Source organism: Phodopus roborovskii, unplaced genomic scaffold, assembly GCF_943737965.1.
Source record: "Phodopus roborovskii unplaced genomic scaffold, PHOROB, whole genome shotgun sequence".
Classification (NCBI taxonomy): domain Eukaryota; kingdom Metazoa; phylum Chordata; class Mammalia; order Rodentia; family Cricetidae; genus Phodopus; species Phodopus roborovskii.
This window is the reverse complement of record NW_026125052.1, coordinates 17,201,064-17,314,430: the sequence shown is the minus strand read 5'-3', so window position 1 is coordinate 17,314,430 and position 113,367 is coordinate 17,201,064. Positions and strand designations below refer to the sequence as shown.

Below are 113,367 nucleotides of genomic sequence, written 5' to 3'. Positions count from 1 at the left end.
ACTCCTTTCACTATTACTCTGAGTAAAAGTGCTTGCCACCAAACCTGCCAGAGTTTGATCCCCATGTAAAAGTTGGAAGGCATCAACTCTCTGACCATCACATATGTGCCATGGCATGTACATGCTCCACACATGCATCACATATTCATTCACATAATAGTAACAACTTTTAAGGTTTCAGTAGAGTGTGGTGGTACATGCCTTTAATACCAGCTCTTTAATTTACCAGAAGCAGTTGGAGCTCTCTGAGTTCAAGGCCAGCCTGGTCTACACAGCAAATTCCAGACCAGCCAGGGTGCCATAGTGAGACTGTCTCAAAACAATTTTTTAGTTGTGTGTGTGTATGTGCGCTCACACACGTATATGAATGGCCATGTGCCAGGGCATTGGATCTCCGAAGCTGGGGGTTTCAGGCAATCTTCAGCTATCAGACATGTTTGCTGGGACCCAAACTCAAAATCGTGACCATTCTCCAGCCCAGTAATAATTGATTTTTAGGTATATGTGTACGCTACATGTATGTCTGTGCACATTAACGCCTTGTATCTGCTGAGGCCAGAAGGCACATGGGCCCCTGAAGCTGGACTATAGGGAGTTGTGAGCCACCATATGGGTTTTCTGCAAGAGCAAGTTCTCTTAACCATTTAGCCATGTCTCTAGCCCTATGTCCCTGTTTTTAAAAAGATTTGAATTTGATTATGATCCCTGTCTTGTCTCACCTGCCATTTCCAGGCACTTCTATGCACCTTCTAGTACCCTACATGAGGGGAGCGTATGTCAAGCATCTCTTGTGAACTTGGGCCAGTGTGGGGACATGGAAAGGCAGCACAGGAGTGTGTGTGAATGACCGAGAGGAGAGTTCTCATGGACACTGGGGATATGCCGAGGCCCTGGGGATTTGCTGTGACCTTGAGCAGTGAGTGAGTCTTAGGGAGAGAAATGAGAGACATCAGCTGCTGGACACATTTGCAGTACCAAAAAGGCTCCTCTGGGGAACACTGGCAAGCATGCACGCACAGAGAGCCTAAGTGAGGGGACAAAGGCCTGGAAAGGAGGGGGACCTTCCACAGTGCATCCTGACCTGTTCCCATTGGCTTAGCAACAGTTACTTCTTAGTCAGGGATGCCAGGATGGTCCAGTGAGAACGGGTTTCAGATTAGCCAGCACCCCTGGAGACGTGACAGGTGAAGACACCATTATTGAGTAGCTGTGTAACTTTGGACACGTAATTTGGTGTCTTAGAAGCTCAGTTCTTTCCTCTGACAGGTCTAAAAGAGAAATTTCTGGTATAGACAGAGTCACATTTATGTCATCAGGTGACAGTCATGAGACAGGAGTGAGCATCATTCCAGCTGTCCACACTCCTGAGAAAAGTCCTTGATTCTGCTGGATGTGGTGGCATGTTTCTCTGATCCCAGCATTTGGGAGGCAGAGGCAGGTGAATCTCTGTGAATTGGAGGCCAGCCTCACCTACATTGAGTCCCAAGCCAGCCAAAATATATACTGAGACCCTATCTCGGACAACAAAGACTCCCTGAACCCCAGCTCCTCACAACTGGAGTTGAACCTAGAACTTCCCACTTGCTAAAAAAGTGTGTTGACTCCTGGGCTGTACTCTGTCCTCAACTCTCTTTTTTATATTTATTTATTTATTGGTTTTTCAAGACAGGGTTTCTCCATGAGCCCTGGCTGTTCTGGAACTCCCTCTGTAGACCAGGCTGGCCTTGAACTCGAGAGATTTGCCTGCCTCTGCCTCCCAAGTGCTGGGATTAAAAGCATGTGACACCATTGCCACGATGTCTTACTTTTTTGAGACAGGGTCTGTCCCCCTGGCTGGCATGGAACTCACAGCAGTTCACCTGCTTCTGCCTCCTGAGAGCTGGTATTAAGATGTGCTCCGACACACCTATTTCTTTTCTAGAGACAGGGTCTCACTAAGTTGTCCAGTGAACTCACTCTGGCCCAGGCAATCCTCTTCTCTTAGTCTCCTAACTAGCTGGGGTTACAGGTTTGGTTCAAAAACAGACCAAGGCTAAGGCCAGAAATCCCCCCCCCCCAACTTTAGTATTTCCCTTATTTCACATTGCTCATGAGTGTGTGTGAAACAGTTCCCCCTGGAGCAGGACGATCGTTGCTTTCCTAGTTCCCCACAGCAGTCATTCATTCACACGTATACACAAACATCAGCTAAGGCCTCTTCCTTCAGGTCTAACCTCACTTTGCTGTGTCTGGAGCTCAACAGATGGGGCGGGGGAATAAGATTGATGCCCTGCCCTCTCCTCTCCACTTTCCTGACTTCAAAGACACTGCTTCCCTGACCCCATAGTGACAACTCTGGCATCAGCTTCTGGCTGCTGCAAAGCAGCAGATACTGAGCGCTCGCTCGTCTGGCTGTTCATGCTCCACTTTGTAGCCATCTATCTTAGGTAAGCATGGGAATGCTGGAGGCTTGGAGGCTACCAGGAAGAGCTGGCTCGGACAGAGTTTGTCTTGTGGTCGGACTCGGGGCTGAACCCCTCCTCAGAGGACTGACTTTAGCTATAATCAGAGTAGACATTTTTAGGGGTTCACAAGGAGCTCAGGATGGAGGTAGTAGGCTGGTGAGCAGCTTGAGGACCAGAATTTGTTCCTTCAGTCTTGAGGTGCAAAATATACCAATGTCTCATTGACATCTGCTCCAGTGGTTTTGTTAACCATTGTTGCATCTGCCTGGGACAGTTTTGGCTCCCTAGAGCCAGACCTTCCTCTGTAGTTCCCTTAGGAGCAACTGTCAACAGATCCAAGACCAAAGGGGCCCCAAGACTCAGACTGTTCCAGTCTACTCTGGGTTGTTCCGGCTGTTTTTCTTGGCCAGAGGATCACACCCATAGCAATGCAGATACGGAGCAGGAAGGAAGAGATCAGGAAAAGTCAGATGAACTAGAGAGGAGGCAGATGTTAGGGACATGAAGAAAGTAGCTACCAGTGGCCAAACACCGGAGAACAGGGTATCTCTTCAAGTGCAGGCTGTGCTGGGCATGGTAAGGTCTTAGCAGGTAATCTCTCTCTTCCCCCTGAAGACTAAGAATCAGAGTCACTGCAGACTACCTCCTTCTAGGGCTAGGCTGAAGCCTAGGCACACAGCTGCTAACATCTGGAGCGGGAATCATGTCTGCTAACAAGGGCTGGTGGGTGCCACCTGAGGGTGAGGACAACCTGACTGAGAAGTTCCTAAGGAAGACCAGGGAGTCTCCACTGGTGCCTATAGGTGAGTGGGGGAAGAACAGGGTTGGGATGGATGCCTCCTCTCTGGGACTTCATGACTTAGTCCTTTCAAAGAATGAGAAGGTAAGAGAACTCAAGTGGTCCACCCACTGCACAAGGAACAGACTTACAATACAGCGAGTCTGCATGGCTGGAGGTGGCAGCTGACTGAAGGCAAAGTGCACTGGGACACAGGGTACTAACAGAAGCCTCAGGATAGGGGTCTTTATTGCAACTGGGTATTGTCCCAAGGTTTCTCTTCCAGGCTCCAGACTATGTACAGAGGTGGGAGCCAGGAGTGGGGTTATGTATCATCATGACAATGAACTTCCTGAACATGGGGAAGGGGCATCATAAAGGCCACAGGCACTTAAACAGTGCCATTGAGAGAAAACGTAATATTCCAAACTTAGATGCATGAAATAATCCGCTTAGTGCACAGTGCCCAACCTGCAAGGGCAGAGGGGAGTTAAGGGACCCTGGACCTGGACACAGGCCTAGTGACTGCGTTCTCTGCCTCCAGGTGTCGGAGGCTGCCTGGTGGTAGCCGCGTACAGGATTTACCGGCTGAAAGCTCGCGGTTCTACCAAGTTGTCCATACATCTGATTCACACCCGAGTGGCAGCACAAGCATGTGCTGTGGGTGCAATCATGCTCGGTAAGCAGTGTGGTGGGGATCAGGGGAAGAAGAGGGACAAAGCAGCGTGTCAGTAGTTAACTGGTCCAAAGTTCAAGTCCCCGCTGCCCACACTGGAATCCACATGAATTCCTTAATGAATCCCTGCGCTGAGGCCTTTCCAGGGCTCCCCATTGGTCACTGTTGCCGGGCAATAGGACATTATGAAGACAGCCTGCTTCATGAATTTCCTCCAGATGTGAGAGCTAGGAAGGAACAGCTACTTGTGAGCTGTGACTGTGGGCTATAGTCCCTTTCACTGGGCCTCAGTTTCCCCATGCATAAGAACCACCTCTGGCTAGCCCAATCAGCACATCAAAGTGTATGAACTGTTGTGAGGTGTTGCTCCCTGAGTATGGATGTCTGGGGCAGCTGTTGGGGCCTGGGGCAGAAGGATGAGGAAAGCTGGGTGGGTCTCCAGGAAAAGCTAGAATAGAGCCGTCGGGATGGGGAAAAGGATCCAGGGCTCAGACACCAGCGGGCACTTCCCTTCCTTCTTTGAGCAGGAGCCATGTATACAATGTACAGAGATTACATCAAGAGGGTGTCAGAGGACCCTGAAAAGTCGGACTCCTGAGGCGGCAGGATGGCCCAATTCCCCAGTGTCTCTTTAAGAAACTAATAAAACGATGTTGAAGAAAGTTAAGTGTCTTACTCATGAGTAGAGCAGAGCAAAGGAACTGTGGTAATGGAGGGTGGGCCCCGTACAATGGGTGGGAACCAAAGGGCTCTGGCCTCAACTCAAGGGAGAGAGACTTAAGGTGCAGCAGTCTCCTAGGACGCCACCACAGTTCCCAGGGTCCCAGCGACTCTTGTACCATGTCATGTCCAGCCAGAAGCAGCCTGGAATGGGAATGGGAATGGGAAAGTGGGGGCTGGGGAGGGGCCTTGGGCTCTTGGGAACACTGAATCAGACACAGGCATTCCTTCCACCATGGGCTGCCCCCTAGGGACCCTGTCAGGAAGGCAGCTGCAGCTGGGAGCAGAGGCAGTAATGCCTCATGGGAAATCACATACCCAGAATGTAAGTGCTCAGATTAGACAGGCAGAGGGCGGGGTGAGGGGGACGAAAGCAGCAACCAAGGCAAAGGGCAGAATGTTCTGTTCATTTACAAACCATGGCTAGGGTTGAACTTGTAAGAAACAAAATTCCATGTAAATCCTGAAGACAGGCCCCTTGGGGTTAACCGCTTTTATCCTGTTCTTGTTCGTTCTTCTTTCCCGGGCCCAAGCTCCTCTCTGTTCCTTGGGAATGGAGCCAGGCAGAGGCTACAGAAGGATCCGGGAGGCCAGATGTCCCTTCCTCCCTGGGACACTGGCATGGAGGTTTCTGGGTTGCTCAGAAGGGGCCATAGCAGTTCCCGCTCAGAGCACGAAGGCCCAGCTCCGCAGGTCTCAGCTTGAGTCCAGGGCTACGGGTACCGCAGGGAGGAGCGGGAGCTGCCGGCCACGGCTCTCACATGGGATAATTGAGCACAACGTCCTGTTTGGCAAGTTCCAGCAGCATAGGATCATCGAAGAACTTGCTGATGCTCACATCTTCACTCAGGCCCTGTAGAGAATGAAGTCAGACGCTAGGGTGAGCTCCACAGGAAAGGTAACTGAACACAGGGGCATCGGTCCCTGTGCTGGAGTGGGAAGGCTGGTCTAGACTGTCTGAGGACTTGCCTTTAAGGTACAGTTAAAGCTCCTCTGTTCCCTTTGGGCCCTATGTCTGCTTAGCTGAGCAATAAAGGGACTGATCTTTCCAAACAGCAGTACACTACCCTCCAAGGGAAAGAAAAAGCACGCACAACTCCCATGGAGACCCTGGGGACGGAGGGGTGGGAATGGTTTGAAGAACTACCTTCCTACGACGGGTTTTGATCATGAACTCCCGGGCCAGGTGAGGGGCTGGCTGTGGCTCCAACGGGCGGATGACAATGCTCTTGTCCAGAGGATCACCAGGCACGATCTGGAACACAGAGATTTCAGTTAGCCAAGGCAGCTTCCCAGAGGATTCAGGCCCTGAAGGAGAAGCCTTCTCCAGGGCTGTGGAAGAAGATCCTGGACAGAAGAGGAAATGGCCAGGAGGGCAGGGTGCTGAACTGAGAGGCCAAGGTGGCCAGGTCTCCTCACCTGCCAGTGGTGGAAGACGGACAGGGAAAAGGCCTGCCCCTGGGTGTGCGTGCGCAGATCAGTCTCAAAGCCGAAAGAGTCAATGGCTGGGATGAAAGCTTTGATAGTGTAGAGAGGGGAGCCTGGTATGGGTGCATCCTGAGTCACATGTCCCCTGAGAGAGAAAGACAAAGGCCAAGGCCTGGGCTGTACACAGGCCCCAAGACAAGGGCAATGCATATCCTAGGCCAGCACCACCCAATAAAGGCCTAATGGAACACGCTCTGCAGAGGGATGGGCTTGGGGTTCTTTTTGGGTTTTGTTGTTGTTGTTTTGTTTTTGAGACAGCGTTTCTCTGTATAGTTTTGGAGTCTATCCTGGAATCAGGCCTGATAGACCAGGTTGGCCTCTTGCATCTGCCTCCCGAGTGCTGAGACTAAAGGTGTGCACCTGGCGGGCTCTTAGCGAAGCAACTACCTCTGGGGAGGGGGCACGAGCAGGGACAACCCTATCACTGCTTCACTTTGCAATTCTCCCAGGAGCTCAGGAGGGAGGGGCCCCAGAAGAAACCCCAGCCATTGCCTATGGTAAAGCCGGGGGCCACCTCAGTTCAGAAGAAACCCCAGCCATTGCCTATGGTAAAGCCGGGGGCCGCCTCAGTTCTCTTCTACTTGCTTGTGAGCTTCTGGAGTGGAAAGGTGGAGAGGGCAACAGCTGGGGCCATCTCCTCCTCCCCCTCCCTCAGCAGCCAAGGGCTTCTTGCTGTCAAGTACCCACCCTACCAACAAGCGCCTCACCTGCGCCTGGCCAGGACTGTGTAAACAGCAGACACACAGTCTGCAGGGGCCTGAACCTCTACAAAGTAGTAAGGCTCCATCAGACGAGGAGTGGCCTGCAACAGAGCAAGACAGGGCTCAGCCTGGTCCTCCACTTAATTCTCGGTCCAGGGAAGTCAACTGTTCCCTGTAGTCCCACTTACCATGAGAAAGGCAGAGTAGACCACCCTTCTGGCTGTGGGGATGATCTGGCCTCCACCCCGATGAAGGGGTTCCTGGGCAACCACAGCATCTAGGATCTTAAACTTGACATTCCGGATCACTGAAAAGGATACGGGAGAGGTGGGGCTAGTCACAGGGGGATGGCAAAATTGGAGGGTAACTTGCTACACTGAGACCATAGTGCAGCCAGCCAAAGAGACACAAATACCCATCAGATCAGCAAGGCCAGTAGCAAACAGGTCAGCAGCTGAACATGGACTTAGAGTCTGATTCAGGCCATGCTATGACAATGAACCATTTTTTACAAGTCTATCTTGATGGTTCTGAACAGTTGTCTAAACTATGTTCTAGAAATTGCATTTGTTCCTACGTAGCCTAATCTGTATCAATAAACCACTCCAACCTGATTACCCTCACGTATCTCTCTTCAGCACACCAAAGACAGGTTCTACTCAGGAGTTAAGAACAAACGTAGGGTTGTAGCAAGTGATGGCACTGAGATAGGAAGGGAGCAGGGAGGAGGCTAACCCAAGACTTGGGATAGCCCAGTGTACCCCAAGTTGCTTTTCCTGTTGAGTCCCAAAGACAGGAAACCCATCTCTATGTCGTCACCTCATGCAGCTAGGTGCAAGTGTCCTGGGGACTGAGATCAGGAAGTTGATGGTGAACTTACATTCATCGCAGAGAGGTCCCTCACGGGTTCCCCACTGGAAACCTTGAACAATGCTGTCCTTCACTGAGCCAAGAAGTGCCTTGTCCACCTACAGAGAAACATTAGGGTTCCTTAGCAGTCCACTGACAACAGCCACTGAGTTAGAAGGAGGAAAGTACGGCTGTGTGAGCCACTCTTTCAACAGGGAAGAGGACACTGCAGTTTCCTCACTCAAGGGCATATGCTTTGCCACAGGCCTCCCAGCCTCCCATCAGTGTACCCTACCTCTGAGGGCAATGTGTCGTCCACTAGGATGTTTGGTCCTGTAGCATCAGGACCGAAGGCCCAGATGGAACGGGCAGCCAGCAGATCCCAGTCATACTTTGTTTGGAAAAACTCTCCCAGCTTCTTCCTGGAAAAAAGAGAAAGTGGCTCCTGGGGCCACAGATCCTTCCTTTCTGGAAGACAGTAACCCAGTCTGCTCAAATCATCCAGGACAACAAAGGAAGGGTGGCTGGCATCACAGGAACGGGCAAAGGAGCTGCAGTGTGAGGCCTGAAGCAGAGCCCTCTAACCTGTTCCAGGTGATCTGGACCACTTCGTTCTCAATGTCCTCAGCCAGGCCCTTCTCAAGAGGCTCGGCGATCATGGTGATCTTGTTCCTGATCAGAAAGGACAGGAGCAGTGAGACTCGGTCACCACGAGCAGGGGCAATAACACAGACCTCTGAGACAGTAACAGAAATGGAAAACAGAGGCATAGCGCAGCAGCGGGCATCCTGTCTTCCTTCATTTGTTCTTTTTAAACGTGTATGAGTTATTTTGCTTGCATTTATGCACATGTACCACATGTGTACAGTGTTCAAAGAAGCCAGACCAGACAAGGTTATTAGAGATCCTGGACTAGGACTGTGAGCCACCACGTATGTGCTGGAAATAAAATTTTGGTCCCTCTGCATGAGCAGCAAGTACTCTTAACCATTCAGCTATGTCTCTAGCCCCTCTGTCTGCTCTTTTTGAAAAGTAAGGCTGAAGCTGGAAAGTGTAAAACTTGGCAATACAGCATGTGCTTAATATGTATGAGGAGCTGGTTCCACTTCTAGCACCCATTAAAAAACAAAAAGCATCCGGGTGGTGGGGGTGGTTCACACTTTTAATCCTAGCACTTGGGAGGCAGAGACAGAGATCTCTGTGAGTTCAAGTGCAGCCTGGTCTACAGAGCAAGTTCCCCCCAAAAAACAAACAAACAAAAAAACCCAACAACAAATAAACAAAAAAACCAAACACTTCCCAAAATACAAACAAAAACTAGTTAACACATAGGGCAAATTTAACAAAGCTGAGCGGCAGCTGGGAAATTCTCAGGAGGGAATGCCAGAGCAGAAAAGGGCTGTGGTGTGAAGCAAACTCAAGGACCTAAGCAGCCCCCACTGTCTCAGGAAGTGTTACTGCTACAAAGCTGTGGTTGGGCAGGGCTGCAGGGAGTGTGGGAGAGCATGAGATTTCAGTTCCCGGTACTAGGTTCAGCATTCCTTTCTTCCTTCTTTCCCTAAGACAAAGTCATATGTGCAGCCCCAGATGGCTTCTAACTTGCTATATAGATGGAGCTGGCCTGGCCTTGAACTTGCAGCAATCTTCCTGTCTTTGTCTTCCAAGTGCTAGGATTACAGATTTATACCACCATGCCTGTTTTGTTGTTGTTGTTTTGAGACAGGAGCTCACTATGTAGAGATCTACCCACATCTGTTTCCCAAGTGATGAGATTAAAGATGTTTATGCCACCATGCCTTCCTTTTTTTTTTTTTTTTAATAAAAATAAAGAATCTCACATGACCTAGGCTACCCTAAAATTTATTATATGGTTGAGGCTGGCCTAGAACTCCCGATCCTCCTACCTCTCCTACATGATGGGATTTCAGGCACTTACCACCACCACACCTAGATTCTTCCTTTGAGTATTTGCGTATATGTATTTACAAGTACATGTGTGTGCAGGCTGATGTTGGTTGTCTTCCTTTCCATACATACCACTCCCCCCTACTTTTACTTTTTTTCTGAGAAACCAGGCCAGCCTGAGCTGCAGTGTGAGACTCCTTTTCAAACAAAAACACCATACCAAGCAATGGGTTTCCCGGCGGCACTTCCCATCCACACGTCATTCCAACTGCTCACATCTGTTCCCGCTTGCTCTCACTTGCCCCCACCTCTTTCTTCTTCTTCTTCTTCTTTTTTTTTTTTTGTTGTTGTTTTTTGAGACAGGGTTTCTCTGTGTAGCTTTGGAGCCTGTCCTGGAACTAGCTCTGAAGACTGGCCTCCAACTCACAGAGATCTACCTGTCTCTGCCTCTCAAGTGCTGGGACTAAAGGCGTGCACCATCAATGCCTGGCTGTTCCTCTTACTTACTTCTTATTGGGTGTTTCAGCAAAGCATTTGAGGGAGGATGTTTCTACCACTGTCTCACAGAATGTCACAACTGGGTCAGCCACCTAGGTAATGAGAAGAAATTGAGGTAAAATTGAGTTTTGTTGGAAGGACAAGGAATTCGGAAGTATGTTTCTTCTCCCTCTCTATTAGCTCCCTAAGTGGCTCTGCAACAGTAGGCTAAACTGTCCACACTACACCAAAGAGCCTGGGACTAGAGAAATTACAATTCGGAGTCAGGAATAAATGGGGGATCAAACGAGGCTCTAAAACTTGGGCTTTAATTATGGTCCAAGAAAGCTTCCATCACCTACCATCCACTGAATGGAGAGACCCTGGAGAGAGTATGTCTTGATTGGGAGATAGTGTCATCCATGTGTGGTGACAAACCCAGAGAGTTAGCTCCCACTCTCCATGACAACGCCCACTCTGAGCCAATCACCAGAGACTGGGTAGTTCTTTTTTAATGAAGGGACAAGAACAACTCTGGCTTGGGAGCCTTGACTTTAAATGTATGACACTGAAAATGACTGGGTGAACAGGGTAAACCCATTCTCTAGAATCTTCTCTGGCAAAGAGCAGCAGGAAGTGCTCTCTATAAAAGGGGCATCCAGGGGAGCTGAGGGTCTGGTTACTGAGGACGTCCCTCTGAAACCGGAAGCCAGGCTGAGGGAGGGGCACCTTGATGTCGATCTCTGAGTACATCTTCCGCAGATCATGCATCACGCAGTCCAGGTAGAGCTCCCCGGTGCCCAGGATCACATGCTCGCCAGACTCTTCTACCTGAAACACAATAGCCTCAGCAGCCAGGGCTGGGACTCTCTTGTCTTGGTCACAACAGACGTAGACAAATTTGATGCACCGGAGATGAAGGTACCACAACCCATCATCAGAAGAAGCAACTGTTTCAGCTTCTTTTCAAGATAGGGCTTCTCTGTGTAGACCATGTTGTCCTGGGATTCACAGAGATCTGTCTTGGTCTTCAGAGTACATGAAATAAAGGCATACACTACCACCCACCCTGTTTCAGCCTCTCAAGAAGTTCAGTGGAGAGCCAGGACTAGTTCAGTGGTCAAGCATTTTTTCCTGCATGACTGAGACCTTGAGTTCAATCTTTAGCACCCTCTACATCTCACCCCACATTCCCCCCAAAAAAGGAAAGAAAAAAAGCTGGGTGTGGTGGTATACTTGTAACCCCAGCATTCAGGTGGCAGAGGCAGAAGATTCACCCTGATCTTGAGGTCAATTTAATTTGTATAGCTAGTTCTAGGTCAACCAATATTGCACAGTAAGAGTGTGTCCCCAAAATAAGAATTCAGAGGACAATACTGCCCTAAGGAGGTGGTCCCTAAGACACCAGGACCATTAAGCACAGTGCTGCTGAGTATGACTTCACTGACATGATTCCTCCCTTGGCCATCCAGGTTAAAGCCCATCCTTATACCCACCAATGTAAGTTAGCCTTGTAACCCACCCTCCCCGCCTCTCAGAAATAGTTTGGTGGCAGGCTCAAGAGTATACTTTTGATTGTTTTAATTTTCTGTGATGCCTGGCACCTGTGAGACCAGAAAAGAGTTTCCGATCCTTCTGGAGTTACAGATGGTGATGAGCAGCCACCTGGGTGCTGGGAATTGAACCTGGGTCTTCTGGAAGAGCAGCCAATGCTCTCAACTGCTCCAGCCCTTTTTGTAGCCCACAGTGGCCTCTTTCTGCATCTTCCTGATGCCACCTTGAAGAGACTGGGATTAATGGTGTCCAGCACTGCACCTAGTTAAATTCAAACTGTGTGTCTCTTAAGGAATAAGTCTATCTAAAGTCATCTGAGGAAACACGCATAGTCCAGTTTTGTCTAGCCATAAGATGATAACAAGCGGGCTTGTCCATGAACCAGGCTGTGGGAAACAACAGATCAGGAACACCTGCTGAATGTCAGGCAATGACAGCACAGAGCAGTTAGCTGGGGGGAGGATATGGCTTGGCAGCTACTGCTGGCCTTAAACATACCTTGGTGGTAAGAGATGGATAGCTCTTATTGACCTTGCGGAGGCCGTCAAGCATTTTGGGCAGCTCGGAGGGGTTGACTGGCTCCACAGCAATTTTGATAACAGATGTGGTATTGAATTTCAAAGGCCGGAAAATCTGAGCCTGAGATCCAAAATACAACGGAGTGAGGGCCTCAGGGGTAAGCAAGAAGGCACAGGCCTAAGGGAAAAGCTGAAGTCTTGATTCCCCAACTGTGAACCATGGTACACCTGGGGCCCAATTTAAAGGATGGTTTGCTCTAGGAATTTGGCAAAGCGCTGGGACGAACAAGAAGCATGCTAGTCCTAATTCCTTGAATGTGACAGGGCGAAGGCACACACTAGAGCTGAGCCAAGAAGTAGTAGCGACTCTGGATTAGGACCTTCTGAGTTCCAAAGTTTGTCTGCTCACATGACCATGGTTCCTGTACCCTTCTAGCTCAGTGTGCTCCAGCCCCCCCCCAAACACTACCTCTTCATTGCCTCGGGGTTCAGTTATGGTTGCTGTCTTCACAATCGGCTGATCAACGCCTTCAATCAGAACCCAGTTTCCAGCAGGAACACGATTCACTTCAATGTGGTACCTGAAGTAACAGCCAATAAACAAGCATAGGACTTAGTCAGAGCATTCACTCCACAAAAATGTACCAAGCATCTGCTACAGGCGAGGCACAGAGCCAGGAGCAGAGGTGAGTAACACAGACCCACTGTAGCGGGGAGAGATGTGATGAACGATCATATAAGCACACAGGACAAGTGCTATGAAAGCATGGAGTGTATGAGGATGTAATGGGAAAGTTTAATTCCAAATGGAGACGCCTGGTGAAAAGCCACTGCCTGGTGGACATCTGTGCATTAGAGGCTAGCCTGGTCTAAACAGTGAGTTCCAGGACAGCCAGCTACACAGTGAGACCCTGTATCACAAAACAAAAAATAAAATTAGCTACTGCCTAAGATTTATCTATTGTAAGGGGACACGGACGGACACACACACACACACGGACACACACACACACACACACACACACACACACACACACACACACACACACACCTGAGCTCTTCAATATTTTTTAGCCTTCTAGAGACAGGGTGGATTTGGAGGAGGGGAAGGAGCCATCGTGGAGGCACAAAGGCCGTATTATCAACAGGATTGCTGTGTTCTGCTTGTCACCTGATGACAAATAGCCCGGAGGCCCAAGCTAAGTGTGATCCAGCAGGCTGGGAGGTTCCAGAGACTCAGCCAATGAGCAGACATGGATGTTTGGGGAAAACTGCTTTTGGGAAGAAACCAGAAGCAGTAAGCTAAGGGATACAGAAGAGATGGAAAGTGGGTAAGAGGAGAGATGACCCAGCAGTCGAGAGAGACACTGCCGCTCTTCCAGGGGACCTCAGTTTGATTCTCAGCATGCACATGGAGGTTAACACTGTCTACGACATCCATTTAGGGGATCCAAAGTGCTCTTATGGCCTGCTGGGCACCAACCTTGCACATGGTGCACACACATACATGCAGGCAAAGCACTCATACATATTAAAAGGGGGGGGGAGGGAAAATAAAAAGAGAAATTCTATTTAAAAACTTCACTCCAAAACTCAAAGGGGAAGCTTCTAACATTCCAACAGGAGTTGCCCTTCAGCTCTGGCAACCTTAACAACTAGATGTCAACAGATCTGCCAGGAGTGGGGGTCACCTCATTCTACACTGTACCAACCAGGTAGCTGTGTTTCCTAGGGCGCCACTCCCAGGATAGAAGCTCAATATGTCCTTGTAGACTCTGGTCAGGGGTACTGTACCTGGCGACGGAGATCCAAAGGCGGCCCACGGTACATATCTGGGAATCTTCCTCATCTTCCAGAGTGTAGTTCTCCCCCAGCACCTTCACAGGCTGCCCAGCGTGGATGGTGCCACTCAGTACCCGGCCAAAGGCATGAAACTGAACTCCGTCATCTGTGCTATACATCTTAGTAGTGTGACACATCAGGGGACCCTGGCAGAGGGGACAGAGGACAGCTTTAACCACACACAGCCTGAAGGTAACACCACATCCTGACAATGACAGAAGCTGTGAGGACAAAGGCCAGACTAAGGAAGATGCGGGCCCCTGGAAAGACTCCAAACCGCGCGTTACCCCTCCCTCTATGATGGGCCACCAGGAGATTGAGACACAACAAAAATACAAATGAGAAAGCCAAGCCAGGCAGGAGGTACAGGCTGGCAATCCCAGCATAAGGGAGGCTGGGGCAGGAGGACTCCTGAGTGCAATGCCAGCCTGCAGTAGAGTGAAAACCTATGTCAGGTAACACATTCCCTTACATCTGGGTCACAGTCACTCATGGCCTCGCCAAGGTCTGAGTCCACGCCGCCAGTGTAGGTGTGCTCAATCTTGGGTTTGGCGCCCACCTTTGGAGATGGAATGTGCTGCACACACATGTCCACAAAGCCTGTGGAGGGAGAAGAGGCCACCATCAATGCATTTCAACTACACTGCTGCTACACATTCTTACAGAGGAAGTGGAGGGCAAGCATGGACTCAACCAGGAGCTAACACTTGCAGGGAAGTCAATTTCCTATACGGAGAAAGCACATTTTTGGAGTCATCGTGTCAGAGAAATTTAAGAGGTTTCAATGGGACCTAATTCTTAAAATCCAGCTGACAAAAAAGCTTAAGAACAACCCATGGCCACAGACATCCATGCTTTTACTGACCCCAAGTATTTACTGAGTACTGACATTGAGCCAGATACATGTCCCTTATTCCTTTCTATTTACTTAGGACAGACCTCAGTTGACTAGCCTGTCCTTTGAGAAACACTGCACATTCCTATTCAGTAAGTTACTGTTAACCTAACAGGTTAATAAACCATGAGAAAGACTGCTCATTAGGACAGTGGGATGACTAAAATCTTTTTTTCTTCTTTAGTCTGAAGATCAAACCCAGAGGCCTACAAATGAACCACAGTCCCAGGTTCAAGTGTATCTGCTTGATAAGTGTCCAGTATCTTCGGACTGATGGCCAGTCCAGAGCTAGTATGATCTTTCAAGGTCCAGACACCTAATTGCCATCAGACATAGAAAAATGGTTGCTAAGGACCCTCCCCTTGTCCCTCTACTACACACACTTTCTGAGATAGGGTCTCACTAAACAACCCAGGCTGCACTGGAATTCCCTATGTGGACTTGATGGACCTTAAGTTCACAAGATCTGCCTGCTCTGCCTCCTGAGTACTGGGCTTAGACATACACCATCATGCCCTGTTTTGTAGCTATGTTTAAGACCCTTGCCCTGTAAGTCAGGCTGCCTGGACAGTGCTATGTAACACATGCCAGTTTCAAACTCATGACAATCTTGCATCAATCTGCCAGGTGCTGAGATTATGGGCATGAGCTGCCATTTCTGGGCACTTGTTCTCATTTATAGACAAAAACCAGTCACAGAAGAAATTAGTCTGGCCTGGTTCCCCCTGAAAGCTGCAGGCTTTCACAACTCAGGTCTTGTCAGATGTGGTGGTGTATGTCTTTAATCCTAGTATTTGGGAGGCAGAGGCAGGAGGATCTATGAGTTCAAGGCCAGCCTGGTTTATAGACTGAGTTCCAGGACTGACAGGCCTTGATAGCAAGACCCCATCTTCAAATAAACAAGGATTAGCCCAGTCTTTCCTGAGCTAGCTCAGCACTTTTTCTACTCTAGCATCAGCTTCCAGAGAACACTATGAAATGTCCCCCATGGGCTCCCAGTTGAACTCTTGGTCTCCAGGTAGGGGTACTGTCTGGGGAGGCTGCAGAACCTTGAGGAGGTGGGCCTAGCTGAAGGAAGTAGGTGACCGGGAAGCAGGCTTTGAGTTACAGCTGGCTCTGCCCCAACCCCAGGCTGTTTCCTGGTTTGTGAAGCTGTAAGGAGGCCTGGCTGCCCATTCTCATCATGAGCTCCACCATGCCTTCCCCTCCACAATGCTGCACCCTCTTAAAGCACAAGCTGCAATCAGCTGTTTCTGTCAGGTGTTCTCACAGTGATGACAAAACCCAAACATCTCCTGAGTCCTCCTCACCTGTGCCTTCCCTGCCACTCCACACTCCTGGCCATCCACCTTCCAGCCCGACCCCAGCAAACACACCAGAGCCCAGTCTGCCACCCATCTCCTTCACCCGCAGGACCCCTCTTGACGAGGAAAACTTAATTCCTTTTCCTAACATAAGAAACACCTAAGAAAACAGTTGGGAAAGCCCTGTAGTTGGCTCAGAGACCCTCACAACCCCGTGCCCCACAGAGAAGGGAGCTTCCACGGTAAGTGTGGGAGGACACCCGAGGCTGCCACTGTTGTTTTCTCAGGCATCACGTGGTTCAGTGTGTCCTGTGAACTCCTGATCTAACCGCCCAGTTATAGGACCGAGTGCAGGCGTGAACCACGATGCCCGATGAGGAGTAATGTCCAGGGCCTTGAGCTATTTATTACCTGTGAACTCGCCAAAGAACTTTTTGCAGACCAGCCTGAGCAGGGGGCGGATGTTCAGCTTTAGCTCCTCCTTGGTCAGGTGGATGCCAAGCTCGTCCAGGGTCCTTGGCAGGCTGGTATCCACATCACCCACCACCTGTGAGAGAAGGTACTGGATCAGCTCTGTAGTGACAGCCCTAGTGAGGCATTACACACGGAGAGAGGGGAGGCCAAAGAGAAATCTTACAAGCAGTCTTCTACAGGGAGGGCTCTTGGCACCAACAGTGTGTTTGGAGGAGTGAGTCTACGCTACCTAGTTTTCAGGAGTGAAGCTGACCTGGTTCAGTCTCCACATCCCCCACAAAGTAAGCATTCAGTTTGATTACTGTCAGTGCTGCCCCCTGGTGTCTGACAAGCAGCATCGAGCCCACTCAAGAAATCTCCCTAACTCCTCCTACTTAAATAGACTGCCCAGATTTAGAGGCCCACACTGGAAGGAACCAAAAAAGGCCACCTGTCAGGACAGGGCCAAACTAAATCATCCTCTGCAGACTCAAGGTCTCTCTACAGAGGCAGATTCTGTAAATTTCTTTTATTAATCTATTCCAGCCTGACAAGAGATACTAAGTGTTTTTTTTTTTTTTTTTAAGCACTGATAAAATTTAGTCACTGTTTTCTTCTATTGCTGTGTTTTCCTCTTGTGGGTTGGAATGGCCACACACAGTGTGCATGGGATCATGAGCATGGGATTGTATGTGTATATATATATATATATATATATATATGTGTGTGTGTATGTGTGTGTTCAGTGGACCCCTCTCTAATTAAACTCCTGCATATCTTATTATTGTCTTGGAAGAAAAGTTTACATGAAAATTCCTACATAAAGTACCTCTGTACTTTAGCACAAACTCATAAATATGTTTCATTCTACCTAAAGTCTCACTGACCCTCCCCCTTCTTCCTTCCTTGTGTGGTACTGAGGATGGATCACACATGTATGGCAAACGCTTCAGAGTTACACCATGATTCACTTAAGCAAGTTTCCAATGACACAAACACTTATTTCCAAGCCCTGCTCTTGTTCTGAGGCAGAGTTAGACAACCAAGTAGTCAAGGCTGGCCTCTACCTCACTACGTAGTTAATTAAGATAACCACGGACATCCAACCCTCGTGTCTCCACTTCCCAAGTGCTGGGACTGTAGGATTTTCCACCATACCTAGTTTTCTGCAGTGCTAAGAAATGAACCCTGGGCTTTGTGCATGACAGGCAAGCACTTTATTGCACTGAGCTAAACTCCAAGACTCCAAAATCATTTTAAAATTTTATTTAATTTTGCATGTATGTACAAATGCATCAAGTGTTATGTATGTGTATCATATGCATGCGGATGCCCATGGAGGCTGGAAGAAAGCACTGGAACTGGATTACAGCTGTTTGTGAGCTGCCCAACATGGTGCTGGGAAGTGAACTAAGGTTCTCTACAAGGTCAACAAGTACACTTAACCACTAAGTCATTTTTCCCGCTCTCCAAGGTTTTTGAAGTTTTTTGAGACTGGTTCTCTGTGTAGCCCTGGCTGCCCTGAAACTCCCTAGTAGACCAGGCTGGCCTTGAACTCAGGAGATCCGTCTGCCTTTGCTTCCCAGGTGCTGGGATTAAAGGTTTGTGTGATGCTGCTCAAAAGGTTTTTTGTTTTTGGATTTTTCGAGTCAGGTTTTCTCTGTGTAGCTTTGTAGTCCAGGCTGGCCTGGAACTCACAGAGATCCTCCTGCCTCTGTCTCCCGAGTGCTGGGATTACAGGTGTGCACCACCACTGCACATTGCCCGGCTTGGAGGTTTTTAATAAACAGTTGATGGCGGGGCTGGGAGATGGGTAAAGTACATGCTGTGAGGCACGAGGACCTGAGCTAGAGAATCCAATCCCACATAAAGAGCTGGGCATGCCTGCATACATGTCTAATCCCAGCACTGGAAAGTGGACTATAGAGGCCCACTGGCCAAGCAGTTAGTCAACGGAGGAGCTCCAGATTTAGTGAATGACCCTCTCAAAAAAGAAAGGAAAAGAAAAAACTAGGTTGGGTGCTAAACAGGACTTCTGGCACCAACCTCTGGCTTACACACTTGCATGCAAAGCATGTGCAGTCGCACATGAACACACACCCTATGCAGCAAAGACTCCCAAGGCCCCTCTAATGCACAACTAAACAAACAAGTGATGACCCGGCAGATTTAAAGCAGGCCCGAAGCAGGTGGCCCACCACTCACCTGAGCAAGGATCTTATAAAGGGGCTCCAAGATAAACTCCACAAAGCTCCTCTGGGAGCTGCTTGTTGGAGCCTTTTTTGTGAACTTTCTCCTAAAAAGAGAAAGAAGTGTTGTAAGTGACCAATGAGGGAGAATGTGACTTGACCCAGGACTACTTTGCCTAAATTCTGAATGTGAGTATAAGCCAAGCAGAGGGAAGATTCATGGCTATGCCTGTCTTGCATGTCTGACCTGGCCTGGAAGACCTGGGGGTATGGGTGGGGCTCTGTCTCCACTAAGCTCACAATGCAGAGAGATGGTGACTTCATGCATAAGATAAAAGTTGTTTTAGCCTGGGAACCCATGTGCTGTTACCAGGGAAACACATCAGCAGCAGTCCAAGAGTGATGCCCCACACGATACTTACGTCTTAGGATTGAAGTAGATGTCACCCCAGAGTCTTTTAGCAAACTCCTGGTAATTAATGTCACCTAGAGAAGAAGCCACACAATTACAATTTTCCTGGGACAGAATAGTTCAAATTCTGTTTTAGGTGCTCCAAGTTGTTAAACACCTTCTTCCGACACTGAGGCGCACAGGAGGGCATAGCAGAGGCAAAAGGAGAACCCAGGCATCTCCCCACGTGCAAGGGTCCGGGGCCGAGGGCCACACTATGAACAGGAACACGACCTGTGTGCTCTTGCAGACATCCCATCTGCAGCGACACCCACCTTTCTGCAACCCATGTGGGCCATCTTCTAGCTGCAGAGTGGAGCCCGAATCCCCACCAGCCACCCAGCCTGCAGGGTAAGCACTGAAGCCATCCCTTAATTTTTTTTAAAAAGAAGAGTCTCACTATGTAGTCTGTCCCGGAATTCACATGCAGACTGTCCCCAAACTCAAGAGATCTGCCTCCCTCACCTCTTCAGCATTCCCTACTGGCATGCGACACAACTACCTGTCTCATCCTTTACTAATTAGTATTTTCAGTTTAACTTCAATGTGAAATTTGATTAGATTGAACCAAGCAGCGTGGCTTTTAAAATGCATGCTCTAGTCTGGGTGGGGTGGGGAATATAACATAGTGCTTGCCTAGCATGTATAAGCCCCTAATCAGGGTTCAATCCCCAGTTTACAAAACAACACAATCCTTCTCTGAGCACAGAGCTCCTGAAGTATTCAGTTAGAGAACTGAGTATGCTAACTAACTCCCGCTGGTTCTATCCTGATAGCAGGCTGCTCCTCTTACCTCAGCCTGCAAAGGAAGCACACCCTCCTTTCCCAAAGGCCATACTCCCTTTCTAGACTTTTCTTTCTGATTGCAGCTATTGCTGCATTTCATACAAGGGCCAAACCCATTTCTCCTTTTGTCAATTAGGAAGTTCTCTTTCTGAGGGAAGGAAAACTGTGGATGGTATGTAAAATAAATTTTTAAAAAAATGATAAAAGTTTTCCTTCCTACACTTCACACACTACATTTTTCATTTTAACTTTTTTTTTTTTTTTTTTTCCTCATGTAGGGCTGGAGAGATGGTGCTGCTTGCTCTTCCAGAGGTCCTGCGTTCAATTCCCAGCAACCACGTGGTGGCTCACAATCATCTATAATGAGATCAGGTGCCCTCTTCTGGTGTGCAGGCATACATGCAGGCAGAACACTGTGTTACATAATAACTAAATAAATCTTTAAAAAAAAAAAAAAAGTCTCATGTAGCCCAGGTGGGTTTGAACTCACTATGTAGCCAAGGATGCAAGGATGACCCTAAACTTTGACTCCTCCTGCCTCTACATCCCAAGTGTGGAGATTATATAAGTATACCACCATGCCTGTTTTACTGAGGAGCCAGGCCTCCTGCCTCCTGCATGCTATATATTCTGCCAACTGAGTCCCATCCCTGACCTTTCCTACTTTACCAATTATCAAACGTCCCTTTCCCTGTGAATTGTTCCCCTGGTCATGTCCTTTACAACTGCCCCTACAGTTTTGTATAATCACCACTGGACTGAACTTGGAGTGCAGGAGACTAAACCAGGCCCTCATGCTTGCTAGGCATGTGGTATACCATTAAACTATAGTGAGATAGTCACTTTATCTGTGGCACTGACCACGCCCATTGGGGTGGAGACAGGGGCGGAAGTTTCCTGAGGGAACTAGGTCTGAGGAGGAGCCTGGGAGCACTCTCTTGCTTGCAGCACTGGGACAGAAGAGCATCCAGAGGCATCCTTGGGAGCAGGAACCTGCTGGTGTTCATCTGTCTATGTTGTAAGGTATTTCTCCCTGAATAAATATCTATTCGGCCTATTTGTTTCTCCTGATCCTTATTAAACCATGATACAAAACTACCCTCTGAGCTTCAACAGCTTCTTAAATTAGTTGCAAGAAGACTATACACTGTGATACAGGTTTGTAATCTTTTTCAAGAGACTGAGGCAGGAGAACTTCAAGTTCAGGGTCAGCCTAGGAAACCTACTAAAACCCAGTCTCCCAAACAGATAAAACCCCTCAACACCTGCTAGCTCCTCCAAAGACTGACCAAACAATGAGTAACCATGTCTCTCAAGGATCAGGGCCTTCTGTAAGTAAGAAATTATACCATCTCCACCAGCTATGGTGAGGTAGAAGTCAGGCCAGCCTAGGAAACATGCTGAGTTCCAGGTAAACTTGGGATACACAGTGAAAAGCTAAAAACCAAGCATGTAAAGAAACAGAAGCATGTCTACCTTATGACCCTGGAAACCTCTGACTCTGCCTTTCATGCTGATACAAAGGACACTGAAACACACAGATTTCTCTTGGAATTCTGCTCATTTCAGTTTTACTCACTGCCCCTCTACCAATTCAGCCATCCACCCATTTGTTTATTTAGGTGCTAAGGATAAAGCCCAGGGCCTCCAGCGTGCTTAGCATGCTGCCTCAGGCTCCACTCTCAAACCCACTAACCCACAGTTTATAACTGCAAAACAACAAAGACCAGTGTCCCATGGCTGGGTGTAGTATCTTTTTAAAAACAGACTCATTTTTATTTTATGTGTAGGAGTGTTTGTCTGCAAATATGTATGTGTATGTGCCCTGTGTATGCAGTGGCCATGGAAGCTAGAAGAGAACATCATATACCCTGTAACTAGAATTATAGACAGTTGTCAAGTGGGTGCTATGAATTGGACCCAGGTCCAGGCCAGTGTTCTTAACTATGTCACAGCTTAACCCAGGTCCCAACAGTGTTCTTAAGTGCCCAGCCCTATATACAAAATATCTAATTCATGCACAATATAAGTAGCTAAGCAGGGACCATAATAAAATTTTAACAATGGTTATGGCAAAAAAAAAAAAAAGTAGCATGAATAATATAAACCCAGAGACATATATCGGGGTTCAAGTTGAAGACCAGAGAAGCAAAGCAGCCAACCACTTGAGTTCTTACCTCAACCAAGGCTCAGACCAAAAGGGGCGATCCTGTCCTCAGCGGACTGCAGGCGGAATACACTGCACTCCTGTCTCCACCCGCCTTATATTCCTCTCTAGTGCTGGGATTAAAGGCCTGCACCACCACCACCAAGTCTCTATAGCTAACTAGTGCGGCTGCTGGGATTAAAGATGAGTGCCACCACTGCCTGGCCTATATGGCTAACTAGTGTGACTAGCTTTGCACTATAATCTTCGGTCAACCTTTATTTGTTACATCATAAACAAATTATCACCACACAACAATATCTGGCTATTGAATCAATCAATCTAACCAATCTAATCTATCTTCAGGGTATTCAATTCTAAGCACTGCAAAAAAACAAAACACAAACAAGCAAGGAAACAAACCCAAACAGTGCAAGATAAAAAAACAAAAACAAAAAAAACCAAGAGCAAAAGCAGCCCCCCCATAACAGGCAGGGGAGAAGAGCTGTGGTGGTATACAACTGTCTATCAGTTCGTTTTTTTTTTTTTTTTTAATCTAGTTTTTGAATTTTTTTTCAAGATTTATTTACTTTAAGTATGCGTGTTTTAGCTGCATGTACACCTTTATGCCAGAAGAGGACATCAGACTCACCATAGATGCTTGTGAGCCACCGTGTGGTTGCTGGGAATTGAACTAAGGACCTAACTGCTAAGCCAACTCTCCAGCCCTGTTGATCAGTTTTGAAACCTTTCACATTGCCCATCTCCTCAGCTCTAAAAAAATCAGGCTAACAATAACCCTCTATAGAAATCTCACACTGACACATGGGAGCCTCACTGCAAGATCTTTTGGGAATGACAGTTAATCAGCAAGGCAGAATTGGAAGCCAGAGCCCAATAGGTAGGGAAAATGGTCCTGGGGGTATGGTATCGAGGCACTAGAAATCCATAAACTCATTTACCCATGCCTGCCAGGGTGGCTTGTAAAGACTAATTGCAAACCCAATGAATTCTCAAAGAGAATTATCTGCCTAGAGATGGTTGGAAAGACAGCTAGAAGCACAGACAGTGCAAGTCTGTCCACCCTGGAAAAGGACTGAAAGCGCTTTGTGGGCACAGGTAACTCCTCCTCTACAAATCTCTAGGAGGTCTCACTCTATAAGGGATGTTTATTTTTAAAAGAGCTCTTAAGACAGGTTATCCCATGTAGCCCTGGCTGGCCTCAAACTCAGAGATCTGCCTGCTTCTCCTGAGTGCTGAGATTAAAGGCAGGCACCATCACATCTGGCTTCTAATTACTCAAAAATTGTTGTTATTTAGAGCGGGCAGAAAGATGGTTCAGTTGCACAGAGATCTTTGGTCTTACAAAGGGCCTGGGTTGAGTTACCGCCACCTGTATTTCAGTTCCAAGGGATCCTAAGTCCTGTTCTAGCCTCTAACACATATACACGCATGCACACACGCACATGTGCACACATGGACACACATACAACTTAATAACAAGCGATGAAGTATCCCCCACTCCCCAGAACAGAGCTATGAAAGCCAATTCCTGAGCCACTCTGCAAGACAGCGGGCACGTGACTGGAAAAGTAGCGAGATGGCAGCAGGCAGAGCTTACCAAAGGTGTCAGCGTAGATCTTGGCAAAGGAGCCCAGCGTGAAGCAGATGCTGTACTGGGAGCTAGAGAAGCACACGTTGCCCAGGAGCGGCGAAAGGATCAGGTTCTCATCGGTGGAGTACATGCTGAAACAGAGAGGGTGTGAGCCAGGCCAGGGTGTGTGTGAGGTAGCCCCGCTGCCGGCTCTGCCGCATCATTAACACGTTGCCAAGAGGATGGGCAGCAACTCCCTATCTGTCTTCATTCTCCAGCCTTAGGAGGTGTTGGTTTAAGATTCTTCAATTTGCCAAAAGCCTGGTCCCTTTATGTTCCTCAGGCTAACCTAGAACTTGCTGTGTACTACAAGTTAGCTTCAAACTCCTAATCCTCCTGCCTTGGCCTCCTAAGTGCTGGAATCATCGGCATATGCCACCACACTGCATCTGTTTTTTTGTTTTTGTTTTTTAATAGAAGCAAAAAATGAGCTTTGGGGGCTGGAGAGATGGCTCAGCAGGTGGTACAGAACATTGCTCTTGCACAGGTCGTGGGTTCAGGTCCCAGTACTGACATGGAGACAGACTCACAACTCTCCATAAAACTCTAGCTTTAAGGAATCTAACGCTTTCTTCTGACCCATGAAGGCATCAGACATGTACACAGTCCACAAACATAGGGGCAGCTAAACATCCAGATACCCAAATAAACAGATAAATAATGAACTTTAATAACTGCTCAGCTTCACATGGTTGGCATATGGTAAAGGTGAGACTGCTTTAGAGTCTACAAAACCAGACATGTATTAAACTGCGTGGCTGGTTCAGACACTGAGCTGCTGAGAAGGCGAGGCTTGGAGGCAGTTCTAAAGCCTGACAGGTGTAGGAAGATAGTTCTGTGGCACTGACCACGCCCATTGGGGGTGGAGCCATGGGCGGAAGGGACCTATGGAAGGAGGTCGGAGGGGGCCAGGGAAGGCGCTCTCTTAATGGCGTGACTTGGACAGGAGAGGATCGGGTTGAATTTCCTGGTGTTCATCTGTCTAGGTTGTAAGTTATTTCTCCCTGAATAAACATCTATTCGGCCTATTTGTTTATCCTGATCCTTATTTACCGCGATAGACAGGCTTACCAGCACATGCCCAAAAGTAAGCGACTCCCAGAAGTCTTCAAGGGTAAAATTAAGATTTATAAAAGCCAGACTCCCCTAAGAACAGAAGTCCACTCCCAGGGGTCTTATACCTTATTAATCCATTGACCTCATCCACAATGTGTCGAAGTTTGTAATAAGCATCTGTTGGAGGCAGCTTTAGCTCCAAGATCAGCCGGTCAATTTTGTTGATGCATACGGTGACTGCTAACCGTTCCTGCACTGCGTGCTTGATCAGCCGCTCAGTGTTCAGCATCACCTGCGAAATACAGGGTTCTGAAGCCGGTACTAAGAACAGAGAGCACATCTGCAGCAGGGCTAAAGGGGACACTCCCAACTCATTCAGTACAAGGGGGAAATGGCCTGGGCATGAAGTATCAGCTGGAAGCATCGTCCCCAAGGCAGATGTGGGACTGTTAAGGGGGTATCTCCCCAGCACGACTACAAAGCAAATAAACACAGCAACCACGATGGGACCAATGCTTCCCAGCACTGAGGATGTTATGAAGAACTCACTGGATTCGAAAGTATTAAAATGAATGATATGCCCGTTTCAGTGATCCTAAGGAATAAACCCAGAGCCTTGTACGTTTGAGGAATGCTGTCTCTGAGCTACCCTCCCTGTTTTAGTCTGTTCTGAGACAGGGTGTCACCACATTGCTCAAACTAGTCTCAAATGTGGTATTTTCCTGCCTTGGCCTCCAGAGTAGCTAGGATGACAGGGCACATGATCACCCTGGCTAATCAAGCCATTTTCTTGTTGGGTTTTAGGGTTTTTTTTTTGGGGGGGGGTAAGATCTTGCTTTGTAGCCCTAGCCTGCCTCAAACTTGTAGCAATCCCCTAACTTCCCATGTGCTGTGATTATAGATAGACAAAGCTACACTCAATTCGAACACATGACATTTTCAACACCTACGTGCAGAAGAGGGACAAATGACTGGGTGGGTATTACCTAGCTGTGCTCAGTGAACGGGCCTGAAGCTGAAGCGTCACAGCAGCAATGAACACCCCCAGTTCTTTGCTTCCATATAGTGATCTGCACTACATAGGAAGCCAGAGCTTGTTAAAGAAATGGCTGCTTGGCTGCTTTTACGGCTAGGGCAAGGAAGTGTGTAAGAAAATAAGCAAGTACTCAAAACATGATGAGGTAAGTCAAAAGGATGAAAGAGCCAGTTACAAGGAACTCTTGATAGCCAAAGATGAGCCAACTAGTCCACCAAGATACATGAGGGTACGCTGTGTGTGCTGGCTCACACTTTTAATCCCAGCATTTGGGAGGCAGAAGCAGGCAGACCTCGATGAGTTCCAGGCTAACCTGGGCTATGTGGAGAGATTTCTTATTCTTTTTTTTCCCCATTTCTCTGTGTAGTTCCTGCTGTCCTGGAACTCGTTCTGTAGACCAGGCTAGCCTGGAACTCAAAGATCTGCCTGCCTCTGCCTCCTGAGTGCTGGGATTAAAGGCATGTGCCACCCCTGCTGGCTTTTTTTAACTTTAAAAATTACATTTACTTATTTATTTGTCCGTGTGGGTTCAAGACTAACCTCATGTAACCAGGCTTGGCATCAAGTGCCTTAACAAACGGAGCCAGTCCTAGTAAGATCTCATCTCATTACAAAACAAAACAGAAAGAAAGGATTTGTGAACACTTTAACACAACTCATGGGAGAAGACACATGGGAGAGCATGTCTCTGGGTACATGAACAAGTTCCTTGTTCCGAGTTTGACTGAGCTCAAACTTTTTAATAAGGTGCCTCCAGCTCCCTCTGCTGGTGACACACTAGTGACCATATAAAGTTAGTGGCATTACCCTATTTTTCAGTTTAGAAATATAAAAGAATTTCAACTCCAATCTCTAATTTTGAACATCATTTGCTTCCCTAAATTTAGAGCAACCCTGGGATTTATCACAGGACTTTCATGTTCCCTGGCTCTCAGCTCACACAGTACTCCGAGTAACGTGTAATTGCACACTAATAGATGGGAACTAACTTCTAAGAGTCCAGACTAACTTACCCCCTCAGCAGCATCAATGAAAAGGACCACCCCATCTGAGATTCGCAAGCCAGCGGTGACCTCATCAGAAAAATTCACATGTCCTGAAAAGCAAATATCCAGTCATCACTTGGGGGCATGAGGCAATTAATTTGTAAAATGACCTGAGGAGCACTGCAAAGTCTGAGAATATTCCTCCTCCTGCCCACAGCACCTTGCAGTGTATGTCTCCCATTCGAGTCTCAGCCTGGGGTTAGGGTTTCACAGAGGTCTCTGCATAGAGAAGGTAAAGCAGCTACCACACAAGCTTAGTTTGATCAGCAATCAACAGAGTTCTGCAAGAGCCATGGCTACCTGGAGGCAGGGGAAGGCCCAGAGCATGGTGGGCTGCCCTAAGAAAACAAGTCACGGGCAAGGTGCGACTGGGGGACGGGGTGGGCAGGGGCATGAGTATCAAGCCCTGGGCACAAGATGAAGCCCCGAAGGCAAATCTGCTAAACCCCAAATTGCCCAGATGTTAAATAAAACAATTTTGGGTTTAAGTCAGCCCTTTTCACAGAAGTCAAGCCAGCAGCAAGGGTCACTGTACCCTGGTACTCACTGACCACTTCTCTAGAAGACTGAGCACGTTGAAGGCCTGGGATCAGGTTGAAATTCATTTCATCAGTGACTACACATGGGGCCTGACATAAACTAAAATCAATAAACATATAGGATCTCTAAAATTTAAAATTCGTAAGAAAGTAAAAACGGACGTGAAATCAAAGGCTAGGGGACCGTGCTTGATAGTTTGTCAAACAGGGAATCCTTGAAAAAGAAAACTTAAGGAAGGTGAAGAAGGCACAGACTCTAAGATAAACTACTCTGTGCTGCTCTGGGAAAAGGAACACACAGGACCTGGGGCAAGGGCCTGATAGCACAGGGTCAGGGCTGTCCCACCTGGTGTGTCCATGATGTTGAAGAGGTAAGACTTCCCTTTGGTATCCGGCAGTACCACCGTCACAGGAGTGCTCTTGATGCCAACACCTCTCTGAAATTCAGACACTGGTCAACACTTCCTCCCGTACAAAGGAACTCACCCAGCCCTTGGGGTTTATCAATTGCTGGCTAATTACACTGATGTCTCCCCTTGCAACAAGTGCAATTCCTTTTTTTTTTTTTTTGAGGGAAGGTGGTTGTCTGGGCAGGGTTCCTCTGCGTAGCCCTGGCTGTCCTGAAACTTACTCTGAAGAACAGGCTGGCCTCAAACTGTCTCTGCCTCCCAAGTGCTGGGATTAAAGGCCACTACACTCAACTGGCTTTGAACTTCTAATGGGCATGCCTCAGCCCAGGAACAATGTCGTTATGATAGTTTATCCTATGGAAGACCGCCCTGAATTCCTTTAGCTGCCCTTGTGTATGTAGGTGAGGGGAAAGGGGGATACATAATAAAGGAGGGGGAAGGGAAGATCCAGAAGGAAAGATGAAAGAACCACAATGCTCCCACAAGCTGTCCACAGAGAGCCCTCCAGGAAGGAGATGCACACAGTAGGCATCTTAGGGATTATCAGGATATTGTAAAGATCACTGTAGTTTCACAAACTTGAACATCATCTCTCAGTATATCTTATTAGGCAAAATGAAATCTACTCAAGGACTGGAAGGCTCCCCAGCTGTGCTCCAGCTTGCCTTCCCAGTTCTCATTATGGGATGATTGAAAGCTGCAGACAAGGCTAAATGGGAGTGCTATGGCAAAGTCCTCCCACACATTCTCTACAAAACTATGGTGGCGTGTAAGGTGTGAGCAAAATCTAATTTCCCAAGGCACACTTACCTCTTGCTCTGTGAAGAGGATGTCAGTATAGCATAGCTGGAAAAAATTCAGTGATGTTACAACCCGAATTCAGACTTCCATCAATCACCTTCCTCACCTCCTCCCAACTCCAGGGGCTTCCCCCAGGAGGGAACAACATTGAAGATAGCAGGCGTTTCCTACAGCAATTTCTGACAGTGAGACCAGAGGCCCCCCAAGATGGAAAATGTTCCTGTGTGTGTGGAAAAGATTGAATGTGCAGGGGTAGGGGTAGGGTGAGCAGTCACTAAAGACCACGCATGGCTGAAGACATAAGCTATATATATAGCACTGGATCTTAAAGAATGGAAAAGAGACTTGTTCCAACCTTCAAGTCTCACATGTCACAACTGTCAATCTGACAGAGTCTGAACATTTATTGCATTGAGACTAGCTGCAACTGTTGGCCTTGTTCACAGGCATTTAAATTTACCATGAAAACAACAAGGTCCAATTGTAAGATATTTATAGAACAGGCTATTAATAAAACAACAGGAAAGAGGGGACTATAAAAGTCAGGATACATCACTGAGGAGGGATCCCAAATGCAGAACAGTTCATCTAAAATTACTGCAAGTTAATATTCTCCAGGCTCCTGAGAAAGCCAAAATGATGTGTTTACACCTATTAATAAAGTACAACCACACACCAGCAGTCTGGAGACACCACTGATTATGACTGCAAGGTGAAGGAAGGGAAGGAGCAAGGCACATCCCCCTTTATTCCAAACAGCTCGGCCCAAGTTCTACTCACATCTTGGTCATAGCGCTTTCTGATTTCCGGATGAGTCTGCTCTATTAAGCAATCTACAAAACACGTCTGAAAGAGAAGAGATGGGTAAGACCTGCCAATTACAGAGGAAAATCTGTGCCCTTTTCCCCAAACCCCGAATACACCATATAATTCAGGCATGAAGGGAGGAAGAGGAAAACAAAGAGGATTATGGGACAGCAAAGGATTAACACAGAAGCCACAAGATTATTTTTCAATGAAAGATGAAACCTTTCTTAGGAAGACCTCCCTCAGGAAACAAAAGGTTATAAAAATCAGAGTAAGGCTCAATTTCCCTTTCTCTGTCCAGATGTAAGAATACTGCTCAGACATGTAAGTGGCTTAGGAACAGGCGCAGAAACACTGGAATTTCACAACAGTTCCATAAGAGCATGAAGGGAGTGTTATTGTCCCCTCCCAATCACCCAGCTAGCCTTAGGACCTCAAGCTTCCATCTCAGTGACTCTAAGGGCTCAGAAGATGAGCAGGTACAAAGAAAAATCCTGTTCCAAGAAGCAGAACAGTTTCTCACCTTGCCATGGTGGAGATGACCACAGAGGGTCACGTTTCGGATGAGCTCAGAGTTGTCCATCAGATCAGCTAAGAAACTGCATGAAGAAAGGCAGAGGAAAGGGATTATGACAGCAGCTCCCCTAACAGGGAGGTGCAAAGGTGTCTCAGCTATTCTCAGCCAGGAAGAACTTTCAGTCCAACCGCAGAATACCCAGAGGCAAAATAACTGCATCTTTACAGCCCTGGCTAGGGGTGCCCATGAGGCGACACAACCCAGAAGCAGACCAGTGCCCTCAAGGTGAAAGGGCACATGAGTGTGTCACAGTGTGTGCGGAGGTTGGAGGACACGTTTGGGACCTGGTTCTTTCCTGCCATGTGGTCTCAGGAATAAACTTATGATGTAAGACCCGTCTCTTCCACTGGACCATAACACTCACCCTTACAGGGATTTCTACAGTAAAATGATTGAAAAACAAAAGTTGAATTAAGAAGAGGCAAGCATGGTGCATCACATCTGTAGTGTCAGTGCTTAGCTGATAGAGACAGCAGAATAAAGACCAGCCTGGGATGCATGAGACCGGAGGTGGGGGAGGGACGAGAAGGATGCAAACAACAGCTGGGCATGGTGGTAGATGTTTATAATCTCAACACCTAGAAGGTGGAGGCAGGGGGTCAGAAATTTAATGTTATCCTTGCCTATCTAGTGAATTTTTGTCTTAAAATACAAACAAAATGTAGGCTGGGTAGTGGTGGCACACACGTTTAATCCCAGCACTCAGGAGGCACAGGCAGGTGGGTCTGAGTCTGAGGCCATCCGAGTCTACGGAGTGAGTTCTAAGACAGCCAAGGCTACTCAGAGAATCCCTATCTCAAAATACCAAAAAATAAACGGAAAAACAAAACAAAACAAAACAAAAAAAACCTATCACCATCAAAATACACAGAGAGAAAGGCAGTCAGACAGTCTACAACAAAAGGTTGTCAGCAGGAGCTTCCTGGAGCCATTTTTCAGCTGCTGATCACAGCCCTGGTGATCTAAACACTGACAATTCTAATACCCCATCTGTCTCAGAGGCTGGCTCCCAGGACTACCCTGGGTTGGAGATACTGCTGAGACAGAGGAAGAAGAAACAGCTGACATGGGTGAGAGCTGCTAGAGAAGACTGAACTTAAACATCCCCGCAGCCACAGTTCTGGCAGATCATTAAAAAACAACAACAACAACAAAAAAAAAAACCCTGCTATCATAATTCTCTGGCTCCTTCAATCATAAACCACCTTTTCCTGTCCTAAGAAAAGACGGCTGTACTTTTTCTTCAGAGAACTGAGAGGCCTTATAACTTACTCCATCTCATACACCGTGACAGGTAATGTCTGCTCCATCAGAGTGAATTTCTTGGTTTTCACTGGCTTTATAATAGGCTCTAGGAGGAAAAAAGAAAAGTAGTGACATGTAGTTAGGTATAACCAAAAATACAGAGCTCAATTCCGCTGGACTGGGCCTTAGAGCTCATGATATATAACATCGATTTGTTTTATTCTCACGGATCTGTCACTCATGTTGACAGTTGGGGAACGCTATTTCATCCTTGAATTGCTCACTGAAGAGCATGAAGATTATCTAGTGTGTTACAGTGAAACAATGGACACAAAAACTCCAAGGCTCTTTACATTTTAAAATGAAATCCATTTCCAGACCCTCTACTGAGAGCTGGACAATAAGAACTTGAGGACTGCAGAGAAGGGCTAGAATGTGCATGGGAAAACATCAGACCAAAGAGAGACCCATTTTTAAGCACCCAGAAGTAGATAAAGCACTAACCCTGTATGTATGTATAAAATTTTATTTCATGTGTCTGGGTGTTTTGTCTGTGTGTATGTTTGTACACCATGTGTATGATGCCTGGGGCCCTCAGAAGTCAGAAGAGGACACTGGATCGTCTTCTGTGACAGACAACTGTGAGCTGTCATGTGGGTGCGTAGAATTGGTGTCCTCTGCAAGCAGTGCTCTTAACTGACCTGAGCCACAGGTCAAAGTACTAACACTTTTGCTTTTGTCAGGTGGTGGTGGAGCATGTCTTTTATCCCAGCACTCGGGAGGCAGAGGCAAGTGGATCTCTGAGTTCAAGGTCAGCCTGGTCTACAAAGTGAGTTCCAGGACAGCTATTACACAGAGAAACCCTGTCTCAAAAAAGCAAAACGAAACCCCCCCCCCAAAAAAAGGTTTTGCTGAATATTAAAACAAAGATATTTGAATCTGAATCCATAAACACTAGAAACGAAAGAAAAAATTCACCCGTTCATTCGTTGAACTTTGAAGATTTGCTGACAGTTAGGCAAGGTTTCCTCCAGCCGTACCTGTGAGAGGCTGTGTGTCTTCCTCCTGAACTATGGTCTCCACCTCAGGGCCGTACACCTCCTCGGCTGTGGGGTAATACTTCTTGTCCTCATGCAGCACCACCTCCATCCCAGGGTGGTCGTCGTCATGCTCCCCCACGTCATCCTCGTCCTCATCATCATCCATCTAAGGCAACAGAGAGGGAGGACAGAAGGGGACCTTTCCCCGCTTGACATCTAACTGCCACCTTCTGTGGAAGAGAAGGGCTGCCTTTCTGCATCTTCCTTTAAGCTCTGTGCTGGTGAGGAGGATCCCCACCCCTTGGAAGACCCTCCACTCAAGGGACACTGGGGAGCCTTGGTTATGGCAGATCTGCTGCACCAAACTTGTCCCTCTCTCAATGGGATCATAGGATCACTGACCACAGTGGACTGAGGCTGAAGAAAACCAACAGCTCATTACAACACAGCAATTAAGAAAAATCAAACAAAAAACCCCACTTTCTCCAAGGGCAAAAATCAAGAGCCAGAGTTAGAAATTAGAAACAAACCCATATCTTTAAATGATTCACTGAGATTGACGAAACTGGTTTTGGAAAATTAACTTGGTTACTGACAGTAACAGAAGCCGTTGAGAACGTGAAACACTGTGGTCCTCACTGCTGTGAGTGGGGAAAGTTGGTGCTGCTTTGGAAAGCTCTTCAAACCATTCAACATAATATGACATACAACCAAGCAACTCTAGTCTTATACAGTGTAGGGTTTCTATTCTATTTGTCTGTTTTGTTTTTCAAGTAAGGGTTTCTCTGTGTAGTCCTGGCTGGCCTTGAACTCACAGAAATCCACCTGCCTCTGCCTCCCAAGTCTTGGATTAAATGTGTTCATAAACACCACCTGTAGGGTTCCTATTGCTGTGATGAACACCATGACAATCTTGGGCAGGAAAGGGTTTATTTCTGCTTACACTTTCCCATCACAGTCCATTACTGAGGGAAGTCAGGGCAGGAACCTGGACACAGGAGCTAAAAAGAACCCACGGATGGAGGAACAGAATGCGGTTTATTGGCTTACTTAGCCTGCTTTCTTATAGCACCTAGGACCACCAGCCCAGGGGTAGCATTGCCCACAGTGAGCTGGGCCCTCCCTCATCAATCAAGAAATGTACCACAGGTTTACCCATAGGCCAGTGTGGTGGGGGCATTTTCTCAATCAAGGGTTCCTCTTTTAAGAGGACTCCAGCTCCTGTCAAGTTGTCATAAAACTAGCTGGTACAAGTATAAATCTCAAACACATAAAATCACAGATGCACAAAGACTTCTAAATAATTAATTATTTTTGGTAGTACTATTCATAATAGCAAAAAAAAAAAAAAAAAAAAAAAAACCAAAGCTAGAAACCCAAAAGTAGATCAATGTATGACTGGGTAGTAAAACTATACTGCTTTTATACAAAACAATATTTGGCAATAAAAATGAAATGCATGCATCACCTGTGTGTATAATGCTACAACATAGGTGATAAACTCTAAAACATGATACAAAGTAAAGGCAAGAAGGCATAAAAGGCTTCATGGTGTACCATCTCATTTACATGTAAATACAAAGAAAATAGGGCTAAGGGAAGGCAAAGGTTAGCAGGTGTAGCTTTCCTTCCTGGGATGCTGAAAATGTTCTAGAGTTGACAGTGATGATAGCTGTTATGACTTTGTAAATATCCCAAAAAACAAACAATGAAATTAAGTGATTAACAATTAATTGGCCCCAAATTAAGTCTTTACGTATCAACTCCTGGTTATGAGCAACACTGAGCAATTTTCTTCATCAAATAAAAGTGTCTTGGGATGTGGGTGAGGAGAACATTCCATTTAGTTGCATTGGCATATGAAGAGGCTTGAGTCAAGCACTGTGGAGTGCTGGAGGGTTTAGCCAGGAAGCAACATGTTTAGGAGTAGAGAGAAGAATGGAAGGCTTAACTGAAGTCAAGGGAGGGACCAGAGGACCTCCCTGACTATTTAAATAATCTGACCCAAACCCTCTTGGGGGTGGGGGTGGGTGTGTGTGTGGTGTGTGTGGTGTGTGTGGTGTGTGTGTGTGTGTGTAATAGTATTTCACTGTGACCTCGGGCTTGTAGATTAGTTGAAACTGGCTAGCCACCCAGCCCCAGGGACCCACCTGTGTCTGCCTCCCCAGCAGTGGGTCTACAAGAGTACATTCCCACACCTGGAATTTTTATGGGTTCTAGGAACTGAATTTATGCCCTTATGCTTGTACAGCAACGGAGCCATTGTCCTCGGTCCTAACTTCACTTTTTTCTAGTATAATGGTTTCAACTAGGGTAATCTGCAGCAGCAGGCTTAGCTCAGTGCCTTGGGTTCAAACCTCAGCACTGTGTGTTGGAGGAGGACAGGGATGACCCAGTCTGTTTCCCACCCTGAGAACACCCTAAAAGGAAGTTTAGTTAGGAGCCTACTGCAGGAATTCGGTAGAGACAGTGACTTGCACAGTGACAGCTGTGAAGGTGATGAGAAGAGGCTCCATCCTAGGAATATTGTGCAGAATCAAGTGCTATATAATAAATGTAGCATGCTTACGGAGAGGGATGGGGCGCAGACATGAGCTCCTGGAGCATGGCACTGGTTGTTTTCTTTTTAAAGGGATGAGGAAGAATTTAAGAGCAATACGAGGAGCAGACGTTTGAGACCCTCCATCAGGCATCAAGGAGAGAAGTCGGTCAGATGCAGGACACATAAAGCTGAGGTACCGGGGAGGCAGAGGCAAGCTGATCTCTGAGAGTTCAAGACCAGCAAGTTCCAAAACAACCAGGGCTACACAGGGAAACCATGTTTCAAAAAAACCAACAAACAAATATGGAACTCTCAGCATGCTGGCATCTGGAGGCCTGGGAGATGAGAAGCTAGCAGTAAGGACTAAGAGAGAACGGGGCTTCTCTGGAAAACAAGGGAAGAGAACACGTGAGGGAATGATCAGCTCGTCGATGCTGCAGTCACCGGTGACTGACAAAGGCGGTGTCCAGGGAACAGGATAGGGGAGTGTGTCTGAGAGCAAACGGGAGATTTGCAAGCATGCACTTAGGGAAGCAAGGAAACAGAGGGTACCTGAAAAGTGATGGTGCAGGGCAGGGAGGAGAGAAGTGCTGGTGAAGGTCTTGAGTGGTGAGGAGGGATGGGGGATGGGGTTTAGTCGACTGAAAACAATTCACCCACAGGGCAGAGCGGAAAGCATCCTGTGTGTGAGGTGGGTAGTCAGTGGTGGGCGTTTGTTTTCCTTCACAGAAATTCTAAAATGTCAACCAGTTTTTAAAAAAGCATGCAAGTACCTCCAGTGGTGGGCTGCCTGGCTACCTCCTGCCATCTGTATGTTCTACTTCTACTAAAGCAGCCTGAGATTACATCAGCTCTTTCAGCAGCCAAACATATTCTACCAGTGATGGCTCCAAAATAGCTACCAAGCCAGTCTTCTGCCCCGTACACCTGAATGCATTAGGGATGTGACTGTGGGCTTTTCTGTAATAACTTGAACTCTCCAGGAGCTCAAACAAGCCTAAACGAAAGCTAAGGAGACCCTTTCAGCATCCCTTCTGTCTGTTAACAAGCAGTACTCCTCTAGGTACTGCAGCTTCCCTCACACTCAAGCAGTGGCCCAACCCCACACCTTGGCATGCATGCTGGCAGCTCTCTCTGTGATGAACTGCTGGCTGGGTTCAGGCCTCCAACCTTCCTCTCACTGAAGGAAGAACGCCAGCAGCCAGCATTTTGCTTCAGCCATGTCATCCCTTGCTCTTAGTTTTTTCTTTTGAGACAGGGTCTCACTGTGTAGACCTGGCTGTCTTGGAACTCACTATATGAACCAAGCTGGCCTTGAACTCACAGATATCTGACAGCCTCAGCCTCAGCCTCTGCTGGAATTAAAGACGTGTGCCACTTCATCTGGCTCTTTTTCCTACTTTTCTATGCAAGGCCTTCAACTTTCTGACCACCTCCTGTGCTTCACACCCACAGTGGTCCTCTAAGGTCTAGACTGGTGAATTGTAGGATGGTTTACTGGTTACTGGCTACCTGCTGCAGACCGTTCTTACAAACTCTTATGCATTAGAATTCCAAACAGCTTGTTTTGTTTGGGTTTTTTAGACAGGGTTTCTCTGTGTATGCTCTGGCTGTCCTGGAACTTGCTCTGTGGAACAAGCTGTTCTTGAACTCACAGAGACCCGTCTGTCTCTGCCTCCAAGTGCTGGGATTAAAGACAGAGTTTCAAGGCTGGAGATATGGCTCAGAGGTTAAGAGCACTGGCTGATCTTCCAAAGGACCTGAGCTTAATTCCCAGCTTAATTACACGGTGGCTCACAACCATCTATGAGATCTAGTGCTCCCTTCTGGCATGCAGGTTTACATGCAAGCAGAATACTGTCTATATAATAAATAAACCTAAAAAAAAAAAAAAATGGTTTCACTCTGTAGTTCAAGCTGGCCTTGAACTTGTGATCTTCCTGCTTCTATTTTTCAACTGCTGGGATTACAGGCATGTGCTACCATTGCCAACAAGCTCCAAAATCCTATGTACATCTCCATTAGTAAAATCACATGCTTCCCCTTACTGCTACATACTTCAACACAGAACTTAAGAATCAAACCTACAAACTTAGAACTTGGGAGCCAAGAGACAAGAATTATGAGTCTGGGCTTCTTAATGACTTCTAAACTAGCTTGGACTGCAGTGTGAGACCCCATCTCTAACGAAAAATAAATAAATAAAGCACAAAAACCTTGTTGTCTGGGAACGGTAATATACTCCTATAATCTCAGCACCTGGGAGAGTGAGGTGGAGGAATCATTAGTTCAAGGCCAGCTTGGCTGCTTGGCTGCATACTGAATTCCAAGGTACTCTTGCCCATATAGCTAGTCCCTGCTCTCCCACCTTTAAAAGACAATACTTAAAAATAGCTGGTGTAAACTTCAGTAGAAGAGCACTGGCATGCCAAGTGCAAGGCCTTGGGTTGAAAAACTGGTGCACGTACACACGTGTACACACACACACACACACACACACAGTGCTGCACACTAGACAGAAGTGAGCAGCAGTCATCAGAAGCTAATCAACGAGGGATGAATCCCACCTGCTCCACTCATCACACGGCAGAGGAGACAGCATGAAGATGGCTTGATAACACAACACCATGTACTTATGTTTAAAATTTATGCACAAAGTATAGACACTACAGATTTTGCAATTCACACCAACAAAACATATCATTAGAATGACTACTATGGTGGCAGTATAGGAATAAGACTAATTAATAAATTAAACAAGAGCAGAGACTTATACAGCAAAGACACTGAGATGCTCAGGTAAAAGCACTCACACGCCTCCTTCACCATTCAGTTGTCTCTTGTTAGCAGTTATTGTACTTGTTAGCAGTTATTGAGCTGTAACTCACCATCTTAAACGCACAGTTCAGTGGTTTTCACCACCGCAACCAATTTAGAGATTGTACTGTCCTCCTGAGTTCTCCCCTTCCAACCTGGACTCCCACCACTCACCACTTTGTCTCTACAGCTGCCCCCCATTCTGAGTTCACATCAAAGGCTGCTTTCTTACGTGTGTGTCTTGGTCACCAAGGTCAGGAATGCCTCCCCAGACTCTGACACTGAATCTGTATCACCTAACTGGCACTTGTCTCCTCCTATCTCCCATTTATATATTTTTGTACTTCATCTCCTCCAGGAAGCAGTAAGTTTCCAGAAGGCAAAGTTGTCCCCTGCTCTCTCTGCATCCTGAATCTGCAGAGTAAAGAGCTCTACAAACACTGACTCCAGATCTGCTGGGATCATCTGGAATTCTGATTCTGATACCTAATGTGTTAGCTTTGAGGTGCTGTGCAACTTTAACAGCTCCAATCTTCACCTACATGCAAATTATTGACAGAAAGGTTGGACAGGATAGAACAAAGCACAGATGTCTTTGTGTGGCAAGGCAGGAGGATCTCCGGGGTTAACTGGCCAGCCAGTCTAAACTAATCGATGAGGCCCCAATGAAGAGCTTTGTCTCAAAGGAAGTGGACAACATTCCTGAAACGGACAGCAGAAGTTGTTGACAAGCCTCCACACAAGCGCCCAGGTGCACCTGTACACACCTGAACACACTACACATGCATATAAAACCCATAAAGGAGAAATGGCTCAGTGGTGAAGAGCATTTGCTGTCCTTGCAGAGGACCTGGGTTTGGTTCCCAGCTCCCACAGGGCAGCTCTCAACTGCCTGCCAGTAACTCTAGTTTCAGGGGATCCAATGTACCCTATTCTCTGTAGGCACTAGGGATGTATTAGGTACACTTACCTACATGCAGGCAAAATATTCACACGTTAAAAATAAATATAATCTTTATAAAAGGTTCATAAAGCAGGAATAAATTCAAATGTCTTATAAAGCATGTGATTAGCAAATGAGAGGTTCTGGGATCCATCCCCTGTACCACATTAAAAAATATTTACATATATGATTCCCACAGCATATTCCTGACCTATATCTTGATCTAGTAAACGAGAAAACCATTATTATAAAACTCTTACCAGATTTTTAAATTATTAATTAAAAAAAGATAGGTGCTTGGAGACAGGCAGTGGTGGCACACACATTTGATCCCAGCACTTGGGAGGCAGAGGCAGTGGATTTCTGTGTTTGAGGCCAGCCTGGGCTACAGAGTAAGTTCCAGGACAGCCAAGACTACACAAAGAAATGATGCCTCAAAAACCAAATAAATAAGCAAATATTTTTAATTTAAAAACAAATAAATGAGTAAGTGTTATGTATTTGGGTGTTTTGCTGTATGTACGCCTGTGCAGCATGTGTACATCTGGTGCCATCAGAGGCCAGAAGAGGGTGTAACTTTACTCCTAGGGATGCCCTAGGAGTAAAGTTACAGATAGTTTGTGAGCTGTCACATGGGACTCAAATCAGTCCTCTGCGAGAGTAACCAGGTGCACGCCTTTAATCCCAGCACTCGAGAGGCAGAGGCAGGCAGATCTCTGTGAGTTCGAGGCCAGGCTGATCTACAAAGCTACACAGAAAAACCCTGTCTCAAAAAAAAAAAAAAAAAAAAAAAAACCAAAAAGAAAAGAAATTACTTTATTAGAGCCAGGTAGTGGTGTCACAGACCTTAATCTCAGCACTCAAGAGGCAAAGGTAGGTAGATTTCTGAGTTCAAGGATAGGCTGGTCTACAGAGCACAGCCGAAGCTGTTACAAAGAAAAACCTGCTTCAAACTCCAACCCCGCTCCCCCAAAAAAAGAAAAAGTAAAAAACTATGTTTGTTTTACCTCATCAAGATCTTTTGTCTCTCTTCCCAATTCATCATCATCTTCATCAGAATCAAGCTCTGGTCCAATATAATTCCCAAATTCATCATACAAGTCAGTATCCATGATGCTAAAATTCAAGAAGAGAAGAGTCAGATCTGCAAGTTGTGAAAGCCTGTGTCACCCCCTGTCTCCTTACAGACCATCCCTTCGGGAGTTGACTTGTGACTAACCAATCTACTGACAAAGCTTCCCAGAGCCCAGCACTTTCTCCACTTCTCTGCCCTACTCACACGCTCCACCCTCTGAACTTGATTTACTTAGGGACAGGGCCTCTTGTTGCCCACACTGGTCTTGAACTCCTGATCCTACTGTGTTAGCCTCCTAAGTGCTAGGATAACAAACTTATGCCCCATTCCTGGCTTTGTTTTATTTATTTAAAATTTTTTACTTATTTTTATTTTCTGTGTATAGGTGTTTTATCTGCTGGATGTCTGTGTACCACATTCCTAGACATGATGCCCACAGAAACCAGAAGAGGAAGTCAGATCCCCTGAATCTGAAATTATAGACTGGGTGTAAGCTAACATGTGGATAGTGAGAATCAAACCTGGGTCCTTTGAAAGGGCAGCCAGTACTCTTAACCACTGAGCCATCTCTCTACTTCCACCTGGCTTTCTTTTTAATTTTAACGGCAGGCTCTCACTGTTACCCAAGTTTGCCTTGAATTCATCTAAATCCTTCTCCTTCTGCCTTCCAAACTCACATAACAGGTATACAACTCTATCCCTGGCCCCGTCTAAATTTATTTAATGGATTAAATTTATTTATGGGTGTGTGCATGTCTGTGTGTGTCTAGGCATGAGAGTATGCACATATATCAAAGACAGCATTGGATCCTTTGGGGAACACAAGGATTGTCACATGGTACTAAGATCTGACCTCTAGTCTTCCTGACTGCCTAGCAAGTGCTCTTAACTGTTGAGCCTTTCTCCAGCCTCTCATTTCCTTTTTTAATGCTAACATTCTCAAAATATCACAATACAATCACCAAAACCAGAAAACTAATTCTGGCAGGTTATTCTACTTAATACACAGGCCCCACCAAGTTTGACAAACTTTCAAAATGAACTGCTCAGCCAAGGATGCAAACCAGGATCATATGCTTGCACTGAGGCAGCCTTATTCTTTTAATCTGCAACAGTTTTTTAGTCTTGATTTTTATGACTGAACATTTTTGGAAATTACGAACCCATGATTGTGTAGAATGTCCCTTTATGTGCATTTGCCTGCCTATTACACTCAGGTTACCCATCCAGAACAAAGACATCACAAAGGGATGCCATGATCTTTTTTGATATACAATTCCAACTCATTCTTACTGGTGCTAACTTTGATCCCTCAATTAAGGTGGCAGCTGACAGGCTTTTCATTATAAAATTCTCATGGTCCCTTGAAATGAATAAAAACTGTGGATCTTTTTTCTCACTTCAATTTCTGAAATGCTGTTCAAAAGAACAGCTTAAATCTCACTCCCTTCAAGTTTTCCTAGACTTTCAATGTCTCATTTCTCCATAACACTATAACCTTTTGCACTTTCATCAGTATTTTCTGCCCCAAATGCTATTTAACCATTACTCTCACCAACAACTCTACAGTTTACAAGCAACAAAAACTAGAGCATGGGAAAGCACTGGGGCCTCAGGGGTTAAAGACCTTGATTCATACCTTAACCTCATCTCTAACAACTGTGGGACTCAGAGAACTTACTTTACCTCTCTATGTATTTCTTCGAGTAGAAAAATTGAGTGAATAATCAAAGCATAAAACCTTTTAAAGGCACCAAGGTGATGGCTCAGTGGGTAAAAGCCTTTGCTATGAAACCTGAGTTCAGTCCCAAAAACCCACAAAAAAGCCAGATGCAGTTGCACAAGTGTCCATAATCCTAGAAGGCCAACAGGAAATGGGAAGCAGAGGGATTCTTCTGCCACTCAGCTAGCCTGGTGTTGACAGTGACAGGAGACCCTATCTCAAAAGAGGTCAAAAGATGAAGACCAAATCCCTAAGGCTGGCCTCTCACCTCCGCTTACATGCTACAGCACACCTGCACCCTCACTCACTACACAAAAACATGCACTGAAACACACACACACACACACACACACACACACACACACACACAGTATGATTAGCTGGGCATGAACCCTCACACCTGTAATCCTACATAGTGAGCTAGAGGCCACCCTGAGTTATGAGAGACCCTGTCTCAAAAAATAACAATAGCTGAATAGTGATGGTGGTGCACAACTTCAATTCCAGCACTTGGGAGGCAAAGGCAGATGGATCTCTGAATTCTGAGTTCAAGGCCAACCTGGTCTACAGACCAAGTTCCAGAATGATCAAGGCCACACAAGAAACCCTGTCTTGAAAAACCAAACCAAACCCAAACAAACAAGAAATACATCAGTGTTGGCCAGCATAAAATGTGGCCATCCCTGAGCTCATTTGTGCCCACCCTGCTAGTACCCCAGGCAGCCCCTGCACAAACAGTAACAATAATGTTAACTGAGTAGAATGTTCAGGTTTGAAATCCTGCTATTTCTTGTAGTCGACTGAACACCTTAAAGAGATATGCTGAGTACTGACTGTAAATAAAATACAAAATTAGAGTGCTAATCATTGGTAATTAAATGTAAATCGTTATGAAAACTGATTATATGCATTGCTCACTTCTACGAAGCTACCACACTTACGATCATTTCATTCTCCCAAGACTCCCATCAAGTGATGGCACAAACTTTTTTACAGAAAGTTGCCTATTGAACAAGCCACACGCATTTCTGCCCCAGGATCATGGTACTTGTCACTTTGGCTATTTATACCTTATTAACACATTTAACTCAAGTTTCTCTTTTAATATCACCTATTTGTCACCATTCCCCCATATACACCTGCCAAGCCCCCCTTACACTGATCTGTGTGTTAAGGTGCTTAGGATCAAATCCTGGGCCTTACAGCCTACCAAACACTCAACCACTTAGTTATATCCCCAGACAAAAAACAAAGCCTTTGCCTGAATAATTCTTGGGGAATTGGTGTGTAATTTGTTACTGATACGTGTTAATAGAATCGAAGCAAAAAAAAAAAAAAAATAGTGCATAGCACAAGACAGTCCTTCAATAGGCCCTCAACAAGTTTTGTTGGGGTTTTTTGGAGGGCGGTGAATTAATGACAAATTTTAGTTAAGCAAAGCTAGTTTCTAAATACTAACCCTGCATCTTCCTGCTACCACGCAGATTCTCAAAAAGCCCAAGCTTTTTGAACCATATTTACGGCTAAGCCTAGGCTGGCCTTGAACGTGCAGCAATCTTCCTGCCTCGATCTCCAGAGCGGGAGAAACAGGCATTAGCCATCACAGTCGGCTAGGGTGCCGAATATTTTGAAGCTAGAGAAAGCATGGAGGTGAAGGAGGCACCCATGGAAAGGGGGAGTGGCAGGGGTCTGGGTCAGAACGCCACCTCTACTTAGGGACAAGATTTTAACCATTCAGGGTGTCGAGGGAACCCCGGAATCATCGGTGTGTGCGTGTGTTGGGGGGGGGGAGTCTTTCATTCCCTTTCCCACACCAGGCTTCAACTTAGCCCTGTGTGAAGCGAAAGGGATAAATACTATATAAATCGCCTTTTCCCAAGCGCATGATCTCTCGCGTCCCAACCTCCCAGCGCACCCTTCCGGGGCCAGCTCACCCGCCGCCTGCTCAACCGAGCGCTCCTGGTCCGCAGCCTGAGCCCGCGCTTCCGCCGCACGCTGCGACAACGCCGGCGCCCGGCGCCAGGAAGGACCCCGAGCGCGTCGCCCGCCCGCTTCGTCTCGGAGGACACCCTCTGCCTGAAGAACAGCCTCGAGGAATGCTGGCCTCAGAGACAGAAACTGGAAAGACCACCTTGTCGATCCTCAAAACAAAGCGTGAATTGCTCCAAAGAAAAGCAAGGCCGAAGGATTCACGAATCTAATCAGGCGCCTTGGGACACCCTGAAAGGGAGGGCCTTCGGGCGAGCCACGTGGGCAGGCTAGTGGAGCCGTTGCTAGGCGACAACCGCTTTTGGGAGGGCGACACACAGGTGTTCTAACTGATCGGGGATTTTACCCCGGAGAAAGCAAGGGGTCCAAAACTGGGGCTGCTGGGTGAGGGTCTAGGGACAGAGTAGAGGGAGTTGTTTTAGTCATTCAATGATTGGGGAAGGATTAGAACTTGTCCGGGAGGTGGGCGGGTGGTGGGAGTCTCCGCTGCTCCCGAGGCTGAGCCTGGAGGAAAGATCGATCATGAGCCCAGGTGTTTTGGAGAGGACAACCTGGACTACATAGCGAGACACCTCCCCCGAAAAAAAAATGAATGGATACGATGTGAGACACTTGAGTCCAATTGCTGGCTTGCTAACACAGCCCACTTGGCATTCCACTTTCCCTCGTTGGGGTAGGGGATGGTGGTGAAGTTGCTTGTGGACCAGCACATTTCCTGCCCTAGGGCTGATCATGAGTGAACTACGAAATCTTGCTCTGGCTCACCAGGATTCTGAGGTAGAGCGGGTCTCTTAAGTAAATGTCAGAGCTCAGACGGGAACACACATACCGGGAGGCTCAGAACTTCCGTGGTAGGACGGGATATAATGCCCACACACCACACAACCTGTGCCTGCCGCCCTCTGTTGGTCAGGGATTTGGGGATGTAGATCATTTTTCCCTTCTGCCACTTTTCCTGCTTGGTCATTGATTTTGGTTTAGGTGAAAATATTTTTTACTCCATTTAAAATAGCGAAGTGTGAAACTTTGTCCTTGAACTCAAGAGTAACTTATAATAAGAGTTCTGCTGTGTGTGTGTGTGTGTGTGTGTGTACGCGCTCCTTTGTGGCAACAAGGTGCCATAGAGAAATCCTATATGAAAGAATGAAGTTTCAGAATTCTGAGATCTAAATGCTTTCTCAGCTGAAATGCCCAGATTACTTGCTTTGTGACCACGCTGAACATCAAACCCAAGGGTCTTGTACTCGCTAGGCAAACTTCTTCCACTGCTGTGCTAGCCCTTAGCATCTAAAATAGTGTTAGAAGCAGAGAACAAAATTAAGACTTCAGACTGGAAGCTTTCTGATCTGTTTTCTGTGAGAAGCCTTGAATGTGCCTTCACCGTGCAATTCCATTTGATCTTTAAAGGAGGAAACTAGACTTCTGTAGCATTCCAGGATATGTATCAGATTGCTTTGGGTTGTTTCGCGTCCTGGAAAAGAATCCCAAGGCATCATCTTTACCCTGATGCTGAACCTCTGCTGATATGCATTCTTCTTGCCTTCCCAGGCCTTGCCATGGAAAAGAATGATGCAATCAACTTCAAGGCTTTGGAGAAAGAGCTGCAGGCTGCACTTGCTGCTGATGAGAAGTACAAAAGGGAGAATGCTGCCAAGTTACGGGCAGTTGAACAAAGAGTGCCTTCCTATGAGGAGTTCAGGTTGGCTTGCAGCTGTTTTCAACAGGCTCTTCTGTCCTGGTGGGCTTCAGAAGTCCAAAGCACAGTGTCTAGCCCATTTGAAGTCTTCCGTACTTTTAGCAATCTATGCTACTGTAGTAGTAGTAGTTACCCTATTTCCTGTAAGTAAGCCCAGCCAAATAGCTGCCCTACATTTAGAGAAACATTGTTTCAATCTCTGTCTTTGACCCAGAGGTATTGTCCTTGCATCACACCTGAAACCTCTGGAACAGAAAGACAAGATGGGAGGAAAAAGAATTGTGCCCTGGAACAGTCACACTACTAGGGAAAGGACTTTTCAGGAGGTAGACACTGAAATACTCCAGGTAGGTGCCAGCCAGCCTCTTCGACCCAGCAGGATTTCTCTGTGCTAAAGCTATGACTCTGTCTTTTTACAACACATACCACTTCCTTATGTCTCATGGAAGCCAACAGAAAGAGATTTTTTTTTTCTGAATCTCAGAACAGCAATCAGATGATGGGACTGAGTTGAATTGGGCTCGGCAATCCTCTAATATTCCTTCTCAGGTGGGTGGTAAATAGTATTGTGAGTCTGTGGTGGTATGGGGGAGGGCAGCCTGTCAGACCCTTTACACTGACTTTGAGTTCCTTCTTCTCTGCCAGAGATTTACAGTAAACTCCCTCTCTTTTATCAGGGCAAGCTCTGACTTACTCTAAAAGGCCAAGAGCAATGTTTCCTTCCTCAGGAGGAAAACCTCAGTACAAAGGAGACCTCCAAATCATAGCCTGGATTCCTTGGGAGGGTTTGGGCCCCCCCTCCCTCCTGCATCCCCAGTTCCCTCATCTGAAAATGGGGCCACAGAGACCAGCCTTCCCAGAGCTCAGAGGGCAATTACAATGCTAAGATGAAAACTCATAACGTCCCTCCCCATCACAGATGCAGAGTGGCAAGATGAGCTCTGGACCTGTTCCATTTTGTTATGCAGGAGAAATCACCCTTCCAGCCTGCAACCTCTGCAGAGTTTTACCGGGATTGGCGGAGGCACTTAAGAAGTGGGTCAGAGCGCTACCAAGCCCTGCTTCAACTTGGGGGCCCCAAGCTGGGCCACCTCTTCCAGATGGATGTGGGCTTTGGACTTCTTGGGGAGCTACTGGTGGCACTGGCTGAGCATGTGAAGCTAAGTGACCGGGAGGCAGTACTAGGGATTCTGCACAGCTTGGCTAACACTGGGCGATTCACCTTGAACCTGAGCCTGCTGAGCCGTGCAGAGCAAGAGAGCTGCCAGCTCTTGTTTCAGAAGTTGCAGGCTATGGGCACCACCAGACCCATGCAGGGGGTGCTCAGCATGGAGGAGCCATCTGCTGGGCTACAGGGAGAAGAGGGGCTCCTGCAGGAGCTGTTAGGTCTGTATGGAGTCCACTGATAGGACTGGCTGCCCTCAGCATTCCCAAGTGATCCCAGAAAACATTTTTAAAGACTTGTTTTATGTGTATAAGTGTTTTGCCTACATGTATGTATATCCACCATATGTGCGCCCAGTGCCTGAGGAGGCCAGAGGATGTGGGAGTCTCGGGAAGTATATTTACAGATGGTTATAAGCTTCCATATGAGTCCATATGAGTGCTGGAATCAAACCAACCCCAGGTCTCTGGAAGAGCAACCAGTTCTCTTAAGCACTGAGCCCCCTTGGAACGCATTCTGTGGTGGTCATCTTGGGGTTTCTGCAGAAGTATTGAAAGAACTGTTGTGAGCAACCCACACCCATTTCCCTTTTCATGTGGGCTTGCCCACCTCTCCAGCCCATAATGTCATCTCTGTGGATGCCCAGGGTAGCCAAGGGCCCAGCTGCTTGAGAGTGTTTTGCTACCTGCCTTTCAGAGTTTGCCACGTCTGTAGCCTTGAGAGGCCGGCATGTTTACACTAAATTGTGACCACACAGAGCTTCCTCCTGTGTGTGTGTGTGTTGTGGGGGGGGGAAGCACTGATCATAATTCTTAACCAGAATATTTATAACCCAAAGCCAGTGAATGAACAGCCAGTCAATAATAAAGAGAGGTCCTTGGTTCGAGATGCAGAATGTCCCCCCCCCCCAGAGACCTAGTTCTTTCATAGGTTGAGCCTGGGAAATCCCCAGTCCATCAGCTTAGGTCTGGCCAGCATCCTGAATGATCAGCTGTGCAAGAGAGGCTTCTGTTATCTCTCAGATTGATAAAAGGATATTCTCCTGGGCAGGCAGGGCTAAGTGCATTTACAGCTCATTCTAGTGTCCCTTGACCCATTCTCTTAGTTGAGTGCCAGTATTCTAGAAAGGTGAAAGAGTGCTAGGTTCTAGAATGATCCCACCCCCGAGATTGGTCCTGGTGTGTTAGAACATCATCTTGTACATCAGCTGGGAATAAATTGCCTTTCATCTGGCTGACTCCTCTGCAGTTTCTGACTTCTTTTTCTGATTGTTTGACCCTTTCTTTATGTAACAGCCTCCTCTCAGTATGATTTCTAAAAAGCCATAGGTTTTTCGCGCCTTGGGTTCTGCCCTGACTCCTTGAGACCCTCCTTCCTACAAGCATGAGGCTGGCCAACACCATTGTGCTCCTGTGGGCCTGGGGTAGTCTCCAAGCCTTTGAAATCGTGGAGAAGGAGGACATTTTTCAGAAGACGCCCTGCCCGGCCTTCCTGATGTTTGATAATGCTGCCTATCTGGCTGACATGAGCTTTGAGCTTCCCTGCCACTGCAAACCCGAGGATGTTTCAGCTGTGGTCTGGTATTACCAAAAGCACCTGGGAAGCAGCCACACTGTAGTGCTTACAGACTTCGATGGGCGGTTGCTCACAGAGGCGGCCCATGTTCGAGTAGGCAGCAGCATGCTGGTTCGCTTCAGCATCCGTATGTTCAGCCTGTTGGTTTTCCGGGCCCAGCCAGAAGACTCAGGTCTATATTTTTGTGGCACCCGTAATGGGAACTATTTTTATGCCTATGATGTGGACATCCAAAGCAATGAGGGAATGGTAGCCACCTTCAAGGACAGGGGCCAAGAGCCATTGCCAGACGAATACTATGGAAGCCTCCATGTCTTTACTACCTTCTGGGAGTGGACCCCCTGTGACCGTTGTGGGGTGCATGGGGAACAATGGCGCCTTGGACTCTGCTACCTGCAAAACCCTGGCCTCTCCCCTCGGTACCTTAAGACACTGCCTGATGTAGTGTCTTGCGGCTCTCGGGCTGTGCCAAGAAAACTGTGGATCAAGACCAGGTACCATACACCTGAGCTGCTGATTCAGGGCTGCCTAGTGTCCTGTGAGAAGAGGAATCGGATCCAGAAGGGTGTGCTGACAATCTACAACTATGTGTCCAAAGTGGGCAGCCGGCCCTGGCTGCCTCAGGTGCCCATTCAATTCCATCAGCAGAGACTAGGCCATGGCCTCATCATCTCTTGTCCAGGGGCCCGGCCAGAGCATGCTGTGGCCTGGGACAAAGACCATCAGCCCCTCTACCGCACACAATACCTAAAAGGCGTCAACAGGTCCATGAGAGTGTTCATCGACCATGGCAACCATCTCCACATCCGCTTTACCCAGTTGAGTGACCGGGGCATTTATTACTGCTGGCGGCAAGGGTTGAGAATCGCTGGCTTCAGGTTGGGAGTGACATCTCGAGGACGCTACCCAGCCTCACTTTCAGACCCTGAGACTCGCACCGCTGTGGAACTCGCCCTGATAGGCTATCTGCTCATCACAGCGGTCTTTGTCACCATTCACCTCTGTCGCTGCTGTTGCTACTCATTTCGCTGTTGTCCCAACTTCTCCACCCATACCCTTCTCCAGCTGTGAAAAGCAGTTATGGTTAATATGTTTGTTAAACGATATCAGATGCTTCTGGATGGGCACCTTGGGCTGGGACACATGACAAGGTGACGTACAAGTCTTTTATGTACAACTTGCTTCCCTGTTTCATGGAAGGGGCCTGGGTCTAATCTGGAAAGTGGAGAAGCCTGAGGGAGGTCAGAGGTCAGAGACTGAAGTCAGGAGGAGAATGGACAGGTACGTGAGTCTTCTCACTTGATGCTCAGGTTGTAGGAGGAAGTAAACTGACACCCATCAGGTCACCCATCAGCGTTGTTGGCACTGAGGGTGCTCTGCCCTTGAGGACTACTCCTGGGCCCCAGTAGAACTGGATGGGGTGGGATGGAGAAGAAAGGAAAACTGAGGCACAGCTGAGTCTTTCTCTGCTTCCAATTGTCCTGGGAATAGCAGAGCAGCGGGTGGGAAGACGAAGGTTATGATGGGGCCAGAAATGGGTGCGGAAAATGGAGAGCCAACACAAGACTTTCTAGAATGGTGGTACCCAGGCTAGGGAGTGGGGATGAGAAGAGGTCTGGAGCAAAGGCCATGGCACCAGGGCTCTGTAGGAGGTGGGATTTGATAGGGGGCTGCTGCAATGGAGTGAGGATCCCAAGACTATCTGTAATAATGAGCAAGTTGACTCCTCTCACGGTCCTCCCCAGCTTCTGAACAAATCAGACCCACTCTGTAGAAGGCTAGCTATGATGTCTTTATTTCTTCTTAGTAAAGGTCACAGCAGAGGTTGGTTAGCAGAGGCAGCAAGGAGTGGAAGGAGAGGGTACAGTATCCTAGGAAGAGGATGGGGCCCCACTTTCTTTTTTGACCTTAGAGGGGAGGAAAGAACAATGGAGTTGCTCTGGTGTGGAAGGGTAGTCCCAAGTTGCCTCTAAGCAGCTGGAACACAAGCCGGTCTGCCAGGCTCATGCCTCAGTTTCCCAAATTGTTAAATAGGATGATGCCTAAAATATAGGTAATATTAGGACTATGCATAGGAAAGGACCCAGGCCCCTTGCTTGAATAACAACAGCTAGTAATTATGGGATGGAAAGCCTCAAAAGGATGGTTGTGGTTTCATCAGGATTGCGAAGCAGCAGTCACGGGCAGAGAACTGAGTGGATGGGGACTATGCAGCCAGGAATAGACCTTGACAACTGAGACACAGCTGGACACAGCTGTACCCTGCCCAATGGACAGAAGTCCCTTTTTCCTGCTTCAGTGTCTTTAGGAGAATGAGTCATTTCCTTGATTCCCAGGACTCAGAGCCAAGTGTAACTGGTTGCCTACAACTTCCAACTCCAATGTCCAAATCATCTGTGCGGGTGCTCCTCGAGCCCGAGTAGGGGAGCCTTCCAGGGCTTGACCTCTGCATCTATACTTAGGGGCCAGGCACCCCACCTTTATTCCCACCCAGTACTACCTCCTTCTCCACTTATACTATAGATCCCCCCAAGCGCTAAGACCAAGTTTCCACGCGCTCACAGGCTGCCGAGCTCAGTAGGGCCGAGACACGAGTCATCATTCTGGAGGGCTCTTAGGTCTACCTTAGTGGCCATTCCAGGTAGTATGTCTGCCCCACCCACTCCTAGATCAGTCAGGGCTATTCCTGAAACCTAAGTCTTTGGCTAGAACTACTTTGCCTTGGGACCTCCCCTTTCTGCCTGACTTTCTGTTTTCCTCCAGCAGCCTGTGGAAACTCCAAGTCCAATTCCCAGAGACCACCAGCTCTGGCAACTGTTTCCATAACAACAAGGATAAAGGAAATGATTTGTTAAGGCTCCCTGCTCTGCCCAACTTTCCTCTTTCCAATTCTAACCCAGCTGCTGGCCCCTCCCCTCCTGACTGCCCCTTTGGGGTGAGTATCCTGTTAGTTGGAGGTTCAGGGCATGTACCATCTGTCAGGCTCAGTAAGAACTGAGCCCCAGGCAGCAGACAGGCATAAAAACAGAGGGAAGGGGAATAGTGGTGTGGATGGGAACAGGACTATCTGAGGAGGAGTTCTGGGCCCTTCACACTGTATGGCAGGAGCCACCAGGTGGACACACCTCACATCACATCCTTGTGTTCCTGCTTGGATTCCTTAATGACCTGCAAGGGACAGGGAAGGTGCACAGTGCACAGTTAGGGGCTGACACAGCTCCCAGACCCACCGTGCTAGGCTATGCATCCTGAGGCGAGTCCCCAATTGTCCTGAATCTGTCTTCCCTTGACTGACATTGTAATTACATCATGCTGAGGTCCAATTAGGGTGAGAAATGCCACTTGTAAAGCATCTAACACCATTCCTGACACTACAGCACAAGAGTAGCTATCTCTGCTGCCACCCCAACATGCAGAGAAGGCCATGCATGCTGAATCTACCTCCTAGTCCCACTCTTCTCCAGAAAGTTCCGGTAAGATTTGAAGGCCTTTTCTTTCCCTAACTGTCCCAGTCGGAGTTGAACCATCAGGTGGCCTTGGTACCCAAACTGCCTTTAACACCCCACCTGAGGAGGCATTCAAGGTCAGTCCCTTTTTCCAAAGCTCCATTGGGAGCTTCCCCCCCCCCCAGTTCATTAATAAGGGCTTTCCATGAGCTAGTCCCTGGCTTTCTGCAGTCTAGCTTCAAGAACACCTGGGGCAATCAGAACCTTTCCTCACCTCACCATCCCGCATCTCCACTGTCTTTACCACGATGTTCCTCTTGAGGTGTCCTTCTGATACAGACTTGGTGTCCAAGCTGGTTTCTGCAGGTGCGAGGAGAGGAGGCCTCCATGGGCTCTTGGGATACTAAGCAGCCTGACCTGTGCGCATCTTCCCCATCATGCCCCCAGGGTCACGAATGCAGGGCTATCTAACTAGGCAGGGAGAGCCTTGGTTTGTTCAAAGTGGCTGGAGACTCCCATCTGCCCCCCAGCATAGACACATTGCTGGCCTGTAGCTTTCTTGACCTTCTGTTTTGGCACCTGGATTCCTGACAACCAAGGGCTGCAACGACGTAGAACAAACAGTGCTCTAACAAAAAGTGCTCTCGGTGCCTACTTCTCTAGGAGATGGCGACGGGGCAACTAACTAACGTATGTTAACATGTGGCACAAATTAGTGATTAATATGTGTGGGACCCTCCCGTACCCCTGCTTTCTCCTGTCACTTCTCTGACTCTAGTGACCCTTGACTGTCTAGCATTTGGCACTATTACCTCTACCTGATCAGCACGATTAACTTTCTAATGCTGAATTACATCTTGAAATATGTACGGCCAATATTCCAACATGGAATCCCCCCCCCCCCCGGTATCTAAGAATCATTTAAGGGCCACATACCAGTAAAAAGTAATTTGGTCCACCACCCTTAGAGAGAAAATTAGAACATGTCACACTCACTAATATTTAAAATGAAGAGCAGGGAACATAAAGCTTTATTCACTATAAGAGCATCAGTCCAGAGGGAGCTAACCCTCTGGACTGAGTCAGCATGAGTGAAACAACAGAGCCTTGGGGACCCATGAATCAAACACAGAGCTGGCCCAGAGGCACTGCAAGACCCAAGGGGACCTCCTAGTGACAGAAAAGAGGCGAGGCAGAGGCTGGCATTTGTTCAGCAGGAACATCTGCTCCCCGGGACAAGCCCCCTTTAACATAGGCTAGCTCTGTAAGTATAACCTAATTACACAGAGCCAGGACCTGGGCTGGGGACTGAAGCTTCTGGGAAAAGGTCCCAGAGGAGGCCTGGGAGGGAGGAGGCCAAGAGGACTGGGGAAATAGGCATGGTGATGCTCACTCCCTGCCAAGCTGGGGAAATGCACCACTGAAACGCAGGCATCTATCTAACCGAGAGCTGGCGGGGCTCCATTTACAATCTGGTGAGCCTGTATTGGAATAACTTGTACTGTGAGCCTTTTGAGATGCCTTGTGACTTTGTAGCCTTCCCCTTCTTTGGTGCTTTTGCCCCCTGTAGTGACAAGCAATTCAAAACAAAACAAAACAAAAAAACAAAATGTAAAACATTGAGAAGGGCAGTGCTTGTTCATGGCTAGTAGGCCTGGCATCAGTGAGACCTCACTGGTTCTGCAGGGGTACAGTTAGGGGATGGGGACACAGGACACAGTGAGGCAAGCCCTAGGATGCTGTGCTCCGCCCAGAATCAGTGGAGAGTCATAAAGGCTTCCAAGGAGAACTTGGGTCCCTTTGCCCCCAGGCCCCAAGAGCAGTCCACAGGCATGAGGGAGGAGGTGGGAAATCAATACCCTTTCCCACAAGGCCACACTATACTGACCTCGAATCTGCAGGTTGGAGAAAGTTTGTACAGGGATGGTGATGCTGAAAGACAGTGAGGGATGGGGATGTTGAGGCTACCCTAGAAGATTCCCATGTCACAGCATTAAAATTTCAACATCCTTTGCCAGGCCAGCCTGACTCCTACTGCCCCCCCTCAGCTCTTTCAGACAAAGGTTTCTCTATGCAGTGGTGGCTGGTCTCAAACTCAGAGAGATCTGCCTACCTCTTCCTCTCAAGTGTTGGGGTTAATGCCATCACACACACACACACACACACACACACACACACACACGGGCAGAAAGGGGTGTTGGATCCCCTGGACTGGAGTGTTACCTACCTGACATTGAAAGCCATCATGTAATCCTGGGCATCTAACCCCTAACTACACAGCAACCTCTCCAACCTCCACCACCTAATTTTCAACCCAGAAACCAATGCTCCCCTGGAGCTGGAAAAGTCTGCAGGGAGCGTGTGTGTTATCTGCCCCCACAGAATACCTCCAGGAAAGAGAATGGAGGCTTGGGGAGATGGGAGGGAGGGAAAAGTCACAATAGCTCCAAGGATGCAGAAGGAACCCATCAGGCCATGGGAAGTCCCATCTTTGTTGGCCAACCTTGGGAGTGAGCCTCTTAGTTTGGGGGAATAACTTAAGTCCTCAGCCTTGAAACTTAATACTGGTTGGATCTATCTGTCTGCTTGCCTGCTTGCCTGCCTATCATCCATCTATCTATCTATCTATCTATCTATCTATCTATACCTACCTACCTACCTACCTACCTACCTACCTACTCACCCTTCAGTCATTTCTTGAATACCTATTGTGCCTGCCTTAGGCTGGACTCTGGGGGGTGGAAGGGATACAAGGCTACTGGAGTACTAAAGGGAACAAGAGGAACTCTAAAGAGAGACAGCAATTCCCTAGAACTGAGATGAGCTCACCGGTTTTCCTCTCCCTCTAGCAATTTCCTATATGTGGCAATCTCGATGTCCAAGGCTAGCTTGACATTGAGCAGATCTTGGTACTCCTGCAGGTGGCGAGCCATCTCCTCTTTGAGACTTTGGCCCTCCTCTTCGAGGCGGGCGAGCGCCTCCTGGTAACTTGCCAGTTCCCGCGCGTGGCGCTCGTCTTGTTCACGCATTTGCCTCTCTAGGGACTCATTCTGCCGGATGGAACCGACTGATCGCTTGGCTCAGTGATTCGAAGGGGCTCTGAGCCCCACCCTCAGCCCCCTACCCCGCCTCCAAAATTTCAGATCCATTTCTCCCTTTACCCACCCCTCATCCCAGCCTCAAACCCCACCCCTCACCCCCCATCCCTTCCCCTTCCAGCAACATCTTGAGTGACCATTCGACCAGTGGTCCCTGCTCGCGCTCGCGCTCACCGTGCTGCGCAAAGACTCCAGGTCGCAGGTCAAGGCCTGCAGTTGGCGGCGATAGTCATTAGCCTCGTGCTTAGCCTGGCGGAGCAGCTCTGCATTGCGGGAAGCAGCATCTGTGAGGTCTGCAAACTAAATCGAAAGAGGATCTAAGTTGAAGGGAGGGCTGGAGCCTCCCATTGGCACAGTCACAAACCAGGTTGCTGCCTGGGGATAGGCACGGTCTCTGGAAAATCAGAAAAGTGGGGTCGACCTCAGGCCTCTGCCAGGAGCAGCAACTGTAACTGAAGGATTTATCGGGTCTTCAACTTGCTCAGGCTGTCACTGGCTTCAGCAGCTTACACTGGGCTGGGTGCCCTGGGCCAGCGGCATTACAAGCCTGTGCATTTTCTGTCTCAGGCCTCTTCACAATGCTGTTCTCCACATGTTCCCTCTTCTCTTGAGTCTCTAAACTGCCTGTTTACCATAAGCCCCTGTTTCCCACAGTCTGTGTAAAGTCTGATATCGCCTTGACCAAATAAATGTTTGTATCTGAGGAGTACCCGGCACACAATATATGTTCAGGAACACAGGACACAGACTGGCAGAGGCGGCAAAAAGGCAGGCTCTCAAATGAGATGAGTTAGAATTGGAAACTTTATCCCCTTTTCACTTAGGAGCTGTGTGATGTTGTGAAAGCTAGTTAACCTTTCACCTTGCTGGTTAAAGAGAGTAGTAGCAATAACGACGAGTCATTTGGGAGGTCAGAGTGCCTGTATGGTCCTGGGCAAGTCACCTCACTTCTCTGAGCACGGCTGGTCACCTAGATAGGTTATTTCCCAAGCTCCCTTCCCTATTCTCCAATGTGGTTCAGGAAGGGCTGCCTGGAAGAAGCAGGCTAGCCCCACAGCTACCTTGGACCGATACCACTCCTCTGTTTCTTGCATGTTACTGGTGGCCACTGCCTCGTATTGAGTTCGAATTTCTCTCAGGGCCGCTGTGAGGTCTGGCTTGGCCACATCCATCTCCACGTGGACCTGCTGTTGGGCCAGCTGCTCCCGGAGTTCTCGAACTTCCTAATAGGGTAAAAGAAGGGGTATTGAGTGTTATCTCAGGCCCAGGCTGCAGCTGGGCCTCTCCCAGCATCACACTTCTGCCTGCCCAGATATGGCATTAGCTCAGGGAAATGGGGCAGCTTTTACTGGAAAAAGTGCAAAGCCTAAGTTAATGGGCATGTGCCATTTAACCTTTAACCTTAGCACGTGGGAGGCTAGAGCAGGCAGACCTCTAGATTTTGAAGCCAGTCTGGTTTATATAGAATGTTCCAGGCAAGCCAAGGCTACACAGCGAGACCCTGTTAAAAAGTAAAAATAAAAACCCTAAGGTATGGAGTGAGAGTCTGAGGACATCTTCCTCCCAGGGCTGCATAGTCAGGAACCAGGCATGAATATGTCTAGGCTCTGCGGTCAGAGGACAGAGGTGTGTGTGTGTGTGGTGTGTGTGTGTTTGAGACAGGGACTCACATAGACCAGGCTGGTCTCAAATTTTCTGTGTTGCTGAAATTGACCTCGAACATTTTGAGCTTCCTACCTCTACCTCCCAAGTGCTGAGATGTGCATCCCCATAACATGTCCTCAGAGTTTTCATGGATGTCTCACATCTTAGAGACAGGCCGGGAAGAGAATGAAATCAGACAGGCTATATGACTTCTGGGTGGTTTTTGTTTGATGGTTTGTTTTGTTTTCTGTCTCTGAGATTCAACATCCTCCCTGTTGTGAAAGGAGACCATGAGAAGGGCTCAAAGAGCTGATGTAGGGGAGAAACCAAAGACCTGGTCTTGTGCTTCTCAAAATATGGTGGTGCGGGAGGGTCTGTGTGCACTTTCCAGGGGCAGTAGATTCTGGAAAAGATCTCCCTTAGTCTCTCTGCCTTCACTCTTTCGTTTCCTTTCTTTCTGACAGTTGGTTTCTCTGTTTCCCTCTCTGAGTATCTCTCTGTCTCTCTGTCTCTCTCTCTGTCTCTCTGTCTCTCTCTCTCGTTTGCAGTTTCTTGTTTGACCTCTGACCTTCTACCTGGCCTCACCTCCTCATGGATCTTCCTCAAGAACTGGATCTCCTCCTCCAGTGACTCAATCTTCCTCTCCAGGTCCAGACGGGCCATGGTAGCTTCATCTGCCTCCTGGAGGGGGGAGAGGGCCTTTTGACCCCAGAGCCCATCCCACTACAACCTCTAGTTTTCTTCCCCCTCCTTGTGAAGGGTCAAGTTCAGGGCCTGTGTCTGAGTGAGCAGCCATTAACCCACCTCCCCGACATGTCCCCACCCATCCCTCCCATCTCTCTGACCTGTCTGTAGGCAGTCAGGTTGTTCTCAGCCTCCAGCCTCAGGTTGGTTTCATCTTGGAGCCTGGGATAGGGGACACAGTATGGGCTTTAGGCTTTCCTAAGAACTCTTATTAGATCCCTGCCCCAAACTCTCTGGAAGTGACCATCATAAAACACTCTCACAGGACCCACAGAGTGGCAGGAGAAGTAGGAAGCCGAGGGCTCCTAAACAGAGGCCCTGGCTGAGGGAGTAAGCAGCGGAGAAGGGCTTCTGCCCTAACTCATTACTGAGGTGCCTTATCGGGCTTGGTGCACCTGCTCATGCTCACAGAGGCGCATCCACCACCAAGTGCACACTGCACAGAGGCCAGTGCCCTCCTGCACCAGAGGGACACATGAATGTCCACCACCAAGTGCACACTGCACAGACGCCAGTGCCCTCCTGCACCAGAGGGACACATGAATGTCCACCACTCAGCAAAGCACCACACCCTGGTGTTCCACCCCTGGCCACTATCTTTTAGGACAGGTTGTATCATGACCTCTCCTTCACAGCTATGACAATGAAAATGACTTTCAAAAGCTAGTGGCAGACAGTCGTTGGGGTTCTGCACCCAAGCCTGCCTACCCGCCCTTTCTTGCATTTCCTATATTTCAGAGCCCAGGACTTCCTTGTGGACACAGACCTTCACTCTGACCATTCACAGTGCCAAATGAATGGAAAAGCCGAGCACTTGCTGGCTGGTGCCCTTGCTACCCACAGCCTTCCCCACTGTGGAGGTGTCCGGAGTGCCCAGCTCCCTGACAGCAGACGTTTGGGAATCAGAACTCCGTGATCTGGTCTCTCCCTGGCTATTCCCATCGTATTAAGGAACAAAGATAGCTCTCCCTTTCCCAGGCATGGGAAAATGCATCAGCTGGGATGCCCAGCCCTTGCCAGAGTCAGTACCCTTCCTTATAGGCATCCCTCTCGGTTTAGTCTGACTGCTCTCTAGCCATTTTCCCTGACCCTCTCCTCACTTCTGCCTCAGAGTGCCGAGGTCCTGTGCCAGATTGTCCCTCTCCATCTCCAGCCGGGCACTGTTGGCAGTAAGCTGGTCCAGCCGCAGCCGCAGCTCCCGCAGCTCTGCCTGGTAGACGTCGGCCAGTTTGGTGGGCTCCTTGGCGCGAAGCTGGTTCAGCTCAGCTGCCAGAGCTTTGTTTTGCTGTTCTAGAAAGCGGACTTTCTCGATGTAGCTAGCAAAGCGGTCATTTAGTTCCATCATCTCAGCACGCTCACTGGCCCGAGTCTCCTTGAAGCCAGCATTGAGAGCCCCGGCCAGGGAGAAGTCTACCCTAGCAGGGAGCGGAGGAGGCATTCGAGCCACAGAGAAGCGTGGGATGGTACCCAGCTGGCGGCTGGGACCCAGGCCCCTGACCACCGTCTCAGAGGAGACATAGGAGCGACGTGCAGAGGTGATACGTCTTCGCTCCATCCTGCCCTGCTCCTGCAGGCTCCTGGGATGTCAAGGCTTTATAGAGGAATGGGCCTGAACTGGCTCTGCCCTGACTTCCTGGCAGCACCCCACTGAATAGCCTGAGGGGGTGGAGCTGGGCCCCAGCCCAGCTATGGAGAGAGCTCCTCTCATCCCACTGAGGTCTTTGTACCAGAGTCAAGGTTTCCCTGGGCACACCAGCGTGGCTTCACCAGTGATAAAGAAAACCCCCTTTCTGGTAAGACAGGTCAAGAGAGGGCTGGAGCGGCTGAGGAAACAGCTCAGCCCATAAATCGCTTGCCTGTCAAGCATAGAGACCCAAGTTCTAGTCACAGAATGAAAACAAAAGGCCAGATTTGATGATACATACTTGTAACTCCAGTGCTGGGGAGTGAAAATCAGGAGGATCCCTGGGTCTCACAGATTAATTGGTGAGTTCCAGGTTCAAGGGAGAAACGATGTCTCAAACAAACAAACAAACAAACAAACAAACAAAGGGCAACAAAGCCTGAGGAACAATACCTAATGCTGACATCTGGCCTCAGCACATATGTGTCCACACATGAACACTTATGCAGTGAACAAACATGTGTGTAGGTGCACGCGCACACACACACACACGCACACACACGCGCGCACACACACACACACGCACACACACACGCACACACACAGAGCACGAGCTGGATTGGGTGAGCTGCCTCCTGCTCTTAGAGCCTATAAGCCAGGGCTACCCTCGCTCTGCACTTCTCCATGGGCCTGTGAGATGCTAGGAACTTGAAGAATCTATCCCCTGCCTCCAGGATTATCTTATATTATAGTTTCCTGCTGTTTCCTATTCCCAAAGGATGTCCAGTCCTCTCCCAGGAACCCTGCCATCCTGTCTTCTCATTCCTGGAGTTCAGAAGTGAAGGGTTGGGGTTGGGACTCTCCCTGTGACTCGAGGGTCCACCTGGGCCTCTAGCTGTGTGTCTAGGGGGTACGACAGAAGGAATGCATGAGGATCCTAATAGAATAAGATAGCAGACCTCCTTCCTGAGCTCCTCTTTGCCATCTTGTCTAGCCTGCTGGGTCATTTCTTCCTGGTCCAGCTTTCTTTTGCTCCCCCTCCACTCCACCCCAGAGCCTGGCCCCTGACAGCTCCACAGAGTAGCTATGAATGAGTTGGCTGTACATGCTGGAATTTTTATTTTTGTAACACCCTGTCCCCCTGATCACCCCTCATTCTCCCAGGAGATTTATCTTTTTTCAAGTTCCCACACATCAGGCCTCTGGGGGATATGTAGGTCTGGGAAACCAGAATTCACCATCATCAGTGGTGGGGAGGAGGCTGTTGCCATAAGACTTCAAGCCTCTCTATCCCCTCCACTCCGGTCCCTCCCAGGCGCCTTAGCCCATCTGTGCCCTTGGGCTTCTGGAAAACAGACAGCTCAGCTCCCCCCTGTTTCCCTCTGTCCATGCTTGAGCTTCTGATCCCTACTCCAGGACACTTGCTGAATAGAGCCTTGTTCTCTGCCACCAGTGAGGGAGCCATACAGCAAGGGCAGTCCCAAGGGGGCTGGGCTGCTTTTATCCCAAGATGCCAGGATGTCAGCCCCTGGTGCTGTACAAGCTCCCAGCTCAATGGACTTCTCGGAAAGCACCAAAGGGGGCCTGGAGTACAGCGGAAAGCAGGCTGTGTGCCCACCACTGACCATTGTGTCTATGCCAAGGTGAGTCATTCCCTGGGCACATGGAGGAGGGGTGGCCAGTTCATCACTGCCAGGTCTCCCGCTTACATACAATGCCTGGCTGCTTTCCCCCTCCCACTGCTCAAGCCAGTTCAGACCCCTGAGCTCCTGTCCTAGCAGCATCCCTTACTCCATACCAGGGACATGGTATTCATTTGAGCATGCAATGGGCTGAGGTTCCCCCAGCGAGTCCCAGCAAGGAGAGGGAAGGAGCCCCTTAAGACCTAGCCATACATTCCCCCATCAAGGACAATGGCATAGTAAAGCAGATCTTGATAGAAATCCCCAGCAACCTTTAGGCAGGATCTCATCGTGTCCCGTGGAACTCACTATATAGATCAAGCTGGTCTGGAACTCACAGCAATCCAATTGCCCCTTTGTGATTAAAGGCTTTAGATACTCTGCTAAGCTGGGATGCTAAAGAACAGGAGACTTTGAAGGAAGAGCCTTACTAGAGACCAGCCTTTAACTCAGGACACATCTCAGAGGGTAGGAGAGGCCTACCTTTCTAGGTCTAAACAAAGTAGTTCTGGAAGGAAAACAAATAACAAGAGCAGGAGAGGTTTGACAGCAAAACTGGAGAACCCATCCTATTTATGTGAGTTTGTTTCAGTACCAGCCAAGGAGACCCCCAGCCTCTGCCCCTCGGCTCCTTCCCTGTACCCCGGATGCAGGATCAAGTTCCATTCTAACCCCACTGGGCTTTTGGATCCTTGCTATACTCTCTCAGGGGTCTTTGTGCATAGAGACAAAAGGAAAACATTCAGGGTTGCACTTGATGTGCAAACTTTCATTACTGGTGTTTTTATTATACATTCACTGTAGAGAAATCAGAAAATACACATAAGCAATGTAAATATTTAATTAGCCATAGTTTTGCCACATGCAGATAAACACTGCCAGATTTTTCTGCACATATAAGTGCATTTTTTTTCAAAACAGGCCCATACTGTTACCAATTATTTTGTAATTTGCTGTTCCTTCAACAATATGTTGTGAACATCTTTATGAATCAATAACCATTTGCCTACATCATCATTTTAACAGCTGCATCGTTTTCCACTTTATGCATTCATTTAACCAAGCCCTGTTGCTGGCTGGCGCTCTAGCCAAGTTCCCAGCCCACTCCTCACCATACTCATGCATATCTGCCCCAGATAGGCACGGTAGGAAAATAGGCAGGCCCTCTGCCCTCCCAGTTGTCACAGGGATTCCCATCCTCCTAGCCTGGCTCAGGCCTCACCCTGGGGGTTACTCCTTTTCAACTTTCCCAAGCAGAAGTCTCCAACAAAAAAGCCTCAGGCCAACCTCCAGCCGACTTTTAGACTCCACCACAGGGTGCTGCCGGCCATGGAGACAGATGCTTGGAACCCCACTACAGAGTCCACAGCCAAACTGAGCCCTGCTTCAAGTCAAAGCGGGGTTAAGATGGCTTCCTTGTGTACCTCTCCCTGTATTAAAATCTGACAGATGAGCTTTGCTTACAGGGCAAAGCCTCAATGCCTCCTGGGAAAATCCCACTTTTGCTCTCAGCTCACCTACACAGTGCCATTCGATCTGAGTGTCACCTGCTGCCTCTGCTTGTACACCTGCCCCTGCCCAGTGCAAACACAGCATGGCGGCAAGATCAAGCCTGGCTGACCCCTTCCCCTTGTGCTGCCTGGACGAAGGGAATGTGAGCCCTGCGGCCACTAGATGGCAGTGCTTAGCTGCCCAGGTCCGGTCATCGAAACAGTGGAAGGAAATAGGGTTTTCTAGAGGCTGGTGGTTTTCTAAAGTCCACATTTGTAACGCCCAGCTGGCCATTCTGTTTTGAGTTTTTCTTCACCACCCACCTCCGCTGTGACAGTGGCCTCTTGAGGAGAAAGCAACACTTTGGCTCCTCAGGGGCTGTGAAGTCTTGGATGATGCAGGAACCATCACTGAATCTCCTTCTCCAGATCTGTGAAATGAGGACTCACCTCCCAAGAACACTGTGAGGATAGAGTCAGTGAGAGACACTGTTGACAAACCATTTTGAAATGCCTCCCAATTTCTCCACTTACCGAATGCCAGTGTTTCTATGCAGGCTGGGCCAGGTGGGACAGGAACTTGAGTAAGGGCTGCCAAGTCCCACAGCGTCTATTGGGAGTATGTGAGAGCCTTCTAAGAGAGGTCACGTGGCATTGTGGATAGGACCAAGGAACAGCAGTGAGTAAAGAGAGTGGGAGTCAATGTCATTTACTCCTAGACTTCTAGCCGTTGGTGGCTTCAGGTCCTACAAGGGGACATAACTAGGTTTTTGTTGTTTGTTTTTGCCTCAAACTTGATATGTATGTAGCCAAGGATGACCTTGAATGTCTGATCCTCCTGCCTCCACCTCCTGAGTGCTGGGATGACATGTGTACACCAGCATGTTCAAACCCAGGACATCATGCATGTTAATTTGGCAAATACTTTGCTTACACCCACAGTCGTCCAGCCCAACATGTAAATCTTCTGAAACTGTGTGGTGACTGAAGTAGATGTTGCCCCCCAACTCTCTTACCCATCCTCCCCCACCCCCATGGCTCTGTTCTCATGTGCCTTCCTCCATCCTTAGACTTGAGGCTCATGACTCCTGCTGATACCTTTTGTGCCTGGCTCCCCTTGTACCTCTACCTGAATCCCCCTGGGGAGATGAGCTGTGTTTCCCCCTGCAGGGGGATGCTAGGATCTGTCTTCCCCCTCAGAACAGGATCTACACCTTCCAGATTAAGGTACCACGGGACAGGGCCAGCTTCTTACCAACTGAGACTTCTGCAGGTGGGGGCTTCGGTTGGAGGGGGCCTGCCTTGGACCAGGGGCCATTCATCTCCCACTGTAGCCTACATCCAGCCAGGTTCTGCTAATCAGAAATCAGTTCCTGTGGCTGCAGAATGACCCCAGCCTGGACCCCAGAGTCCCTTCTTCTTCCCTCTTGGGTCAGCCTCTTCCTGTTGTTGGAATCAGCATCTCATTCATTTTCACAGATTCTGGGGCCAGGCTGCTGAGGCAGGGTTAATAAGCTCAGGCCCTTTCTCCCTCGCCTCTCCCGGCCCCAGCCAGAGCCTCTTCAGCTTGTCCTTTAGCTCCCAGGCTCCAACCCTGAGATCTGCTTTTTAATTGCTTTCCCAGTCTGCTTTGCACCTCCCCCCCCCCCATTCTCCCTCCCCCTCCTGCCCGATTGGACCCCTCTGGAGTGAGAGGCAGGACTAGATGTGACCCTGGTGGGAGAAGAGGGCTGACAGTCACCCACTATTTGCAGACTGGCAGTTCTCCAAGAGGATAGGATGGGTCAATAGACAGGGCTGTGTTGAGCAGAGAGCCATGAGGCTTAGTTGAAACAGTCCTCAGACTCCTGGGTGTGAATCTGTTCCCTTCCTCCCCTAACAATATTCATCCCCAATTGTCCTGGATGCCTCTTTACTATGGGAAGCCAGGCATGGTGGCACTCCAGGGTAGCCTGGTCTACATAATGAGTTTCAGGATAGACAACACTACATAGAGACCCTATCTCAAACAAACAAACAAACAAACAAACACAAAAGAACTGTGGAAGAGAAAGCAGCCATGGCTTAAATTCTACCTGGAACCAGGTTGCCTCAAGCAGAGCCAAGAGCCAGGGAGAATCTGGAGACAGGTGACTAGGGCTCTAGGATAGAACTCATGAATTAGCTGCTTAGGAGATTCCCCGGGTTGGGATGCCCAGAGGGAGTAAGCTGAAGGCTGCATATAGGGAGAACACAAAGACTAGGCCCCTCCCCTTGACAGTCTTCAGCACTGAAGGTAGATTTTGCTGTTCATTCAGCTCCAGGAATAGGTGCCATCCCTTTTCTGTCACAAAGGTTTTCAGCTCTTTGCCACAAGCCTGGTTTTGTGAACTGGGTGGAAATGTGTACCCCAAACGGCAGGTTCAGATCCAAGTTTCAGAGGGGGTGGCTACAAGGAGTGTGGGGTGACGGGACTTTCTACATTCTCAGAAGCAGGGCTGGGAAGAAGCAGGGAGAGGGGGTGTTAGGCCAGGCTGGGTCCGTGGTGGATGGAGAGGCATTGATTACCATGTCTTATGGATGACTCCATGAACGAACAATGCAATTTCAGAGTCTCATCGCCCATGCAAGTCAGATGGAAGCTGGATGTCAGCTTGCTGCCCCCTGCAGTCCCTGCCAGCCCTGACTGCCTATGGCATGCAGGACACCAGGCAGCCAAGCTCTCAGCCGACCTCCCGTGATTGAGGGCAGGGGCCACACGTGCTTAGCTCCATCAGCCCAGTGTCTTTGTACATTTTATGGGTCACCCGAGAGCACACTTTGTACCACAGAGCTGCAAATGTTTGCAGAGGGAATGGCTGGCTGCCGAACATCCTTGTCAAGATTGACCTCTTCAACTGTCAGGCTGCCCTCAGCCTGGCAAACTCTGCCTCACGCAAGGACCTCACTGTGCAGAGCATGCCCTCCTGGCCCTCGTTACTGGCTGCCTTGCCCTGTGCTGACTGCCTTTGCACTTGGAGGATAGTGATGATCAGGAAAGGTAATATCTGTGAAGACCCCAGGAAATGGAGAACTTATTCCATCTGAATCCAGCCATCACTCAATGATGCTTCAAGTGAAAGAGCTATACCAGCCACCAAGGGCTACACATATGAATCTGTGACTGCTTCAAGGGAGCCACGGTACACAGGGGAACAAACTCATTAAGACTAATTGGAGAGGCGGGAACCGCATGCCTGGGAAGAGAAATGATGTCTGTTCACTTCAAAGGAAGCAATCCTGTGTTACGTAAAAAAACCAGAATGTAGGCTTATCTGAAACACTGCTGTCCAACTGTGGGTAAGCCGGGGGTGGGGTGGGGGGAGTGGAGAGGTGTTTGTTTCTCTTCTCCATCTCATAGGGCCAACGAGAGCTGACACAGCCTGGCAGTGGAAGCACAGGGAAACCCATCCACCTGCTTTCCCTGGCTCTCCCAATAAGGGACAGAACTGAGCAGGAGGGGCCCAGGCATTCTTGGAACGTGGCAGCATTATTTACACACTATTCACAATGTGTTAAATACCCTTAAAATGTTTGTTTTCAGGAGCAAGTTCAACACAAGCTCCTGTAATTTTGTTTACACTATCAATTCACCCAGCCAACCGTGTCTTCATGGGGAGAACAGATAACCATGTTGAATTGCTATACAATCCAGTGAGTGGAAGGGAAGGCCCCCAGGAGCTGGTGGAGTGGGGAGAGGAGCAGGCTGCACTGGACTCTAGCTGGGATTCACTGGGAGCCTCATCTCAGAACTGGGTCCTACCAAAAAGGCCCTTCCTGACAGCAGAACAATTCACTCCTAAGGTGTAATAGACATCTAAGTGAGAACCTTTTATACCCACTGGGAGCCAAGATTCTGCAAGGAAGAAAATAGCGTGTGTGCATGTATGAGTATGAAGAACATGCATGTCACAGCATGTGTGTGTGTGGTCAGAGGACAACTATGGGATGAGTTCGGGAATTGAACTCAAATTGTCAGGAAGGCCTGCAAAGCAAGAGCTTTTACCTGCTGAGCCATTTCCCAGGCCCACAGGGAGGATCTTTGCTGGAGCCAGGAGTCAGGTTTAGTCCCAGAAGACTGCAGGCTGCCAGGCAGATATTGTTTCCTGAATTCCTAAGTTTCTTAAACCCAGGGCTGCAAGCATGCTAGGCAAGCACCTGAGCTACAGCCCTGGAAGTTTCCTGTTGATTGTTTTCATGTTATGCAACAAAATTGGCCTCTAACTCATAATCCTCCTGCTTCAGCTTCCTAAGAGCTGGGATTACATGAATGTGTTAACACACTCAGCTTGAGGTCTTAAAGGTAAGAAAGGAAAGGTGGTGGGTGTAAAAGGAAGAACACACTCCAGGGATAGAGATTATTTATTAATCATTACAGTAGAAAAATCTATAGATCTACAGGCATTCACCTGTGTGTATACATATAAATACATATGTGTATATGGAGAAGCCAAAGATGAGAAGGACACTTAAATACCAATATAACTAGCTAGCATTTATATCTAAGTGGTAACATTAAGGCTATATTCCCCTCTCTTCTTATACACTGGGTATATGACCCGTGTTTAGTGAGTAAATATAATAAAGCTTTATAAACCAAAGCACCTGTCATGAGCTACATCATCAAGGGGTGAGGCATTCCTGACCCCGGGCTGTGGGCGCAGAGCTGAAGATGCCCATCTCAAACACCAGGAGAGCTGAGCCAGACGTGTCAGCAAACCCCACTTTGTCCTCATGCACCTTTCCTGTGTAGAGGCCATCACTACGCACAGCTTGTTGGCAGACATGGAGGTTGAGGGGTAGAGAAGAGCACAGGAGTTCCTTGCTTGCACAGAAGGCTTTGGGAATAAGAAAGTCTCACAGGATCCTTTAATATAGCCACATATTTAATACTCACAGAATATGTATATGCCAGGAAGCTGAGTGTAACAGAGTGTAATAAAGAAGGTAAAAGGCAGATGGATAGTTGGGGAGGGCTGTTAATACAAGAAAGGTATGTTGGTGTTAATTGTTCCACGGTCAGGAGGGCAGCTCAAGGGCTCATGGTATTGGCAGTTCCAGACTGGGGAATGCTGTTAGCCTAGAGGTATTGGCGAACCAGGACAAGCTTGGAGGCCTCGTGATCACGATACCCAGTTAACAGCACTCTGTCACCCCAATCAGTCCCTTATTAGTCCTCTGGTCACCAAGGCAGTGGAGACTCAAGGGTGGTTCTGCAAGCCAGTTAGACAGAGAGGGGTACATAAAGACAAAGTGAGGCTCTGCCCCAGCCCTCTTGCCCTTCATCCCATCCTCCCCCTCCTCCATCAGTGTCCCTGAAATGCTTGCAAGTCTTTCAGGCTCTCCTCCACTTGGGTCCTACAACCCTGTCCTACAACCCATTTTCATCTGCCACCACTGCTCAGTTATATTTGTCTCTAGGTCCAGTTACCAGGGACTGTGAAGGGTCTGTTTGGCTTCTTCAAAGTGCTACTGGGAAGGCGGGCAATGCAGCTGCGGCCTCGGGAAACTGAAGACCTGAGGAAGGGAAGGCAGGGAGGCAAGAGGGTAGGAAGGTCCCAGGTGGGTATAAGTGAAATAGAGGTAGCTAGACGCCAAACCTCAAGGGCAGACGTTGAACAGTAGTTTTCAAATCCACAGGAGAACGGGAGACACAATGAGGGGAGGAGAGGCTTGTGGAATGAGGGACATGCAAGGAAGCCGAGGTGAAAAGAAATAGTCCAATCGGTGGATTAGCCAATGAACGAGGCCAGTCTCCTTCATGGCTAGGAGTCTAAGGCCCATATCATCTCTGGGAAACCCCCTTGATAAATAAATAGTAAGCAAAGACCAGAGAGATTCCAGTCAGAGAAGTAAATGCTGGCCCTGTTCACAGGACCTCGGCTGTGTTCTCCAAGGAGGCCAGAGAAAACCAGCTGGGGTCTGTGCCTACTTGGTGCCCACTGATGGGGTTAGGACTTTCCTCTCCCCCACTTCCGGCCTCACCTCACAGTATGCCTCTTCTTGCCGGCAGTGGTTGTAGGTAGAGAAGATTTGGGGCCCTTCGTGGTGAACAGGAGCACAGGTGCACTGTGGGGTGGGGGTGGCAGTGGCAGGTCAGGAGGGAGCCAGAAATGCCACTGAGCAGCCTCCTCTCACCAGCCCTGAGCTTGCAGGGAGGGAGGCTGGACGGAATGACCCGAGGCTTCTTCCTGCTAAGAGATAGTCTCTCTCCCTGCCTCTCTCAGCTTGGGCTGACAGCTGAGTGACAGCCCTGTTCTGGGAGAACATCCAGATGTCAGTTTCTAGTGTGTCCTGGGAGCTGGAGTTCAAGCAATTTCACCCTTCCACCTGCCCAGTTCTGAGCTTGTTACCGAGAGCTGGCTACGGGGGCATGGGAGGCATGCGGCGGGCTGTGGGTGGGCAGTCTGGCGGCCTCAGTCCTGAGCTGGTTGCCATTCCCTTCCCCTATCATGTGGTTTGAGGACAAAGGTAACAGTTTCATTTTTGTACCAAAAATACTGAAGGAAAGTTCCTAGTGTGCCACATCTCCCTTTGGTATTTTGAGACAAGATCTCTCTGCAGAGCCCTGGCTGTCCTGGAACTCACTTTGTAGACCAGGCTAACCTCGAACTCATACAGTTTGCCTGCCTCTGCCTCCTAAGTGCTGGGATTAAAGGTGTACACCACCATGCTCAGCCTTCCTTCCTTATTCCAGATACTGGAATAGAGAAAAACCTGGAGTACAAGTAGAAGAAATAGGTATTTATCTGTGGGGTCCAGACTCAGAGTGGGTCAAGGAACCCAAACAAAGCCTAGGAACAGACAGCTGGTCAATTCCTGGTTCCCTGATGAGCCTTACTAAGCTGGCGTCCCATTAGCTACTACTCATGAGCACGACACGACCAGCATCGTTGGAGGGGGCAAGGCGTGGGCCCAGGGGACTCTAAGATAAGCCCTGTTGCCTTAGACTGCATGCTTTGCTTTCCTGGGTTTGGGCACAAGGCTGACAAGTGACCGAGGGGAGACAGGTGGCAAATGTCTCCATCTAAGAGTCAGCTGCCTTCCACCTTCTGAAAGATATGGAAGACGCCTGGGGACTCACCTAGGGAGGAAGGGCTGGTCTTCTTTGCTCATCAGCTCCTGGGAGACTGCCTCACAGTCAACAAGGTCATGGCAGCTGGGTTTGAAGGGGGACTCCTCAGAGATGTTGAAGGTGGTGTTGAGGTCACGAGTGGGTAGGACAAGAGGAGTGGAGCAGTTCTGTAAGGCAGAAGAGCCCAGGGGTACCCGGCTTTTAATGACTGTAGCTGGGCAGACTCGGGAGGAGTGGGAGGAGGCCCTTTCTCCTTTGGGAGTTCTGGGCTCAGAGCAAGGCTCAGCCTTAGGTAGAGAGCCCCTCCTCAGGCAGGGAAGGAAGGATTGGCGCTGGCGCTTCGTCTCTGGATTTGGGGCTGGTGGGCTGCCAGGCTCCGTTGGGTTCAATTTCCTTTTCTTCTTCTTCTCCTTGGCGGGCTTTTGGAATGTCTTATCTGAGATGCAGTCAGGTCCAAGTGGGATTCCCAGAGTGTGTGTGAGGCCATTCAGTTGCTTTGCCATGGTCCGGGTCACAGGGCCACAGTACCCTGAAGATACAGAAGGAATATGCTGAGAAGACACCCGGTGCTGGCCAGGGAGGGATGTACAGAGTATGGGAGCAGACACCAGAGGCACAGACAGGAGAGCCCTTAACTCTTCAGTTCTCTCTGATCTGTTTGCGCACAGAAATCCATGACCTCAGGTTCCAGCATCCCACCAAGGCATACCCCACCTAGCATCTGAGGTCCCAGTCCACACTTTGGCCACAGGTGGGCCTTAGAGCTTGCAGCAATAGTAAAAGTAACACTCACTAGACTCTAAATACAGCTCCTGAGCTAGAGGGTCCCCACTCGTCCCACCAGGAGTACTGGGGCTCTGAGTTCCGAGTCCAGTGTTTTCCTCATGCACCAAGTGCTGCAGGGTCTCAAATTCTGAGATCATGTCAGGGGTTAGGAGGTTGGCTGCCTGCAGCAGGGAGTACTGTCGCTGGGCCAGGCACAGCACCCGGAGTGCCAACCTGGAACAGAGGACAAGAGACTTTGCATATACCTTACTTAGACCCAGGTTGACCAACTGTACACTGTCCCATCACTCTGCTGCCTTGCCCCAGACTAGCTTACTTAATTTACCCTCCTCCTGGCCATGGATTCTGCTTTGGCATAGTCTTATCAAAGGTCAACACCACCACAGGTAATGGTGGGAGGTGTCACCTATTATACATTCCCTATGACAAAGGCAGTGACCTGGGAAATAAGAAAAGGTGCCAAGTGATCTTGGACTTGGGAGGTCTGAGTTCCTCCCAAGCTCTACCACTTAATAATGCTGTGGCCTTTTTGGTTTCATGTAGCCCAGAGTGACCTTGAACACACTAAACAGCTGAGGACACCCTCCAACTCTTGATCTTCCCTCCAGTCCCCACCTACCAAGTGCTAGGACTACAGATGTGTGCCACCATTCCTTGCTTAGTGCTGTCATCTTTAAAACTATTGTCTTTACCCTTGAGGTAAGACAATAATAGTTAAGAACCCAGATCCAATCAGTCCTATTCAAATCACAGCTCAACACGTCTTGGCTGCAGGATCTTCACTGCACTTGTTAACCTCAGTCTCCACAACTTTAAAATGGGGTGGTAACAAGTACTGCTACATCACAGGGCTGCTGCAAACACTAACTGACATGTATGTTTATTAGTTCTTCAAGGCAGGGTTCCTCTGGAACTTGCTCTATAGAACAGGCTGGCCTAGAACTCAGAGATTCACCTACCTCTGCCTCCAAAGGACTGAGATTAAAGGGGCATACCACCACATCTGGCTTTGTTACTATGGTTTGAGACAGGATCTCACTATATAACCCTAATTGGCCAGGAACTCAGACATCTGGCTGTCTAGCCTTAGTTCTAGGACTAAAGGTGTGAGCCATGGTACTTGGTCTAAGCGACTTATTTCACACACACAAAGAATAGTTAATGAATGCCTATATTTCTGTAAAATGGTACCTTCCTTGTTGGAATAAGGGGAGATTAAATAAGAGGTATGTTGATTGTGGCTTTGAGAAGACCCTTGAAATGCATTTGGACATGTGTTTTCTAGCTAATGGTAGGGGTCCTGAAAAAGTGTGTGAAAATCAACACACAGTTCACATGCACCAGAGGACTATTTAAAGGAAATTCTGAGGATAATGTGATTATTGATATTGTAAGTTTAGATTCTCATAAAGCAAAATTTCTTCCTCCAAGGCACACCTGTGATAGAAGAATAAACACAATTACCTTGGTAAGGATTAGCCATGGCAAAGGATCTATCCTCAGGTGACCACCTGTCTGGACTCTCTGAAGCCCTTCACTGCCCACAATCAAAGTATGCTCAGGAAACACAAACTCATTTGGCAAAGCAGCCTCAAGGCCTTACTTTGTGAAAGCAGGCAGGACATTAATTAACAAGGACACAGAAGAAACTCTATATCTTTTGGAGCCATTAAGAGAAAGATCTGAACTTTTGTTTTTCAAGAGAGGGTTTCTCTGTGTAGCCCTGGGTGTCCTGGATCTCGCTCTGTAGACCTGGCTAGCATGGAACTCATAGAGATCCGCCTGCCTCTGTCTCTCAATTGCAGGCATATGTCACCATACCTGGCTAAAACCTGAACTTTTTTTTATTAAAGATGTATATATTTATTATGTATACAGTATTCTCTCTGCACATATGCCTGCAGGCCAGAAGTGGGCATCAGATCTCATTACAGGTGGTTGTAAGCCAAATGGTGGCCAGTAGGGCCATGTGGCTACTGGGAATTGAACTCGGGACCTCTGGAAGAATAGCCAGTGCTCTTAATCTCTGAGCCATCTCTCCAGCCCTATCTTAGTCTTAAAAAGAGTGGGCAATGGGAGAAGTACATGGGCCTGGATGTCAGAGGACTTGGGTTGGGCTCTGTCCTTGCTCTGTGCCCTGGACAACGGCTACAGCTCCACAACTGACACATGGACAGTTGGGCTTTCTACTTAGGTTTCCAGAACTCAGAGGACTGAAGAATTCTGTTTCATCTGACCTGTGTATTACACCTTAGTGTAAGATTTCATAAGAAAGGCTTTTTTTTTTACACCTGGGGTGGTGGCATCTGCCTTTAATTCCAGCATGGAGGTTGAAATCAGCTTAGTCTACATAGTGAGTTCCAGGACAGCCAGGGCTATGTATAGAGACTCTTCCTCAAAACACCAACCAACTACCCAACACATAAAATAAGCAAGAAAGATTTTACAACAGAGGAAAAAAAAAAGTCTTGAAAAACTGAACTGGGAAAAACCTCTCAAACCTGTTCCATGCCCTGGTGGCCCAAGACTCTGAGCTCTAATCAACTCAAAGGGAAATTACTATTATCTGGTTGTCAGAGCTTTACCAAATGCAAAGTACACCACGATGCTCTGCAGTAATGGATACTTGAGATCCTGTGTCATACTTTATTAGTGTTTCATCTCAAAGAACTTAGAGAGCATAAGAATTACGATTGTCAAAAATCAGCCTAGATAGAAGTCACTTGTCAGAGGTGACAAAACCACAGGCAGAGCAAAAATGATGACCAACTGGCCTCTCTTTATAACGGGGGACACCAAGCAGAAAGACAGAGTCATCCATGGGAGCCAGTAGCTGAGAGGCCAATGGGACACCCCACCCGCATACCCCTGCCTCCTCAGGGCCCTGGGAGTTGGCAACATGAGACAGATAATGAGCCTTTGATTATTCAGGCCGCAGCATTTTTGCTGAGTCGGGAACAGACACTCCCGACAAGAAATAAAATTAAGCAGGCCCTTCTGTCCGGAAGCTTTAAATACCCTGCCTAGTGTGAACCGTGCAGGGGAGGGGAGAGTGTGGCTGACAGTAGCAAGGCTAAGTGGCAGGGATTTGTGTACTGAAGGCCATGTGAAAATTAGAGAAAAACCCTCTATGTGGCGCAGAGGAAATGATCCATATCTTTTTCCTTTTGGCTTGGGGTGGAGGATCTTACCTACTTAGGAAAAAAAAAAAAAAAAAAAAAAGTCAATCTGTTGTCAAGGATTCAAGGATTCATAGGAAAACCTGACTCATGAAGGTTACCCTCTCTTCTGCCTGGGGCCCAGCTCCTCCTGGCTATACAGACAAAGTAGTGCTACCCTGTCTCAGTTCTTGCTATTTGTTGGGGAGGCGTGTGTGTGTGTGTGTATGTGTGTGTGTGTGTGTGGCTGTTTTGCTTTTCTTGCCTGTTAGGTTGCTGCCAATGTGGCAGAATAGAGAATGAAGAAAATAGAATGCATGCTCACAGCAAGGGCTTGAAAATGGCCACGGATAAGGCTGACTAGAAGGGACTTGAAGCTGGCCATGGTGACTCATGCCTTGAATCTCAGAACTAGGTAGGCAGAGTTTGAGGACAGCCTGGTCTACAGAGCAAGTTTCAGGACAGCCAGGGGCTACACAGAGAAGCCCTGTCTCAAAAAAAAAAAAAAAAAAAAAAAAAAAACTAAAATAAGAAAGGAAAAGGGACTTAACTGTCACCTAAAAATCCAAACTTTCATAAATGACATGACATTCTGAATATCAGCTCCCATTTCCAGGAGGTTGACCTGTCACTCCCAACCTTGGACATGACTGAAGACAAAACACCTACTGCTTAAAATGGTTGTCCAGTTTCTGTGGCGAGTGTTGGCTCATGACTAGCTTCGGTTGCAAAGTCAGACTAGGGGACTCTGGCAAGCTCGGCTCTGGCATCTGGATTAGAAATGAAGAAGGAGGCATTAGTAGTATAGCAAGGATGATCTCCTAAAACCCTTCCCCTAGGCTACTGACATAGCTCAGCAGACAAGGGTGCTTGCCACTAAGTCTGAAAACAGGGTTCAATCCCTGGGACCCACATGATAGAAGGAGAGAACCAATTGTCACACATTGTCCTCTGACTTATACAAATGTGCTATGGCATGGCTGTGTGTGCACACGCACATGCACACGCGCGCGCGCTCACACACACACACTCTCGAAAGAAAGAAAGAAAGAACTGTTCAAAAATAAATAAGAGTCCTTGTCTCCCTTCTCCCAGCAACTGTCAAACACACAAGCACCTGGCAGATTCCACACATGTGGGTGGAGAAAGGAGAGCTGCCTCTACGCTAGCCCACCAGCCTAAGTCTTTTAAGGCCCAGGCTTCACGCCCACAAGTCCTACCTGCTTATCCCGTGGGAACTGTTCCTGATCGGAAACATTTTCTTCCACAACCATCTGCTCCTTAGCCTCTGTCTCCAGGCTCTCCTCTTGAAGGGTTCCACACTTTGCATGGAGCTCTGGGGTGCAGGACTGGCTGGAATGTCCAGGCTGCAGTGGGGAGCTTGGAAGGCTAAGGAGGAAGTGAATTTTGAGAGGTTTAAGATGGGGAGTAAGCAGGGGGAGGCAGAATGATTTGGTATTTGGTGGCAGACCCCACCTGCAACACTCGAGTGACAAATGGGTAGCCACTGAGAGTGAGAGGTACCTATCAGTTGCTAGCTGCTGGGTGGGCCCCAGCCAGGAACCCCTGTTTTAGGTGCTAGAACACAGCCAAAGATTTCTAGCCCACCAAGTGACAAAAAAAAAAAAAAACAAAGAATGGGCTCATTCCTTCTGCAGCTGATTTGAAGGGTGATGCAGGAAAGGGCAGCCAAACTCACTCTTGTGGTATGCTCAACTTGGGGGACCGTGGGGAGTGCTGTTGCAGGGCCTGGGCTCCTGTCTCATACATCTGGAGCTTCTCCCTCAGGGCAGCCACCTGAAACAAATAGCCGGGGTAGGCGCAGAACCCTGGCAGGACCCCAAGCTTCTGTGTTTTGCTCCTAGATTGCTGCTCACCTCAGCCTGCAGCTGTTGGCAGATGGTGGCATACTGGCTGATGTGGTGGTCCAGGCTGATCACATTGGTCTTCAGCTTAGGTGGGGCACACAGGAGAGATTGTTTATTCAAACAAATGACAATGAGCTATGTGGGAAGCCTCACTCATGTTACCTTGACTCTCTCTCCCAAGTCAGGTGACGGAGAAGAGGTCTCCTATATTAGTGCCTGAGACCACAGCAAAGCTCAGAGGATTGTTTGTGGCCTGAACCCTGACTCTTAGCTAACACCCTACCTAGCCAGGCAACGAACTGCTCTGTAACAGCTCCAGATAAGCAGGGTTCACTGTGGGCACAGGCAGGGGAGGCCAGAATTCCTCCGCTTTTGTCTGATTCAGTATATATGGGTACTGATATCACTTGATTGGAAATAGGGTTCTGTTGCCTGGGAACAACGAATAGGAATCTAAGGAGGCTGTCTAGGGCGTGTCCCCATCTCCTCTCAGGAAGGGCTCCCTCCTTTGCAGGATACTCCTGCTGGCACACACCGTGAGTCTGATCTCTTTGGCACGGTCGGCATATTTGAGGGTGTTATAAGTATCCTCGTAGGTCAGGCTGGAGGGGCTGATGGCAGCGATCATCACAGTGCGGCAGTTGCCCCCAATGGAGTCCTTGAGCAGGCGGGTCAGTTTGCTGTCTCGGTAGGGCACGTGAGACTTGCGGCCCTGGGGAAGCACATGGAGAGCTGGGTTACACTGCCCTGTGCTGGAGGAGGGACCACTGGCTCAGGTGCTTATTTGCTGGGCCCACTCTGCATTACCTTTGCATCGGCCAGGGCATTGAGGACATTGATGAGTGCTAACAGAGAGCGGTTGATGTTGGCACCCTCCCGTAGCCGCTCTCCTTTGGCATGGGTGTTAGATGCCCGCTCTGAGCCAGCCAGGTCAATCAGGCTCATCTTAGCTACTTGAAGAGCCTGGGTCAGTCCTGGAACCCGGTCCTGCTGCTTTACAAAGATCTGGGGACAGAGGGTAGAAGTGAGGGGTGTAGACATCAGGACCTCCAGTTTTATGCTGAGCACATGACACTGCTCACCTGGAAGATGGCATGAGAGCGGGAAGATGTGGCATTGGCATCCGTGGGGTGCTGTGTGCGGCTGCAGTTGCCTCTGGTCAGCATCTCTAGTAGCTGTGTGGCTGAGGCTGGCTACAGAGGAGACACCCAGAGAGGGAGCTGTGATCTTACCACCAGGGCTTTTCTCCTGGCAGGAGAGGCTGCTCTTTAGGACCTGTCACCCTCTATTGCTACTGCCACCACCACTGCCAAGACTGCCACCGCCGCCTCCACCACCACAGAATCCAGGAGATTCCCAAACTGCCATTTTAGGGAGCCCCAGAGGACCAATGGAGTGGCCCAGTGCATACCTGGTGGAAAGAAAGCCCTGGCACCACCACTCCCTTATCAGGGTCCTCACGGATGGTGAGGGGTCCTTTGGGCTCCAGGAGGTCATGAATCTGCTCATTATACACCTTAGGAAAAAGGACAAGAGGGAGAGACCTGAGGAAGAGCATCCTCTGTGGGACAGCAACAGAGCACAGACTGGGGGACTCGGAGGGGACAGCCTTAGTAGAACTGGTGTTGAGACACCAGCCCTGAGAGTAGCACTTTGCAGGTTATGTCAGATGACAAGAGCAGGGAAGATAGGTTTCCTTTCCACATGGCCTCTGACTGGGCTACAATTGTGTCCCCTGAACCCTCTCCCCCAAGCCCCACTCCACCCCCTCTTCAGGTGTTCTGAGAATGGGAAGGGCCAGAGAGACAGCAGCCCTACCTCCAGGTAACTGATGAGCACCTCGAATTTCTTTTCTTCCTGACGGGCTTCAAGACGCCTATATAATTCCATGGTAGTCAGGTACATGATGCCAGGGTCTCCCTCAGTTCCCAGCATGGTGTGTGTCTTCCCAGCTCCAGTGGCTCCATAGGCAAACACTATAAAGGACAAAATGGGGAAGAAGGTGGCAGCTGGGCCAATCTCAGCACGTTTCCAACATTCCCAAGTCCCTTTTCCCTGCTGTCTATGACCATAGGCCCAAGGCCTCTACCACGGGTATTCCCTAGGTGCTCAAGTTCAGCCTGTGTTCTCCCTGGGCCTAGGATTCCAGGGCAATAGGATCTGCATTGGAGTTGACAACTATCCCTTTCCTTCTCCAAGCTAGAGAGACATCTTCTGATGGAGGTCCACAATACTTTGTCTTGCCATCACTCTCCTGGGTATATAGTGAACACACACACACACACACCTGGGTATATAGTGAACACACACAACATGCACGCATGCACCCTCCCTCTAGAGTCTTATAAGCATCAAGAGTTCAAAAACATATCTAACTAGTTGGCAATTACTATAGACTAGGACCGGGTGGAATACACTGCGTAGTCAAGTGAATGAATGGTACCCAGGCAGAGAGATCAGAAGGGAACAGATAGGCAAGCCCACTACCCGGCAGGCAGTTCTCACCTGAGCAGTTGTAGCCCTGGAGGAAGCTGTCAAGGATGCTGTGGGTAGTGTGCTGGAACACATCCTGTTGAGTGGCTGCCTCACCAAAGACCCGGTCAAAGACAAATGTCAGGTCTTTGCCCTTCTTCTTGGTGCCATTGTGGGAGCCATTCCATTTTAGGCCAGAAAATCCCCCATCACACTCTTCAGGGTCAAAGACCAGCATCCGCTCATCTACCACCTGAATCACAGGCCGCCGCTGACTCTCTAGCTCCCTAGGGGTGGGAGGCCTCACCCGCACGACCACCCGAACCACGCTGTCTTCCACAGCCATCACCATGGCAACACCTGCGCAGAGACATGACTGAGATGAGGACCAAGCCAACTCAACAGTGTGCTTCCAGATTGAAGGGCCATTCCCACCTTTCTAGTGACCCAGTGACTGATCTCTGTTCCCCAAGAGAGCAAGACATCAAGAGCAGTACCAACTATTATTACTTTTTATTTTATTTTTTTTTTTTTTAGTTTTTTTGAGATAAGATTTCTCTGTGTAGCTTTGGCTGTCCTGGAACTTACTCTGTAGACCAGGCTGGCCTCAAACTCACAGAGATCTGCCTGCCTCTCTGCCTCCTCCTGAATGCTGGGATCAAAGGTGTGAACCACCACCACCCCAGCTTAATTCCAGTACTCTTATGTATTTTGAACAAATAAATAGTTATGTATTTGAGGGTCACCGCCCTTTTTCTCCATACTTAAGCCAATGTTTTTTCTAATTTTAAAATAAGTCCACGTGTATGTATGATGTGTGTGTATGTGTGTTCACATATGTGAGTACAGGCATGTGCATAGCAGTCAGAGAGCACCTTCCTTCACCTTGTACAGCAGGCACCTTTACTGGCTAAGCCATTTTTCCAGCCCATTCTACTATTTTAAGTAGTTGTTGCTAGAATGATATAGAGCTTTAGCACCTTCTGATAATATTTGTGTGTCTTCTCTCTTTGGGGTACATTATTGCTGTTACTGATATCAAAGCAACAATGTAATCCTAGGGAAAACCTGCCTTAAATGTAGTAAACTTGCAACATTTTCTTTGTGTTGAGACAGGGGCTCATGTATCTCAGGCTAGCTTTGAACTTGCTAGGTAGCACAGGATAAGCTTGAACTACTGATCCTCTTGCCTCCATCTCCCAAGTGCTAGGATTTACAGCTATGTGCACTATACCCAGTAAGGGCAGATAATTGTAGTCAGCAATTTTTGGGTGCTTCCCCCTCCCCTTTATGCAATGATTTTTATTTTATATTTTTTTGAGATAGGGTCTCATGTAGCCCATGCTGGCTTTTTAAACAATGTAGCTGAGGCTAGCCTTTAACTCTTGGTCTTCCTGCCTCTATTTCCCAAGTGCTGGGATTGATTACAGGAACCACCATTCCTGGTTTACCTTTATTTTCAAATGGTCAGACATGTCTATGCTTTCCTTTTATGGCTTTTATGCCAACCATGCTGACCCTGACATTCAGGATGATCCTGAACCCTGATCCTTCTGCCTCTACTTACTGAATGCTGGAATTACAGGTGCTTACCACTATGGCCAGGTTTTTTTGTTTTGTTGATTTTTTTTTTTTTTTTTGGCTGGGCCAGGGAGGCAGAGGCTGAGGCAGGAGAGTCAATCTCTGTGAGTTAGAGCCCAGCCTGGTCTACACACTGAGTTCCAGAGCAGCTAGGCCTCTTCTTCAAAGCAACAAATGTTTTTCTTACACTCCTGTCCAATACCTTCCTTTCTTACATTTTGTTCTTTATGGAGATAAAATTGTTGTAAGTTTTGAAGGAGTTTTACAAATACCTTTCTAGCTGGCAAGAAATTATCTCAAGATCACTTATGGAAGACAATGTCTTTCCCACCTATTTCAAAGACAACTAAGTTTCCAAAGACATGCGCTTGTTTGTGAGCTTTGTCCAACTTTTCTGGCACTCGCTGCAGTAGCTCCTCTGTGATGTGTCACCTCTTGCACTTTTTCTTGGTTATTCTTGGACATCTTGCCTTGCATATGATTTTAGAATTATCTTGTGAAGCTCCATGAGGAAAATCCTGCTAAGATTTTAATTTGGATTATTTTTAATTTATAAGTTAATATGAGAAGACTTGGTATCTTGATGATATGGAAGCTTCCCACCTAGGAACTGCTGTCTCTTTCCATGCATTCACAAGTTTATAATCTTCAGTAAAATTTCATAATTTTCCTCTCGTGAGTATTGTACATTCTTGTTTCGGTTTATTACTAGTTATTACAAGTCTTTGTTGTATTGTGAATAGACGCCTTTTAAAATTGCATTTTCGAAACCATATTTTGCCAGAATATAGGAAAGCTTTGGATATCTGGATACACACCGTGCATCTGCCCAGAATACTAAATGTTCGTATTAGTTCTAATAGATTCTCTTAGGCCTTTCAATTAAATGATAATACAGTTTGCAAATAATGACAGTTGCTTTCTATTTTCAGCTCTTCTTTATTTGGTTGCCTACCCTCCACTGCCCATTAGGGATGTAGGAATGGGTATTGGTGAGATGATTTCACTGTGTCCCTCCCTGAATCTGTTGATGCAGAGGGGTAATACAACAGATTTCCCAGTGTTGATATGGTAATAATTCCAGAGGTTTCCAGACTGCAATCATTTGATGTTCCTTCATACCTCTGTGCCTGTCTCTTCATTTCTCCTTGGAGCAGACTACCAAAGGCAGGGGTGGAGTTTTGGGGATACAGGCAGGAGTCAGTTTAGCTCAGCTCTATGGACATAATAACATGGAGAAGTAATGGGGCCATTCCTGAAGGATATGAACAGATGAATACTTTCTCAATAAAGGTTATATCTGCTGATCAGTCATAATGCAGGCCATTCAGCAACGTGGGGCTTCTGCTGAGTATTCTGGCCAATGGCTTGGGGTTTTCTTGGAGAATGAGGAAGAAGTGAGCTGATTAGAAACTCCTGTTCCTTTATCTCTAAATTTAACTTCTTCCCTGCACCAAACAAGGCAAAGATATCACCCAACAATAATTATTTTATGTGTATATAATTCAGTTTTCGTCCCAGCAATCGATTGTCATAATAAACATATTAGCAAACTGCTCACTCTATCAAGGTCTGTTCAAAGCACCATACACACACATCTCCTTCTATCTCCACTGCAATCCCACAAGATGGATAGTATTATTACACTCATTTTTCAGTGAGGAATTGAGACAGAGAGGGTTAAGCAACTCGCCCAAGGTTCCAATGCTAGTGAGTGATGGAGCCCCAGTTCCATCCCAGGCAGTCTGACCGCAGAGCCTGCAATCCTGTCTGATAATGATATTATATATTATGCTCCGATGACCACATGGTTTTAATAGTCCCTTATGTTTGTATAATAATTATAATCCCTTTTATGGGACTAGATTATGTGTTCTGAAAGCAGTTGCAGATGTATGAACTATACCTAATTTTCAACACCAGAGTTCCCTTTTCTTGTTTTTACATTCACACCCCTAGGGGACCTGTTTCTCTGTGGGGGAAGTAAAGGTAGAGTATGCTTAGGTCAACACTGGCTGCCTCCATGGCAGTTCCAGAGGCCCATGGGGAGGGTTCTGGCTGAGGAGTAGCCGCAGAGCAGCCTAACATTCTAAGCAGGAAATTAAAAAGGGCACTGGCAAAGAGTGCGTATAACCTTTACAGCTCTCTCCTCCTGCCTCTCGAGGGCCAGAGGGGCCAGTCTGTTTGCCTAATGAGATGTTTTCTTTCTTCCCAAGACAGGGATGGGTCATCAGGTGCAGGAGGTAAGGTAACACTTGCCATGGGTGCCCCAAGGACACTGGGTCCTGGTCTGTGTTCTGCATCTGACTAGTGGGGTGGTCTTTCTGAGAGCCACACTGCCATCAATGTCACATTAGCTTCTCATTTGAGAGCCAGTGAGAATAGCTACCAATCTGCTCCCACCCTAGGGGGATGGGGAGATTAATGAGAGAACGTTTGTCAAGTTTGCTTTGATCCTCACTTGGAAAGAGCATTTCAGCCCAAAGTACAAGGGAGATGATTCTTTAATAAGATCTTCAGGGTTCTCAGGCAGGCACACTCAAGTCCTATTTCTAACCTGGGGCAGCTCATTAAAACCCAGAGGCTAGGGTGCTGCTGAGCTGGGGCTGAGGAACCAAGCTTCCGATGTTTTAGGGGTGGCTTTTTTTGCCCACCCTTGTAGGGATCAGATCAACCTCTGAAAGCTCTGGAGGAGAATCTCTGAGGACTGAAGGAGATTCCCTGCAGACAATAGAAGCTGAGAAGGAGGGGGATGAAGGAGTCATCTCTCTGACACTGCTGTAATAGGAGCAGCTACAGCCCCTCCACTGATTTTTATCATTCCTCATACACTTGTGTCTTGTCTCACCCATGAACCCCAGGTATTTGGGGACCTGTCCCAGCATGCAGTAGGTGCTGAATAATATTTGTCCTATGAACGAATATGCGATAGAGAAAAACAGAGAGAGTCTGAACCCAAAAGCCTTAATAAGCATTATAGTTTAACATTTCTGGAGTGCTTGGCTGAATGTGACTGTAGGCTAAGCACTCTATGCTAAATGCTTTACAAATGGCTTCTTTCAGCTTTCTCAACAATCCCATTCTGTGAATAGGCTTGTTACATGAGACATGGAAGGAAGACAACCCATTACACACATGGTATGCAAGTCCAAGCTCACCCAGAAGCACTACTCCATCCTTACACACTAATTCTGCCCTTTGGTCAAGTTAGTAAGTACTTTTTTTTTTTTTTGGTCTCACTTCTTTCTGGGCTTTTTCTTGGTACCCATAGAACAGTCTACCCAGGCCTGGGTGTTGCCCATGCTATGCAAATGTCCTAATGCTGAGCTATTTAAAAATCCTGTCTGCTCCTTTAGCTTGTCATTTTTAGGGTCTGGATATACAGCCCAATTTGGCCAGAAATTAAAAGCCTCCTGCCTCAGCCTCCCAATTGCTGGGAGACACGGCACAGTGTCTCCTTTGCTTATTCCTTCCTTTCTTATAAATGGATTTAGTTTTTTCGTCTTACTGTTCTGGCTAGGAATTCTAATATGATATTGAACGGCAGCAGCAATCATGAGCGAGCATTCTTCATCTTTCCTCATTTTTACAGGAAATGCTCTTATTATTGCATACTTGTTAGTTAAGGGTATTTGTTTCCATTTCCAGTTTACCCCCACAATACACACAGACGCTGGATGTAGGCAGTGCTGAGGACTGAACTTAGGACCTTGACATGCTGGCAGCTGACTCCTGATGTTTTATTTGAAGTTTTAACAACTACACTTTTTTTAAATGTACTTGTAATTTTAATCATGTTCAACAACAAAATCTAGAATCTTAAGATAGAATGAAATGTTTGTTTTTCTAATTGACTGTAAATATCTGGGAATTCAGTGGGGGGGTTTCATGTGTGTGAAGGTAAATTTTAAACTAGTTTAATCTTCTCACTGGCCTTTGATCAACTAAGAATTTCTATAACTTCTATTTGGGGAGGAATGGGGTAGGGGTGCTGAGAACTGAACTAAACTTGAGCCTTAGTACACGACAGGCAAGCATTTGCCACTAAATCACATCCCCGACAAAATGCTAGCTGCCTTTTAATTGTAATTGTGATGTTCTATTTAACTGAGGTCAGTGTGTTTTCTTAAATTCCCAAATGTGAATTTATTTTTTTCATTTGTATTTGTTTGTTTGTGCTGGGGGGGGGGTTGAAAGAGTCTCACTATGACTGTCCTTAAACTTGACGATCTCCTCTTACACAGCTCAGGTGCTGGGATTATAGTTACATAACTCAGGGCCTGGAATTACAGAAGTGTTTTACTATGCCTAGCTTGTGTATTTATAATTTAACTGCTTGTGAAGAGAGAATGCAGCTTATATAATATTATAATTCTTCACAGTTGCTTTGTCACCAGATAGAGAGAAGCTTTACAAATTTCTCTAACAATAGGCTACTTTTTTTGTTTTTTTGTTTTTTTTTTTTGAGACAGGGTTTCTCTGTGTAGCTTTGGAGCCTGTCCTGGAACTCTCTGTAGACCAGGCCTGCCTCTGCCTCCTGAGTGCTGGGACTAAAGGTGTGCACCACCAGCACCTGGCCAATTACCTACTTTTATACTTTTTTTAAACGGTACTAGCGCTGGGAATGTAGCTCCTTGGTAGAGTGTTCCTGTTCTTGAGTTTCATCCCTAGACCATAATAAGGAAAAATGTGCAAATGGAGCTAAATTAGATGATTTAAAAAAAAACAAAACAAAAAACACCTAGCCAGGCGTTGGTGGCACATGCCTTTAGTCCCCATCACTCTGGAGTTCTGTGAGTTCAAGGCCAGCCTGGTCCACACAGCTAGTTCCTGGACAGACTCCAAAGCAATATAGAAGAGAAACCCTGGTCTCGAAAAAACAAACAACAACAACAACAAAAACGAAACAAAACAAAAAGAAAAAACTTAAAAACCTTCCTGGGGTCCAGCACACACCTTTAATCCCAGCACTCAGGAGGCAGAGGCAGTGGAATTGGTGAGTTCCAGGACACTGTTACACAGAGAAACTTTGTTTCGAAAAAACAAAACAAACCTACCTAGATGGGGCTCCGGTTCAATGATGAAAAAGAGAAGAAATGGGTGGGAAGATTGAGGGAAATGTTGTTAACACCAAAAAGCTCATTCTGAAAAATAAAATTATAGCTCTTCTTCCAAGTCAGGCTTAACTACTCTATGCTTTGGTTTCTCACTATGCAAACTGTAAGTGATTATCTGTCTCATCAGGTTATTGTTAGGCTTGAATAAGTTCGTTCCAACCTGAAGCTGAGTTCATTTAAGCGCCTAACAAACATTAGACATTGCTAGTAAAATTATATGATACAGCATTTCCCAGTGCTGCACAGAACCAATAAGTTCAATAAACTATTTTAAGTTCTTTGGAACAGACCAGGCTCTACCTTTTAAATGTCCCGTCAGTAGCTCAAATGTTCAAAGCTAAAAAACAAACAAACAAACCAATCGATCTTCCTGGTATAACACAGACCTAGTATTCCTTCCCTGTTTCCTTCATGACATTATTTACTGAGTGCCTCCTAACCAATTTGCAGCAGCCCCGGCACACACAGCCATGTAATCCACTCTGACGTGTGGAGAGGGGCGAGGCTATCCCATTCTCTTCCGCAGGGCATCACAGCTCTCCAGTTGCAGCATGTTCAAAGACTCAATTCCACCTCACACTCGAGGAGGGGTAGCTGCTAGAGCCGGGTGCATCTTTCAAAGGACCGGTGGACATGAGAGGGGTCAATATGAGTCCTGGACCGCGGACGACACCGGGGTCGCGATCTGAGGGAGGCACAGTTGGTGTGAAGGAAGTGCCCTCCCACTCGCCCCTGTCTTTCCCAAACGCTCTGGCTCAGGGCCCAGCCCGCGGCAGCCGGGCCCGCGCGTCCGAGATCTCTGCACCGAGCCCGCGGGGCGGCCCCCACCGTGGGCCAAAGCTTACCTTTCGTCGCTTCCCGCCGCCGGTGTCTCGGGTCGCTTAGGTGTTCCTACGCCACAGACGGGAGTCCTCGGACTCGGGCAGAATCTCCCAGACACCCTCTTCCACCGCACCAACCTTCTTCCGGCGCGGCGCGTTCAAATCAGCCGGTCCGCTCGTCCGCGCTTCCCATTGGTCACCGCCGAGCTCGCTGATTGGCTGTTTCCTAAGTAACAAAGACAGCCCGAGGTGCGCTTGCGCACTTGTGATCTTGCCTGCTGGAGGTTCTCCGGCAGAGACTGAACCGATCAGAGTTGCCGCCAGAAACCAGTCCCTAGCTGTAATACCAAGGCCCCCGCCCCGTCTCCGTCGTTTGCGGGCTCAACTCAGCCTCAGTTGTTTACAACGACCACACATTCGATAGGATTTTAAATCTGCTTTTGTGGCCTAAACGGGCACCCTCCTATCCGTAGTGGCGCGTTTCTTTAATGTCGTCACTCAAGGTAGGCGGATCTGTGTTGAGTTCGAAGACAGCCTGATCTACATAGCAAGTTCTGGACAGCCAGGGCTAGAAATTGAAACTCTCTACTTGCTATTTTCAGTAAACTTGCCCTGTGACGTTGTGTAGGTCTGGGGCATATAAGGAAGGTAAACATTTCCTCCACTACAACTCTTTCCAGGTTAGTAGAGTCATTATTTAATACCTGGTTGACTTGATCCAAACTTTCTATTGTAATTAAAAAAAATTATGTTTCATTTTACATTCCAACCCCAGTTCCCCTTCCCTCCCTCTCTCCCGCACCCTTCCTTCCCTCCCTCCCAGACCCAAATGCTTTATTCACCTCACTGAATCCAAAAATGATAGAACAGCACTTAGTTTAGTGAGGACAAAACAAGAAAATTGAGTGAAGGTGCAGTTACTACAAGACAACAAGAACACTGGATACTCTTTCCTTCTCCAACTCCAAAAGGAATCCGTTGTTTAAGGATAGCTTTCTGGTTAAGGGTGCCCTCCCCTCTTGCAGTGACTTGTCTGTACAGAGGTGTGAGGTATAATGGAAGGTTTAGGACCTTCAAGGTCATTAAGAGAATAAGCGCCAAGCCTGGCACTTTGTTTTCTTCCCCTCACCCCCGTCCCCCACCCCTGGAGCTGAGGAATGAATCCCAGGTCTTTGTGCCTACCACCGAACTAAATCTTCAGCCCCATAAGTAAAACATTAAAAGGCATAATATGAACAACACAGCTTGTAGGCGTTCAATGAAATGGCACTAGGTGTTGTCATATTCATTCAACAATTGTGATAGCCAGGCTCAGGGGATACAGTGATAAGTGATACTTGAAGCTCACAATCTGCAGGCATATTAGATATTTATCAGGGGCGGGAATTGTGGCACATGTTAAGGCAGAAGAAGAGGGAGGAATGTTGCAAGTTCAAAGCTAGCTTCATAGATATAGTAAGTGCTAGAACTATAGAGTGAGCCCCTGGAAAGGGGTATGGGTGGGGAAGAAGGAAAAGGTGGGGGAGAGGAGAATTAAGCACTAACAAAAATGTAAGCTAATATAGGCTCTAGTAAGAGCAACTGGGCAATGGTGTCTATGTTAACTGAGATATAAAAGATGGGGTAATAGTCTGGCAATGTTTCTGTTTCCTGGATCTCAGAAGCCAAGATAAGAGACTATTTTTGTGTGTGAGGTCAGGTGACCTACACTTAGCCTGGTTCAGTAGTTAAGAACCCTTAGTGCTCTTCTAGAGGACCTGAGTTGTGTTCCCAACACTCATATTGGGGAGCTCACAACTCCCCAGGGGATCTGACACCCTCTTCTGGTCTCTGCAAGCACCTACATATGCATGCAAATACATGTACGAATGATTTTTTTTTTAAATCTTAAAAAAAAAGAATATCAGCCAGTGCATTTCTTTAATCCCATAACTCAGGAGGCAAGAGGATCTCTGAGTTTGAGGCCAGATTTGTCTATATATTGAGCTCCAAGATGGCCAGGATGACATATACCCTGACTCAAAAAAAAAAAAAAAAAAAAAAAAAAAACCCACAAGGGTTTTAAGGCTCAGGGTTGAGCATGTAGTTTAGTGGTAGAGGGCTTGTCTAGCAATCAGTAGATCATGTGTTTGATCCCTAACACTGTAAAATATATGTGTGTGTGCACACAAACTCAAGGCAGGGCTGGCATGTGGTTCAGTGGTAAAAGTTTCGAAATTGATGATTGGAGTTTAATCCCTAGAGTTCCTATGGTGGAAGAAACCATAAGTACCTTTCTCAGGTTGCCTATGACTTCCATATGCCTATTCTGGTGGGCATAAATAAATGTGGAATAATACATAGTGAATAAATAAATGTAGAAAAAGTACACTCAAGATATAGATTCTAAACTTGAAGACTGTGCAGTTTTAGCCTTTGTCTTCTATGAAAACAAGAAGTGCTTCTTGTGCTGTGGTCTACATCTTGTGGGGTGTACATACATCTTACTCTCTGTGACTGCTGACCTCGAATTCAGAGATCTCCCTGCCTCCGCCTCCTGAGTGCTGGGGTCACAGGCATGTACCACTACCACCCAGCCTCACCCTCTGTTTTAATTTTTATTTTGTGTGAAGGATGGAGTAAAGGGAGAAATTGTGCTGAGCTCTCTGAAGCTAGGAGGTTACTTCAGAGTGGACCTTTGTAGGGGTGAGCCAAGGCCTCGAAGCCCTTGGCAAAAGCAGATGTGGGAGCTAGTTATGAAGAGAAGAGGTTAAGACAAGCAAGCAAGGCTCTCACATTGGCAGAGGTAAATCCCCCAGGAGAGGGATTTGAGGCAGCTGAACATGATCTGCTGGCAGCACTCCCAGCAGCCAGGGGAACAGATCCTTCTACCCTGAAGGACACCTAGGTGGTATCTCACAGTGCCTATCACGGAGAAAAAGGTGGTGGGTTCAGGGAGGACAAGAGACGTTTGAAATAGCTAACACTCTGGCAGAATGGTTCTTTCTTCTTCTTCCTCTCTTTCCTCTCCTTCTTCTTCTTCGTTTTTGGCAGCGGGGTTGGGAGATGGGAAGTGGTGGGGTTGGGGGAGGGGTTTGGGACAAGGTGTAGCTATATAACAGTCTGGCTGTCCTGGAACTCTGTAGACCAGGCTGGCCTTGAACCCATAGAGATCTACCTGTCTCTGCCTCCCAAGTGTTGGAATTAGAGGCATGCACCACCACGGCCCAGCAACAGAATGTGGCTGGCACAGTTTCATATACCAAAAGAAACCTTGAGTCTGGTCCTGGAGACAGGTGACTGCTGAAGACTTCATGAAAGAGCAGGCGATGGACCTGGGTCCTAGCAGGTCCATGCCTACATCTGTCAGTCAGTCACAGAGAGAGGTTTGTAGCTCTCGTGCACTTGGCAATTTCCCTGTCCAGGCTGGAGCTTCTTGCTGAGGGGCCTAAGGGACTTCTACCTTGGGGACCTGGGGGAAAACCTTTAGATTTGCCCTTTGCCAGGTGGAAGGAGGCATTACAGAGGGCACGCTGTGTGACTAAGGGCAAGGAGAGCTGCTCAGCCTGGAATGGAAGAAGAAACAGTGTCCATCACCCCAAAAGTTCAGCTACAGCCAGTTCCAGGCACAGAGGCTCAGATTTTAAAGCCCAGAACAAAGCAAACCCCATGTAGTGTGGTTGCCTCAGGGCAACCCCTGCCCTCACAGGCCACCATGCTGTGGGTGTCTGTATACCATCCCTACAGGTATCTTGAATCTCTAGTGCTCGGATTCTAATCGTCCTGATGCTGTGAATCTTTAATACAGTTCCTCATGTTGTGGTGACCCTCAGCTGTACAATTATTTTCATAACTGTACTGTTGCTACTGTTATGAACCGTAATGTAAATATCTGTGTTTTCCAATGGTTTTAGATGATCCCTGTGAAAAGATGTTTGATGCCCAAAAAGGGATCATGACCCACTGTTCTAGTGGCTTCTTGTCCAGCTCCTTGGCACTGACGTCTATAGGTAGGCGTCCAACACTATTTGCTAAAGTGAACAGAGAAAATCCAGACAGGAACAGATGGAGGCCTTGGGGAAATCCCTGCACTCACCCCAATTTGGAAGCCACAGAGCAGTCGGTGGGAGAGTCCAGAATGGAGACTAGGGAACACATTCTGAATACTTAGCTCTACCTCCTAGATCCTCCACACTAGATCCTCCCCTTAGAATCTCACACTCACTTGGTTGTTAACAGGCTAGAAAACAACCTGGGTGCCATCTTTTAGGGACCATCATATTAATCCCCAGGCACTAATGTACAAAAAACAAAACAACAAAACAACAACAACAACAAAAACAGTAAATCTCAGGGCTCAGGGGACTTGGATTACAACAGTATCAACACATACACATTTTTCTTCATAACTTACAAATCAGGTTCTCATTCACTTCCTCCCGACAGCCTTTCAAGTAAAATTTGTTATCTAGTCCAGTTTTGTAGATGAGGAAATAAAGGGTCAGAGAAATGAAATGTCTTTTCCTAGAACATCTCACATGGTCAGGGTTTGAGCTGGGTTTTTTGTCTCTACTCCCTGTTTATCCACTAGGTCCTGTGATCTTTGGGTCTACCTCTGTCCTGCGCAACCTTTCCTGGGCCTTGGTTTTTCCAGCTATGGAATGGAAGCCACCTATTCTGTGCCTTTGATTATCAGTTTCAGCACACAAGACAATTGCATGGGGCGGGAGAGTCCTCAGGGCCCTTTTCTCTTTCAGCCACAAGCTGCTGTTTCTCAGGAGCCCTTCCAGTCCCTTCCTGTTCCAAACATGTATAGACGTTTCCCTTCCACTTTATTATCACCTCATTTGTAGAATTTTAAGGTTCGTTACCTGGGAGCTAGGAACTCACACCTCCAATACTGTTTTTCATATATTCCTTCATCACGTGTGAAAAAAGTCTTATTAACAGCATCTAACCTGTCACAGCTTCATCTGGGGTGCATCGAGATCAAGAAATGCTTACTGCACCAGGGCAAGGAAAACAGCATGGCTGGCTGCAATGGGGAGGCCTCTGGACTCCTGGGATTTGCTCTTGGCCTTTGAGGATCCTGGGGCTGTTATCATGGTCAGCAGACTTCCAGCCATGGTCAGAGCTGCCTTGAGCACTTGGCCACCTTCTCTGGGTCTGTAGCTCCTGCCTCTTCCCCTGCACCCCCAAACTCCTGCCTGAACAGCTCCAGTGCCTGCCCAGCTCCCCTACCTCCTGGACACTTGTCCAGGATTGATTGTCTGGGCAGCTCCCCCTCCGAGCAGTAAATGAAATATTGGTTACCGGGAGTGAGGCAGGAGCCAATTAACCCCTAGACCTCGACATGGCAGATGTGTTTGTAGGAAGCTGAAGTGGAGAGCCGGCTGCACCTGCCTGGCCTTCCTGCAAAGTCATCCAATTAGGGCAGCCCCCAGCAGTGGGCCCCACTGCCCCCTCTGGACCTAATAGCCTCAGAAACCAGGGTGACACCAGCACCTATGGCTGGCAGCTGCCTGGCTAGAGAATGGTCTGCCATTCCTGTGTGGGCGAACTCTGGGGTTACCTCCATCCTCACTTCCCTCCTGATAGGGACATTCTTTCTTAGTCAAGCATCTTTCTAAAGGGATGAGGGTAATCTGGGGGAGACTTTTGCTTCCATGTGGACTCACATTCTTTCTGTCCAGCTTTCTTCCATCTCCCAGCCAGCCCCACTCCTGGAATATCCCTGTACCTAAAAAGGCCTTGGCTGAGGAGGCCAAGGGGGAGACACTCCATCTGCTCTAAGAGAACTCTGAACTTCAAAGGAGACAATCTTGTTGTCAAGGATACTCCAGTTTATAAGTTGAAACTGTCCCCTCATCTCAGAAGGGCCTAGATAAAACAGAAAAGTAAACTTGTGCCTACCCACAGAACCACTATATTGAGGGATCAATTACTGTTTGAAACAGATATACAGCTCTCTATCAAGGAACTAGATGACAGTATGAAAAGAAAAATACAGACTTTGAGGTCCCATTAGTCTGATGGAGGAGACACAAGCCTTGCCTTCAGGAAACCTCCTGGTCTGGGTAGGGGAGACATAGCCCTTGTCCTCCCTCATCAGATGTCTCTCATCTGAAGGAGAAAACCGATTTTTGTCCTTAGAGAGCCATTGTTTGATGGGAAAGATGCCTTCTAGTTGAGTCCCTTGTAGCTGGGATGTTTGCCTAGATGTCAAGCAGCTGATGGTTGCAGGACATTCCTCAAGCCTTGCAGAGGTAGAAAAACACCTTGGCTATGGTCCAGTCCTAGGTGTGCCACAAACATCCTACCTAGCCATAGGCAAGTGATGAGTCTGGGAGTCCTCATCTGCAAGAATGGGGATTTCAGTTCCATCTCTCAAAATGATATGAGGATTATCAAGTCACCAGAAAGAAATGCAAAGCAGCCAGCTAGCCAAGCACTTGCTGTAGACACAATTAGAGGTCCTGGGATAGTCTTTATGTCCTCTAGGGTAGGGCTGAACCCCCTCCCTCCCAAGTATGGCCACTAGGTAATTCTGAGTTGGTGTGGCTATTAAAGAGCCAGAGGCAGCTGTGGGCATCACTGGGGGACAGGAGGAGCGCCTTCTAATCTAATCACACTTCCCATGGAGACTCTAGTTCCATCCAGAGCTGCCAGGGGTTTTATTGGGTTTGTGGGAACCTGCAGATTTCAATCTCCAGATCCCACAGGGAGGGCACGAGCATTAAACTAATTTTATTAAATGGCCACAGCTGGCAGCGGGGGGAAATAGGGGAGAGAAGGGAAGATAAAGAAAGCCATTCAAATCTGCCAGCCATGACAAGGGTCCATACATGGGGTCTGGCCAGGAGGGTGGTTACCCCTCCTTCCTGTCTCTCCAGCTGAGCCAGGCTGGCAAGCCAGATGGGACCTTTCCTCAATGTAGAGCCTTGGCATTTTCCAAAGTCCTAGCCTGTGGCTGCAGCCCATAGCAGATGTTTATTAATGCATCAGGCCTCTGTAGGGCTGGGGTAGGAGAAGGATGGGGCGGGGCTATCCCAACTTCAGCCTCGTTCTACTTTGAATATGCCAGTTCCTTATAAATGTAGAGCACTTGGTAAGGGCACTGTCCTTGGCTCAAACATTGGCATTTGCCTGTGGTTTGGCAAGCTTGCACAACCTCTCTGAACTTCAGTTTCTTTACCTAAAAATGGTATAATGCAGTGCATCTGTAATCCCACTGAGAAGCTGAAATGAGAGGAACACTTGAGCTCAGAAATGAGGACCAATCTGGGCAAGATGGTGAGTGAGACTCCATCTCCAAATAAATATATCAGTAAAATGCACAAAATGGGCCAGGCAGTGGTGGCACACACCTCTAATCCCAGTACTCAGGAAGCAGAGGCAGGCCTGTCTGTGAGTTCAAGGCCAGCCTGGTCTACAGAGTGAGTTCCAGGACAGCCAGGGCTACACAATGAAACTGTCCCAAATGACAAAAAATATGGGCATGGGGAGCACTTTCCATGAATCCATTTTGCACCTCACACCTAGCTGTGATGAAACATTTATAAAGTGCCTACACAAGTGTCTGACACATAGTGGGTATTTCCAAATATCAGCTATAATTATTTAGAAATGTCCTATGCACATGTTACAGCTTGCCAGTTACAAGACGGCGAAAGAGGCAGTGGCAGCCAGAGCCTCAGTGTAACTTGAACTCAGGTACAACCATAGAACTTAACAACCCCGCCACTTTTACCTCCGTGGAAGGAAACCTACCCATTCACCTAACTCCAACTTGGGTGAGAGAGTATTTGAAAGCATCCTGCAGACTTTAAGATGATGTATAAGCAGGAAGAGCTACGTGCTTTGAGCATGTACATTACACCTCTTTAATCTTCAGTCGAGGGAAGTGGGTCTTCTTTCTCACACTTTACTGATGAAAAAACAGCCTCAAAAGCAGTGGCTGGAACAAAGTCAACCAGCTTTTGGTGCAAAGCTCAGTCCTTTCTGTGGCTTTCACCAGCCGGAGAAGAACTTGCAGCACACGAGGCTTCATAGGAGCCTAGGCTCTCTGCTTAAAGCTTAAAAATGTGCCAGTACCTTGTTCCCAATGCAACCATGGTACTTTACCACCATGTAAGGTGTAACTGGATTGCTACCCACTCAAGCTGCCCACTTGGGCTGTGATGAGTATCAGACCTTTTGGTCGTTCTTATGGAGCAGCTATGGGGCCAGCATCTGCTTGTCCCCAGAATCTTTTACTATACTTCCCAGTCTAGAGGACAGGGTCCAGGGCACCTCCTACAGACTTCCCCTGGGCACAGACTGAAATCCCCACGGGGTGGAAATGTTTTTATTATAGCTTTGGTCAGACCAGTTGCAGCTGTTCCAGGGTTTTGTGGGTGCTGGGAAGTAATCCAGCCCCTAACCCGCTCCTCCCCCAGGCGGGGTCACCCCGCAGGAAGCAACTGCGCCAACTCCCCGCTCCCCCCAGACTGGGTCTGGCTGGCAGGAGGGGTGGGCAGTAAACAGTCCTATTGTACACATATACAGTACAGGCTGGGACCAGGAAGGCAACCTGCCACCCGGGCCGGAACTGCGTGCGGGGGTGGGGGTGGGGGTGTCTTTGCGCTCCATGGAATAAAGGCCTGGACTAGGTGGTGGAGGCAAGAGGCGATTCAGCCTAGGAGGGTCAGCGGCCTGGGCCAGGCAATTTGAAAATGAGTAGGGAATGGGTTCTTGTTTGCCTCTCCCGAGAATGGAGCCCTAGGGATAAAGAGCCACAGATGGAAAGGGGTGCAGGGGCTCAATCTGAGTAGATGATGAAGCCAGAGAAAGTGCTGTATTTGTTGCTGTTGCCACCATGCGCTTTGCCTCCATCCAGCTTGATGAAGACCTCATCGCCTGCGTCCAGGTGCAGGATCACGCTGTTGCTGGCATAGTCGTAGTTCTGGTCTGCATCCTGGGCAATGGCACTGGCCCGCACCTATGGGGGTAGGGGTGGGGGTGGAATAAGGATGGGGAATGGGGCAGTGTGAGAGGGGAAGGAGGTGAGGCAGCCATATGGTGAGGATTTGGAGGCCCTAAAGCCCAGCTTTCTGGCCATTCAGGCCCTTGGCCCACTTTTCCATCATCCCACCCTACCCCCTTTTAATCATGCATAACATTTTGGGAGCAGACATTGAGAAGCCCTGCATTCTTGGGCAGGGCAGCATATCTGGGCCCGAATTTGAAGTCCAGATGGAGTCTTCCTCTGTAACTCCTGCAGGTCTTACCATCTGCCTGCTGCCCACCTCAGTGCCTTCCAGGGTGGCCCCACTTGGAAGTCCTTTCCTTGCATAGAGGGCTGCCTTGTACTTCCTGAGATGGAAGAGATCTTCCCTCAGCCCTTAGCATTCATTCCTACCTCTGCTTCAACACCGAGGATGCCTTCATTTCTCTCACACCCACCTGCTCTTTTGTCAATGGATGGACAAAGAACACAGCTTAGCCAGAGGTGAGGCAGCTGGGGTAATACCAGATTGCTAGTAAGGAGCCGTCCCAGAAGAAGGGCTGGGCCTTTGGTCCTATCCAAAGCTCATTCCAGAGTCCCTCTCACTTTGGCACTGAGACTCAAGGCCTGGTAATTCCTTCCCCTCCTGGCCTTTGACTGAACTCACTGCCCAAGGCCTCTGGGAGGTATAGCTATATCCCTGTGACTATTACCCTGGCCAAAGGACTTCCAACTCATCCTAGGGTAACAGGATGGGAGGAAAGGAATTGGGGCCTTACATACTCTGTGGTCCTTGTCTTGAAGGGAGATGAGGATGAAGTGACAGCTCAAGGGAAGCATTAGCATTGGAGTTTGACAGTTGCTGTGACTTCTGGAGGCTTTGACTAGTTTTAAGGCATCAGGGGAGGGTGTTGGTAGTTGAGTTATCTGTGGACATTTCTGAGGCAACAAAAGGACTAAGCTGTAGGACCTAGGTTCTCCATAAAATAAAGGGTAAGGAACAGAAGACGAGGGCCTGGAGGGTCAGCTCAGTGGATTAAGACCACTGGCTAGTCTTCCAGAGGACATCAGGTTCGACTCCTAGCACCTTATGTGACAGCTGTAACACCAGCTCCAGGGGATCCTATGCTCTCTTCTGGCCGCTAAAGGCACCAGACATACATGTGATGCACAGATATACATGTAGGCAAATGCCATACACATAAAAAAGTAGATTTTAAAAATTAAAAAGAGAGATGGGGCTGGAGAGATGGCTGGAGGGTTAAGAGCACTTGCTGTTCTTGCAGAGGACCCAAGTTTAATTCCCAGCTCCCACATAATAGCTCACAACCATCTGTAACTCCAGTTACCCTCTTCTGGAAGGCACACATGGTATATAAATAAAAACGCATACATGAGTTAAAATAAGCATTTAAAAATTAGAGATAGAGAGGAGAAAAGCCATCCCCTTGGTTGTAGCTTGCAGTGGGAAGGGTTCTGAGGCAGGCTTTTCCACAGTTCCTCTCTAGCCCTCTCCTTCTCTGAAGGCAGCTCCTGCAGCCTCTTAACCCAAGACTAATGTCTAAGCTGAAGCCAACACACAGTTGGCAGTGGGGGTAATGGGGGAGGTAACTGTGGGTCATCCTTGCTAAAACAGCTGACTCAGTCAGTAGCAATTGCTATAACCAAGAGGACCCAACACATTTGAATGCAGCCCTCTCCAAAGTCAATGTCCTTCCAGCCCTTCATCTCTCCTTAACCTCTTCCCTATCCTGGGTTGGAACAATGTGGATTATAACTGGGAAAACATCTTTAAAGAGTGGGAGAAGAGGATGGTGAGATATCTCTGCAGGTAAAGGTGTTTACTGCCAAGCCTGATGATCTGAGTTCAGTCCCCAGGAACCCACATGGTAGGACAGAACTGACTCCTGTAATTTGTCCTCTGATCTCTACAACAAGCGCTATGTCCCCACCTCAATAAATACATTTAAGAAAATTTTAAAGGTGGGTCCAACAGTAGTGGCCCATGTCTTGTATCCCAGCACTTGGGAAGCAGAAGCAGGTAGATTTCTGTGAGTTCAAGGCCAGCCTGGTCTACACAGTGAATTCCAGGCCAGCCAAGGATACACAGAGAAACCCTGTTTCAAAAAAACAAAACAAAACAAAAGCAAAAAAACGGGGGGGGGGGTCAACATGGGAGAGACTGTGTTTATTCAAAGCCTCGGTTTCTCTGTCTAGAAAATTGGATGAGAAGTCCGTATCTCACTCTGCCACCTTTACAAAAGCCTGTAGGTGGTAAAGAAGAAGAAAGTCTTGGTAGGGCTTTAAACTAGCAGAGAAGAGCTGAAAGCAAGCAGCCAACTTCTGTATTGTTCCCTGGGCCCTAATCCTGGTAGTATTTATTACTACACGTGCACTTCATTATCTTTGGTAATAAATTACTACTAATAACAATTATTTTTATTACCCAGATTAATTTAGCCTTAACTCATTAAAACAGTGTGCTCTTTAATAGCCAAATCCATTAGAACACAGTCATCCGTCAACAGGAATCTCCTGGTGACGTGACAGGCATCAGAACTGTTCTGCTTATGTTTATTATTTATTCATCACCATGATTGTTGCTGTAATTATCCTAATTATCCATGGAAGCAGCAAGAATTTATGCCCTTCCATCCTTAGACAGTCGGAGATCCTGAAATGGAACCCAGGGGTCCCAATTCTCTACTCAAGACTGGAAGCCATTGAGGCATCCAGCTCCTCTCGGGAGCCCTAGGAAAGATGGGGGAATTGAGGTTGCCATGGAAGCCAGAAAGCAGCCTGTTCCTTGTCAGGAGGGACTGCCAAGGGGGAAACTGAGGCAGTTGTTTGACCAGAGAAACTGAGTTGCTAGGCTGTAGTCATGGAAAGGGCTCCTGTTCTCAGTCCATGCTGGGGTCTTGGTTATGTAGATGTGGCTCCCAGAAGTTGCCAGCCTGGTTCATAGAGTACTGTTAGCTCATAAATTTACTGGGTCCATTTTATGTGAGGTATGAGGCTCTGCTGCTTATGTACCAGAAGTTAGGGAGGACAGCTGGATCTCTTCCCACCCTCCAGGAGAGATGCTGATCCCCAGGAGCTTTTTTTTTTTTTTTCATGACACAGTCCTCAATTTATATATCTCTGCAGCCTTTGCCCTCCAAGCCCTCACCCACATGTATATAATACTCACTTCCCCATGTCGCCTCCCATGGACAAATAGCACTCTGACCGCTGGCATGTCCTCACACAGCCTCTACCTGTAGCCATATTTATCCATTTTGTGTCCACCCTGACCTGTCTGAACCACAGATATGGAAGTAGTTGTGTACACTCATCTGCCCCTAACCTAGAACCTTCCCTCAGGCTCCTCATCCTAAGCACTAGTACCAGGTGCCATCAGACTCCAGAGACTGATGCAAGACGAACCCTGTGGAGGGAGAGCAGTGAGTGGACCTTAGACAAGGGTCCTTAGGCACTAGGCATGCTGATGGCAAACTCCTTTCTCTACTCATCTTGCCCAGGGAAGGACCAAAGGCCAGAGTCGGCCTGCCTTCCCACAGGACTGGAAAGCTCTTTGCAAGCAGGAAACTGGGCATGTAACGCCCGCCCACGGTGGTCTCTCAGCCTGAAGGCAGGGAAAGCAGAAGCTCCTTTCCTCTTTTTCCGCCCATTGTGAAGCCCTGTCAGCATTTTCTCTGCTTAGTTAAATGGTCTCACCTACCTCTGAGCCAGGCTTCCTCTACATCTTTACCTCCCCCTTTAGTGGTGTCTCCTAACCTAGTGAACCCGGGTTCAACATCCTTTTTCTTCCTGCCAAGTGGTTCCAAGCTAGGGTAGGACTACGCACTGCATCTCTCTCTCAGACAACATGTTTGGAGACAGGAGTTGCCAGATACATTCCCAGCACACCTTTAATGCAGTACCCATTGAGTGTGTTACTGTATGATCACCACTACTGCCCCTGCTAGATAAGCCATAGAGCCCTAGAGGGCAAATGGGCTAAACCCTTGGTGCCAAACAAGCCTTGTTTCCTGAATGATTGTTGAGATTCAGTGAGCCTCTTGGACAATCTGGAAGAAGTTACAAAAGGGTACTGGGGTGGAGGCCACAGACTCCATTGATGTTCTTAATCATTCTTTTGTTTTTTGTTTGGGGGACGTCTGGAGTAACCCTAAAATAGCTGTCAGTGAGCCTCTGGAAGCTTGTGGTTCTCTCACCTTGCGAACTCTTGTTCGTGCTGTGCTAACACCCAGGCTCTGAGGGAGCGGGAAGAGGTTTGGGAAATGGTTTCAATTCCAAAAGACTAAGGCAAGTAGCCCCACTACAAGAACATACTGTCTCAGGAGCCTCCTCAGGCCCTGTTGCTGGGACCCCCTGTGGTGCGACAGGGTCTAAGGGCCTAGTAACCACACTTGGATCCCACCAAGCCCCCATCCCTAAACCTCAGCTTTGGGCCAGCTCAAACTTTCTTTGAGGAAGGCAGGAATGGCATCAATGAAGGTGACATTGCTGCATGCCTTACTGGTGATTAATAAGGGGACTTGTGGGGCTGTCTGCAGAATGAGCCTTTGCTGGATTCTGGAGCCTTCCCATTTGGTCAGGAACCGAGGACAAAGAGGAGAGACAGCAAAGCCTGATAGACACAAATGGGAGAGAGACCCAGCAATGGAGGCGGGGGCAGTTGGACCCAGAGGAGAGAGACAGAGATGAATGGCAGATTCTGCTAAGAAATGGTCAAGAGACAGAGAAAGAGGGGGAAACCTTAGAGGGGAGTGGGGGAAGCAGGCAGAAGAAAGGAAAGAGGACAGACTTCCATGCCGATAGGCTTTCTGCCCACTCTCCTATCCCCAAACTTTCAGACCCCAAAGCAGGGTAGTGCTGCAGTGGGAGGGGTTCCGAGAAGATCTGGAGTCTCAATCACAGGGGATTGATTCCTTCTCACCTCAATTCTGACCCTGGCCTCTGAGAAGAGAAGGTTCAGCCTGACCACGCCCCCCGGGGTGGGGCTCATGAAACCCAGAGGTGAGAGCACTGGGAACTGAGAATCCAGGGTGGGTGTTTCTAAGGAAAACACTGTGCGCCCGCTGTCCCTCCCTGTCTCAGACACAAGCACTCCAGGGAATGGAGAGGACTCTCTATCTTCTAGGATAGTGGAAGAGTTAGACCTGGAGACCTTAAGAAGGCGAGTTTCTATCACTGCCCCACCTCTGGAGGAAACTTTTCCCCGGAGGCGCTGGATAGCTCTGATACTCCGGGGAAAGGCTGAGCATTCCAGGGGATTTGCAAAGGGTATCAGACCAGCTCGGTGGTTCCTTCTCTAGAGCCAGGGACGTACTGCATGCAGCTAAGGTTATTGGGCGCCGGACTCCCTCTGCCTTTGTGCCCAAAACATCTCCTGCAGTCCTCCTTCTGCGCGCAGAGCCACTTGGCTTAGCGCCCTCCGGCATGAAGACTGCTTCTCCTTATCCGTGCCCTAGAGCACATTCTTGCTGTTCCCTTAAAGCCAGCCGGCGTCAGCTTGAATTTTAGCTCTCAAGTGAAATCAGCCTGAATCAGCCTCCCAAGGGCCAAACCCCCAAGGACCAGTCCGCGCGCCCTAGAGCCCTATGATCTGACTAGTTGGATTTAGCATCTGCCTTGGAGCTCGAACCCAAGGGCTGAAGAGTCAGGGGTGCCCACTAATTGCAACCATTCTTCACGTGATAGTTAAGGGGGGCCGCTTTAGGGTCTTCACCTACGCCTGTCTGGTGTGCCTGTCGACTCTGCATTCTCTTGGGGCTCCCTGGGTGCCCTGCCCCCAGGTCAGCCCCATGCCCCCTCGTGGCCCACCTGGCCGTTCTTGCAGAGGTCCGCCCACATACTGGTGCCGTCGCCGCCGCGCATAAGGACGTGGTAGGTGAAAAAGTAGGTGCCAGGAATGTTGCATGTAAACTTGCCGCTGGCCGCATCGTAGTTGTTGCCTAGGTTGGTGACCACGTCGTCAAACTTGAGCACCTCGTAACCCTCATGAGGGTTCTTGAGGCCGGCGTAGAAGGCCACGCGTGGCACCGTGGTATAGGTGGCCGTGCTGATGGCGCCGCTGCCTCCTGAACCGGGCAGGCCTGGAGGGCCAGGCTTGCCTGGTTCACCCTTCTCCCCGGGCGGTCCCACAGGACCGGGAGGACCCCGGTCCCCTGGAGGCCCGGGGGGTCCCGGCTTGCCGGTGCGGCCCGGCTTCCCCTGGGGGCCCTGCACCAGCGTGGAGGGCGGGGGCGCACCGCTCTGCTCGCTCAGAGCGTCGCCGCCGTCGGACCGCGCGCCGGCGCCGGGGCCCCGCGCGGGGTAGGGGTCGCACACCATGCGGCAGGTGCCCAGCATCTCATAGTGGCCATCCGGGCCGCCCGAGCTCACCAGCACCGGGATGAGCACCACCAGCACGAGCAGCATCACCACGCCCGCAGCAGCTGCCAGCAGCGTTTTCCGGCCGGCGCGGAGCCTGGGGAGAGCCGGGCCACCCGGCCGCGCCGTCGGGGCAATGGTGCCGGCGGGTAGGGGGCGCGGGCGCGATGCCCGCGCTCAAGGGCGGTCCGGCGGGGCTGCGGGCATGGGGCCGGGGCCCGGGCGCCGCGCTGCGCTGCTTGCGCTGCGGAGCCCAGCAGCCGGCTTCGGCCTCGTGCTTCCCTCCCGCTGCGCTGCCCAACTGAATGCCGCGACCGCCGCCTCCCGCCTTGCGCCTAGCTCCTCCCGCCTTCTCCGGCTGGGGCCACCGCCCCCTTCTTTGGGCCCCGCCCACCCGCTCCGCCGGGCTCGGAGAGGGCGAGGAGTGGGGATGCGGGCGGGACCGTCACCTAATTGGACCGCGGAGGTCGTGAGGCAGGAGGGGTAGAGAGGGGCGGGGTTTATAAGACTCCGGTGGGCGCCACAGAGGTAGCTGGAGACTGAGGCTCAGAAATGGGAGGGGGCGGCTAGAGCCAGATAAATAAGGAGGATCCCAGTGGGAAAGGAGGGGCAGGACCAAAGAGCGAACGGAAGGGAAAGGCAGAGAGCTCGGAATGGCATCGGGATAGAGGTCCCGGGAGTCAGTCCCGAGGAAAACCGTGACAGGGGCAAAGGAACACCACCTGCAGGAGGTTGAAGGATGAAACATTGCCCCTATCTGCAGGGGACAAAGAGATGTTGAAGTGGGGGTGTGCAAAGTGAGGAGCAAGAGGGCAGACCAAGAAAGAGGGACAGGGTGAAGGCCAAAGTCGGGAAGGAGGACTAGGGAGGGGTCATTCTGTAGGCCCCCCGGCCTAGCATCGAGATAACCCGTTTGAATGGATCCTTTGCTTTTAGAGTGCTCAAAGTGATCTCTGGATTTTAAAAGCAGCCACCTTGTCTTCTCTCTCTCTCTCTCTCTCTCTCTCTCTCTCTCTCTCTCTCTCTCTCTTTCACTGTTCAGGGACACCCTCTCCTAGGATGGCAGCGTCTTCAATCCCTTCTTTTCTACTGCCCCGGGGCTGTCTGCTAGGCTGCCTCTGCCTGGGGCCTCTTCTCCGTGGCTTCCTCTGTTCCTAGTTATTAGCTAGACAAGGGAAAAGTAAGGACCCTGAGAAGGCGAGGGACTCCCATGTTATCTCTTAATGATAGCCAGTCCTGGGTGGTGCTATTTTCTATCTGCCAAAAGAGAATGGGTTGAGCTCCTTTACCCCCTTAGGGGACTCCCTAACTCTTACACCCCCATCAGGTTGTATGAGGCTCTCTTCCTTGAGTGCAGTAAAGTGTTTAGGTTGCATAAACTGAAATGTGTCTGCTTCCATCAAAATATTTGTCATATTATTTGAGGCCCAGCTCAAGCTGCTGCACTCAGTGTTACTCCCTCACCCTCCTTTTTCTGAGGAGGACTGTGTCTTTCTGAGGCCTCTGGCCACGACAAACAATGACAGTCCAGCTCATTCTTTTTGGCTGCAAGGCTCCTCCCAGCTCACACTCCCACCACTGGCCTCCTACCTTCCACTTGATTCTGTGACTGACTATTCCTACCAAAGATTGAGACTAAGGGACACAGGAATAACCAATGGTAGGAGTGGGAGTGGGCGGGACAATGCCAGAGAGGGCCTTCCAAGTACTAACCCAGGTCAGGATGACTTGCATCATCAAGGAGGAGGGAGCTAAAGCAAACTGTGTTGGATGCTTTGTATGTATGAACACATTTAATCTTCACACCAATCTAGATATAAAGCCCACCATTATTCTCATTTTACAGATGGAGAACAGATGCCCTGCAAAGTTAAAAGATTTGCCCCAAGTCACGAAAGTAAGATATGGCAGAGGTAGGATTCCAGCCTGCAGCCTCGCTCCCAGTTGTTCCAACATCAACGCGACAGGGTCTCTAGGGACTAGTTATTGTCCAAAATGCAAGGTGATGCGAGCATGCCTTAGTGCCCCTACGCTTCTCCAGGCAGACACAGGCCGAGTAGCCCTGAGCTCTCAGCTGTAGGTGGCCTCCTGGTCCCTCGGGACAGTTTCTTAAGTGCAATTGCCTTTTTAGCGACCGGGCGGTGACCCGAGGGGTACGTACGCGGTCATAGGAGTATGGTTTGTCCAGACACCACCCCCACCCCCAGCCTTCAAGACACGCGCTCGAGCCCCTCGATCCTTAGACTACTGGCGTTCCTTAGTTGCCTGCAGCGGTGATTTAGCGGGCGGGGGAACCAAACCAACAGCCTGCGGCCGCTGGGGAGGGGGCGAAGGCGGCCACCTTCGCGCTCGCCAGGGAGTCCGAGAGGCGCGCTTGCCGCCGCACCGTGTTCCGCCCCCCGCCCCGAAAGCGCGCCCGCTCCCCTGGCGCGGTGTGGCGTCTCTGTCAGCCCAGCCGGATTCTCCCCGCTTCGCTGGAGTGGAAAATAACGGCTTCAAACTTTGCAGAAAGGAGCTAGTGCCAGCACTTTAATTAACAGCCATCTTGGCCTGTGAGCCTGAGCCACCGGCTCCTCCCCTGGACTCCTCCCCTAGGCTCTCCCGGCCCCGCCCAGGTTCCCATAGGAGACCATCCTTATCTCCTAAAGGTCTTCATCCCTTTATCAGAGAGCTCAGGACTGGATGGTTTGACAGGGTGCTGCATTAACGTTGTCTCCTATTTTAATTCATAACAAACTCCTCCAAGCTTTCTTCATTCTCAAAAGCCAGTTCCAAGATTCTGGTATTAAAGAACTAGGTGTCAATTTCACCTGTGATTTTAGATCAATGGCCTTGCCTCCATACCTCCAGAGTCCTTTGGAGAAAGGGTGGTTGTGGGGGATTAAATGAGATAAAATGTATCTAGAATGTCGACCCTTAGTTGCTAACATAATTGTGTCACCTCAAGCCTAAGAAAGTCCTCTTACCACCCACCCTTGGCTTAAATTGGCTGTGTGTTACATTGTCTTTTTTTTTTTTTTTTTTTTTTTTTTTTTAAAGACTGGGCTAGGAGAGGACAGAGGGTATGTTTCTAGATTTAGAGAGAGTGCACAGATCTTTTGATCTTTTCTTATATTGTTCTCTTTTTTGTTTGGTTTGGTTTTTTGAGACAGGGTTTCTCTGTGTAGCCCTGACACATCCTGGAACTAGCTTTGTAGACCAGGCTGGTCATGAACTCAGAGATTCACCTGCCTCTGTCTCTCAAATACTGAGATTAAAGGAGTATGCCACCACTGCCAGGTTCCAGTCTAGAGTCTTAGGTGTTCAGGAAGGCTCTGAAGTGAAGCCTCTGTCAAGAGGGCAGGCAGTACCCTGCTTCTACTGAAATTCTGTGGTTGTTTGGGGGGGGGATCTGGCTTTGAATTCCCTCTTCTGAGTGAGGACTCATCCATATAGGCCCCTCCATTTTCGTGGTGGGGGCAGGTTCTCCATGCTGGAGTGAATTGCTCAGAGACGGCCCAGGTAAAGGAGTACAAGGCTTCTAACTTATGTATGGCTGCATTTAGAAATGAGTAGCTGTCCCTTGGTGTCTGGAAGTGTTCTGAATGAATGTGAGTGGGTGTGAATGTGTGAGCAACAGTGTTAGCCATGTCTAGGATGTGAATGACAAAGGGGGAGTTGCACTTTGACTCAGCAGCTGGCAAGGCTGCGTTCGTTGGGTTGTTTTTGCCTTCACTGAGACTCCTAGTTGGGTACCACAAGATAGCAGTGGTGCTCTGGCCCACGAAAAGAGCTCAGTGGAAACACTGTTTGGCAGGAGATATGGACAGAAAGAAATTACAAATGCTAAGGTAATAAATAGTATTGTACCCAATGTGGGTTTTTATCCACTTACTAAATGCCACACCATTTCAAACACTTTATATGCATTTCCTTCTTTAAAATTAACAGTTGATTATCTTAGACTTAAAGTTGTTATGTGTCTTTTAAAACTTACTGTGTTGTATGTTTGAGTATTTTGCCTGCATGTATGTCTGTGTACCACTTATGTACCCGGTGCCTGTGAAGTCTGAAAGAGGGCATCAGATTCTTTGGAAAAAGAGTTATAGATGGCTGTGAGCCGCCACCATATAGGTGCTGGGAATTGAACCCAGGTCCTCTGGAAGAGCAGCCACACTCTGAAATGCTGAACTATCTCTCTAGCCCCTAAAGTTACTATGTCTATATTTACTTATTTTTAGATATATTTTTTTCTATATAGCACTAGCTGTCCTAGAATTTGATATGTAGACCAGACTGGCCTTGAATTCATAGAGATCAACATCCTCTGTCTCCTAAGTGCTAAGATTAAAGACATGTGCCACCATGCGCAGTTAGCTTGTCTCCACAATACAAACCTCAAGGTAGATACTGTTATTTGCCCCATTTTATGGCTAAGGAGTCCAGGTTTGGGGTAGAGGTTCATACTAAGTGTTATGGAGCATAAATGATGCACAGATGAAGACTGGCGAGCCCACAGGACTCTAGGGAGGTATTACAAAGGAAGCATCATTCTTTTTGCACCTGTCTATTCATGCATCTTTCTTTCATCCACTCTGTAACACAATTTTAACTGACTAGGGGTCCAATTTATTACCATGGGACATAATGATGAGCAAGAAAAGGCTTCTGACCTCATGTAGTTTACAGTGCATTACTGGACTCTGGACTATTGAACAAGCGGGGGCTATTAAGCCTGACAGGCATGCTGCTTGGGAATGGGTGAGGGTGTATGACATCCATACAGGAGCCTTCTGGAGGCTGGAAAGAAGGGACATCTCCTGATCCAGGCGTTATTTAAATCAAGCCCTGACAAAGGGAGACAGTGAGGAGAGGGGCTGGCTGTCACAGGGGTTGGGGAGGGGGGATCAGAGAGTTGTATAGCTAGAGAGAACAGCATGTATTAAGGACTAAGCTTGTGGGGCCCTGTGGGCTGTGACAAAGTTTACAATTTATCCCAAGGCAATTAAAAACTACTTTGTGAAGGATGTTGAATAAGAAATATGATCAGAATTTTTGCATGCGAATGATTACTCTGGTTCCTGTGGGGAAGAAAGATTAAAATAGAATATTTGTGGAGGAGGCTAGGAGACAGTTGTGGGTCAGGTAAGACTTGATAGTGGCCTAGACTGGGCAGGCAAAAGTTATGTTAGCGACTGATGAGAGGGTCCCTAAAAGGATAGGGAGGGGGACAGAGGACATCGAGATATCTGGAAGGATCTTGAAATATATACTAAGGGAAAGAAAGATGGGTGGATGCTGTTGCCATTGCCTCGGTACAGATATGTGCTTTTGTATTCTGCTTATCAAATCCTTACTAGAGTCTAAGGAATAAGCACCACCATTTCCACATGGAAGAAAAGGACACTGAATGACAGAGGGATTAAGAAACTTGCCCAGGATCATATAGCTAGTAAAAGGGAGCATCAGGACAGGAACACTGGTCTTTTGGACCCTGGCCCTTTATCTCTCCATCCCTCCCAGGAACATCCCAGAGAGGGAAGACAAAGAAGAGGATTTTAGGATCAAGGCCCAGGTATATGAAAAGCATATTTTGTTTCTAGTCTTTAAGCTTTGGCTTGGGTAAGGAGCCGGGTATCAGAGACAGAGACAGAGGCCCAGTTTGGCTAGTAGTGGATGTAGTATGTTTGGGGAAGTCTTGCCACGTTTTAAGACCTTCATTGATTTTTCTTTTCTTCTTTTCCTTTCCTTTCTTCTTTCTTTTCTTTTCTTTTTTTTTTTTTTTTTTTTTTTTTTTTTTTTTGAGACAGGATTTCTCTGTGTAGCCCTGGCTGTCCTGGAATGCACTCTGTAGACCAAGCTGGCCTCAGACTCACAGAGATCCACCTGCTTCTGCCTCCTGAGTGCTGAGATTAAAATTATGTGCCACCACCATACCCAGCTAGGACATCCATTCATTTCTCTGGGCTGAGTAATTGTCCAGGAAAAGCTCTGAAAGGCTGTGTTACTCACAGTAAGGACATCTCCCCAGTGGCATCCATTAAAATATTTCCATTCCCACCATGACATTTTAATTTAGACATTTCCAGAGCTTTCATGAAAGGCCTCCCATAATTTAAGCCCCCTCCCTTTTGGAGAAGTATGACATTGGGTCAGAAAGTACAGGAGAATAGAAGTTGAGCTGTGATGGAGGAGAAGGGTGCATACCTCAGTAGGCGGATCCAGGCTGGCTCTCAGAATTCAGTTCTGACCTCCTCCTGGTTCCTGCCTCCAGCCCCATCTCCTGTGGAGGAAAGAGGGATCTGGGAACAAAAATAAAGTTCCCCAGGTCACTGGTAGGTTTTTCTTATGCCTCTATCACCAGAGAACCTGGATCTCATGCTTCTGGGAGTTGGGGGAAGTTCCAGGGACCTGCCCAGGCCTATGCGCCCTGCCCCACCCATTCTGAACAGTAGCTGCCTATTGCCATCTCAGATCCAACGCCAGGGAGACAGCTCATAAAAAGGCCCTGGCTGAGGGCGGAGGAGAACTAAGGGGAGGGGCTGTTTCTCCTAGCCCAGTCTTCTCCCCCAACTGCATGTATAAGTGATGAGGATCCACAGGCCCAACAGGAACCAATATAATAGCGAGTGCATAGGGTCAGCTGGGGAGACAGATAGCGGGACGCAGGAGTGACAGGCAGTGCAATTATGTTGAGCCTCCTGCAAAGGCGACAGTGAAGACCCATCTGGCCAGTATGATCTGCAGGCTCCCCTTAGGTTCCCTCTCCACAGGCCTTAACTCTTCCAGCCCCATCAGAAAAGGGGGAGGAGACAAGACAGAGAAGAAACTGGAGCTCCTGAGGAACTCAAAAGGGCCTTCAGAGGTTTCTGGGTCTAAGGATGGGAGGCCAGGAAAGAAGGCCTCCTTGTTCCCAAGAAGGATGAACTGGGGGGGGGGGACTTTCTCTTCCAAAGCATTGGATTCTGTTTTTTTGGGGGGAAATGGGGATTGAACTTGGGGCTTCAATCCTATTAGGCAAGCACTCGTTCTGCCGTTGAGCTCTATTCCTAGTGTTATACCCCCAGCCTAATATTTCATTTTTATTTTGAGACAGGATCTTGCTATATCACCCAGGCTAGATTTGAACTCTATCTGTAGACCTGTTCTATTCTCCTTAGCAGTTGGGAGCACAAGCCTATGTCACCAAGCTCGACTCAAAAGCACCTTCCTTTAAAGAAAAACTTCCCTGCCTATACCTACTTCAAGAGGCATGGACAGGATCTAAGAGGTCACAGACAGGGAAACTGAGTCCAGGAAGGGAGGGTTGGTTTTCCCAAGGTTGCAGGGTCAATCTGAGACAGAACCATGATGAATCCTTGGGACCCTTTCCAAGAAGGTCTCACTGGTGAGAAAGCCTCAGAGGAAGGGCAGATAACACACCGTTGGGCTGGGTGGTTCACACAGACCCTCTGAGGGTGGTAATAGAGGATGGGGCTTCAGGGAGTTACAGCGGTTGGGTGGGAAGGCTGGAACTATGGCTGTGGTAGTATCCTTGGAGAGCCCAAGTCAGCCAGGGTTCGGGGTAACATGGCAATCTCCTTCCTGCTGTGTTCAGACAGGTTCTCCTCTCTTTATGAGGAAGGGTATAGGAGAGCCTTGGAGACAAGAAGAGTTGAGCCAAGGGTACATGGTCATTAAATGGAGCTCTAGGCAGGGGTGCAGTGATGTGAGGCCTATGTTCAGAATAGGCTTGGATATGGTTTGATGCTCTGTTCTCTCCACCCTGAAATTCCTACCAGTTTTTGAACCATTTTCATTTCCCACTAGGCTCTACAAAGAATCTCTGACTAGTTCTGCCCTGAAGTGGAAATGTAGTTTCCGTTTGGTGAGACATCCCTGTTCCCTCCCTGCCCCAACACCTCCCCAATATCCCAAAGTGGAGAGGGGACACAGATCTAAGAAAAACTGTTGTTTGCCCAGCTTCTTGGGTTGGGGTTTCACTCTACCATGGCTGACCATGCATATGTTGGGAGAACTTGGCACAGTGTACAGTCAGCTTCAATGCATTGTGCCTGCCTGTCCATCTGTGTCCACCTCTAACCCCAGACCAGGGGTATACATGAAATGTGGGCACTGGACACCAGACTGACTGCTGGTGCCAGCTGGAATGTTCTGTCCTTTGGGGAAATGAGATGTAACCCCTCTGTTTTCTCCTCCCTTGGCCTCCTGCTGGGATAGAAGGGGTTGGTATGTGTGTGTGTGTGTGGGGGGGTGCCAGGAGATTAATTAGCAGCCATGCCAGGCAGCAGGCTGTGGGGTGTAGAGTAATCTGGCTTTTCCCTGCTATAGATCCATGTTCTCTGGGAGAGACACTAGCTGCCTGCTTTGGGCTCAAGCTCAGCTATTTTAGGAATATTCTTAACCCTTCCCTAACCACTGCTATCACCAGATCTGTCTTCCAGAACACATGCCAGCTCCAGATTGTCCCTCCTTTCTGTCCCCTCCTCCCAGCCTCTGCTCTTCCTCCCTAGCAGTTAAGAAGGTCAGAATTGACCTTTGTCAAAGAAAACTCTTGGCTCCTGAACCCAGCTCTCTGCTCTTTACCTACCCAGAGTTCTGCACTAAGGGGAGCAACCTCTTTGAGAATTTTCCCAGCCCATCTCATCTTTTGAGCTGGGGACCAAATTCAGGTCCTCTGTTAGAGCAGGAAATGTTCTTTAACCACTGAGCCCCCTTCTCACCTTAAACGTGTGGAATGGTTAGACCTGAATGCCAGCGAGTAAGAAGGAAAGACACCAGGGCCCTCTGAACTCTCTGGCAGAGCACAGCCCCTATCTGCCTGTATAGTTGCAGCTGGGTGACTCAGACAAGCAGCCAGGAACCCTCAGAGCCACCAGGTTCCCCCTTGCTTACTTTTTAAATTTTTCCTTTTACTGCATGGCCTGGCTGCTTGAAAACACCTAGGCAGTATAGGCATTGTCTGAGCAAGGTCAAAGGGGTCAGGAGTCTGAAATATAGACACTCTATATTGGGTCCTTCTGCCACTAAGAGCTGGAGTCTGCCAGCTTTTAAGTGCTTCTGGGGATTGTAAGCTGGGTGTGGTGACCCTCATCTTTGTTCCCAGAACTCAGGAGGCAGAAGCAGGCAGGTTTCTAGGAGTTGAAGGCTAGCCTAGTCCATGTAGCAAATTCCAGGCCAGGCAGAAAAAAGAATGGGGATGCCAGGCTTGGTAGCACATCTGTAACTGAAGCACTCGGGAGGCAGGGGCCAGAGGGTCATAAATTAGCGACCAGCCTCAGCTACATAGCATATTCAAGACAACCAGACAACTCCTACGATGCCCCAGAGCCTGTGGTGGGTCTGGCACTATGTTAGGCCCACATGTCTCTGTCTGGAAAAAAATGGTGCTCCCCTCCTCCAGTTCACCATGACTCCTGAGCACCCACCCACATTGGACCATAGTGTAGGCAGCTTTGGGCAAGTAGGTCTTCCTCCTTCAGGAGGATCCTGAGAGCTCCTGGCAGTATCCTCCAGGGATTGCAGGGAAGTTTTGTGTCATCTAAGATATAGTGAGACCCTTTCCTGTATGTATCTCAGTGAGACATGAGAAGGTGCAGGAGGAAGACCCTCGACTAGATAACAGTGGGTCAGGCTTCCTGATTTAGAGCTGTGGCTGATATTTCTAGACCTACAGGGGCCAGTGAGCTAAGCTTTGCAAACTTAGAAGCTGTGAACTCAGGAGTCCTGAACACCTGTCTCTCCACAGCAGCCCTACCCTCCCTCCCATGGTCCTCACTTGCCAGATCCCTCCCACCAGCTCTCAGCCTGGGAGCCCCAGCTGGCGGGGGATGTCTTGCTCCTCAGCAGCTGGGATTTGTAAATATTTATAGGAACATGAACAGATCAGTGGCTGACAGGCCCAGGGAGCGGGCAAGGGCTGTGCCTGCAGCTCGGCAGCTTCCTTACTCTCTGGCCTGATTTGAGAGAGTCCAGGATGACAAAGCGGGTAGTCAAATAGGCTGTGGGGCTGGCTGCTTCTACATCCAGAGGTGCCAGCTGCAAGGATGCATCTGTCTCTGTGACCAGCTAGGTTTCCTCATTCAGGGTCATCCCCATCCCTCCTCCTCACCCAGCCCATTTGAGATCTCACAGGGCCAAGGCCACACTCACCCTGACTAACACACATATTTTCAACTTTCAAGGACCTTCACTTGTACACTCATGTGTACTCACACACTGTAACATCCACATCTGCATTAATGCTCTCAGGCTTGTGCCCTTGCACACATATCAGCTCACAATCACCTACAGGGGGCTCAAGTTCCAGTCTATTACTGAGGTCTTAATAAAGGTCCCAGGAAAGATAGTGTGTGTGTGTGTGTGTGTGTGTGTGTGTGTGTGTGTGTGTGTTGAGGGGATGGGGGGTGTTAAGGAAAAAAGGAGGAAATGGATAGAGGCCTGGACCAAGGGACATTTAAAGCTGAGGTCAGTCTGGAATGGAAAGAAGGAATAAAAGCAGGCCAAAGAAATGGAGACTGACAAGGGCTGAGGAAGAGGCAGGCAGGAAGTAGGGACAGAGGCCCCCCTCCACTTGAGCCGCTGTCACATTGCAGCTCCCATGGTCTGTGAGGCCAGCACAGCCCCAGCTGGAGCTTCTCCCCTCTGGATCTTGTCAGTGTGGCTTTGCTTTGCTGCTTGGGCAGCCGGGAGTGGTGACAAGCAGGGAAGACAGCGCCCAGGGCATGTGGCTGTGCTGCTCCAGCCTGACTGCCAGCTCACCCATCAGTGACCATGCCATCACCCCAAGGGACCCAGATGAGACCAGAGATCAATCAGCACCATCCTCGCCTTGAAGGGTTACATCAGGGGAAAGAGTGAATGGGTCCCACTCCCCCAAAGATGCACATTGTTAACCAGATCTTGTCCAGGGACCTTGACTCCCAAGTGGGGCTTGTGGGGGAGCTTGGAACAGCTCTCTACCCCCAGGGATCCAGGGCCCACCAGACATGCAGAGGAAAGGGAGCAGGGACAGGGGCTGTGGTGGGGGGGGAATGGAAGCCACCATGGGGAGGAGCCTGGCTTGTTTTTGGCATAAACTTTTTATTCCATTGGCTTTATACTGCACAAGAATGATGTTCCCATACCCCATGCCCCTGTGTGCTGTGTTAAATAATTGTCCTATCGCCTCGGGTCTGTCTGAGGGTATTAGTTCTGGGGCATCAATCAGTCAGTTTGTGCCTGGCAATCTGAGGAGAGCCATTTCTATAAAACCAGAAAGTGGGGGCAAGGGGGAGGCAGAAGAAGAAAATGCAAGGGAAATGGTGCTCACTAGAGTTTTCCTGTTCTCTACTCGTCGGTGCAGCTCTCCCCAGGTCCTGACGTCCTGATTGATTCATGCTTTCACAGGTTCATTCATGTATTTACTCAGCCACCATTACTCAGCATAGTGCCAGGCCCTGTGCTGTGTCTCAGCAGCCAGGGACAAAGCTGGCAAGGTTCCTGCTTGCTTGGTGTTAAGAACTGGTTAAGGATGAGCACACACACAGTAGAGTGACTCCCTAGGGGTCTAGGGGCAATGTCACAGTGCATTGCTTGGAGACGTAGACATCTTGTTCTTCTAGCTGAAAATGATCCAGAAGCCAGATGTGGCATTGTCTGCCTGTGATACAAACACTGGAGAGGAAGAGGCAAGAAGATAAAAGAGTTCAGGGCCATCCTGGGCTACATAGCAAGACCCTGTTTTTCTGTTGTTGTTTTGTTTTGGTGTTGGTTTGGGTTTTTGTTGTCGTTTTTGTTTGCTCTTTTTTTTTTTAAAGGATTGAGGCCAGTAAGATGACTTAGTGGATAAAGGTGGCTGTTGCCAACTCTGGTGACCTAAATTTGGTCTTGTGATCCTCATGGTGGGAGGAGAGGAGCAACCTCCAACTTTCATAGTTGTCCTCTGACTTCCACACGTGTGCTGTGGCTCGCATGGAGTGCATGTACATGCACATATACTACAAATAAATGCAAGAAATTTTTAGTTTAAAGAAAGGAGAAGGAGGAGATGGCTATGCTGGTATAGTAGCAAGTGTCTGGACTCCCAGAACTTGGGAAATGGAAGCAGTAGTGTAGTGAGGTAGTCCTTCTGTAGCACTGACCACGCCCATTGGGGGTGGAGCGATGGGCGGAGGTGACCTGAGGAAGGAGGTCGGAGGGGGCCAGGAAGGCGCTCTCTCTTTCTGGCATGACTCGGACAGGAGAGGATCGGGTTGAATTTCCTGGTGTTCATCTGTCTAGGTTGTAAGTTATTTCTCCCTGAATAAACATCTATTCCGCCTATTTGTTTATCCTGATCCTTATTTACCGCAATACAGTAGGATCTGGTCTTCACGGCCACCCTCAGCTGTATACCATGCTTCCGACTGCCTGGGCTTTGTGAGACCTTCACGGGGACTCGAAACACACAGGCAAAATAAAGAAAGAAACCACAAACTAACAGTCCAGAAGCCTCTACCATCCCAGGATCAACACCTTCCTATCTCAAGTCTGCAGTTTGGCTCTCCTGAGCAAGCCATCTAAGAATGGGAACAAGAGTATGCTGCGGGGTTACAAGACAGCTCAGCGATTAAGAGCACTGGCTGCTCTTCTAGAGGACCCAGGTTTGATTCCCAAAACCCACATAGCTACTCATAACCATCTGTAATTCCAGTTCCAGGGGATTCAATACCCTCTCCTGGCCTCTGCAGACAGCAGGCCTGCAAGTGATACAGAGATGTATGTATGCATTCATGCAAACAGCCATACACATGAAATAAAGTAACAATTTTAAAAATGAGTGTGGTCGGAATCCCACCTTGGACAATAATCGAGCCGGTGACCGCAGGCAAATCCTCTCCATCTCTGAGTTGCTGCTTCTTTCTCTTTGGAATTAGGTAACTAATACTCATCATATGATACCATAGTGTCAAAGGACATTATACATGTAAACACCAGTTAGTGCCTGGCACATAGTAGGCCCTCAACTAATGTTTGCACCTTTGCCAGTTGTATGTATCTGATGCATCTTTGACAGCCAGGAATCGGGTACTAAAGCTTGGGGAACCAGGACTACAGGGACACCTGGCATCCCATTGCACCATGTATCTCTGCTTTATGCTGTTTCTCGAAGTCTGATTGCTTCCGAGGGGTTCTCGTTATTTGGGGGGGGGGAGTCAGGAAGTCTGGCTTTGCTTCTGCACCACCCAGACACCACATACATCACTGTTTCCTTGCTCTGACTCAGGCACAAAAAGCGTATTATTTGTGCATGTGACCCTTATGTGGAGTTGGTGATGGTGGTGATGCAGGTGGCTCTGGTGGTGATCATGAAGGTACTGATGAAGTTAATCGTGGAAGGGATGCTCCCGCTGGAGGAGGAGATGGCAGTGATAGATGGCGGAGGTAGAGGTTCATTTCAGAATGCTATACTCAGATGAGAGCCAGAAGAAAACTCAGTTTCAGCTGAGCCTGGAGGGCCTACTGTGTGCCAGGTCCTGTGGTGTTTGC

The 113,367-nt window shown here is 48.4% G+C and overlaps 7 protein-coding genes across 10 annotated transcripts; 3 read left to right on the top strand and 4 right to left on the bottom strand.

The window, feature by feature from the left end:
- The first annotated feature begins 2,264 nt into the window (after window positions 1-2,264).
- On the top strand, window positions 2,265-4,560 carry Higd1b (HIG1 hypoxia inducible domain family member 1B). 2 transcript variants are annotated; one of them, XM_051177867.1, is made up of 4 exons: window positions 2,265-2,426; window positions 3,098-3,247; window positions 3,767-3,901; window positions 4,426-4,560. In XM_051177867.1, exons 2-4 carry the CDS (start codon window positions 3,148-3,150, stop codon window positions 4,494-4,496), a joined length of 306 nt encoding a protein of 101 aa, XP_051033824.1. In that variant the 5' UTR covers window positions 2,265-2,426; window positions 3,098-3,147; the 3' UTR covers window positions 4,497-4,560. The 2 variants fall into 2 exon arrangements, with proteins under 2 accessions (XP_051033824.1, XP_051033815.1); XM_051177858.1 differs by lacking the exon at window positions 2,265-2,426 and adding an exon at window positions 2,895-3,020.
- A 446-nt stretch (window positions 4,561-5,006) lies between these two features.
- Eftud2 (elongation factor Tu GTP binding domain containing 2) lies at window positions 5,007-43,580 on the bottom strand. Its single transcript, XM_051177813.1, has 28 exons — window positions 43,422-43,580; window positions 39,697-39,805; window positions 32,388-32,553; window positions 31,375-31,453; window positions 30,049-30,124; window positions 29,499-29,564; window positions 28,728-28,763; window positions 27,854-27,944; window positions 26,936-27,018; window positions 25,012-25,178; window positions 23,798-23,922; window positions 19,216-19,279; window positions 18,810-18,900; window positions 16,563-16,698; window positions 14,425-14,552; window positions 13,905-14,098; window positions 12,580-12,691; window positions 12,091-12,231; window positions 10,768-10,869; window positions 10,069-10,151; window positions 8,242-8,328; window positions 7,952-8,078; window positions 7,688-7,775; window positions 6,996-7,114; window positions 6,814-6,908; window positions 6,038-6,191; window positions 5,766-5,873; window positions 5,007-5,471 (listed from the first exon to the last, which is right to left on the bottom strand). Exons 2-28 carry the CDS (start codon window positions 39,799-39,801, stop codon window positions 5,376-5,378), a joined length of 2,919 nt encoding a protein of 972 aa, XP_051033770.1. The 5' UTR covers window positions 39,802-39,805; window positions 43,422-43,580; the 3' UTR covers window positions 5,007-5,375.
- Window positions 43,581-43,720: 140 nt separating this feature from the next.
- On the top strand, window positions 43,721-46,593 carry Ccdc103 (coiled-coil domain containing 103). 2 transcript variants are annotated; one of them, XM_051177844.1, is made up of 4 exons: window positions 43,721-43,860; window positions 45,025-45,175; window positions 45,387-45,519; window positions 46,141-46,593. In XM_051177844.1, exons 2-4 carry the CDS (start codon window positions 45,033-45,035, stop codon window positions 46,576-46,578), a joined length of 714 nt encoding a protein of 237 aa, XP_051033801.1. In that variant the 5' UTR covers window positions 43,721-43,860; window positions 45,025-45,032; the 3' UTR covers window positions 46,579-46,593. The 2 variants fall into 2 exon arrangements, with proteins under 2 accessions (XP_051033801.1, XP_051033800.1); XM_051177843.1 differs by having other exon boundaries at window positions 46,138-46,593.
- Window positions 46,594-47,720: 1,127 nt separating this feature from the next.
- Window positions 47,721-48,988, top strand: Fam187a (family with sequence similarity 187 member A). Its single transcript, XM_051177841.1, has one exon. It carries the CDS (start codon window positions 47,721-47,723, stop codon window positions 48,981-48,983), a length of 1,263 nt encoding a protein of 420 aa, XP_051033798.1. The 3' UTR covers window positions 48,984-48,988.
- A 1,952-nt stretch (window positions 48,989-50,940) lies between these two features.
- Gfap (glial fibrillary acidic protein) lies at window positions 50,941-58,434 on the bottom strand. Of its 2 annotated transcripts, XM_051177837.1 has the most exons (9): window positions 57,945-58,432; window positions 56,946-57,006; window positions 56,686-56,781; window positions 55,518-55,679; window positions 54,631-54,756; window positions 54,188-54,408; window positions 53,247-53,290; window positions 51,633-51,718; window positions 50,941-51,080 (listed from the first exon to the last, which is right to left on the bottom strand). In XM_051177837.1, the coding sequence occupies exons 1-9, from the start codon at window positions 58,397-58,399 to the stop codon at window positions 51,039-51,041; spliced, it is 1,293 nt and encodes a 430-aa protein (XP_051033794.1). In that variant the 5' UTR covers window positions 58,400-58,432; the 3' UTR covers window positions 50,941-51,038. The 2 variants fall into 2 exon arrangements, with proteins under 2 accessions (XP_051033794.1, XP_051033795.1); XM_051177838.1 differs by lacking the exons at window positions 50,941-51,080; window positions 51,633-51,718 and adding an exon at window positions 52,749-52,922 and having other exon boundaries at window positions 57,945-58,434.
- A 7,568-nt stretch (window positions 58,435-66,002) lies between these two features.
- On the bottom strand, window positions 66,003-84,649 carry Kif18b (kinesin family member 18B). The gene is made up of 16 exons (XM_051177879.1): window positions 84,561-84,649; window positions 77,051-77,377; window positions 76,364-76,521; window positions 75,957-76,061; window positions 75,628-75,738; window positions 75,353-75,550; window positions 75,081-75,257; window positions 74,555-74,629; window positions 74,377-74,474; window positions 73,898-74,066; window positions 73,347-73,447; window positions 69,527-69,732; window positions 68,743-69,262; window positions 67,644-67,727; window positions 67,090-67,175; window positions 66,003-66,871 (listed from the first exon to the last, which is right to left on the bottom strand). The coding sequence occupies exons 2-16, from the start codon at window positions 77,367-77,369 to the stop codon at window positions 66,795-66,797; spliced, it is 2,484 nt and encodes an 827-aa protein (XP_051033836.1). The 5' UTR covers window positions 77,370-77,377; window positions 84,561-84,649; the 3' UTR covers window positions 66,003-66,794.
- Window positions 84,650-92,848: 8,199 nt separating this feature from the next.
- On the bottom strand, window positions 92,849-100,089 carry C1ql1 (complement C1q like 1). The gene is made up of 2 exons (XM_051177842.1): window positions 99,331-100,089; window positions 92,849-93,495 (listed from the first exon to the last, which is right to left on the bottom strand). Exons 1-2 carry the CDS (start codon window positions 99,925-99,927, stop codon window positions 93,316-93,318), a joined length of 777 nt encoding a protein of 258 aa, XP_051033799.1. The 5' UTR covers window positions 99,928-100,089; the 3' UTR covers window positions 92,849-93,315.
- Window positions 100,090-113,367: the final 13,278 nt, after the last annotated feature.

What these genes read in the sequence shown, in the direction of transcription:
- Higd1b (XM_051177867.1), top strand. Translation starts at nt 3,148, where the DNA reads ATGTCTGCTAACAAGGGCTGGTGGGTGCCACCTGAGGGTGAGGACAAC. An exon ending in GTCTCCACTGGTGCCTATAG is followed by an intron (nt 3,248 to 3,766) that starts GTGAGTGGGGGA and finishes CTCTGCCTCCAG; the next exon opens with GTGTCGGAGGCTGCCTGGTG. An exon ending in TGTGGGTGCAATCATGCTCG is followed by an intron (nt 3,902 to 4,425) that starts GTAAGCAGTGTG and finishes TTCTTTGAGCAG; the next exon opens with GAGCCATGTATACAATGTAC.
- Eftud2 (XM_051177813.1), bottom strand. Translation starts at nt 39,801, where the DNA reads ATGGATACTGACTTGTATGATGAATTTGGGAATTATATTGGACCAGAG. An exon ending in TGAGTGACTGTGACCCAGAT is followed by an intron (nt 14,099 to 14,424) that starts GTAAGGGAATGT and finishes CCCCTCTGCCAG; the next exon opens with GGTCCCCTGATGTGTCACAC. An exon ending in ATCCATCTCTTACCACCAAG is followed by an intron (nt 10,870 to 12,090) that starts GTATGTTTAAGG and finishes ATTGTGTTTCAG; the next exon opens with GTAGAAGAGTCTGGCGAGCA.
- Ccdc103 (XM_051177843.1), top strand. Translation starts at nt 45,033, where the DNA reads ATGGAAAAGAATGATGCAATCAACTTCAAGGCTTTGGAGAAAGAGCTG. An exon ending in CCTTCCTATGAGGAGTTCAG is followed by an intron (nt 45,176 to 45,386) that starts GTTGGCTTGCAG and finishes TCTTTGACCCAG; the next exon opens with AGGTATTGTCCTTGCATCAC. An exon ending in TAGACACTGAAATACTCCAG is followed by an intron (nt 45,520 to 46,137) that starts GTAGGTGCCAGC and finishes CATTTTGTTATG; the next exon opens with CAGGAGAAATCACCCTTCCA.
- Fam187a (XM_051177841.1), top strand. Translation starts at nt 47,721, where the DNA reads ATGAGGCTGGCCAACACCATTGTGCTCCTGTGGGCCTGGGGTAGTCTC.
- Gfap (XM_051177837.1), bottom strand. Translation starts at nt 58,399, where the DNA reads ATGGAGCGAAGACGTATCACCTCTGCACGTCGCTCCTATGTCTCCTCT. An exon ending in TGAGGAAGATCCATGAGGAG is followed by an intron (nt 55,680 to 56,685) that starts GTGAGGCCAGGT and finishes TTACCCTATTAG; the next exon opens with GAAGTTCGAGAACTCCGGGA. An exon ending in CTAGAGGGAGAGGAAAACCG is followed by an intron (nt 53,291 to 54,187) that starts GTGAGCTCATCT and finishes ACTGTCTTTCAG; the next exon opens with CATCACCATCCCTGTACAAA.
- Kif18b (XM_051177879.1), bottom strand. Translation starts at nt 77,369, where the DNA reads ATGGTGATGGCTGTGGAAGACAGCGTGGTTCGGGTGGTCGTGCGGGTG. An exon ending in CAGGGCTTTCTTTCCACCAG is followed by an intron (nt 75,739 to 75,956) that starts GTATGCACTGGG and finishes TCTCCTCTGTAG; the next exon opens with CCAGCCTCAGCCACACAGCT. An exon ending in AAGAAGAGGCATACTGTGAG is followed by an intron (nt 67,176 to 67,643) that starts GTGAGGCCGGAA and finishes TCCCTTCCTCAG; the next exon opens with GTCTTCAGTTTCCCGAGGCC.
- C1ql1 (XM_051177842.1), bottom strand. Translation starts at nt 99,927, where the DNA reads ATGCTGCTCGTGCTGGTGGTGCTCATCCCGGTGCTGGTGAGCTCGGGC. An exon ending in ACCTCTGCAAGAACGGCCAG is followed by an intron (nt 93,496 to 99,330) that starts GTGGGCCACGAG and finishes CTACCCCCATAG; the next exon opens with GTGCGGGCCAGTGCCATTGC.